This window comes from Podarcis muralis, chromosome W, assembly GCF_964188315.1.
Source record: "Podarcis muralis chromosome W, rPodMur119.hap1.1, whole genome shotgun sequence".
NCBI classification, from domain to species: domain Eukaryota; kingdom Metazoa; phylum Chordata; class Lepidosauria; order Squamata; family Lacertidae; genus Podarcis; species Podarcis muralis.
This window is the reverse complement of record NC_135674.1, coordinates 15,300,285-15,435,316: the sequence shown is the minus strand read 5'-3', so window position 1 is coordinate 15,435,316 and position 135,032 is coordinate 15,300,285. Positions and strand designations below refer to the sequence as shown.

The 135,032-nt window shown below is 44.8% G+C and overlaps 2 pseudogenes; both read right to left on the bottom strand.

Moving 5' to 3' along the window:
- Window positions 1-21,069: 21,069 nt before the first annotated feature.
- LOC114588654 (cathepsin L2-like) lies at window positions 21,070-99,390 on the bottom strand (annotated as a pseudogene).
- On the bottom strand, window positions 28,344-29,051 carry LOC144326418 (uncharacterized; annotated as a pseudogene).
- Window positions 99,391-135,032: the final 35,642 nt, after the last annotated feature.

Here is a 135,032-nt window from a genome sequence, read left to right as displayed (position 1 = left end):
GCCGCTAAGCTCAAACTAAACCAAAGCAAAACAATTATAAAAAATGGGGGATCAGCAGAGATGGGAGAGGAGAGGGAACAAAGAATTTTTGTTTTATAAAAATAATCTAATGTCCCAAAAAGAAATTTGGCATCTCAAGAAGAAGTAGTAACCAAAGAGGAAAGACAAAAAAATAAAGAAAGAAAAAAACAAGGAAGAGAATGGCGATCTCTCTGTTCTTTCAGTGTCCTCAAAAGACAGAAGCAAGGAAGGGGGGTGGGGTGAGTAAATATCTTCCCTCTGCTCCTTATTTTCCAATATAAATAAGCCAACTTAACAGAAATAACAGTTCAGTCTGTTTTAATTTCTTCGCTTCTTCATACCACTGCTTTGGCACAAAACAAAACTAAAAGAAAGAGCCCAAAACATCAAAGGAAGGCTTCCAAACAATTGACTACGCAGTTCTTTTAAAATCGAAAGTAAAAAATTGCTTTAAAATTTCCTCTTTCCCACGATCTCAGAGGTCCACCAAAAAGACAAATAAAGCGTTCTTACTCAGGGTTTTACCTCTTCCCAACTCCAATCCACGTTCTTTAATTAAGTAAATGTCAGTTATAAATAATAATAAAAAATATTTCCCATTTGAGGTAACTCACTGTTCCTTCCGCTCTGTGGGTACTCTTGCATATAAATTAAACTTCAGACGAGGCTGACCTCCTTTTTGAACCTTGCTGCTTCCAAATCACTCCAAATCTTCTTCTTATTCCGATAGATATTTCCAATTAAATTCGGGTTTCTTAATCTTTGAGAATCAATCGCTGTGGCGTGCAAGCCTGGGGCTGCGCTCTCCGAGGGTGGACAATGGCCTCCCGCGGTGCCAGCGTCTCAATACCCGCCGTTCTCTTCACCTCAAAGAGGTTACCTGACGACGGAGAGACTGCAAAAACTACTCTGCCGGGATCCTGACTCCTGGATCTCCCTCCAAAGTTAAAAACAGAGTAAAAAGAATCAAACACCCTTTGGATTTCCAAACCCCACCCTCCCTTCCCCGGTTTCGATCCCAGAACCATTGTCCATTAGTCCATCTACTATCAGCCTGGCAACCTCACGTCCGAGGCCCTTAAGTCTCTCTCAGTCCCTCTCTGCCGGTTTCTTTGAAAGTCCCTTATAATTAACGCCAAGTCTCGGAGGGGCACTCTCTCTATAATGTCCATGTTCCTTCCAGCCAGACCTCCATGTTCAAAAGTGGGGCTCAAATCTTGTTTCTTAATCCTTTTAAGTCCAAATGTCCCAAGAGCTCCAGCTTCCACCTTGATCAAACTTAAAATCCAAAGATCTTCAGATCCCCACAGAGGGAGATCTTTCCATTCCTCATTTCTAAGTTCAAACCAAGTTTTCCTCTTCCAGTCCTTATTTTCTTTTATATCCATCTTGACAGGCCTCCGGCTCTCATTTGCCTTCTGCAGCATTGCAGCCCCTCCTTTCTGCTCCTCCTGTTCAGCATATGTCTCTTCCTCTTCTTCCTCAATTTCCTCTAATTTCTTTTCTTGTTCAGCTGCCTGGGTTTTGTACATCAAGTCCTCTTCCAACTCAGTAGATACATTTGTTGTTGACTTCAAATTTATGGCACTTGTAGACAAAACATGACCTTGCTCATACATCCTTCGCAACTTTCCCATGAGAAAAGCAACCTCATCCAGGTCAGCCAGTATTTTCCGACCTATTTCCATTCTTGTAATGTCCCTGAACCCCCTCTAGAGGGATTCTGGTTATTTAGTATTCCTTTCACTTCCAATCCAAAAGTCAAGTTAATTTGTTTCAGTCCTTCTTTATTTTCGGCAACTTGTAGCTATATTGTATCTAATATAACCGGCAAAAGCATCAAAAGTAAAGTTTTCTATTTTTTCCGACTTTGACAGCTAATTTGACATCTGTCAAAATCTTCTGTGTCTCCTCAGCAGGCTCCTCTCGCGGATCGCTCCCGGTCCCGGGAGGGGTGGCACTTTAATCAGAAAGTTAGCTCTTATTCTCCAGCACAGTTACTTATACTTTCAATCCGTGGAATTGATAACTTTTATCCAAAAAGAAAAAGACTCTTCTCTCGACCTTAGTTGTCAAATCCTTGCTTTAAAATGTTTACAATGGGGGGGAGACGGACTTCCTCTTTGCACCTCCCCCCGCTCGTACCGAATCCAGAAAGAAAAAAGTTTATAGTCCAATTTCCAAATTACTCACGGGTTGTTGTTCTTAGTTTTAAGTCCAAACTTTCAGAAGAAGAAGTCAGCGCTCTCCGACGAATGGCATGCGGCTTCGCTCGGCAGGGGAAGCAATAGACTCACAGCACGGCGCCACTCCCCGTCCCCCGCTCCGTAGCCTTTAAAAAGGCTCCTTCGCAGGTCTGGAGGGCGCAAACGGTGCCCGCCGAGTCACCAGGTCCACGGGCATCCGCGCCCATGGTTTTTGAGGGTCCCCGCGTCGCCGGCGCGGCAGAACCCAACCCCTGTCGAGCAGATTCCCTCCGGAGCTCGGAGGGAATCCGCCATTCGGCGATGGCGCCAACCCGGAAGTCCCTAGGCTGCTAAATAAACCCTACCCAATAGACTAAAATGTGGTCTAAACCTCCCTTTAAATAAATCTTAGCTAAAAGAGGGGAACTTACTTATAGATGGTACCTAACCCCACAGAAATCAGTGCTGTTACACCCAGGAACCTCACCAAAAGGCTGGAGAGGCTGCAGCTCTACAGTCACATACCTCCACATGTAGTGGGATTGCCCCAAAATCCAACCCTTTTGGACAGCAGTCCTACAAGAAATATGCAAAAGAACTAAACAGGCATTAGAAGCCACCCTAAAAATGGTTGAAAGCAGTCTTGAACAAAGTGTAAATGGATTTTTAACATAATAAACACCACAAACACAGGGAATAATGCCACTGTGGGAAATGTGATTCTCTCAAAAGAAAGTGCAGAAACAGTAATTGAGGTACTGGTGTCATTTGGCAACTTTGTTGAGTTTGAGACTAGGAAACTAAAAAGAAAAATTGTTGCCCAGCTGATGCAATAGGATATTCATAAGTATGAAACCCTCTTTTTTAAAAAGGGGGACTTCTGTGACATTTACCTTCCCTCCCAATTATGGTATATGGTAAGTTGAAACAAAAACCAAATCATTAGGTTGTTACCATGGATAAGGGTAAATTCCTGTGGACATTATAACTTTTAAACCCTACTGTGCCTTTAATTAGAAGCTTATTCCTTGTGGCTTCTACAACCAATTCCAAAAGCAAAAGCACTGCTGAAATGCTCCCTTTTATGCCTTTACTTATTCTGTTCCCATTTTCCTGTCATCAGCACCCCAAGTGGCAGATTACAGGTACTTGTTTCCTCTTGTTTCCTAATTTACCCCCCCCCTGCAAATCCTCCCTCTTTTCCAATTTTAAAATACTGAAAGAAGCTTAGTGATTTAAGTCACCTCCCACAGACCAAGACCAGACCAAATTAAGGGGCAGCCAATGCTTTAACATGAAGAAGACTCAAGGAGCAAGCTTCTAATAAACATTGCAGGGGCCTTTGGTGAGCAGGACCTATTTCTAAGAAAATACTATAGAAGAATCTTGGTCATGGGAAAGGCATTGCATGATAGCATGCAATTAAGTGCTACGCTGAATTTTAATTCCTCTTCCAAACAATTCAAAGTAGGGTTTCCCAAACTTGGGTCTTCAGCTGTTTTTGGGCTACAGTTCCCATTATCCTAGTCCTGCAGCTAGGGATAATGGGAATTGTAGTCCAACAACAGCTGGAGACCCAAGTTTGTGAAATCCTGGATTACAGAAAGGCAGACTCTTAGTTAGACTCTGGTGGGGAATCAACCAGAGATGGGCAAAGTCACAAAAGTCCAAACATCAAGAACTTGAGGCACAGACACAAGGAATGTGGCTGTAATTGACTTTTTCTACTCACAGCCCAGCTTTAGATGAATTCTCTGCAGCAACTACCCAGTGGTGAGAACATGGCAACTGTACAGTGGTGCCCCGCAAAACGAATGCCTTGCAAGACGAAAAACTTGCTAGACGAAAGGGTTTTCCGTTTTTCGAGCTGCTTCGCAAGATGAATTTCCCTATGGGCTTGCTTCGCAAGACGGAAAAAATTATGGGTTTGAATTTCTGTGTGGTGGGTGGCTGGGGGAACAGTTGGGGAGGGGTTTGCAACAGTTGGGGAGGGGCTGGGGGAACAGTTGGGGAGGGGTCTGCAACAGTTGGGGAGGGGCTGGGGGAGCTTTTCAGGCGATGCTTCGAGGTGACTGATTGCGCCACCATCACCCTGCGGGAATTCTGGAAGGACCACTTCGACATCGTCACCTGCTTGAAGATGATCACCACAGCCTGGAACGGGATCAGCCAGAGAAATTTGAATTGCGCTTGGCGCAGCCTGTGGCCGGACTGTGTGGCACCAAGTGACTCTGATGCACCAGAGTCAACAGTGGTGCAGGACATTGTTGCCTTGAGGAGGACCATGGGCCTGGAGGTCACAGAGGAGGACATCAGCGAGCTGGTGGAGGAGCACGACCACGAGCTGACCACCCAGGAGCTGGTCGAACTGTAGGCAGAGGCTGCGCAGGAGCAGGCCTCGCTGGAAGAGGAGGAAGCAACTGAGGAATGGCTGTCCTCCAAAGAACTGAGGGACATTTGCCTGAAGTGGAAGGATGTGCAGGCTCTTGCACAGCGGCACCACCCTGACAAGCACGTGGCACATGACCTTGTGAACACTTTTGATACGAGGGTCATGTCGCCTTTCAGGGAGGTGCTGAAAAGGCGGTTGAAGCAGCAGACCATGGACAGGTTCTTCAGCAAGAAGCAAAGAGTGGAAGCGGAACCTTCTTCGAGTTGTCCCCCAGAGTCTTAGAAAATGTACTGTACACTTTGTTGATTTTTAAATGTTTTTCTGTCATGTTTAGAAACTTAATTTATTGTTCCTTAAATTTTTGAAATGCTCTTTACAGTATGTGTGACTTTAAAGAGCACTTAATAAACTCTTCTTGTACCAAATTTGGCTTTGTTTGGCCTTTTTTTGACCATAGGAATGCATTAATTGATTTTCAATGCATTCCTATGGGAAACCGTGCTTCGCAAGACGAAAAATTCGCTAGACGAAAAAACTTCCGGAACGAATTAATTTCGTCTTGCGAGGCACCACTGTATTCCCCATTCTCAGCCAGGCTGGCGTTCTGCAAAACAAGGCTGCCATCTCTTCTCACTGCCTTCAAAATCCCGTGTAACGTGCTGCTCATTTTCCATCCCACCATGGAATTGCCTTCAGGGGCAGGGCAATGCAAGAGGATTTCAGACGCCCCAAGGCTGGCATACTGCTAGTCTAGTGGAACTCCTGTGTTCCCTCCACCCCCCCCCAAAAAAAGAACAATGGAAGGGGGGAACGATTAATAATATACAACAATTGCATAGTATCGCATCAGAGAAAGAGAGAAGCTTGCAGCACTTATCTTTTATTCCAGAGCTTACAAGTGGAATACAAGAAAGAACTCCTGCTTTCTTACAATCATAGAATTATAGATTTGGAAGGTACTCCAAAGGATCATCTAGTCCAAACCTTTACAATGCAGGAACCACAGCTAATGAATCCCTGACAGATGGTCCTCTGGCCTCTGTTTACAAACCTTCAAGCAAGGAGAGGCCACCACTTTCCAAGGGAGTCCGTTCCACTGTCCAACAGCTTTTACTGTCTGAATGTTCATCTTAATGTTTAGTTGGGATCTCCTTTATTGTCATTTGAATCAGTTATTCAGGTCCTCCTCTCTGGAGCAGCAGAAAGCAAGCTTGCTTTTCTTCCATATGAAGTTATTCAGATATTTGAAGGTGGCTCTCATATCACCTCTCAGCCTTCTATTCTCACAATGACCCTGTGAGGTTATTATTATTATTATTATTATTATTATTATTATTATTATTATTATTACTACTACTACTACTAGAATTTATATACTGCACTATACGCAGCAGTCTGGGTTAGCTGGGCTGAGTTCCTTCACTGCCTCTTGCCCTAGTGGTATAGACTGTGTCTGCTCAGTCTGCTGCTCAGGTACTAAGTGTACATGGGGAACATCAAGGATATCCCTTCATATGGCCTTTGAACCAGGACAATATAACCAATGCCTAATCCACTATAAAATTTTTCAGTGTGACCTTGCTATGATTTGCTGGGACCGCAAGGGAGCCTTCCCAGACCCACTTAATAATACAATTGTTGTTGTTGTTGTTGTTGTTGTTGTTACTGATAGGCACCCCAAGCCTGGAATTTGGGCAGTAGAAGATTTGTTCCAACTGTTGATAATTCTGCACAATGCACTGAAATGTGCAGTGATGCCCCCAAATTAACCGCAACACAAATTAAAGGGGACCACAGGAGCTGCTAAGTAAGAGTTTTAGGACTGGTGGATCCCACCAGTTTTAACCCAATATGGTATTAAAAGGTTGGAAAGGGGTCCTCTGGATGCTATGGCAAGAGTTGCTCCAGGAAGCAAGGTGCTGGACCTCATGGAGCTCTGGAGAATTTGTTTGCATCTTTGGAGCAGCAAAGCAGCCAAACTGCCAAGCCTCTCCCATCAGTTGGGAAGTTGACCTCCTTGCCTCTCTTCCTGCCATACCTTTTGAACCGTTGAACCAAACAATGTCCTCTTGTGAAGGGAAACTGGGTGACAAGACAAATGTGATTGTCAGTATTATCCGCTGCATCTTCCTTCAGAATTCAGGAAACAGTGTTTGTGCAGCTTAGAATCCTATTTGAAAGAGTCATCAAAACTCAATTTATGTAAAACACTTAATATGCAGCATTTTCCAAGCTTACAACTTAACTAAGAAGGACCCCTCCAGACGGCTGGTTTTTTGGTGGGTATATTCTGTAGCATTTTATTGATGCAGTAGGAGTACATTAGCGGTAGATTTACACTGGACAATCCACAGGTCATTCTGGTTTATTAGTTCTGCAATGTTACCACATTATTGCCATCTGGAGTGGTACTCTTGTACTATAGTGCAACAAAAGTAGGACAAGAAACTACAACTCAGGAAAATTTGTGTTATTAAAAATTACAAGATTTTAGCAGGAAACTAGAGGGTGCACACCAATTGCAAGTGAAGCAGTATGACACCCCGAAAGCTTTTATAGGCACAAGTGGTCTTTATTCCTATATACATAAAAATGCAAGGCTGGCATCACACTGTAGTTCACGTGACTGCCAGTAGGTGGTGAACTTTAGTATGATGGCAGGTGGCCCAGGTGAGCTGTTTGATGGGGGGAGGTGCTTTGCAAACTGCTCTGTGAAGCCCATCCCCTTACTTTAAAAGCAGGGGGGGTCATGGTGATCAGGGAGTGGAGGGGCAAGCTGAGAGGGCAAGAGGAAATGTTTGAGGCTAGCTGGGAGGGGATAGGTGAGTGAGGTGTAAAGGGAGGAGGGGTTGGCCAGGAGTTGGGGAAGCAGGGTTGGTGGGTAGGCAGGGGTGGCAAGCAGAGTGAGGGGGGGCACCTAGCATTTATTTTATTTAAGAAAATTTGTAAACCATTACATTTTTTCTTTAAAAAAAACCCTACAACACCTCTAAATGATTTTTGTTGTTGTTTAGTCGTTTAGTCGTGTCCGACTCTTCGTGACCCCATGGACCAGAGCACGCCAGGCACTCCTGTCTTCCACTGCCTCCCGTAGTTTGGTCAGACTCATGTTTGTAGCTTCGAGAACACTATCCAACCATCTCGTCCTCTGTCGTCCCCTTCTTCTTGTGCCCTCCATCTTTCCCAACATCAGGGTCTTTTCCAGGGAGTCTTCTCTTCTCATGAGGTGGCCAAAGTATTGGAACCTCAGCTTCACGATCTGTCCTTCCAGTGAGCACTCAGGGCTGATTTCCATAAGAATGGAGAGGTTTGATCTTCTTGCAGTCCATGGGACTCTCAAGAGTCTCCTCCAGCACCATAATTCAAAAGCATCAATTCTTCGGCAATCAGCCTTCTTTATGGTCCAGCTCTCACTTCCATACATCACTACTGGGAAAACCATGGCTTTAACTATACGGACCTTTGTTGGCAAGGTGATGTCTCTGCTTTTTAAGATGCTGTCTAGGTTTGCCATCGCCTTTCTCCCAAGGAGCAGGCGTCTTTTAATTTCGTGACTGCTGTCACCATCTGCAGTGATCATGGAGCCCAAGAAAGTAAAATCTCTCACTGCCTCCAATTCTTCCCCTTCTATTTGCCAGGAGGTGATGGGACCAGTGGCCATGATCTTTGTTTTTTTGATGTTGAGCTTCAGACCATATTTTGCGCTCTCCTCTTTCACCCTCATTAAAAGGTTCTTTAACTCCTCCTCACTTTCTGCCATCAAGGTTGTGTCATCTGCATATCTGAGGGTGTTGATATTTCTTCCGGCAATCTTAATTCCGGTTTGGGATTCATCCAGCCCAGCCTTTCGCATGATGAATTCCGCATATAAGTTAAAAAAGCAGGGAGACAATATACAGCCTTGCCGTACTCCTTTCCCAATTTTGAACCAATCAGTTGTTCCATATCCAGTTCTAACTGTAGCTTCTTGTCCCACATAGAGATTTCTCAGGAGACAGATGAGGTGATCAGGCACTCCCATTTCTTTAAGAACTTGCCATAGTTTGCTGTGGTCGACACAGTCAAAGGCTTTTACATAGTCAATGAAGCAGAAGTAGATGTCTTTCTGGAACTCTAGCATGTGAAATGAGTGCAATTGTGCGGTAGTTGGAGCATTCTTTGGCACTGCCCTTCTTTGGGATTGGGATGTAGACTGATCTTCTCCAATCCTCTGGCCACTGCTGAGTTTTCCAAATTTGCTGGCATATTGAGTGTAGCACCTTAACAGCATCATCTTTTAAAATTTTAAATAGTTCAGCTGGAATATCATCACTTCCACTGGCCTTGTTATTAGCAGTGCTTTCTAAGGCCCATTTGACTTCACTCTCCAGGATGTCTGGCTAAATGATTTACAGAAATATAAAACAAAATATTAAAATTGCGTGTTGAGTCACAGTAGCCCCCCAATAATTCACACTTCACACATCAATTTTTGTTTAAGGTTTTTGGCATAACTTTTTTGGCCACAACTTTATTCAAATACAAAAAATGTGAGTGGTTGCTTAGGCATTGGTTATGACTATCTGTCCTTGCCCTCAGGGACAGAGCTGGCCTTCCGGACACCAGCGGAAGCCAGTGTGGGAAACAAGTATTGGGTGAGAAATAAAGCCGGGAACCAGACCATTACTTCTCTCCCTCATGTTCCTGTGGGGCTTGCACGGCCCAAGTCCGACTCCGGGGACAAGGACGAAAGAATGGCAAGCCCCTGGATTTCCTTTAACGGAATTCCCATTCGCATCATTTGGAGGGGTAGGCACTTACCCCTCCAAGCACCAATTTAACCAATGCCTAACCGCCAACCTTACAAGTTGTGACGATTTGCTACGTAGTAGGCAAAAACCAAATGACACCAGCCAATCAGCCAGATGGCAAAATTCCTACTAGGCCCCCGCACCAAGGCGGACGACCCCATGACAGGCATAGCAAGGTCAAGCGAGCAAAACAAAAAACCACCCTATAAAAGGGCGGGAGGGCGGGTGATCCGATGCAAAACGGCCAAGAGGCCGTGCCAAAGTCTGGCCCCTGTATATATAGACTCTGACCCCTCCTCCGAAATGGCAACAATCAAAACACCCCAGCAACCCAGTTTAACCATTTAAATGGTCGGGATTCAACTAAATTTGCCTAGTCACCGGAGGGTGGCCTGTTCCCAACCGCAACACGTGCTCTCTGCTAGGGAGAACACGCTTTGCGTGTTGAGTCACAGTAGCCCCCCAATAATTCACACTTCACACATCAATTTTTGTTTAAGGTTTTTGGCATAACTTTTTTGGCCACAACTTTATTCAAATACAAAAAATGTGAGTGGTTGCTTAGGCATTGGTTATGACTATCTGTCCTTGCCCTCAGGGACAGAGCTGGCCTTCCGGACACCAGCGGAAGCCAGCGTGGGAAACAAGTATTGGGTGAGAAATAAAGCTGGGAACCAGACCATTACTTCTCTCCCTCATGTTCCTGTGGGGCTTGCACGGCCCAAGTCCGACTCCGGGGACAAGGACGAAAGAATGGCAAGCCCCTGGATTTCCTTTAACGGAATTCCCATTCGCATCATTTGGAGGGGTAGGCACTTACCCCTCCAAGCACCAATTTAACCAATGCCTAACCGCCATGGAGCCCTCAGCTCACCGCCAAACCACTCACAGCCCCAGCCAAGACCTCAGCTTGGCCACCACCGCACCCAGCCAAGCCTCATTCCCAGAAGCAGAAAGGTGCACACCATCAGCTCTAAAGAGAGCTGCCGCAGGATAGGAGATTTCATGGTGAAAAATCACCTCTCCACCCAGCTCCACAATCCTTTTGGAAACAGCCGCATTGATGCGCTTCCTGGCCCTTTCCGTGGCCACCGGGCAACGACTTCCCAACCAAACACGTCGTTGCAAAAGCTTAGACCAAAATATCTTTGCTGTGGACACCATTGCCCGCAGCGTCTCCAGGTCAGCCAAAATCGCAGCACGTAATGATAAACAGTCCATGGCAACCAGGTCATTCTCCCCCAGCTGCACCACAATAGCCTCTGGCGGCCCTTCCAGGAGCAACTGCCTTCGAATTCGTGGCAAAAACTCCGACCACCGCATTCCTCGTCTGGACAGCCAGGACACCCGAACATGTGAAGGAAGGCCGAGACCTGGACCCAATCCGGACTGCCGTGCTGCGACACCAGCCCAATGGATGATGCTGTGCCCCACCATCCATATGCGTACGGCTGACAAACCTGGGATAAATAAACAAAACAGTATCAGACACTAAATCGTTAGCGAACATATCCCCTGAACGCATTTGACTTCCAACGACCCAAATCCTGTATTCTAGCAGCTGACAAACCCCAATGAGCTGCAGTCGTGGCAGCCCCTATCCTGAAGGAATGGGGGGCAAAATCAGAAGCCACGCCACCACAGGCCAGGATAGCCTTACGCATCACCCCTGCGAACTGGTGCCTTGTAAGGGGTGACCCATTCTCGTGCCGGTTGATAAAAAGGAACAAAAACAATGTAAGACACCAATTGTCAGCGAACATAACCTTTGAAGGCATTCGATTTCCAACGACCTGTATTATATTTCCACTGCCTTATTAACAGGCTTTCCGGCCTTCTCGGTGGTAGTTTGTCTAGGCATTGGTTCCCAACTAGCTGCACCTGACCTCAGCAGGGCAGCCCTGATGACTGGGCCCCACCATATCGTCAGTACCACAAACATTGTGAGGGAGCAATGCATCCCAAGGCAATCGCATCCCGCCAGGTGTCGTTCCCCATAGGGGAAAGATGCACCCCATCTGCCCTAAAGAGGGGAACAGCCTTGAGAAAAATAGCAGGGTGCAATATTACAGAACCACGTAAAGCAACGACCTATTTTATTTGTTATTTCTTTTACTTTATTTATTTTATTCTATTGTCCACCGCCTTATTAACATGCTTTCTGGCCTGCTCGGTGGTAGTTTGTCTAGGCATTGGTTCCCGACTAGCTGCACCTGACCACAGCAGGGCAGCACTGACGACTGGGCCCCACCATATCGTCAATACAAATAATTAGCGTGGGGGAGCAATGAACCAGGATGAGACTCAAGCTCACCCCCAAATGCTCCCAGGGACTCTTGCGTGGCCCTACCCCTCGAAAGGGGTCAACAAAAGCATGGCGAATCTTGGATTCCCTTAATGGAATATCTTTGCACATTGGAGGGGACAGGTGCTCCAACCTCCCCTCCAGACCACCTTGAACCAATGCCTTGAATTGTTTTGAGTCCAGGGAGAGCTGCCATCAACTCAATCCAAGCCCTCTTGCATGCAGGAATGCAGACTTATGCTGGAGGAAGACAGCAAACATTCTCGCCCAGCTGTACCACCAGCACTGCGGGAGGACCTGCACAGGTCACACTCGACCGCACCAAAGGAAGGATCTCCTCCCAAAGCATTCCCCATCTAGACATCCAGTATAGGTTCACATGGGCAGGAAGACTGAGATGGCGCCCCAGTCCAGATTCGTCAGCGCGCTTGCCAGCCCAGTGTACAATGCTGTGGCCCAAATGTGCACAGCTGCTCCTATGAAAAAAGGAAATAACAGACAAGCATCAGCACAGACATCATTGTGACACTTCCTGATATAACCCTTGTCAGCATCAGACTTCCAATGACCCGTATTCACAATCCTGTCTACTGACAGGCCCCCAGTGTGCAGCCTTTGCAGCAGCACCTAATCGTAAGGAATGAGGCGTTCAGCGGTAAGCAAGCCGCAGGCCGTAATAACTGGTGCACGACGTAAGCACATTGATGCCTGGCTAACGGGAACCCATTTTCATGCACTAGGAGCGGGCCAGCCCCCAGGGAAAAAACAACAACAACAACAACAAAAAACCCAAATATTCTGTTATCCATAACTGGGCAAGGGCCCTCCTCACCTGTGGCGGGAAGCCTGATTGTGGCACTCCTGCCCACTAAGTCTGAGTTCCCAACTCTAATGACAAGCTCCAAAGGATAAGGAAAAGTCCTGAAGCAATAAGCCTCCGGACTCTCAGCCCCGTGCTGGCTCCAACAACCATTTTCCCAACCCTCAGTGCGAAAATGCAATGGACTACTGAAAGGAGTCTTGCCTTGATCTTTTACCAGCAGACAAGTTTTAACTTGTTGCAGATCCTGCATAGGTAAAAATTGACCGACTTCCTGCCCACTGTCCTATGAGGTTGGAGCCTATTCCAACCTTCCAAGGCCCTGCACACTACAAACTTTATACAAGGGTCTCTGAAAATTAAAGCTTCAGTGTAACAGACATTGCAGCGGACTGAATTCTGATAGTTATAACCGCATGCCCAATCTGCAGCAGGTGGACCAAATACTGCTGGATCTGCTCAGAGGATGGGGGCTAATTCATCTGAATGGCCGAGAACTGCCAGCTTAAGGCTAAGAAATCCATCCAGGCCTTCCCATAAGAAGTAAAAGCAGAAGGGGAAATGGAAGCTGCTGCTCTCTGTAATCACTAATTGTTGTCAATCAATCAATCAACCTTTATTGCATTAGCATACAGCCATAGCAAGGATAAGACAAAAAATGCTAGAGACAAGCAACCAATCAAAATTCAAAGCGATATTACTGGCGTTATGACATTCAAATACCCTAAGACAATAATGTAAAGATTTAGTTGCCAGCGCCGAGAATCTAAAATGCGGGTGTGTATAAAGCATATAATGGCCCAAAATAGGCTCGGTACATTAGGTGAAAAGGTAGGAAGAGAATTAAAACAGGTCCAGGTCAAAATGTTGTTGTCAAAATGCCACAGGTGGTCTGGAAAAGTCTGGCAATAGCTGAGTCTGGAGCCCAGGATCTGAAGCGCTTCATCTGAAAATCGGATAGGGTGTCAGCGACAATATTAGAGGATCCCGTAATTTGGAGAGTAGAAAGCACAATATTAAACCTTAAGTGGCGCAGCTCGAAAGCATGAGTGGAGGGGCGGAGACTGTGCTAGAGCGTGAGGACTGTTTTGCCAAGACGCTCACCACTACCTGGTTATCAGACCAAAAGCAGATCCAATGGTCACTGAACTCTTCGGGCCACATGTGAACTGCTACAATGGGGAAAACTCAAGAAAAGTTATGTCACATGATTGCCTCACCACACCAGGCTTGAGGCCATAGCTTTGCACACCAGCAGCCCTTGAAATAAAAACCAAAGGGCAAAGATCCAGCAGCACCAGCATGAACCTGAAAATCCCTGTGCGGGTTCAAGGTATCCTGCCATGGCGAACTACTATTGCATACATTCAGGAATTGCTACCATCGCCTAATATCTGCCTTCACCACACTTGGTAGGCATACACAAAGGTAAGGGGACCTCAGGCCGCAGGAAGCCTGGCCTAGTGGGAAGATTAATTAAGTGACCCAGCAAGATCGGATCTGATGAAGCATCACTTGCTACAGAGGAAGTATTACAAAATAACTTCTTTCAAGGCAGACAGCTTCTCCATAGGCAAGTGGTATGTTTTAGCAACGATATCCAACTGGATCCCTAAATAAAATGGGAATATAGGCAAAAGGTATTGAGCTATTGCTTGCCAGCTTCCAGCCCCCGCTTGGGCAGGGGGCATCTTGTGCTGCCATCATGATAAGTAAACTTACAGGGCCGACGCTGGCCAGAACCCCTAAAGAAGTCCTGACAAAGCTGCCGCCGAGCCAGCTTCCTTTTCAGACACACACTCTGTGCAATGCAAAAAACACACTCCGTGCAGTGCACACACTCTCCCTGCAATGCAACTACACACTCCGTGCAATGCAAAAAACACACTCCGTGCAGTGCACACACTCTCCCTGCAATGCAACTACACACTCCGTGCAATGCAAAAAACACACTCCGTGCAGTGCATAGACTCTCCCTGCAATGCAAAAAACACGCTCTGTGCAATGCAACTACACACTCCGTGCAATGCAAAACACTCCCTGGAATGCACACACCCTCCATGCAATGCAACTAAACTCCATGCAATTCAACTACACTCCATGCAATGCAACTACACACTCCGTGCACTGCACACACCCTCCGTTCAATGCAATTACATACTCTGTGCAATGCACACACACTCTGCAATGCACACACACTCTGTGCAATGCAAAAACACACTCTGTGCAATGCAACTACACCCTCCATGCAATGCACACACCCTCCGTGCAATGCAACTACACACTCTGTGCAATGCACACACACACACACACACACACCGTGCAATGCAACCACACCTTCCGTACAATGCAACAAGCCACTTTGTGCAATGCAACAAGCCACTACGTACAATGCAACAACACACTTCGTGCAATACAACAACACACTTTGTGCAATGCAACAACACACTCCGTGCAATGCAACTACACATTCCGTGCAATGCAGACACACCCTCCATGCAATGCACACACCCTTCGTGCAATGCAAGTGCAAATCTCTCACGCAATGCAATGCAATTGCAGCCCGTGCAGCGCCATGCTCTGCAACGCACAGAGCAAACTGCAATGCGGGCACGCAAAGGTGCTTTCTCCCACTTGCATATTGCAATTTGGCGCCCGTTACATCCCTCGCAGTGAGGTAACCACCAAAAGGACCTAAGTGTCCAGGTAGAGCAATGGGGGAGCATGCAGCTGTCCCATACAGGGACCAATCCTGCAACTTAAGCATTACCGGCACTATGCACTGACCCAGTGAAACCAATGTTTCATGGACCACATGGGGACACTATTCAGGCTGGAAACGCTTCCAGGCCATCGAATTCTAGGGCAAAGCCCTATGATCACCTGCTAGGCCAGGCATAAATGTTTTCAGTGAAATAGCAGAGTTGAGCTAGCCCACAGCTTGTCCAGGTACCCCTGCTTGCCCTTTTAGAGGGAAGCACCCCTTCAAGAAACCCAAAGTTCTTTTATCACAAATGGGCCGAACTACCCAGCAACAGAATAGCCCAAAAGGAGCAGTTTATTTTGTTTTGTTATAACAATGGCTAAGAGGAGGATATGAACCCTGTCTCCCAGGTCCTAGTCCTACACTTTAGCCACTAAGCCACAATGGCTCATCTCTAAAATGGCAGTCGCCACTATCAGGGCAAAACAAACTTAAAGAAAATAAACTTGTTCAGAAACAGCATAGTTCAAGAGCATATACAGAGTGCTCATAGTCCTTGGAGGCACAGGGAGCCTCTGGGGCCCTCTGTCTGCCTCAGATAAACATTAGCAGCAACTGGGCCTGCAAGCAGATACATTCCTATAGCGAGAATGTCATATACAGGGAGAATCTTCCCACTGGGCAGGGTAAGGGGTGGGGTGGGAAATCGAACAGGAAAAGGGGGAAATTAAATTATTTAAGGGACTAGAGAGGATTAAAAAGAAGGGGGAAATAAAGAAATAAATAAATGTAACCAGACAATGAGAAGATTGTCCAAGCGCTCCATGTGATCTGATGCAAAACGGCCAAGAGGCCGTGCCAAAGTCTGGCCCCTGTATATATAGACTCTGACCCCTCCTCCGAAATGGCAACAATCAAAACACCCCAGCAACCCAGTTTAACCATTTAAATGGTCGGGATTCAACTAAATTTGCCTAGTCACCGGAGGGTGGCCTGTTCCCAACCGCAACACGTGCTCTCTGCTAGGGAGAACACGCTTTATCAACAGTCAAAACAAGTAATTAAAAACATAATTAAAATGAGACAATTAAAAGTAACAACACACACACAGAGAGAGAGAGAGAGAGAGAGAGAGAGAGAGAGAGATGTTTTAATTGCAAACTGATGTCTAGGACTGAACTCAAGGCTGAAAAAAACGAGAATATGAGAGAAACCAAAATTGACAGGTTAGCCCAGCTCTACATGACTAGCAAGGGCCCCAAAGTTCAGTACTAAGGGAGGAGATGGCGTGGCCCCCGGGAACATTGGGAGAGCAACAGGTAGATTGCAGGCTCATTGGGGCAGAGATCCTTTTATGTTATGATTTGTTAAAGGCACTGCATTGCATGCTGCTGTCATGGCAACAGTAAATGGAGTCCTAAATTTTTATTTTTATTTTTACGGGATGGGTGGGGGGAAGACTCACCAGTAGCAAAGATTTTGCCTTCCGAGTCTGGGCTATTTACCGACAACCAGTCTCTCTTCAGGAGGCTGAATATCTCTGTGGTTTTGTCTCAACAGCTGGGAATGTGAGTTATTCAGTATTTTTTTTTCCATTTTAAAACAGTTGTTAGAAGCACAAGTGGCAAGGCTGTTGATAACTTATTGTGCCAAGTTTATCTATAAGCCTTCATATGCCTTCCAGATGATTTGGAACGCAGTATCCAACTGATTTGCTGACTGGGGGTTGATGGGAGTTGTAGTCTAAAACTGTTCTGGCTGGGGCTGATAGGAAGAGCTGCCTGAAATATCTGGAGAGCAGTAAGTTTGCAAAGGCTCATGAAGATAGAATATCCCTGCTACTCATTTTAGCTTCGTTTGCTAGAATTACAAGTGGTGAGTGTCAGGCGGAGCTTTTTTCAGTCAGAGCGCCCTGGCTTGTCTCAGGCGGGTGTCATTGCAGTGAGTACCGAAGCAAACATTTCAAGTCAAAATGGAAACTGGCCAGAGCGTGCAAGTTTTGTGGCGTGATTTATTGCCCAGATAAGCCTGGCGTCCGGCCCGCTTCCAAAGCTGCGCCAGGCCTCTGCATTCCAAAGCTCTGAGCAAAAGCAGAGTCCAACAGCGTTCAGAGAAATCAGCTTCTGTGCTTCACTGTGCACAAACAGAGTCTCACACAGAGCTACTAAGAAACTAAAAGCAGTTTATTACAGCCGAACTATCCATTATCTAACACAGCACGCAGCATCGTGAGGCACGTCTGCTTCACTTGAAAACGAAAGCAGAATAGAACAAAGAACTGAGACTCTCGGAAGTGACGCAGAGTCTCTCCGCCCCACAGTAGGCAGGACGCACACTCTGAGCTGTTTAACCCTGTAAGCTCAGGTTCTCCTCACAAGTTTACCCTTTTATTTAGATTGGAAGACAATAATCAGGCATCCGCACAACATGGCCAGTCCAACGAAGTTGATGTTGAAGAATCATTGCTTTGACACAGGTGATTTTTGCTTCTTCCAGTACACTGGCATTAGTTCGCCTGTCTTCCCAAGTGATGTGTAAAAATTTTCAGAGACATTGCTGAATCAAAAGAAACAACCACCCACCTCTAAGCAGTTTACATAGAACAATATATGAAAATGCCGATAAAATCAAGCTTATAAAACAGCCAGGGACAATAAAAAATTATCAAAAGACAGGTGAAATCAACAGTTTTCAAATTACAGTCATACCTCGGGTTACAGACACTTCGGGTTGCGTGATTTCGGGTTGCGCACCGCACCGAACCCGGAAGTACTGGAACTGGTTACTTCTGGGTTTCGGTGCTTGCACATGCGCAGAAGCACTAAATCACGCTTTGTGTGTGTGCAGAAGCACCGAATCACAACCCGTGTGTGCGCAGATGCGGCGCTGCGGGTTGCGAACGTGCTTCCCGCATGGATCACGTTCGCAACCCAAGCTTCCGCTGTAATACAGAAATGCTGCATAGCCTAAACCTCCACTGCCTTGCAGGATATCTTCAGGAGAAGAAAAGGCTACGGAGTAAACACTACACAAACCTGGAGTGGAGTCCCAAAGATAGCTGGATGGCAACTCTTGCAGCCAGTAAGTATCCAAACAAACGTCAACAATGTTTAGGCAACACAAAGACATATTACATATGTAATAGGCAATCTTTATAGAATTCCTTCAAACAATAACAAGTTCAAAATGAAATCTTAGACTCAAAGTCTCTGAAAGTCTTTAAATGAAGCGAGGTACCAAACTTTCTAGGATGAAAGATAAGCTGTGAAGCTTTGTGTATTCAGCAACTATAATGTCCAACACCGAACAGAGATTCCGGATATTGACTGCTGTTTCATAGATCTTTGTCAGCGTGGTGGGAGAATAAAGAATTGTTTCATAAACTCATCTTATTTCAAAAAAAAATTCAAAAAAAATTTTGATTTTCACAAAATTAAAAAACACACTAACAAGTAAACAGACAAACATAAATCATAACCTTATTGAAACTAATCTTCCTAGCATAGTTAAGTGACTTCCTCGTATCCCCCTAGTTGAATTTCAATGCATATCATTTTAACGGTTTTCCAAATCAAGGTTCTTATAATCTTAACTTAATCACTTAACATCACTCTTTCTTCCCAATTCAGCATTAAACATAATAATTCATCACATTACTTATTTAAATCCTAAGCCTAACTAGTAATTGCAAGCTTTTCCCAATTAATTTAACTTAACGTTTTTAACCAAATAGTCATTAAATTTCATCCATTCTTCCTGATACTACTCCTCATTCTGGTCGCGGACTCTTCCGGTCAGGTCGGCTAGCTCCAAAAAGTCCATCATCTTCATCTGCCATCTTCCACAGTTGGTAGTTCTTGCGTAAACTCATCTTATTTCAAATGAATATATGTGAATAAAAATGCTGTGGAACAGTGCTCATGTAATAATATAGTCACTACCTCACTTCATTTAAAGACTTTCAGAGACTTTGAATCTAAGATTTCATTTTGAATTTGTTATTGTTTGAAGGATTTCTATAAAGATTGTCTATTACATATGTATATGGTCATCATGTTGCCTAAACTCTTGGAGCCAAGCTGGTGCCCAACATCTTGCTCTGCGAGGCCGAGAGGGAGGTCTTGTCATCTGGACAGCCCAGGACCTTCAGGAACACTGCCCAGACTTGCTCCCTGTGGGGGTCACTTTGGTGCTGCTAGCGCAGTTTGACTTCACCCCCTAGAGGCATACTCCAATGTTTCTCAAGACAGATGGATGCCAACAAAATACAGTATTATTTAAATTTAAAGACCACTTTATCTAAAGGATCTCAAAGTGGTTTGCATACACAAAAGTAAAAAAAAATAAACCTGCCCAAGTGTAGAGCTGCACAAATATAAGATGGGGGACATCTGGCATTCAGTAGTACACGAGAAAAGGAACTAGGAGTTCTAGTGGACCACAAGCTTAACAACAGTGTGATGCAGCAGGGGGCGCGGGGGAGCTAATGCTATTTTGGGCTGCATCCACAGAAGTCTAGTGTCCAGATCAAGGGAAGTCACAGTCCTGCTCTATTCTGCCTTGGTCAGACCACACCTGGAATACTGCATCAAGTTCTGGGCACCACAATTTAAGTAGGATGTTGACAAACTGGAAAGTGTGCAGAGGAGGGAGGCCAAGATGATCAAGGTTAAGGAAACCAAGTCTTATGAAGAATGGTTGAAGGAGCTGGGTATCTTTAGCCAGGGAAAGAGGAGGCTGGGAGGAGATATGAGAGCCATCTCCAAACATCTAAAGGGCTGTCATATGGAAGATGCAGCAAGCTTGTTTTGTCCTGCTCTGGAAGGTAGGACTCGAACCCATGACTTCAAGTTACAAGAAAGGAGATTCCAACTAAACATCAGGAAGAACTTTCTGACAGTGAAAGACTCCCACGAGAGGTGATGAGCTCTCCTTCCTTGGCGGTTTTTAAGCAGAGGTTGGATGGCCATCTGTCAGGGATGCTTTAGTCGAGATTCCTGCATTGCAGGGGGTTGGACTAGATGACCCTCGGGGTCCCTCTACAATTCTATGTCATAACATGTCAGGATAGACAGCAAGAACAATGTCCTCAATGTAGAAAGGCCATACTGTTTGTAGAGGAATCCAGTTATAAACCTGTGGCCCTGCTGCTCTGGTGGTAGCTGGACCACATTTCATGCTATGTTCACCTTGCTTGAAGCACTTACACACACACACACACACACACACACACACAATGTCAAACTGAAATACAGCAAGTGCTAGAAAAGGATTGTTAACTAAGTGTTAACTTCCAAACATCCCCAGGGTGTGTAGGTGGGTGTAGGAAATCCAAGTGTGGTCAAATTCTGTATCAATCAGATGGCATTCATTTATAATAGAGTCTAGTCCAAGCCCCTGCGATGCAGGAATCTTTTTGCCCAATGAGGGGCTCAAATTCATGACCCTGAGATTCTCATGCTCTACCGACTGAGTTATTAAAATATTCATTTGCCACTTTCCCCAAGCAGTTCATCACAGTTTCCGGCAACAACAGGCATTTCAGAATTCCACATTTATTTAATAAGGCAACAAAATGCAGGTTGTCGCTGCCAAATAGAAAGCAGTACAAGGATAACGTGTGCATCAGAATTATATGCAGGACACAGACATTTAAAAACAACAACTAAGGAACAGGGCAGAGTCAGGAAGCCCAGCAGGTAATAATAGTACATGATTTCCTTTGCAATTTCAGCTTTTCTCGGTGACCGTGAAATTGCATGTTTAACAACTGAGGATTTATAGCTGTGCAAACCTGAGAAGGTTCAGGTGGGGCAGGTCAGGAGGGGTGGGATCCTGGCTCTTGAGACACTTACAGGGCGGGCTAGCTGGCTTGATTGGCTATGCCACAGTGATTGCCAGTGCCCTTCACCAATCGCATGTAGCCTTGCTCTCCCCATTTCTCAGACCAGCTGACAAAGAAAGAGAGAGAAAGGAGGGATCAGTACATTATTTTATTTCATGCACACGAAGAAGTATCTGAAGAAGTGTGCATGCACACGAAAGCTCATACCAAGAACTAACTTAGTTGGTCTTTAAGGTGCTACTGGAAGGAATTTTTTTTGTTTTGACTAATTACTTCTGTTGCTCATATCTCAAATCCTGCTCGCGAGTTCATCATACTATGTTTCTTTAAATTGTTATGGAACAGAAGGGGGGGGCATATATGTGAAGTCTTGTTTTCAGTGAGGACTCCGGGGGGGCTCGAGGCGATGACCTCAAGGGCGCCCGGCCCTGCAGAGATCCCCTGACCCCTTCACTGTATTGCACCAAGCACCACATGAAACCCAAACCCCCAAAATAACGGTGCCTTTTCCCCTCTCTGTGCCCCGTCCCTTGTACGAGTAGACCGGATAAGTAGCCAGTGTATTTTGTGAATGAACATTCTATTTGCATAAGGGAGCGTTCTAGCCAACCAGACCGCTTCGAATGCAGCCTCTAGGCAATCAATTCAACGCTCTTGATTCTGCAGAAACAGCTCAGCTCGAGCTCTTGCACTCTTGCACGCCTCATTTGCTCTCTGATAAGTTGTTGACAGCTCCCCGCTGAGAGAACAATGGACTGAAACCTTGTAACCTTGCTAATCCAATCAAACTTGATACAATGTAACCAGTTGTTTCCTAATGGACAGCTACCGTATTACAAAGCCTAAAAAACATAAAAATTCATAGAAAATCACTAGTATCACCGATTCTTTCGCTTCCACCGCCAATCAGCCTCATTTTCCAAGGACTCAGAAACCACCCAGTACCCGCCATAATTCCCCAAGCGGGAGGTCACGTACACACAGAAAAGACCCTATTGATGCCAAATCACCGAGCCAAGCCCTTCCTCTGGGCATGGCCAGGTGGCAGACTATGCAAACCAAGACCCTATTGTTTTCTGATTGTAGGTACTTAGAATGTTCCTCCCAATACCTCATTTTCGGGAGGCAGCCTTGGCTTGCTGGGCTCCAGAGGTAGAGGCTCCTGAGTCTCCCTTGGCGTCCTTGGCTCTACTCCCCGATCCTGTTTTTCGAAAGCTGCGAAAAGGGGGCTTAGCCCAAAAACACTTAGTCCGTGAGTGAGGACCACCACAACGCTCACAAGCATGGTCAAAGCGGCATCGGTCCCTGCTGCACAACCCATTATTAAACTCCCAACATGTTGATATGCACTTTGGAGGGGGTTTTACCTGACTTCTCCCCAAAAGCCCTTTTTTGGAAGTTTGGGGCCTCTACTTCGGACCAAAGATCATTGTCTTTGATGTCCCAACGGGCCGTGGATTCTTCAGCAGCCCTCTCACGGAACAGCTCATCGTAAGCCAAAGCCGCTGAATCCCCTGCCATTTTTTTAGCTTTTAAGATAATGCCCAGATAGTTAGCCAAGTGCCAAGCCCTATCGGGGTAAGCAGCGGCCAGCAATCCCATGTAAGAGGCGAAAGCAGTTAGCCAATTGTCAAAAGTTCTATCAATATCCACTGCCTTGTCCTTCTTGCGACGCGACTCGGGCTTAAACTTGGAACTACAAGAATAAGCCGGGGAGAGTAGGGCAAACAAGTCCACAAATTCCCCATTTAGAATGTGATTGCGTATATTCTTTTTAAGTCGGATGCCAGGAGGCTGATCCGTGGTCTTGAAGTTAGACGCCCGCACCTTCCCTTTCGCATCAAGCCCATCCTCCCCACATGGCTCCTTGGCTCCAAAGGCACGGCGATGGCGCCGGGTGCAAAGTTCCCAAATCCAAGTAGGCAGGCCAGGGGCCTTGTGGGTAGTAACCCAGTACCCTTTGCACCGTTCTTGACACTTGTCCGGCTTGTCCGATTTCATATTTGTCCATACAAATATATTTGTCCATACTTCCTTTAATTTTTTTTCCATTTTTTAATATAATTATCCTTAAATAAATTTGTATTTTTATTTGTAATCCATATCCCTAAGTAGTTCACTTTATTTTCTATTTTTAGTCCTGTTATTTCTTCTAATTCCTTTTTTCCTTTCTCGCCTATATTTTTAGTTATCAATTTCGATTTATCTTTGTTCAATTTGAATCCTGCTACTTCACCAAATTCTTTCATTCTTCCCAATGCTTTATTTATACTTTCTTTTGGTGTTTCGGTTGTAATGATCACATCGTCTGCAAATGCTCTTACTTTATAACACTGTGTCCCAAGACATATGCCCTTTATTTTTTCATCCTTTCTCAGAGCTATTAATAGAGTTTCTAATATTGTTATAAATAGGAGTGGGGATAAAGGACATCCCTGTCGCGTCCCTCTCTCGATGTTGAATTCTTCTGTAATTTCATTGTTTAGGATTAATTTAGCTGTTTGTTTTTTGTAGATTGCTTGAATTCCATTCATAAATCTTTTACCTAAATTTAAGCTTTCACATGTTTTGATCATAAATTTCCAAGAGACACTGTCAAATGCCTTTTCAACGTCTACTAAAAGCATTGAAATTTCTTTACTTGGATTCATTTCAGCATATTCTATTAAGTCTATAATTGTTCTAGTGTTGTCCTTTATTTGTCTGGCTGGTAAAAATCCTGCCTGATCTTTTTTAATTATCCTTTTTAGCAGAGTTTTCATTCTATTTGCAAGGACTCCAGTAAATATTTTGGAGTCTATATTCAATAAAGATACAGTGGTACCTCGCAAGACGAAATTAATTCGTTCCGTGAGTTTTTTCTTCTTGCGAGTTTTTTGTCTTGCGAAGCACGGTTTCCCATAGGAATGCATTGAAAATCAATCAATGCGTTCCTATGGAAACCGCCTTCAGACCAGGTCCGGGGACAGTCTGTCCCCCGACCTCTTCTGAAGGCTGGGGGGGGGGGACAAGGGCTTTTCTTCCCACCGCCAGCCTTCAGAAGGCTGTTCTGAAGGCTGGCGGTGGGAAGAAAAGCCCTTCTCCCCACCTCCCGCCCCGCAAGCTCCGGGGACAGGAGGGCTTTGCTGCCGACCGCCTTCGTTAATTCTACAATTCTTCGTTAATTCGTTAATTCTACAAATGAAATCTGGCAAAGCCCCAGGAAGTGATTTCATTGTCGCTGAACTTCTGAAAGCGCAAATAAACTGGTGGGCCCCGGTTCTTGCAAATCTTATTTTCATACATAGATAAGACAACTGAAATCCCTAAAGATTGGGGACTGGCTATAATTGTTCCTATATTTAAAAAGGGCAACCCCTCTGACCCATCTAATTATAGACCAATTAGTCTTCTGAATGTGATCTGCAAACTTTATACAAAACATCTATGCCTAAAATTATGTGAATGGTTAGATCATAATGACTTGCTAGAAATTGAACAAGCAGGGTTTACATGTGGACGTTCCACCATCGATCACTGCTTAGTGTTAGATTATTTTGTCTATAAGTATGTGAAACATTGGAAAAAGTCATTGTATGCGGCCTTTGTGGACCTAAAGGCAGCATTTGTTTCTGTATCCAGGGGTAGGCTCTGGGCCAAATTGGCCAATATGGGTATTAACAGAAGGTTATTACTTCTGATGATTAAGCTTCATGAGAACAATACCCTCCAGATAAGACTCGCACAGGACGACAGACTCTCTAGAGAAATCCCAGCCCAAAGAGGAGTTAGACAAGGATGCCTATTAGCCCCATTTTTATTTAACATCTATGTTAACTCCCTGGTCACATGCTGCCATGAAATCGAAACCCACCCCCCTGTGTTCTCTAACGGCAGAAAAGTACCAGTTTTAATGTATGCGGATGACGCTGTTCTTCTCTCTCAAACCAAAGTGGGTCTGAAACGTGCCTTAGGAAAGTTTAGTGACCAATGTAACACTGAACTGTTAACAATTAACTTTGCCAAAACCAAAATTGTACATTTTAACCGCTCCTTCAGGAAAGAGAACTGGAGCGTAAAGGGAAACGCTTTTGAACAGACTAAGACCTTCCAATACTTAGGCATCATTTCTCTTATAATGCCAAATTGTCAACACACCTGACCACATCAGCTATATCAGCAGGAAGAAGTGCAAATGCCATCCTTAGATTATACAGAAGGAAAGGAGCTGGCTTCCTCCCGATGGCCCTAAAAGTTTTTCAGGCAAAATCTTTAGCCCAACTCCTGTATGGCTCTCAAATTAGCCCCTCTGCCAACCTTAAGACCCTTGAAACAGTACAATCAAAATTCTTAAGATCATTATTTGCTACCCCAAAGTGTACACCTAATGCAGTCTTAAGGCAAGAGGCAGGACTGCCCAGAGTGGAATTAAAAGTCTGGGAGCAAGCAATATCCCTCTGGCTGAAAATCCATTACAATCCTAAGGTACTGTTACCTTGCTTCCTGGCCGCAGTTCCCCATCCTCCTTGGCTTATGCAAATAACTAACAAGATCAAACAAATTGGCCTAAACCCTGAAAATCTTTTTATTGGAACTCTGAACAAGGCAAAAGCAATTATCACTCAGAGACTTTACGATGTCGAATTACAACAAGAAGACGCCCTACTCCTGGAGACGTATAGATGTTTAAAAGCTTGGCCTAATTTTGCAGCTGCCCCTTACTTAACTAACATCACTAACGAAGCTTATAGATGGGCTTTCTCTAGAGCCCGCTTTGAGACAATGCCCTCAGCAGTGCTGTACGGCAAATTCACGCGGGTACCAATGCATGCGCGTCTCTGTCCCTGTATGTCTAATAAGGTAGAATCTGTCACACACATCCTTCTATTCTGCGAATTCTATAGTGAAGAACGAGTTCAACTTATTTTGCCGCTTTTATCAAAATTTATACCTCTACAACATTATTTGGAATCCTCCCCTGAAATTCTACGAAAATACCTCCTGGAAGATTCCTCAAGCTCAATATCATATGAGGTGGCCAAATTTTGCACTTTAGTAATCAGGAAGCGTAAATCTCCTCTGTTGAATGGCACACTGCGAAGTTCCCTTGTGTAATCTTTTTTTTTTCCTCTGATGTTGCTGTTGATTTCTTTCTTGACTTGACTTGGCTCCGCTGTCCTGGGGGCTTTTAAAATGCTGGGGGTCGGCAGCGAAGGCTTCGCTGCCGCCCGCCAGCATTTTAAGATCGCCCCGGGACAGCGGAGAAGTTTCCACTGTCCCGGGAAGGCAGGCGGGGGGGAGCAAAGACTTTTGCCCCCCGTCGGCCTTCAGAAGAGGTCCAGGACGAAAGTCTTTGCTCCCGACCGCCAGCATTTTAAAAGAGGTCCCCGGAGATTTCCCTATGGGCTTTCTTCTTGCGAAGCAAGCCCATAGGGAAATTCGTCTGGCGAAGCACCTCGAAAAACGGAAAACTCTTTCTTCTTGCGAGTTTTCCGTCTTGCGAGGCATTCGTCTTTCGAGGTACCACTGTATTGGCCTGTAGTTTTTTATAAGTCTCAAATCTGTACCTTGCTTTGGGATAAGGGTTATTAATGCTTCTTGCCACAAGTTAGGTATTTCTCCTTTATCTAAAATTTCATTCATAATTATTTGCAATTTGGGTGTTATTATTTCCTCTAATTTTTTATAATATGTTACTGAGATTCCGTCTGGTCCAGGCAATTTCCCCTCCTTCATATTTTTAATCACTTTTTTAATCTCTTCAAGTTCAATATTTGAATTTAATATTGCATATTCTTCTTCTTCTATATCTGGTAGTCTATTTTCTGATAGGTATTTTTGAATTTTCTTTTCCTCTTTTAATTCTACTTTATATAAATTTTTGTAATATTTTATAAAACTTTCTTTAATTTGTTTTGGGTCAATGATTTCCTTTTCTTCATCAATAATTCTATTTATTACTCTTTCTACCTGTCTTTCTTTGATAAACCATGCCAGCATCCTACCCGGTTTATTTGCCTGTTCAAAATATCTTTGTTTCGTCCATATAATTTTTTTCTCTACTTCCCTATGTATTAAATTTGATAGGTGGGCTTGTAAATTCTTTATTTGGAGGATATCTTCATTCTTTGGGTTTTTCACTAGGTCTTTTTCTTTCTCTCTTATTTGTTTATTTATTTCCATAATATTATTATCTTTATTTCTTTATTTCTCCTTATCTTTCCCATTTGTTGTATTACAAACCCTCTCATATAGGCTTTGCTCGTTTCCCAAATCATTTTTTATCCGTATCCTGATTTTCATTTATTTCATAAAATTCTTTCAATATTTCCTTTGCCCTTTTAACCCTTTGATCGTCTCTCCATACCTCCTCGTTCATTCTCCACCTCCTCTTAGTATGTTTTTGAAATTTCATTATTACCGATACTGGGTTATGATCTGATATCGATCTGTTTAGTATTTCTGCTTTTTCTAAACTTAACATCAGCTTTTTTGTTAGCCATATTGCGTTGATTCGTCCCCCAGATTTTTTTGCCTCCGAGTAATGGGTTATATCTTTAACACTTGGGTTTTTTGTTCTCCAGGTATCATATAAATTAAAATTCTCAATTAAGTGGAAAAAGGAGAGTGGTAATCTACCTGAACTTGACGTTTTCTCTCTTTGCGTTCTGTCCATTTCTATCGATGTTACTCCATTAAAATCTCCCATAATTACTATATTTTCATCCACATAATCCCATAATCCCTCTTCCAACTTTCTAAAAAATTCATCCTTTTTGCTATTCGGAGCATATATTCCCACCACTATGATTTTTCCTTCTTTTGTTTGTATTTCTACCCCAAGTACTCCACCTTCATCATCTTGGAATAACATTTGGGATTTCAACATTGTATTTACATAGATGACCACTCCCCTCTTTCTTTCCGTTGCAGATGCTATATATTCCTGTCCTAGTCTTGTATTTTTTAACACCCTTACATGAGTTTTGGATATATGTGTTTCTTGTATATATATGACATCCCATTTTTCCTTCTTTAATATACATTCTAATCGATTTCTCCGAAATTTACTGCATAATCCATTAATATTCCATTAAATACATTTCAGTCTCATAATCCTTTATTTGTTTAAAATACTCACAACTTTACTGTTATTATGTAGTTATAGTCCAGAATATGCTATTGTCCTAAGGTCACGTTGAGAAGGAAATGAAAGTTTTGGTCTTGTCCTTCTTGCTTCACTCTACCAGTTTTTCTCCTCCCAATTCCTCCCAGTACTTCCTCCAGAAGATTTTTGTATCTTATACTGATCTGAAGGATCTCCTCCTGTCTTTATATGTAAATGACAGTGCCTCTGGGAATTCCCATTTGAACCTTATTTTGTTTTTCTTTAGCGCTGATGTCATAAATCTATAATTGTCTCTTCGCCTCAACAGGCGTGCTGGAATTTCTCTCATAAATTCTACCTGCCTCCCTTCTATACAGAGTGGATCTGTCCTACCTTTCAATAGTAGTTTGTCTCTAAGCAGTCTTGAATTTAAAAACATCAAGCAGTCTCCAGGTCCTTTCCTTGTTTTGGTCTTGTCCACCTTTATTCTAAATATTTTTTCAATGTCCAATATCATCTCTTGTTCTTGGACCCCCAGCCATTCTGCTATTGCCTTTGTCAATTTTGTAAATATGTCTTAATCTTGGTTTTCTTTGACACCGCGCACTCGAAGAATCATTTCTTTTTGTTTCACGTGTAAGATGGCCAAGGAATCCCAAGTGTCTTCCTGAATCTTCCTCAGTTCATCTATTTCTTCTTTATTTTTTTCTTGGTGTCTTTTCATTTCTCTTTGTTCTTGCAAGCTCTTTTTCATACTTTCATCCTGTTTCTGTACTTTTATTTTGGTTTCCTGGACTGTTAAATCTAGATTTTGGTGTTTCACTGTCAGTTGGTTCACTTGGGTTGAGAGGTCCATTATCACTTTAGAATTCTCTTCTACTTTCGCCCCCATACTTTCCATCTTCCCGTCAAGCATTCTTATATTTCCGTCCAAAGCTGTTATTTTTTATCCTAGATTTTTCTCCATTCTTTCCATTGCTGCTAATATTTCTTTCATGTCCATGTGACTTTCACTTTCTACTAGTGATATTCTTCTTTGGTAACTTTGCGATGTGCTGGCACCACTCAAATTTGATATTTTCTTTGATCCCATCAGGCTGTTGTGTTATTATTATTATTTTATTCTTCCTTTCTTTATAGTTTCCTTGTTTCAGCGTTTTCTTTCCTGGGAATTCCCTTAATTTTTTATTTATGTGTCCATTTCGTTTTATGTCCCTTTGGTTATAAAATGAATTGATAGTTTCCTCAGGATTAAAATTGTTCTTGTCTTTCTATTTATATCCAATAGGTGGTGCTGTAGTCTCTATTATATCCAATAGGTGGTGCTTTATTCCAGTGTTTCCCAACCTTTTTTGGGCAAAGGCACACTTGTTTGATGAAAAAAATCTCGAGGCACACCACCATTACAGCCCCGTGACGTCAGCGCGCAGCGTCTCGCCGGGAGGGACGCACGAAAGTGTAAGTTTCAATTTTTTTCCCTCCCCCTTGCCTTCGGGCTCCAGGAGCGCGGCAGCGGCGTCTCCTGCTCGTCCACGGCCGGGTAGAGCCGCTTGAGGCGCCGCTTGAGCTCCTTCTCCTGCTCGTTCAGGGCTGGGTCGCCGCCGTGAGGGAAGGGCGCCGGGGCGCTGCTGCTGCTGCTGCTGCCGCCGCCGCTCCCGGCAGGCATGGGCCCAGCTGAGGCGGCGGCGGCTGTTGTGGTGGTGGCGGCGACAGCGGGCGGAGGAGGGGGCGGCGGCGGGGCCGAGGTGGCTGGCAGCGGCGGGGGAGGCAGCGTCGGGTGGAGCAGGAGGGCGGCCGAGGCCGGTGAGGGAGTAGGGTTGCCCGGGGCTTGAGGAGCCGTCGCCGGGAGTTGCTGCTGCTGTTGTTGCTGCTGCTGCCCGGACATGCCGGCCTCCTCCTCGTCCGCTGTCTTGCGCTCCTCCCTTTTGCGCGCGCTGCCCCGCCGCCGCCCCATTGGCCGGGTCCTGTCAGCTGATCCTGTGTTATTTCCTGTGTGTGTGTGTGAGGGGAGAATGGAGAGAGAAACCTCGGCACCACCACCGCGGAGCCGCCCCCGGCTCGACGCGGATCCTCGCCGCCGCCGCCCCGCCTCTCGCCGCCCGACTCGCCCGCCTCCCTCCCACGGCACACCAGGCAACGTCTCGCGGCACACTAGTGTGCCGCGGAACACCGGTTGGGAAACACTGCTTTATTCTCTATTAGTGTGTTTTTCTGGTTGTAATTGCCCTTACCAGCCACACGCGTCACTATATCTTCTTTCCTCCCCTGAGTTTCTCTTTCTGGAACCTTTAGAAACTCTTTCTGGGATCTTTAGAGACTCCTCCTTGTCTTCTCTTCCTGTCCTTGCCTCTAGCAGTCTCCGTCAATGGCGGAGGGCTCCCGTGACTCAGCAGCCCACACCTCTCCCCTTTCAGGTATGTCAGATTTCTCAGGTTATTTTTCCTCAGCGGGTTTGTTTTTTAGTCGTTTATTTCCACTACAGTTTTTAGTCCATTATAAAGTCCTCCAGTAGTTCACTCTTCTAGTTTTTCCTAATTTTTCTAATTTCTAGTTTCAGTTCGTTATTTATGCTCAATCTGGTTGTCAGGGGCTCAGGAGCAGAGGGACAGGAAAGGGAGGAATTAGAGACCGAGGGGGAGGAATCCGAGGGGGAAGTGAGCGATGAGAGCCGCCCGAGGTCTCTAAGTCTCTCCAGCGAATCGGAGGATTCACAGAAAGGGGCTCCCGTGGTCAGAGCTAGGGGGTTGCCAGAGGGAACACCTCAGGAAGGAGGGGCCAGAGGGGACTCAGAGAGCAGCAGCTGGAAATCGGGACCAGCTTCCCCACCGGAGAGCAGTAGGGGGGAGGAGTCCCAGGCATCGGCATCAGGCAGCCTTCCGTCAGAGGAAGGACATGAGTCAGGGTTAGCCACGCCTGCATCAGAGAGCGAGGAAACGGTCAAAAGGAAGGTCGGAGGCAGCGCGCGCGCGCCAAGTTCAAATGTACAAGAGGGTGGCGCAATGAGCAGCCCGGATAGGGAGCCAGGTCCTAAAGCCCGCCGAAGGGAGGGGGAAGAGTCCGAGGGGTCCGCCTCCGAAGCGTCCAGGAAGGAAGGGACCCCGGGGGGTGGTAGGACCCAGAGGCGGAAGGAGAGACGGAAAAGGTGGAGTAAGGCTAGAGTCTTAAGCTGGTGTATAGGGGGCGGAGACTCAGACGGAGCTTCGCCGGTCTAGTGTCCAGACGTAGAGACGCACGCTAGGGTTTGAAAATGGATAATGTACTTTAATAAAGACTTTTGTATATTACCGCTGGCTAGCGTTGGTCCTCTGTGAGCTGGGACCTGGAGGCAGTCTCTGACACTGGTGTATCTAGACACGCTTTTCTTAAAACACCTTGTGCAGTTATTAACAGAGGGTTTTCGCATGAGGCGCACGGCCCCCTTCTCTGTTATCTGTTCAGTTCTGTAGTTCTCTTTACAAACTGTCTGCCTCCCCCTCCCTCCACTAAACAGGCAGAGGTTTTCCAATTATTATCTTCTCTTTCAGTTATTTACAGGGGAGGCATTTGCTTTTCACAGTCTCTATTTTATAGGAGAGTTCAGCGCTGCCGCGCCGGGGAATTGGAGCGTTTGTACCAGAGAGTGGTTTTGCCTCTTTGCACAAAGGTCTTCCCCTCGTCTTTCTATTTCAGTTTCTTTGTTCTATAATATTGGGAAACCTCTTCTTTTGCGCTGCCTTAGGCTTCCGCCCTCAGGTTCCCCCCCTGAGGTCGAGGTAACTTACGCCTAGTCCCTCGTTTCTCCCTCTCTGGCACCAGGTCCGCCTCGAGATTGCAGGAGAGCGGATCTCCACCCGTCTCTCTAGCGCGCTGCTCTGGAAGTCCGCAATACATGTAATTTTCATGTAATTTACTTTTAAAGCATACCAAGCAGTATATTTCATATCTACTTTCCACAGCTTTTCTCATGCACTTATTTCCATATTATGTCCCAGATCTTTAGCCCAGTGTATATTCTTGATTTAACCATTTCGTCTTTCATATCCCATTCACTCGCCGATGTGGGGATACAGGGCATAGCCCGTAAATGGCTGTGCTCTTTTATCTCTGGTCGGGGACAGAGGGTGGCACTAGGGAGGGAGATGTCGTTACGCCACTCCTTGGTGTGTGGAGTGCCGCAGGGCGCAATCCTCTCCCCGATGCTTTTTAACAGCTTTATGCGCCCCCTTGCCCAGATTGTCCGGAGCTTTGGGCTGGGTTGTCACCAATATGATGACACTCAGCTCTATCTGCTGATGGATGGCCATACCGACTCGGCCCTGGACACACTGACCAGATGCTTGGAAGCTGTGGCTGGATGGTTTCGTGGGAGCCGATTGAAATTAAATCCTTCGAAGACAGAGGTCCTCTGGCTGGCTCGGGATGGTATGGGGATGAGGGACCAACTCCCTTCTCTTGTGGGGGCCCAATTAGTGCCATTGCCTTCCGTTAAGAGTTTGGGTGTAATCCTTGATGCCTCCCTTTCCATGGAGATGCAGGCAACATTTTTCCACCTTCGCCGCATCAAGCAGTTGGTCCCTTACCTTTCCTGCCCCGATCTGGCCACAGTGATCCATGCGACAGTCACCTCCAGGCTTGACTACTGTAATTCGCTCTACGCAGGGCTGCCCTTGAAGCTGTCCCAGAAACTCCAGCGAGTGCAGAATGCTGCAGCGAGGCTCCTCACGGGGTCCCTGTCATGGGAGCATATTCACCCAGTGCTTTTCCAGCTGCACTGGCTCCCAGTGGAGGACAGGGTCAGATTTAAGGTGCTGGTTTTGACCTTTAAAGCCCTTCACGGCCTAGGACCCTCGTACCTACGGGACCGCCTCTCCTGGTATGCCCCACGGAGGACCTTAAGGTCCATAAATAGCAACACCCTAGAGGTCCCGGGCCCTAAGGAAGTTAGATTAGCCTCAACCGGAGCCAGGGCCTTTTCAACACTGGCTCCGGCTTGGTGGAACGCTCTGTCTCATGAGACCAGGGCCCTGCGGGATCTGATTTCTTTCCGCAGGGCCTGTAAGACAGAGTTGTTCCGCCTGGCATTTGGCTTAGAATCAGTTTGATTCCCTCCCCCTCTTTCTTTTTCCTTTCTCCTCCTGTGAAGAGGCTGCATCTTAATGTTTTAATGTTGTATTTTAATCTTGCTTTTTAAATTGTATTTTAATCAACTTGTTTTTGTTATTGGTTGTTAGCCGCCCTGAGCCCGGTCTTGGCTGGGGAGGGCAAGGTATAAATAAAAATTTTTATTATTATTATTATTATTATTATTATTATTATTATTATGCATGTATGCACGAGCGCCGAAACCCAGAAGTAACCCATTCTGGTACTTCTGGGTTCGGCATGGTGCGCAACCTGAAATTGCATAACCTGAAGCGTCTGTAACCCGAGGTACTACTGTATTAAACTGCTGCAACAGGGTCCCCACTCCCCACATGCAGGAGGGTGGAGGAACCCAGAACAATGGTGTGCAAGCCCTTATGTAGACTTTTGAAATTGCCCACCCTGTAGCTCAAGACCACCCCACAAAACTGTTGGGATACTGCCAGGGAGACAAAGTCCATCATGGCCCCACGTCGCCTCCGGACGTCCATCGATCTCCCGTAGACACGCAGTATCAGCAATTAGCGACACGAGCTCCAGAAATAGCTTGCCACATTCCAGAGCTGATGCACGCTCTTATCAGCAGATAATGCACAGCGAAAGATGCACGCAGGAGAGCATTATTTAAGAGTTTATTCTGCGTTAGTCAGAACAGAGAAAAAGATGACTGCCTGCTTCAGTGTTTCAGGCACCGAGAGAGAAACGAAAGCAATAGAAAACATAAACATCCTGTGAACAGGAAATGCGCAGACCCTGTGACTCACAAAGCCTGCTCCCTTTTAAGGTGGAACGGAAATATCCTAACAAAAACATCATACATACATCACGGAAGGAGGTGTCTCTAGCAGACATACATCACAGGACATCCTGTCTGTCAGGATACCTGTTAATGGTCATTGATTGCATTGCCTGGGCAGCCTGACCATTCTTTTGTAATGGTAAATACTTTAGTTCCTGAATCCAGGTCACAGGCTCACCCTATTCATGCACAAATATGCCCTTAAGACAGGATTTGTGAGCAAAGAGACAATGGGGAGGCTTTCTCATTTCCTTCCTCACTGCAGAGAAATATTTGAGGTCAATTTGGGAGAGTCAAAATGGATTCAGGACTATTTTCCTGTACTGTTTCAGACATGTGGTTTATAGATTTATGTATGTGCTTGCCTGGTACATTTATGAACATTTATTTTATATCTTAGACCTTATAATTCTCATAACAATCACTTGCTGGCGACCATGAGGGGAGAAGAGGGCTGCTCTTGTGCCCAAATCCTGCTCCCAGGCTTGGGGGCATCTGGTTGGCCACTGTGAGAACAGGAGGCTGGACTAGATGGCGCAATGACCTAGATGCCCAAGACATTTGGGCACCTGAGGCAACCACACAATGGTGTCCCACCACCAAGGGTGGGAGGAGACAAACTTCCCATAGCCAAGGGGCCGCTATAGAGGCTGGAACTGCTGCCCTGTGGATCCTGCAGCCTGAGGCAGTTCCCTCACCTCACCTCATGGGTGGGCCAGCCCTCGCAGAAGGGCTTCTCTGATGTTCCTCTGTGCTTTTCCCGACCATTCCCGCCCCGGCTCAAATACACCTTTGGTCATCTGTTCTTTAGGCTCCAATAAGCCATGTTGTTTCCACCGTCCTGGAGCATCCCATAACCAACCGCCAGCATGGTGTGGCTCACCAGCTGGGTACACAAGGAGCTGTCAAATACCCGTGGCAGGAGAAGAGATCTGGAGTGAGGCAGGATCAGAAAGGGGCAAAGCGGAGAGGAAGGCGCACCCAAGAGGGCTTCATCCAATGTGAGCCTTACTTGCAGCAGATCCTCCAATATGAATGTAGGTGACATATTTAACATAAATACAGTGGTGCCCCGCAAGACGAATGCCTCGCAAGACGGAAAACCCGCTAGACGAAAGGGTTTTCCGTTTTTTAGTTGCTTCGCAAGATGAATTTCCCTATGGGCTTGCTTCGCAAGACGAAAATGTCTTGCGAGTCTTGCAATTTTTTTTTCGCTTTCCCCCCCCTTTTTCTAAGCCGCTAAGCCGCTAATAGCCTTTTAGCAGCTCAGCCGCTAAGCCTTTAATAGCCGCTAAGCCGCTAATAACGCTAATCCGCTAAGCCGCTAATAGGGTTGCTTCGCAAGACGAAAAACCGCTAGACGAAGAGAATCGCGGAATGGATTATTTTCGTCTTGCGAGGCACCACTGTACAAATTTAATAAACAAATAAAATAAAAATGACCAACTGAGACTACTCAAAGTAGACCATAGTCAGCTGCACAAACACTCCAACACCACCATCACTCTAGTTATCTACTTTGTGTGTCAAGTATGACTTTCCAATGGGAAGCTTTTGGGGTTTAAAAAAGGAAATAAATTCCAAAGAGGGAAGTGGTATGGAGAAGGGCTGTAGAAAGTCAGGGCTTGTCCTGCCATCCCAAAGAAAACTGCTCTTTAGCGCTCAATAGGCAATTTGGGTTTTCCCTGGATTGCCATTTGTTCCAATTGATCACCAAAAGCGCCAGTTTTCCCTCGGAAAGGAGCAGGGCAAGGGAGAGAGCACTTGGACCACACTTTCTGTGGCACACAGGTAGAAGTGTGGGTGAGCCCTTTGTGTAGACAATCATGAGGTATATATTACAGACCAGGGGTCAGCAAACTTTTCCATCAGGGGGCTGGTCCACTGTCCCTCAGACCATGTGGTGGGCTGGACTATATTTTGGGGGAGGAAAAAAAAGAATGAATTCCTATGCCCCACAAATAACCCAGAGATGCATTTTAAATAAAAGCACACATTCTACTCATGTAAAAACACCAAGCAGGCCCCACAAATAACCCAGAGATGCCTTTTCAATAAAAGGACATATTCTACTCATGTAAAAACATGCTGATTTCCAGACCATCCATGGGCCGGATTGATAAGGCGATTGGGCTGGATCCGGCCCCTGGGCCTTAGTTTGCCTACCCATGTTATAGACCAATGGCCTGACTTCCTATAATACAGCTTCCTCTTTAAATCAGGCCCATGAGGACTAGAATCTTACTTTATAAACAAGGTAAGGAGTGTAGCTCAGTGGCAGAGCATTTACCACATCGGCTCAATCCCTGATGGCATCTCCAGGTGGGGCTGGGAGAGAGAGACCCCTCTGCCTGAAACTCTGCAGAGCTGCTGCCAGTCAGTGTAGACAACACTGAGCTAGATGGAGCAACGGCAGCATCCTCTGCTCCTGCACTCACTCTGCCTCATAGATGGGCTAGCTCTATAATTGTACAAACTTCCCCAACCATCCGATTTGATATAAAGATCCTGGTTTTTCGCATGTGGAGGGTCAGAATTCCAACGTTTTCAGGCACAGAACCCACCTTTAAGCCAAGCACATCCAGTGCAACATAAAAATATGTTGTGTGTGTGCGCGTGTGCGCTTTACAGTACTAGTACATAAAACCATATAGTGCAAAACCATATTAAAAAGTTATAATAATAATAATAATAATAATAATAATAATAATAATAATAATTTATTATTTTACCCCGCCCATCTGGCTGGGCCTCCCCAGCCACTCTGGGCGGCTTCCAAAAAAACATTAAAATACTGCAATACATCAAACACTAAAAGCTTCCCTAAACAGGTGCTGGACCTCAGTGTCTCGGCAGAACGATGGGGGTGGAGACGCTCCTTCAGATATACTGGACCGAGGCCGTTTAGGGCTTTAAAGGTCAGCACCAACACTTTGAATTGTGCTCGGAAACGTACTGGGAGCCAATGTAGGTCTTTCAAGACCGGTGTTATGTGGTCTCGGCGGCCGCCCCCAGTCACCACTCTAGCTGCTGCATTCTGGATTAGTTGTAGTTTCTGAGTCACCTTCAAAGGTAGCCCCACGTAGAGCGCATTGCAGTAGTCCAAGCGGGAGATAACCAGAGCATGCACCACTCTGGCGAGGCAGTCCGCAGGCAGATAGGGTCTTAGGCTGCGTACCAGATGGAGCTGGTAAACAGCTGCCCTGGACACGGATTTGACCTGTGCCTCCATGGACAGCTGTGAGTCCAAAATGACTCCCAGGCTGCGCACCTGGTCCTTCAGGGGCACAGTTACCCCATTCAGGACCAGGGAATCCTCCACCCCCGCCCGCCCCCTGTCCCCCAAGAACAGTACTTCTGTCTTGTCAGGATTCAATATCAATCTGTTAGCTGCCATCCATCCTCCAACCTCCTCCAGACACTCACATAGGACCTTCACCGCCTTCACTAGTTCTGATTTGAAAGAGAGGTAGAGCTGGGTATCATCCGCATACTGATGAACACCCAGCCCAAACCCCCTGATGCATGTAGATGTTGAAAAGCATGGGGGAGAGGACAGATCCCTGAGGCACCCCACAAGTGAGAGCCCAGGGGTCTGAACACTCATCCCCCACCACCACGTTCTGAACACGGCCCAGGAGGAAGGAGCGGAACCACTGTATGACAGTGCCCCCAGCTCCCAGCCCCTCAAGACGGTCCAGAAGGATGTTCTTTTTTTGTTTTTTTAAAAGATATTTATTAAAATTTTCAAAATATTACAAAATGAAAAAAGAAAAAAGAAAAATACAAAATAAAAATAGTTAAAAAACAATTCCATCTTTCCATCACTTATCTTTCAATTGCTTATTTCCCGGACCTCCTTACACCTCCCTTTTTGTATTCCAATTCAATTTGTTAGTTCAGCAAATCCTTTCCCTCTTTGTTTATCCTAGTCTTTAATCTTAAATTATTGTAACATTAAATTTTTACCTGTTAATAATCCATTTTTTCATATTCCTTATAGCGTTATAGCTAAAAACCACTTAACTTTTTATCCAACATCATTCTAACATTCATTAATTTTACAATATTTCTGTAGATAATCTTTAAATTTCTTCCAATCTTCTTCCACCGACTCTTCTCTCTGGTCTCGGATTCTGCCGGTCATTTCTGCCAGTTCCATATAGTCCATCACCTTCATCTGCCATTCTTCCAGGGTGGGTAGATCTTGTGTCTTCCAATACTTTGCAATAAGTATTCTTGCTGCTGTCGTGGCATACATAAAGAAAGTTCTATCCTTCTTTGGCACCAATTGGCCTACGATGCCCAGGAGAAGGGCCTCTGGTTTCTTCAAGAAGGTATATTTAAATACCTTTTTCATTTCATTATATATCATCTCCCAGAAAGCCTTAATCCTTGGGCACGTCCACCAAAGGTGAAAGAATGTACCTTCAGTTTCTTTACATTTCCAACATTTATTATCGGGCAAATGATAAATTTTTGCAAGCTTGACTGGTGTCATGTACCACCTGTATATCATTTTCATAATATTCTCTCTTAGGGCATTACATGCCGTAAACTTCATACCTGTGGTCCATAACTGTTCCCAGTCAGCCATCATAATGTTATGTCCAACATCTTGTGCCCATTTAATCATAGCAGATTTGACCATTTCATCCTGATTATTCCATTTCAACAGCAAGTTATACATCCTTGACAAAGTTTTAGTTTTGGGATCTAACAGTTCTGTTTCCAATTTTGATTTTTCCACCTGGAATCCAATTTTTTTGTCCAAATTGTATGCCTCCATTATTTGATAATAATGAAGCCAATCTCGCACTTTGTTTTTTAGTTTTTCATAACTCTGCAATTTCAGTTTGTCTCCCACTTGTTCCAAAATTTCCCAATATTTCGGCCATCTGGCCTCCATATTGAGTTTTTTCTGAGCCTTCGCTTCCATCGGTGACAGCCACCCTGGGGTTTTGTTTTCAAGCAAGTCCTTATATCTTATCCAGACATTAAACAGTGCTTTCCTGACAATATGGTTTTTAAATGCTTTATGTGCTTTGACCTTATCATACCACAAATATGCATGCCATCCAAATACATTATCAAAACCCTCCAAATCCAAAATGTCTGTGTTTTCAAGGAGTAGCCAGCAGAACGCTGCTGATTCATAATAAAGTTTAAGGTCTGGCAGGGCAAATTCACCTCTTTCCTTTGCATCCGTTAATATTTTAAATTTTATTCTAGGCTTCTTGCCCTGCCAGACAAATCTAGAAATATCTCTCTGCCACTTCTTGAAACAATCCATTTTATCCAAAATTTGCAATGTTTGAAACAAAAATAACATTCTTGGCAATACATTCATCTTTATCGCAGCAATACGGCCTAACAATGAAAGCTTCAAATTTGACCAAATTTCTAAATCTTTTTTCACTTCCGTCCAGCATTTTTCATAATTGTCTTTAAATAAGTTCCCATTTTTAGCTGTCATATTAATCCCCAGGTATTTCACTTTCTTAACCACTGTTAAACCTGTCACATTCTGAAACCTCTCTCTTTCAATCGCTATTAAGTTTTTCTCTAAAACCTTTGTTTTTAGTTTATTCAATTTAAATCCTGCAACCTGGCCAAAATCTTGAATCAGTTCCAAAACTCTTTTAGTACTAGATTCTGGCTCCTGTAATGTCAGTACTAGATCGTCTGCAAATGCTCTCAATTTATACTGTTTAGCTCCGACTTGTACACCTTTAACCAACTGGTCCCTTCTAATCATATTCAGCAAAACCTCCAGGACTGATATAAAAAGCAATGGGGAAATTGGGCAACCTTGTCGTGTTCCTTTTTCTATCTTAAATTCCTCCGTCACCTCGTTATTAACAATTAACTTAGCCTTTTGTTCAGAGTAAATTGCATTTATACCATTTCCAAATCCTTCTCCCACCCCCATCCCCTGTAGGTTCTTCTTCATAAAAATCCAAGAAATATTGTCAAAAGCTTTCTCCGCGTCCACGAATATCAAAACTGCCTTAGTATTAATATTCACTTCTAGTTTTTCCAAAATGTTAATTATATTCCTCAAATTGTCAGACAAGTGTCTACCCGGAAGAAAGCCTGCTTGGTCTTTATTAATCTCTTCCATCAACACTTTTTTAAATATTTTGGCCAAAATATCTGCAAAAATTTTGTAATCCACATTGAGTAGTGATATGGGGCGGTAGTTCTTAAGCTGGGTCTTTTCAGTTTCTGTTTTCGGTATAAGTGTAATATACGCTTCTTTCCACGACTCTGGTGCCCTTTTCCCTTCCAATATTTCATTACAGACTTCCTTTAAAGGTTGTACTAACCATTCTTTTAGAGTTCTGTAATATCTGGAAGTCAGTCCATCTGGTCCTGGAGATTTACCTAATTGCATGTTCTGAATGGCACCTTCTATTTCCTGTTCAGATATTTTGTAGTTCAACATTAATTTATTTTCTTGAGAAATTTTTTGTAATCCATTTATCTTCAAAAATCGATCTATGTCAATTTCTTTCTGTGGCCCTTGTGTATATAGTTGTTTAAAGTACCTCTGGAAACAGTTTTCAATCTCGGCTGGGTTCTGTATGTTCTTTCCTTCCACTTCTAAATTTGTAATAGTATTTAATTTTTGTCTTTTTTTCATTTGCCAGACCAACAATTTCCCACATTTATTAGCTGATTCAAATGTCTTTTGTCTCATTTGTTTAATTTTCCATTCTATTTCCTGATTCATCATTTTCATATATTGTACTTGATATAACTTTATTTCTCTCAGTATCTCTTGCGACTTTGGTTTTGCTGTCAATTTCTTCTCACTTTCTTTTATTTTCTCCAAAATTTTGTCTTTCTTCTCATTTTGACTTCTCTTCTTTATTGCATTCTGTTGTATCAAGAACCCTCTCATGACGGCTTTACTTGCGTCCCAGATTACTCTTTTTTCAATATTAGTATTCATATTTATCTCAAAATAGTCTCTGATAGTTTTTTGGGCCTTCTTAATCACATTTTCATCTCTAAATAAGGTGTCATTCATCCTCCATCTAAAAGAGCCAGTTGATATTAGTTTCATCTCCATCTTCACAGCATTATGGTCGGAGCAGGTTTTTGGACAAATTTCCGCCTTCTTTATCTTTGGTGCCATTCCTCTAGTCACCCATATTTGATCAATTCTGTTCCATGTCATTTTGGCTTCAGAAAAGAAAGTTCCCTCTCTACCCAAGGGATTCTTTGTTCTCCAGATATCAACTAAGTCCAAGTTGTCTGTCATCTCAAAAAAAGTTTTCGGTAGTCTACCATCCTTGGTGACTACCTGTCTTTGTGCCTTATCCATATTTGTAGATACCACTCCGTTCATATCCCCCATCAAAATCAGATTGTAATCCATATAGTCCATTAAGGTCTCATGCAACTTTTTAAAGAATTCAGATTTCCCCTCATTCGGTGCATAAACTCCTACTATCAAGAATTTCTCTCCTTGTATTTGAATTTCAATTGCCACAAATCTTCCTTGGTCATCTTTAAAAAAAAATTTCGGTGATAATCTCTCCTTTGCATAGATCACTACTCCTCTTTTTTTAACTTTGTCAGATGAGATAAACTCCTGTCCCAATCTTTTGTTAATCAATACTTTTCTATGTAGCCTTATCACATGTGTTTCCTGTAGGCAAATCAAGTCCAATTGTTCCTTTTTTAGTAAATGAAATTTTTTTTCCTTTTCCGGGGAGAGTTGAGACCGTTACAATTCCAACTTAATAGTTGCAGAGCCATAATGTAATTACTTTGTTTTTCCTCCAACTGCGCCAAGTGCTTGTTCTTGTTCTGTCGGTGGTGTCACTTTCTCTGAACCGTGCAATCCAAAAGATAAGTTTGCTATGTCTACCATTCCTCTTTCCAGTGCTCTTGGCTCTTCTCCAGATTCCGCTTCTTTCTGTAAGTCTTCTCCGTGATCTTTCAAAAATCTATCTTTGTCGTCAGGTGATCTTATTTTTATCTTTCTCCCTTTGTATTTAAAAGACAGGCCTTGGGGGAATTCCCACCTGTCAGGGAACTGACATCAGAGCGAGAAGCGGAGGCAGGGCTCCCGAGCGATGCCGGAGAGGGGACCAGCATGGGGGAAGGAATTCAAGGTAACACCAATAGAGAAGAGAGGGAGATGGAGGAATTGGAGACAGGGCTCCAAGACCCTTCACCCGAAACTAGTGGAGAGAGCGCTGGCACGCCCCAGCCTTCCCCTTACTTGCGCAGACGCGTTCCGCGCAGGGAACATAGGAGGAGACTCGGGGTCAAACAGCTTTTATGCTGGAAGAGGTTCAAGAAACGCCCACTGACGGATTCTGCAAGTGACTAACAGGTCACGGAGGGCGAGCTCTGACCCTAAGCATGGTTGGGCAAGCAAGCTAACTACATCTCAGGCCATTTACGCACAAGTAACCATTCACAACCATTACAGCAATCCGTCAGTCCCTGACATTATTTGGGCGCAAGCAGGAGAAACATGAGCCAGACTGGAGGCACCGGGGCAGCGGAGCAAGCTCTGGGGGTGCAGGACCTGGTGAAGAGGAACCAGGAGCTGGAACGGCATGTAGCCCTGCTGACGGCGCGGCTGGATGAGAGGCGCACCCAGGACGCGCAGGTTAGACACACCCCAGTGGGAAAGAAGGTGCCCGGACTGGTACACAAATTTGGGGGGAAGCCCCAGGAATATAATAGATTCCGAACAGAAATTGAGTACGCTTTGGAGCTGCAGCATGATGACTTTGCTGACGAGGCAGCGAGGGTGGCTTATATCGTGGGGCACCTTGAGGGCAGCGCGAGGGAATGGGTTCGACCCCTTATGGCTGCTCAGAACCCCACCATGAGGGATGTCCGGAAGTTTTTTCAGGCTATGGACGCAATGTATGCAAGCCAATTGGGGGAGAGTGTAACCCAGAGGGAGCTGATGAGATGCAAGCAGGGGGATCTTTCCGTTAGAGACTATTGGTCCCGCTTTGCGATGCTAATACACCGGCTCGAATGGGATCTGGATAGTCCGCCCATACGGATGCTGTTTGAGGAGGGGTTGTCCCCAACCGTTAAAGACGAGCTCTCCCGCGCGCCCCGCCCGCAGTCTATGGATGAACTGACTAAAGCTGTGCTTGCGATAGGCGCTCGGCAGGAAGCGCGTGCTTTGGAAAGGCGGGAAGGGAGAGGAGAGCGCCGCCCTGACTACCGCATTCCTGAGATGCCAAAGCAGCCTCCCGATGACGTGGGGCCAATGGAAATCGATGGAGCGCGGGCGCGCGAGGTTTCGAGCGCCAACCAAGGAGTCAAAAGGGAGGGAAAGGCTGGGAAAAGCACCAAGAAGTGTTTCCTCTGCCAACGGCCAGGACGCTTTGCTAGGGTCTGTCCACAAAGGAAGGCTTGGCAAGGGATGGTGGGAGCCGCTGGAAGCGAGGAGGAGGGCACAGAGGAAAAGGTGCAGGGAAACGCCAGCGCTTGACTGCCCACAGGGGGGCGCAGCAGCCAAGCGAACAACTAACAGAAGTGCCCCAACCAGACCCACCCAAGGCTTCTATAGCGATAGAGGTGGTGCTAGAACTCCCAAATGGACACCCAGTCAAGGTTAAGGCAATGCTGGACTCAGGCAGCTCCTGTAATTTTTTTAGTAAGGAGTTTGCACTGGAGCACCAACTACACCTGGTGCCACTTGATTTCCCACTCCAAGTGACCACGATAGATGGCAGGGAGCTGCTGGGGGGGGGGGAGTGACACATCAAACCCCACCAATGAGAATGCGGGTGTCCAGGCACACTGAAACCATTGCCTTTCATGTGGCCACACTGGCGGAACCACCGATAATACTGGGCATGAGCTGGCTAGTGCTACATGATCCAGTGGTGGCTTGGCATCAACGGACAGTCACCTTTGGGTCAGCACACTGTTTGGAACACTGTCTAGGTGGGGAGAAGCCCAGGGTGAGGTTGGCCAGAGTAGCAGCAACCACACTGAAGCAGAGAACAGAGGTGCCGCCACAGTACGCGGACTTACAGGAGGTCTTCAGTGAGAAGGAGGCGGACAGGCTGCCTCCTCATAGGCCCTTCGACTGCCAAATCAACCTACTCCCGGGGGCGCAGCTGCCAGTGGGTAAGCTGTATGCCATGTCGGACCGAGAGATGCAGGAGTTGCGAGACTTTATTGACAAAAACCTAAAGAGGGGTTTTATAAGGGAATCGAAGGCAGTGGGGGGGGGGGAGCCCTGTGTTTTTTGTGGGAAAGAAAAACACGGACCACATGAGGCTGGTCGTAGACTTTAGAAAATTGAACCTTGTATCGGAACCCGTGACCTTCCCAATGCCCAGAATTGAGGATATTCTAACCAGGGTAAGGAAGGGTAAGATCTTTACCAAGCTGGACCTCCGGGGAGCATACAAACTGATTAGAATGAGGGAGGGGGACGAATGGAAAACCACCATGTTCACCCCCCTAGGGGCCTTTGAGTACTTAGTCATGCCATTTGGATTACAGTCGGGCTCGGCCTGTTTTCAAAGCTTCATGCACCATGTGCTGGGTCCCCTGCTGTACAAAAACTGCGTAGCATTTCTGGACGACGTCCTGATCTATTCAGACAATGAAAAACAGCATGTCCAGGACGTCAGGGAAGTGCTGAAGCGACTACAAGAGCACCAGTTGTGGGTCAAGCTGGAAAAGTGCCAGTTTCATGCCAGAGAAGTGGAATTTCTGGGATACAGGCTGTCGGACAGAGGCCTAGCCATGGACCCCGGCAAGGTGCAGGCGGTGCTGGAATGGAAGGCCCCCCAAACCCGGAAAGATGTGCAGAGGTTCCTCGGGTTCAGCAACTTCTACCGGAAGTTCATCAGGAACTTCGCCGACTTGACCGCACCCATCACGGATTGCCTCAGTAGCAAGAAGAAGTTCGTCTGGACGGAAAGTGCCCAACAATCTTTCGAAAGGCTAAAGAAGGCGTTTGCCTCAGAGGAACAGCTCCTGCACGTGGATCTGCAGAAGCCGATGAGGCTGGAGACCGACGCATCAGACAGAGCAATAGGAGCGGTATTGCTGCAGCCGGGACGGAACCAACACACCTGGAGGCCGTGCGCCTTCTTCTCACGGAAACTGAACAAATCGGAACAGAACTACATGGTGTATGATCACGAACTGTTAGCTATTTATGCAGCATTTCGGCAGTGGAGACATCTAATAGGGGCGCAGCACAAGATTCAGGTTTGCACTGATCACAAGAACTTGGAATATTGGAGAACAGCTCGAGTTCTCAACCAGAGACAGATTCGATGGGCGCAAGAGTTCTCCAAGTTCTTCTTTGAGATCAAGTACGTGCCGGGAGAAGAGAACGTGAGGGCAGATGCGCTTTTTGTTCGAAGGGTAATGAGGCAGTCTCTCACCTTGTTCTTCTTTCCTCCTCTTCCAAGCCTGAATGCACTCACTATCTTAAATTCTTCCTTCCCCAAGTCTAATTGCCAGAAGTCTGCAAATTCCTTCGTAAGAAAGTCAGTCAAGTTATCTTTCTCAAGTTCAGGTACAGCCCTGATCCTCAAATTCGTTTGTTTCTCCTTCAATTCAATCATAGAAAACATCAACTTGTAGTCGTCAAGTTGCCTATGTATCGGTGGTATCTTCTCTTCAGTAGCAGTTGCTATTTCCTTTGCTTCTTCAGCTGTCTTTCGGGTCAAAGTAGATTCCTGAAGCAATTTCTCAATAGTCTCTGTATTGGTGTTCACCTTCTGTCCCAAATTATTTATGCTTGTGGTGTTTTGGTCAATTTTAACTGATGCTTCAGCTACTTGTTTGTTTGTTTCAGCTACCTGTTTGTTTGTTTCAGCTACTTGTTTACTTAAATTTTCCAAAGATTCATTAATTCTCCCTAGTGCCAGAGCTAAAACATCTTCAGACGACATTCCTTTTGACTTCGCTTGTACAGGTGCAGCCCCTGATAATCCAGGTGGTCCAGAGGGACCAGATGCTGATGCTCTTCGCTGCAGCCCAATATCTGTACGAAAAGATTTACCAGACCTCGTTGTTTTTTCTTGAAGCAACTCTGACTTTTCTTTTCCATCTGCCATAACACTCTAGATTAAATCCAAGGTCAGTCCCACGGCTAGGATTTGTTTTGAAGTGGAAAATTCCCCTGGTCCAGTTGTTTTTGTAACAATATCCAACTTCCTCTAGGGGGACACAGTAACAGTCAATCTTGTAACTTTATAAAAAAAACCCTTTTTAAATCCCCCAATTCACAGAAGAACGACAGTTTCAATTCCAGTTACTTTAAAACCAGGAGAAGTCAGCCAGAAACACTGTATCTCTTTTGCAAAGTTAGCTGTCAAAAGCACTCTATTTACCAGTAGTGCCTTTCACAATACGGCATTCCCATTGTCTATAGGCAGTCCGTTCCCAGGGTCTAAGTGGTGGATTTTAGCTTCCTTTCCTCTCTTTTTTGCAGGAAAATACAGTTCAAACCTTTTCCCCTCCTCTCCTGCAATCCGGAGGGGAGATCTCTTGTTTGACGTTAGGATTTGAGTCCTTTTAAAGACGTCTTCAAAGTTTTAGCTTACAGTCTCTTTGATTTGATCTATATACAAGAAACGGAAGGCGGACTTCCTGTTTATACCTCCCTGTTTCGGTACCGAATTAGATCTTTTCCTTCTTTTAAATCCAATTTTATCCTACTCACGGGTAGTTGCTTTTGTAGCCAAATTGTCCCAGGAAAAAGTCAGCGCTCTCCGATAACGGCTGTGCGGCTTCGCTCCGCGGAAGAAGCAATCAACTCACAGCACCGCGCCACTCACCCCGCTTCGCTCCGGAGCCCAAAAAATGGGTTCCTTCGCAAATTGGGGCTGCGCTGAAGGTGCCCGCTGAGTCCCACGCTCACAGGCTTCACCCGCCTGTGATTTTTTAAGGGGTCCCCGCTTCGCCGCAGCGGTCAGACCCGATCCCGCGGAGCTGGTCCCTCAGAGGCAGAGGGAATCCGCCATTACCGATGGCGCTAACCCGGAAGTCCTCCAGAAGGATGTTATGGTTGATGGTATCAAAGGCCGCTGAGAGATCCAGCAGAACTAGGAAACAGCTCTCACCTTTGTCCCTAGCCTGCCGGAGATCATCAACCAGTGCGACCAAGACAGTTTCAGTCCCATGATGAGGCCTGAATCCCGACTGGAAGGGATCCAAATGGTCCGTTTCTTCCAGGCGTCAATCACCTTGCCCAAGAATGGAATATTTGAGACTGGGCGATAGTTGGCCATTGTGGCCGCGTCTAAAGATGGTTTTTTAAGAAGCGGTTTAATAACCGCCTCTTTCAGCGGGTCTGGGAAGTCTCCCACACGGAGGGAAGCATTCACCACCCCACGAAGCTCATCGCCCAGCCCTTCCCGGCTAGCTTTTATAAGCCAGGATGGGCAAGGATCAAGGAGACAGGTGGTTGGTTTCACTCGTCCAAGCAGCCTGTCCACATCCTCGGAGGTAACAGATTGGAATTGATCCCACACAACTTGACTAGACAGGACTCTAGCACTCTCCCGCCCCGGCCATGCTCCCATGGTGGCATCTACCTCTTCCCGAATCTGAGCGACTTTATCTGCAAAAAACTTTGCAAAATCATTGCAGGACATCATGTGGCCCGTACTGGGCCCCGATGTAGCAGGTGGTTCCGCTAAATTGCGAACCACCTGAAAAAGTCTCCTGCTGCTGTTTTCTGCAGATGCAATAGAGGCAGTGAAGAAAGTCTTCGCTGTCGCTACCGCCACTTGGTAGGCTCGACATTGAGCTCTAACCCGTGTCCAGTCAGCTTCAGAATGAGTTATCCGCTACCGGCGCTCTAGCCGTCTCAACAATTGTTTCATTGCCCTCAGATCCATGGAAAACCACGGGGCTGTCTGGGCTCCATGCAATCGGAGAGGGCGCTTCGGAGCCAAACAGTCAATAGCCCTGGTTAACTCCACATTCCAGCGGTCCACCAGGGAATCAGCTGAAAGGCCATAAACATGAGATAAAGCATCCCCTACCACTCTCTGGAAACCATTTGGATCCATTAAGTGGCGGGGGCAGAACATCCGAATCCAGAAATCAGCTAACTATTGTGGGAAGATGCATTAGACCTGGAGTGGAAAAGTTTTCAGCAGGTGTTTAGAAGTCTGCACAGGTGGTACCTGCTGGCTTGCTAGTGGCAGAGAGTTCCACAGGATAAGGTCACAGGATAGGGTTCTGATTCTTGTTGCTGTCAGGTGAGCCTGAGTTGGGGAACGACCCTACATTGCTCCTGCAGGTGATCTCAGTAACTGAGCTGGGAAAGAAGGGTTCAGGTGATCCCTGAGGCAGCCTGGACCTAAGTTGTTCAGGGATTTGTAAATCAATGCAAGGACTAAACATGGCTTAGCAGGGGTTGGGCAGCTGGTACAGATATTTTTAACAAGGGTGTCTCTTGTCCTCAGCCAGATGTCCCCATCAGCAGCCTGGTCACTGCATTCTGCACCCACCAGTGCTTCCAAACCAGGTGCAAAGGGCAGCCCCATGTGCTGAACATTGCAGTAGTCCAACCTCAAATTCACCACTGCATGGACTACAGTGGCCAGGCTACAAGTGTCTGGCACTGCTGCTGCGACCCACCTTAGAAATGAGGCCCACAAATTAGCCATCTGTGCCCAGGAGTTGCCTGTTATCCCTTAGCTTGTTAGGTATAATTGTATAATTGCACACTGAAATGGAGAATGCCTGTATGTATGCTGCTAAGGTATCTGAAGAAGTGTGCATGCACACAAAAGCTTATACCCAGAACAAACTTAGTTGGTCTCTCAGGTGCTACTGGACAATTTTTTAAATTTTTTAAATTTATTTTGACTGCATCAGACCAACACAGATACCTACCTGAATCTAGTATGTTGCTAAGGTTTTAACATTGGAAAATCCCATTGTATACTAAGTTAGAAAGAGCTCTCTCTAAGCATCTAGCTGAGTCAATAATTAACTGTTCATATTCTCTGCTAGCCTTCATGGGGGAGTTTAACCTTAGATGATGCAGTTAATGTATTCAATTGCAAATTCACCATTTTGAAGGGAGCTGGCTTGTTTTTTTTGTTCCCAAACGCAGTGAGAGGAGGATGTGATAAGATGTACCTCCAGGAGCTGCACAGAGACACAGTGTGGATTTTTGCTCTGGTCATAATTTAAGAAGAGCCTATCCTTGATGCAAATGCATTATACAACTTTCTGGAAGTATTGCTGATTGTTTTGTACCTGTTTAAAGCTTTGAATTATATTTATGGATCTGGGCATAATTTTTTTCCAAAAGGAGTCAGTTTTTATGCATCCAATTGCTTCATTCTGCGCAATATTAATAATGGCAATATAGCTGCCACCAAAATCACGCCGGAGGCTGCCACCCTCTCCAAACGTTTGGCCCCTCACCTGACTTGTAGAAATGGAAGTAGAAGCTCCTGCTGTCCACGGCTACCGAAACCGGCCCAATCGTTGCCACAGCCTGCTCCAGGGCCACCTCGCTCCCCACTGGGACCACACAGCAGATGTGCAGTTGGCCGTGCGGTCCTGCAAGTTGTAACTGCACACGGATCCATCCTGCAGAGAAGTGACAATCACCTGGAGGCGGTTGCAGAGCAGGGCGAGTGAGGAAAGTGGCTTGGGCAGATTCCCCAGGGCTGCATTTGCAGCTCCAAAGAGCCAGGGCTCAGTGTGCCTGGCTGTTAATCAGAAGGCTGGTGGTTCAAGCCAACCCACATAGGGCTGTGGGCAGGATTCTTGCATTGCAGGGGATGGACTAGTGGACCCTCCCAACTCTACAATTCTATGAATGACAGAAACTCGGTTTGGAAACTGAACTCCACAAAAAAGGGGAAACATTTCAATCTGCCCTCCTCAGAGGAAGGGCTGTAGTGCAGACTTTGCAAGGTTATGAATGATCGACGAGAAGCGGACTTTACTGAGCAGTTTGCTGCTTCCAAACAAGGTGTAGAATTTGGTGTGGGCTTATGCATTTCCTTCTTGCACTAGTCCCAGTGGTGTAACCTTTTTTGACAGCGCCCAGCGCAAAGCAAAGATTGCACCCCCTAATCTCCTTGTGGGTGTCGTGCAGGGGGCAACAGGTGGACTTCTCTGCACCCCTGAGGGGACCACTCCTCACAAGGTCGCCTGCCGGTCACCACACTCGCCCTTTCAGCTCAGTGAGCTCCCAGTGGGAGCAGCGGTGGTGCTCCTTGGCAGGCTTGGCAGCACCCCTTTAAAGCCTCAGTCCAGTATACCTGAAGGAGCATCTCCACCCCCATCTTTCTCCCCGGACACTGAGGTCCAGCGCCGAGGGCCTTCTGGCAGTTCCCTCCCTGCAAGGAGCCAAGTTACAGGGAACCAGGCAGAGGGCCTTCTCGGTAGTGGCACCCGCCCTGTGGAACATCCTCCCACCAGATTTCAAAGAGAAAAATAACTACCAAACTTTTAGAAGACATCTGAAGGCAGCCCTGTTTAGGGAAGCTTTTAATGTTTAATAGGTTATTGTATTTTAGTGTTTTGTTGGAAGCCGCCCAGAGTGGCTGGGGAAACCCAGCCAGATGGGTGGGGTATAAATAATAAATTATTCTTCTTCTTCTTCTTCTTCTTCTTCTTCTTCTTCTTCTTCTTCTTCTTCTTCTTCTTCTTCTTCTTCTTCTTCTTCTTCTATATTATATATTATATATTATTATATATTATTATCCCAGCAGCACTGGAGTTGCAGCTACAGCAGGCCGAGGAGGAGGGTGGCGGAGAGCAGCTGAGGCTCCTGGCATAGTCTTTCCCCAGGTGCCACTCCTTGGATGTGCAGCAGGAGGGCGGGTGCCAGCCGTCCAGAGAGGAGCACACTAAAGGCGCCTGCCTGATGTCAATCAGCAGGGAGTTCCAAAGTGCTGCCACACTAAAAGATTGATTTCTTGTTAGATGGAACAGAGGCCTAGCAAAAGGCGGAAAAAGGTAAAAGGCGGATCTAGACGGATCCTCGTGAATTCATATGATTTTTTCATTCAAATTAAATTAAACCACCATGATACTGTAGACCATGTCTTACTCTGTAGACAGCATCAAAAAAATCATGCATCCACTATTTTGTGGGGCCGCAGGGGCGCAAAAACATGGTTAAAAAACACGGATCCTCATGGATCCTCATGATTTTTGCACAAGACCAGCCCAAAATCACCATCAGATCAAACATCATGGCCAGGGGCACAGCATCCACCACAAAAATCACGGATGCACGGCTTCCTGGCCATACTGTGGCCCAAAAACATGGTTTTGAAGCACGGATCCTCATGGATCCTCACGCTTTTTGCATTGGGCCAACCCAAACCCACTGTCAAATCACATATCATAGCCAGGGGCACAGCCTACACCACAAAAAAATCGGATCCACGCCTGCCTGGCCATACCGTGGCCCAAAAACGTGGTTCCAAAGCATGGATCCTCATGATTTTTGCACAAGACCAGCCCAAAGTCACCATCAGATCAAACATCATGGCCAGGGGCACAGCATCCACCACAAAAATCACGGATCCACGGCTTCCTGGCCATACCGTGGCCCAAAAACGTGGCTCCGAACCACGGATCCTCATGGATCCTCATGATTTTTGCACAAGACCAGCCCAAAGTCATCATCAGATCAAACATCATGGCCAGGGGCACAGCATCCACCACAAAAATCACGGATCCACGGCTTCCTGGCCATACCGTGGCCCAAAAACGTGGTTTTGAAGCATGGATCCTCATGGATCCTCATGATTTTTGCACAAGACCAGCCCAAAGTCACCATCAGATCAAACATAATGGCCAGGGGCACAGCACCCACCACAAAAATCACGGATCCATGGCTTCCTGGCCATACCGTGGCCCAAAAACGTGGTTTTGAAGCATGGATCCTCATGGATCCTCATGATTTTTGCACAATATCAGCCCAAAGTCATCATCGGATCAAACATCATGGCCAGGGGCACAGCATGCAACACAAAAATCATGGATCCACGGCTTCCTGGCCATACCGTGGCCCAAAAACGTGGTTCCGGACCACGGATCCTCATGGATCTTCATGCTTTTTGCATGGGGCCACCCCAAACACACTGTCAAATCACACATCATAGCCAGGAGCACAGCTTACACCACAAAAAACTCAGATCCACGGCTTCCTGGCCACTCCATGGCCCAAAAACGTGGTTTTGAAGCACGGATCCTCATGGATCCTCACGCTTTTTGCATTGGGCCACCCCAAATTCACTGTCATATCACACATCATGTCCAGGGGCACAGCCTACACAACAAAAAACTCGGATCCACGGTTATCTGGCAACGCCATGGACCAAAAACGTGGTTTCGAAGCACGGATCCTCATGGATCCTCATTATTTTTGCACAATATCAGCCCAAAGTCACCATCAGATCAAACATCATGGCCAGGGGCACAGCATCCACCACAAAAATCACGTATCCACGGCTTCCTGGACATACCGTGGCCCAAAAACGTGGTTTTGAACGTCGGATCCTCACGGATCCTAACGCTTTTTGCATTGGGCCACCCCAAATTCACTGTCAAATCACACATCATGTCCAGGGGCACAGCACCCACCACAAAAATCACGGATCCATGGCTTCCTGGCCACTCCATGGCCCAAAAACGTGGTTTTGAAGGTCGGATCTGCACGGATCCTAACGCTTTTTGCATTAGGGCACCCCAAATTCACTGTCATATCAAACATCATGTCCAGGAGGACAGCCTGCACCACAGAAAACTCAGATCCACGGTTATCTGGCAACGGCATGGCCCAAAGACGTGGTTTTGAAGCATGGATCCTCATGGATCCTCATGATTTTTGCACAAGATCAGCCCAAGGTCATCATCACATCAAACATCATGGCCATGGGCACAGCATCCACCACAAAAATCACAGATCCATGGCTTCCTGGCCATACCGTGGCCCAAAAACGTGGTTCCGAACCACGGATCCTCGTGGATCTTCACGCTTTTTGCATTGGACCACCCCAAACTCACTGTCAAATCACACATCATAGCCAGGAGCACAGCCTGCACCACAAAAATCACGGATCCATGACTTCCTGGTAAATCCATGGCCTGAAAATGTGGTTTTGAAGTACGGATCCTCATGGATCCTCACGCTTTTTGCAATGGGCTCCCCTAAACTCACTGTCATATCACACATCATGTCCAGGGGCGCAGCCTGCACCACAGAAAACTCAGATCCACGGTTATCTGGCAACAGCATGGACCAAAAACATGGTTTCGAAGCACGGATCCTCATGGATCCTCATTATTTTTGCACTAGATCAGCCCAAAGTCACCATCAGATCAAACATCATGGCCAGGGGCACAACATCCACCACAAAAATCACAGATCCACGGCTTCCTGGTCATACCACAGCCCAAAAACGTGGTTTTGAAGCATGGATCCTCATGGATCCTCACACTTTTCATATTGGGCCAACCCAAACTCACTGTCAAATCACACAACATGTCCAGGGGCACAGCCTGCACCACAGAAAACTGAGATCCATGGCTTCCTGGCAACACCATGGACCAAAAACGTGGTTTTGAAGCACGGATCCTCATGGATCCTCACGCTTTTTGCACTAGATCAGCCCAAATTCACCGTCAAATCACACATCATGGCCAGGGGCACAGCCTGCACCACAAAAAACTGAGATCCATGGCTTCCCGGCCACACCATGACCCAAAAACGTGGTTTTGAAGCACGGATCCTCACGGATCCTCACACTTTTTGCATTGGGCCACCCCAAACCCACTGTCAAATCACACATCATGTCCATGGGCACAGTCTGCACCACAAAAAACTCGGATCCACAGCTTCCTGGCCATATCGTGGCCCAAAAACGTGGTTTTGAAGCACGGATCCTCATGGATCCTCACGCTTTTTACATTGGGCCAACCAAAACTCACTGTCAAATCACACATCATGTCCATGGGCACAGTCTGCACCACAAAAATCACGGATCCACGGCTTCCTGGCCATACCGTGGCCCAAAAACGTGGTTTTGAAGCACGGATCCTCATGGATCCTCACGCTTTTTACATTGGGCCAACCCAAATACACTGTCAAATCACACATCATGTCCAGGGGCACAGCCTGCACCACAAAAAAACTCGGATCCACAGCTTCCTGGCAACTCCATAGCCCAAAAACGTTGTTTTGAAGGACGGATCCTCATGCTTTTCACATTGGGCCAACCCAAACTCACCGTCAGATCACACATCATAGCCAGGGGCACAGCCTGCACCACAAAAATCACGGATCCACGGCTTCCTGGCCATACCGTGGCCCAAAAACGTGGTTTTGAAGCACGGATCCTCATGGATCCTCACACTTTTTACATTGGGCCAACCCAAACTCACTGTCAAATCACACATCATGTCCAGGGGCACAGCCTGCACCACAAAAATCACGGATCCATGGCTTCCTGGCCAATCCATGGCTCAAAAACATGGTTTTGAAGCACAGGTCCTCATGGATCATCACACTTTTTGCGTTGGGGAACCCCAAATTCACCCTTTATTCACATATCTTGTACATAACCACAGATCTGACCACAAACATCATGGATCTACTGCTTCATGGCCCTGGCCAGATGCTACCCTGGATATATTGGCCAATTTTTAGGTGGGTGTGCTAGGATGGAGGAAACGGAGTCGGCCGAATCTCTATCCTTTAAGGATGGGCGTCCAATGGCTGGGCCAGAATAATTTCAGTTTGGTTTGCCAGCTCCCAGCTCTTCATGGGGCGCAATAGTCACCTGTAGCTGCCATCAGGGGTCCTGGTGTGATCCTGGATGCTTCTGTCTCTATGGAGGCATTGGTCACAAATGTAGCCAAACTGGAACTTTTGAATCTATGTCAGGTTAGGCAATTGGCACTGTACCTGTCCCTTTCCAACCTAGCCATGGTGATCCATGCAGTAGTCACCTGCATACAATGGTACCTCGCAAGACGAATGCCTCGCAAGACGGAAAACTCGGAAGACGAAAGGGTTTTTGGTTTTTTGAGCTGCTTCGCAAGACGATTTTCCCTATGGGCTTGCTTCACAAGACGGAAACGTCTTGCAAGTTTGTTTCCTTTTTCTTAACACCGTTAATACAGTTGCGACTTGACTTCGAGGAGCAACTCATAGCACGCGGTGTGGTAGCCTTTTTTGAGGTTTTTGAAGACTTTGGTGATTTTTGAAGCTTTCCCAAAACTTTTCCGACACCGTGCTTCGCAAGACGAAAAAAATCGCAAGACGACAAAACTCGCGGAACGAATTAATTTCGTCTTGCGAGGCACCACTGTACTAGACTACTTTAACTTGCTGTACACCTGAGCTGGGGAGTGCAGGGTATAAATGTGATAGAGAGAGAGAGAGTGAGAGAGAGAGATGCAGGGCTACCCTTGAGACTGCTCCAGAAACTCCAAATGGTCTAAAATGCAGATGCATGAGTTCTTACTTGGACTTTGTGGAGAGCCCACATTCAGTTGGTTGTTCATCAGCTGGATTGGCTCCAGGTGGAGTATCAAATCAGGTTCAATGTTTTGGTGCTAATCTTTAAAGCCCTAAACAGTCTGTGACCTTTCTTATCTGTGGGAATTATCTTCCAATACACCCCCATGAGTGTGACGCTCATCTAACAGCAACCTACTGGTGGTCCCTGGCCCAAAACATATCCAGCTGTCCTCAACCAGAGCCAGAGCCATTTTGGTGGAACACTTTGTCTAATGAGACCAGGGCTCAGTGCAATCTATCTCAGTTCTCTCACTTGTCATGGTGAGTGGGCTTGCACATTCCTATGACCCTTGTGAGTGAAGCCGTTGGGAATCTCGTACTCCCAGCAGGGTCACCCAAGGTGGTAAGGTCAAAGAAAATTAAATATCACAGGCGGGTGATAACAAGCAGTGTGTTACAACGGCTGTGAAGGCAGATGAAGGCTGCAGCAGATAGGATCCACCAGTTCGTCGTGACTACTCATGCCATCAGAACAGAGCCCTACTGCGAAGACTGTGCGTTGGTCAGTGTGCACTGATCTACACACATAAAACAAATTCACGCACAGGCATCTTCCAAAAACCCAACCCAACCCCCCCAAACCCTCCCCCCATGGCGATCACTAAATGGCTACGGGGGCAGGAATGTGAAGCCCCTAGTCATGAACCGACACATGGGCGTTCAGTCGTTCTGACTCAAGGAATGAGGCAGTTGAGCAGCTCAGCAGCTGTATCCATGACTGAGCAGCCCTTTTTAGGATCCACTATGCTCACCCCGAAAAGGGGAAGGGGCTGGAAACAGTGCCCTAAACATAGTATGCCTCCCTTTTTCCCTGACTGGATTACCACGCCCAGGTGGAATCTCTTTTCCCATAGTTTGAATCCATTATTCTGCATCCTAGTCTCTAGAACAGCAGAAAACAAGCTTGCTCCCTCTTCAACATGACATCCCTTCAAATATTTAAACATGGCTATCATGTCACTCCTTAATCTTCTCTTCTCTAGATTAAACAAATCCAGCTCCCTAAGTCTCTCCTCATAGGGCTTGGATTCCAGACCTTTTACATTTTGGTCACTGTCAGGGAACTGACATCAGAGACACGGGAGAAGGAGAGGGTCTCAGATTCTGCAGGTGAAGGTCCCAGCACAAGGGGGAGACTCAGCTTGGTGGAAGGGGAAGGAAATACGCGTGACACCAAGAGTCCAGGAGAGCAATGGGAAGAGGAGGTGGAAGGGCTCCGGGATTCTTCCCTGGAAGTCAGTGAAGAGAGCCCAGGCAATCCGCTACCCACGCCCACCCTGCGCAGGAGACTCCCGCGCAATGAGAGGCGGAGACGATTAGGTGTCAAACAGCTTTTATGCTGGCAGAGGTTTAAGAAACGCCCACAGACAGATTCTGCCAGTGACTGAGGCAGTCAAGCGGAGATGGGCTGTGCAGTCCGAAGGGTTTAACCAGGCAACCAAGCACCCAAACGGGGTCGGCTTACGCACAAGTAACTCCAAACCACTACACCTGCCCATCTGGCTGGGTTTCCCCAGCCACTCTGGGTGGCTTCCCAAAAAAATATGAAATAAAAATACATTAAAAAGTCACACATTAAAAACGTCCCTAAACAGGGCTGCCGTCAGATGTCTTCTAAATGTCAGGTAGTTGTTTATCTCTTTGACATCTAATGGGAGGACATTCCACAGGGCGGGTGCCACTACCAAGAAGGCCCTCTGCCTGGTTCCTTGTCGCTTTGCTTCTCACAGTGAGGGAACCACCAAAAGGCCCTTGGTGCTGGACATCAGTGTCTGGGCAGAACAATGGGCGTGGAGATGCTCCAAAAAGCATGAGGATCCATGAGGATCCGTTCTTCAAAACCATGTTTTTGGGCTATGGAGTTGCCAGGAAGCCGTGGATCCGAGTTTTTTGTGGTGCAGGGTGTGCCCCTGGCCATGATGTGTGATTTGACGATGAGTTTGGCCTGGCCCAATGCGAAAAGCGTAAGGATCCATGAGGATCAGTGCTTCAAAACTACGTTTTTGGGCCACGGTATGGCCAGGAAGCCGTGGATCTCAGTTTTTTGTGGTCCGGGCTGTGCCCCTGGCCATGATGTGTGATTTGACGGTGAATTTGGGCTGATCTAGTGCAAAAAGCGTGAGGATCCATGAGGATCCGTGCTTCAAAACCACGTTTTTGGGCCACGGTATGACCAGGAAGCCGTGGATCCGTGATTTTTGTGGTGCAGGCTGTGCCCCTGGCTATGACGTGTGATCTGACGGTGAGTTTGGGTTGGCCCAATGCGAAAAGCGTGAGGATCCATGAGGATCCGTGCTTCAAAACCACGTCTTTGGGCCATGCCGTTGCCAGATAACCGTGGATCTGAGTTTTCTGTGGTGCAGGCTGTCCTCCTGGACATGATGTTTGATATGACAGTGAATTTGGGGTGCCCTAATGCAAAAAGCGTTAGGATCCGTGCAGATCCGACCTTCAAAACCACGTTTTTGGGCCATGGCATGGCCAGGAAGCCATGGATCCGTGATTTTTGTGGTGGGTGCTGTGCCCCTGGACATGATGTGTGATTTGACAGTGAATTTGGGGTGGCCCAATGCAAAAAGCGTTAGGATCCGTGAGGATCCGACGTTCAAAACCACGTTTTTGGGACACGGTATGGCCAGGAAGCCGTGGATACATGATTTTTGTGGTGGATGCTGTGCCCCTGGCCATGATGTTTGATCTGATGGTGACTTTGGGCTGATCTAGTGCAAAAATAATGAGGATCCATGAGGATCCGTGCTTCAAAACCACGTTTTTGGGCCACGGTATGGCCAGGAAGCCATGGATCTGTGATTTTTGTGGTGGATGCTGTGTCCCTGGCCATGATGTTTGATCTGATGATGACTTTGGGCTGGTCTTGTGCAGAAATCATGAGGATCCATGAGGATCCATGCTTTGGTACCACGTTTTTGGGCCACGGTATGGCCAGGAAGCCATGGATCCATGATTTTTGTGGTGGATGCTGTGCCCCTGGCCATGATGTTTGATCTGATAGTGACTTTGGGCTGGTCTTGTGCAAAAATCATGAGGATCCATGAGGATCCATGCTTCGGAACCACGTTTTTGGGCCACGCTATGGCCAGGCAGGCGTGGATACGAGTTTTTTGTGGTGTAGGCTGTGCCCCTGGCTATGATATGTGATTTGACAGTGAGTTTGGGTTGGCCCAATGCAAAAAGCGTGAGGATCCATGAAGACCCGTGCTTTAAAACCACGTTTTTGGGCCACGGTATGGCCAGGAAGCCATGGATCTGAGTTTTTTGTGGTGGATGCTGTGTCCCTGGCCATGATGTTTGATCTGATGGTGACTTTGGGCTGGTCTTGTGCAGAAATCATGAGGCTCCATGAGGATCCATGCTTCAAAACCACGTTTTTGGGCCACGGTACGGCCAGGAAGCCATGGATCCGTGATTTTTGTGGTGGATGCTGTGCCCCTGGCCATGATGTTTGATCTGATAGTGAGTTTGGGTTGGCCCAATGCAAAAAGCGTGAGGATCCATGAAGATCCGTGCTTTAAAACCACGTTTTTGGGCCACGGTATGGCCAGGAAGCCGTGGATCCATGATTTTTGTGGTGCAGGCTGTGCCCCTGGACATGATGTGTGATTTGACAGTGAGTTTGGGTTGGCCCAATGCAAAAAGCGTGAGGATCCATGAGGATCCGTGCTTCAAAACCACGTTTTTGGGCCTTGGAGTGGCCAGGAAGCCGTGGATCTGAGTTTTTTGTGGTGCAGGCTGTGCCCCTGGACATGATGTTTGATCTGATGATGACTTTCGGCTGATCTAGTGCAAAAATCATGAGGATCCATTAGGATCTGTGCTTCGGAACCACGTTTTTGGGCTACAGTATGGCAAGGCAGGAGTGGATCCGAGTTTTCTGTGGTGTAGGCTGTGCCCCTGGCTATGATGTGTGATTTGACAGTGAGTTTGGGGTGGCCCAATGCAAAAAGTGTGAGGATCCATGAGGATCCGTTCTTGAAAACCACGTTTCTGGGCCATGGAGTGGCCAGGAAGCCGTGGATCCGTGATTTCTGTGGTGGATGCTGTGCCCCTGGACATGATGTGTAATTTGACAGTGAGTTTGGGCTGATCTAGTGCAAAAATCATGAGGATTCATGAGGATCCGTGTTTTTTAACCATGTTTTTGCGCCATTGCGGCACCACGAAACAGTGGATGCGTGATTTTTTTGGTTCCTCCTACCGACTAAGATGTGGTGTATAGTAGCATGGTGTTTTTATTTTGTTTCAATATAAAAATCATATGAATTCATGAGGATCCGTGCCTCGGATCCATGTTTTTGTGGTGCTGTAGCACGGCAAAGTGTTGGATCCACGTTTTTTATAGTCCAGTTTGTAGGCGTGCCTTCTAGGTGTGATTTGACACTGCATTTGTTGGAATTAATTTTTAAAAAGTGGAGGATCCATGAGGATCCGTCTAGATCCGCCTTTTATGCAGACCCGCAAAAGGCTCCCTTCTCTCCCTAATTTACTAATTGTGTTTTCCGCCTTCTGTGAAGGGCATGTTAAGTATTATTATTATTATTATTATTATTATTATTATTATTATTATTATTATTATTAGTTTAATTAACATTGAAATAGAAAACAACTCTGTATATGCTTGTATGTGTGCTGCTGAAAATTGGAAAATCCCATTGGGCTATAATAAAGCAAAGCAGATCCTTCTGAGCATAATGAATGGGTCTGCGCATGGTGTATGCTCAGAAGTGGAGGGAAGATACCAACAAAGGAGGAATGGCAGACAAAGTTAATAGAATATATAGAAATGGCAAGATTGACAAATAGAATAAGGGTCAGGATAAAAAAAAAGTATTTGAAGATGGTTGGAAATGTTTTATAGATTATTTGGAAACATATTGAAAGCATGTCAAAAAGTTAACAGTAAAAGCAGTAAGAAATATTGAGATAGAAAGTTGAGAAAAAATAAGATATGGGGGAAACTAGAATATGTAGTGGAAAATAAAGTTTCATGTGTAAAAATGGAAATGATAAACAAAAATAGAAAAAATAAAATAAATGGGTTGATAATCAATTTAGGATGTTCTCTGCTCTCTCATATTGTGTTTAACTTTAGATCATGTGAGAGGGTTATTCAATTGCAAACCGCCATTTTGAAGGGAGTTGCCTTTGAGTGTTTCTCTGGAACCCACAGAGAACAAAGGCTGTGATAATGAGGTCTCTCCTGGAGAGAAAACAGCTGCGGACTAATGGAAGCTGTGGGGAGAGACAGACCTCTGATTTTTGGTCCAAACAAAGAACTCACAGAACTATCTTCGGACTTCCGGGGTGGCGCCATCGGCAATGGCGGACTCCCTCTGAACTGGAGGGACTAGCTCCGCGCGAAACAGGTCTTACCCGCTATGGCGAAGCGGGGACCCTTTAAAAATCACAGGCGGATGAAGCCTGTGACCATGGGACTTGGCGGGCACCTTTAGCGCCCCCCCCAACCCGCAAAGGAACCCAATAACGGGCTCCGAAGCGAAGAGGGGGAAGCGGCGCGGTGCTGTGAGTCAACTGCTATTTCCGTGGAGCGAAGCCGCATAGCCGTTGCCGGAGAGCGCTGCCTTCTTCTTGGGACAATTTGGCTTCTAAAATAATCACCCGTGAGTACTTAAACCTGGAATAATTGGACTTTAAATAAGGACTTGCAAGCAGAAAGAAATCGGTCTTAAAATTTTTTATTTCAATTTGGTACTGTGACGGGAAGGTCTAAACAGGAAGTCAGCCTTCCGTTTCTTTGTAGTCTGAATAAAGCAAAGACAACGTAAACTAGAGCTCAGAAAACTATTTCTAAAGGATTGGCTTTCATCATCTAAATTTGTTCAACCTTATTTCGGTAGCAGGAGAACCTGCAGAAGTGAATTTAAAGTAAAGTAACTTTCCATCGTCCTGATCCTGGAGCGGGGTGTCAGAACTGACGTTTGAAGCTCATTGACCAGAGACAAAAAAATTTTGACAGATAGCCAAAAGAAGAGAAACATAGTGATTCCACTGTTTCCTTCCGCATTTTAAAGGAACAAATATCGACAAAATATCTCAAAAGAAAAAGAAACATTGTTGTTAGATCTGTTCTCAAAAGAAAGAACAAATAGAAGGTTTCCCCCTAGAGGGATACTGTGAAACTGTAACCAATTTCAGGGAGCTTACAGCTGTCACAGATTACAATCGTGGGAACAGACTTGTGACCTTGTAGGACAATGTATTCAGAAGCTCTGCTGTGTGCCTTTTATAAAACAAATGCCCTACTGGAACAATTACATGAGGAGACGAATTTGATGACTGACTCTGTTAGAAATTTTAAACAGGCAGTGGGAAATCTTAAACAGGCAGTGGGAAATTTTGACCAGGCAGTGGGAAAGTATATGGAACCCACCCAGGAATTAAATCAGGAGTGTGTCCTGACAGAACAGATGAGAGAAGAGGATGCTGCTGAATCCTGGGCGCCAGAGTTGGAGGGAGCTGCGGACCTGCAGGAACATGAGCTTTTGGATTTGACAAATGAACTTGGAAAAAACCAGACTTGGGAAGATAAAGTTTGGACTGGCGTGGAAATGGGGGGTTGGATTGATCCCCCTGTGCAGGGATGTCTGGACTTCCCGAGTCTGGCAATGGGCCGTGAGAGGTTTGGAGCTGTGGGGGCTTTCAACTTTGGAAGGATCTTGAAACATGTTGTTAAACATCATATGGAGTTGATTTGGACTATAGAAAAGGGGCAGATTTATTGAAAAGGGTCAAAAACATTACTAAGCTGGAGTTTCCACGAGTGAAAGGAGAATATGAAGAAGAGCTGCGGAAGGGACATGGAAGAGACTTAAGGGCCTCGGATATAAGGTTACCAGGTTAATGTGCCAGATCAATGGGATAAAAAGGACTGACAAAACCCGGGACCAGGAGAAAGGGATGCTGGATGAAGATTGGATTGTTTTTATTTCTTTTTTGTTTGTTACTAAGATTGTTTTATAAAATTGATGAATGTTAGAAGGATGTTGAAATGAAATTGCAGGGCCCTAGCAAAAATGTTTAAAGAATTAGGAAAGAATATTATGGTTATTAGAAGTTGGTAAGAATAAGACTTAAGCTGTAAGTTTGAAGGTTGTTTACAAGAGAAGATTAAATTAGATTAAGGTGACATTATTTTAAGATTAAAGATTAGGATAAACAAAGAGAAGGATTTGCTGAACTAACAAATTGAACTGGAATACAAAAAGGGAGGTGTGAGGAGGTCCGAAAAATAAGCAAATGAAAGAAAGTGATGGAAAGATGGAATTGTTTTTTATCTATTTTTATTTTGTATTTTTCTTTTTTCTTTTTTCATTTTGTAAAATTATAATAAATATCTTTTTTTAAAAAAACTTTCTTCAAAACAGAACATAAAACAATCAGTGTTACATCCAGATAGTTGTATAATATCATGTGCACATCCAGCATAGGTTCAGCTTCTTATAAAAACGAAATTTGGAGTAATTGAAGAAAGTTCTGTGAGGAAAGCTTTTGAGTCTGGACAATATATGGGTCTGGACAATTATTTTCCCAAGAGGAGTCAGTTTTTATTCATCCTATTGCTTCAAGCTGCAAAATATTAATATATGCAATAGGGCAGACTATAAATTAGAATTGAGAATAAATTAGAAGTAATGTGAAGGTGGCAAAGGTCTGTGCTTGACCACACAATTGTGCACATGTGTGTGGCCCAGATCAGCGAGGCATGTGCACTGATTCCTCCTTCTATCTTACTTTCTCCAAGTAGGGGTAGCTGGTCTCTGAGTTTATGCCTCCATTTTCCTGCATGTACTCGGAGGCCCGGGTGATGTACCCTCCATGGCACCCCTGGTTGCCCAGCTTCCAGGAACAGTTAATGAGGTTCTGTTCACTTAGCGGGATCAGCTTCCCTGTCCTGTTGAAGCGCAGCCCTTCAAGTGCTCCGGTGGCACTGAATGCCCAGCAGGACCCGCAGTGGCCCTGTGGGAACAGCAAGAGGTGGTGAGGCAGAAGTAAATCAAACATTCATGGTGTGGGGGTAGACCCCACCTGGGTCCCATTCTAGGAGCCACAATTTAAGAAGGATATTGACCAGCTGGAACATGTGCAGAGGAGGGTCTGGAAACCAGGCCTTATGAAGAAAGGTTGAAGGAGCTGGGTATGTTTAGCCTAGAGAAGAGGAGACTGAGAGGAGATATGAGAACCAGCATCCAACATCTGAAGGGTTCCCACGTGGAAGAGGGAACAAGTTTGTTTTCTCCTGCTCTGGAGGGAAGGACCCAAACCAATGGCTTCAAGTTACAAAAAAGGAGATTCCAACCAAACACCAGGAAGAACTTTCTGACAGAAAGAGCTGTTCGAGAGTGGAAAATGGACTGCCTAGGAAGGTGGTGGCCTCTCCTTCCTTGGAGGGTTCTAAGCAGAGGTTGGATGGCCACCCACCAGCTTTAGCTAAGATTGCATTGCTGGGGGTTGGACCCTCAGGGTCCCTTCCAATTCTACAATTCTATGATAAAGCAAAAAGTTTTTCTCCCTCTCCCATAACACTAGAACTGGTGGACATACAATGAAGGCAGATGTTGGAAGATTCAGGATGGAGGGAGCAAAGCCCTTCTTCACAAGGGCATTGTAAAGGGCGGAACTCCCTCCCAAGGGAGGCAGTGAGGGCCACCAACTTGGATGGCTTTAAAAGAGGGTTGGTCAGATATGTGGAGGAGGAGGTCAGGATGGCCATGCTCTTGTATTTGGGTCCTGCTTGCAGGTTTCCTGTTGGGCATTAGGTTGAGTCCTGTGAGAACAGGATGCAGGGCTAGATGGACCTCCTTTTGTCTGATCCAGTAGTGTTCTTCATGTGCAGAACCTCAATGGCCAGGGGCAGTCCACCTCTGAAAGCCAGTTGCTGTTGGGATACTGCCAGGGAGACAAAGGCCATCATGCCTCCACATCGTCTCAGGACGATCCATCAATCTCCCATAGATACAGTATCAGTCAATTAGCGACACGAGCCTCGGAAATAGCTGTCCACATCCCAGGACTCATGCACGCCCTTTTCGCAGAGTTCGCACAACGAAAGATGCACTCAGGAGAGCAGCATATTTACAGCTTTATTCAGCGGTGGTCAGAACAAAGGAAAAAACATGACTGCCTGCCTGCGTGTCTAGGCAAAGAGAGAAACAAAAGCTATACACAAAAACAGAAATTTCCTGTGAGCCGGAAGTACGCAGACTTTGTGACTCACAACAGCCTGCTCCTTTTTTAAGGTGGAACGGAAATATCCTAACATCCTACTCTTTCCGTGTAACCTGTAGTACCTGTGGTTCAACCCAATTGCAACCTCTGTACATAAACCTTAAGTTGTTCTCTGTTAACAACCTTAGACAACAGATCAGCAGGAATTTCATTTCCTGGCATGTAGGACATCTGAATGAGTCCTTTCTGAATACACTCTCTTGCACGATGTAACTTAATCTGCAAGTACTTGGTTCTTTGCTTGCAACTCTCTGAGTTCAGCAAAGCCAAACAGGGTCTATTGTCTTGATACACTTGTATAGGACATTTCACAGAAACTCTGATGTCCTGAAACAGTTGCATCAACCATTCACAATCCATGAGTGAAAATGACAGAGCATTGAGTTCTGCTTCACAGGAACTTAGGCTTACTGTTGTCTGCTTCTTGCATAGCCAGTCAAACAGACAGTGGTTGTACATGTAGCATACTCCAGAAGTGCTTGTACCATCCATGGTGTCACTTCCAAAACTAGCATCTGCAAATATTTCAAGACCTCCAGTCTTCTGACTGGTGAACCTCAGCCTGCAGTGCAAAGTCCCTTTCAAATAGCGGGCTATGTGCTTCAGAGCTTTCCAATCCTGAACAGTAGGATTGTTAGCATGTCTGCTAAGCAGGTTAGTGCTTACAGCTATGTCAGGTCTTGAACATCTAGAAATGAAATTCAGCTTGCCTAGAATGCATCTGTACAGCGTAGTGTCAGAAAATGCTTCAGCAGTACTATCTACCTGGTAACCTGTCACCATCGGTGTGTCTGCTGGGTTTGCATCAACCAAATTCAACCTGGTTAATACATCAGCAATTTTCTGTGTTTGGTGTAACAGAAAATGACCTGCTTGGTCCCTCTCCACCTGCAGAGAAAGATAGTTGGATACCTCACCAAGATCCTTCATATCAAAGTGCTCCTTCAGCTGAGAGAGGGTGCTTTGGTACAAAGCCTGATTCTTCCAAAACACATCATCTTCATCCTCCTCTGAGTGACTCTGGAAAATCCCCACATTTTTCCTCCACTTAGGATTGTACTCAACACTCTTTGTGAACCTAATGGACTTGGAGTCAGTCATCCATACCCTGTATGCTCCTTTTTCGTACCCCATGAACAAACCATGTGCCCCACGCTTCCCAAGCTTGCTGCTCTGTGGGGTGTGGACCCACATGCCAGAACCAAAGATTCTCATGTGCTTGACGTAAGGTTTCTTACCAAACATCTTCTCATAGGGAGTACAACCAATAGGTGATGACAGTTTCCTGTTATAGGAATAAACAAACGTGTTCAAAGACTCCCCCCAAACTTCTCAGGGAGATTGGCATCATGCAACAAGGTTTTTAGGCCTTGCAGCAAAGTTTCGTTTGCTCGCTCAACAAGTCCATTCATCCATGGAGATCAATAGTAGATTTTTATTGCGTTAGCCGTGTGGCCATAGCATGATATACATAGAAATAACAACATAAAATGGGGGTGGGGAGATAAAGGTAGATATCGTCCTGGGCGAGTACTTAAAGAAAGGGGAAAAAAAGGGGGGGATAACAAAAGGGACAGGGGATTTAAAACATCGAGTGACAGATAGTACAAAAACAGAAAGACAAAAAACTGCTGAGGCTGGCGGAGGATCATTAAAGGGTCCTTCGGCTCCTCAGATTTGTCCTAGCTCCATTGTCCTTGTATAATAAGGCTACTTGGAACTTCGTTCGGTTGTGCGGCATATCGACTGCAGCTGTGGTGTTAAAGAAGAAGTTAGTGCCGCTTTCCTCTTCATCACACTGAGCAGGAAGTTAGCTGTCATCTCGGTAATCCAACAATCAGAATCCTGCAAAAAAAGGGACACTATCCAGGGCTGGATTGGGAGATGAAGCTTGTTCACGAGAGGAGTTAAAAACCGAGATCTTTCATCTGTCCAGTTGGGACAGAAGAGCATTACATGTTCCATAGTCTCCAGAGCCGTGTCATTACAGGTGCATGTTCTATTTGCGATGGGAACTCTGGAATAACGACCCGACAGAACTGCTGTAGGAAAACAGTTGAGACGGGCACAGGTAAAGGCCCTTCGCTTAGCCTCCGAAGAAATTGTGAAGCAGTATAGAGGGATCCCTTCAGGGGGTGGAATAGCTAGGGCTAGGCCTGAACACAGCCCTCTTGCATGGGCAGCTGTATTAGAGAAGTCAAGTTGCTGTAGCTTCTTTTTAATTGGAGGTAGGGCCGCCGGACTGATACACTCTAAGTTAAGAACAGTTTTGCAATTCAGATTGAGAAAAGAGCAGAGTTTGAGGTTAATTGTAGTTTTCCAGGGGGAATTATGAATATCTCTTAGGATCAGATTGGAAAAACCACCTCTAATTCGAGCATCCGATGCTAGTAGGTGGGAGCTATAGGAAATGGCTCGACTCCATGCTCGTTTTACAATTGAGGGCTGGGCGAACTCAAGTCGTAGGGCTGCACCAGAGACACATCTCGGGACGCCCGAAAGAGATCTCAGAAACATATGAAGTGGGCGATCCAAGTTACCTGATATTGCTGTAGTCCATACTTCACAGCCATATAATAATTTAGGGACAACTTTGGCATTAAATATTTGAATTGCTGCTGGAAGGTGTTTGCCGCCCTTCTGGTGGTAAAATCGGACAATGGCATTAGAGGTCGTGGTTGCAGCGAGAAAGGCAGATTGTAGATGGGTGGTCCAGGAGAGATTATAGGTGAATATTAAGCCTAGATATTTAAAGGCTTTTACCTTTTCTAAGTAGCCACCTGTGATCTTAAGCGGCTCCAGCTTGAGTTTGCGGGAACGAGTGAAGTGGAGGACTTTCGATTTTTTATAATTAATATTAAGAGCTTCCGCCTTACAATAGGCGATAAATGCATTAACTGTATTTGCTAGGTCCGCAGCTGTTCTGGATAAGATGACGGCGTCATCTGCATAGAAAAGGGAAACAATGGGGTGGCCTGCTAAGTGAGGAGGATACTTAGATGCTAGCTTCAAAGGGGTAATTGCATCATGAAGATAGAGATTAAACAGTAAAGGGGCCAAGAGACAACCTTGTCGGACGCCCTTGGCTGTTGGGAATGGAGTGGTAAGGGAGCCGTTGGGATCACTTCGGACGCAAGCTGTGGTGTTTGAATAAAGGGAAATAATTAGGGAGAGGAGGTGCGGATCAATTCCCAGATGGGCAAGTTTGGACCATAATCTCTGCCTAGGAATGGAATCAAAGGCGGCCTCCAGGTCCATGAAAGCGGCAAATAGGTGGCCTTGCCTTGGTGCAGTGTATTTACTGGCAAGGTGATAGAGAGTTAGACAGTGGTCCATGGTTGATGCTGACTTTCGAAAGCCAATCTGTTCTAGCGGTAGAATGTTCCTCTCCTGGACCCATGAAAGAAGTTCTTCCAGTAAAACAGCGGCAAATATTTTCCCCGGAATAGATAATAAACTGATGGGGCGATAGTTCCTAGGGATGTTTGGCTGGCCGCCTTTGAAGATCGGAACTATTATAGCTTCCCTCCAGGAGTCGGGAATGTCTAGGGCGGAGGAGATAGCGGTGAATACAGGAGTCAGCTGTTCGCTCCACCAAAGAGGATCAGTCAGGAAAAGGTCCAACGGGACCATGTCTGGGCCGGGGGCCTTATTCCTTCGCATGGACATTATGATGTTGAAGATGCGAGTTGAGGTAAAGTTTATTGAGGAAGTGGGACTAAGAGAACAGGAACAGAGGTCCAACGGGGATTGAAGGAAATCTGTAAGATGATTTGGAGAAGCGAAACTGGTTGAATAATAGGCAATCCATTCATCAGCGGAAATCTGGGTAGCTGAGTTGAGTGGTGCCGAAGGTCTAACTAAGCGCCAGAAGGAGCGGGAGTCATGCCTCTCTACAGCCGAACGAAGAGTGGACCAAGCCTCAAGGATGTGCTGCTGTTTCTTGCAATGAATCATGTTTCTGTATGTCCTTTTAATATCTGTGAGCTTTGCACGGGTTTGGGGGTCGTTGGAAAATTTGATGATTCTGACCATTTTCCTAATTCGCCTTCTTAGGGCTTTACATTCCTTGTCAAACCAAGGTGATTCAGAGAAGAGGCGTTGGTGGATAGGCGAGGTGGTGGTTATGTAAGTTGTTGAGAAAGCATCGATTAATTTCCGGTATTGGTCAGCGGGCAGAATTGGGTCAGAGGGAACTGCAGACATATCAAATGATTTTTGTATGTCCAGGGCAAGAGAGGAACTGAGGCGTGTCCATTTCTTTGTTTTGTATACAGGGTGGCTTTGTGCCGTGGAACTATAGTTTGAGGGGGCTGAAAATGGCTCTATTAGGTTTAACAATAGAGTCAATGGAAGGTGGTCACCACCAAAATATTCAGCCACTTCCATTTTTGTAGAAATTGAGAATAGCTCCGGCGTCAATAGAATGTAGTCGACAACACTGGTTCCCCGGGAAGTGATGCACGTTAACTGCTGCGAGGACAAGGGAGTAATGTTACCATTCGCGATGCAGAGATCGTTTTCCATGGCCAATTGGGCCATCAGCCTCCCCGACGCATTTGTTATAGGATCAAGAGAGCATCTGTTTCCCCAGGGGGGCTGCAGGGGATTGTCCAGGAGTGCTGCGAGAGATAATATATCATCGTCGTTGGGACCTATTCTTGCATTAAAGTCGCCTAAGAGGATTTGAGGAAGTCCTGGGTTAGTTGTTTGAAGATCATGGAGCCAAGACGAAAGTTCAGACCACCTTTCATTGCGGTCGAAATCATTAATTACTGGGGGCAGATATACTGTAGTTATCAACCATGGGCTTTTGGTCTTTGGTAGATGGATCTTTATAGTGAGAAAGTAAGGGGAAGATTTAATTTCCTCGCAAATAGTGAGGGATAAACTGGTTGAAATAAGGCAGGCGAGGCCAACTTGGGGGCGACCCCTGTTGGTTAGTTTACGAGCACAGGAGCTAAAGGAGCAATAATTTGGGAGAGCGATACTTTGTTGGGACCAGGTCTCTTGGAGGCACACAATGTCGAAAGAAGAGATGAAGTTTATTGCCTCAGGATCCATTTGCTTTGTCGCCCAGCCGTTAACGTTCCAGGAGACAATTTTAAGGCTCTGGGATGGATTGGATGCGTCTTTCAAGGGAAGAACTGCTTTTGCTTGATTTGTGAGTGAGGATTGAGTCTGTTTATATCTAATTATGTCGAATTTCCGCGGAGATAGGGAGCCGGCTGGTGTTTGCCTCTGGTCTGATCTTTGTCAATTATTTCCCAAGGTGCTTTTAGGGATTACTCTTTTATGAGCCGGCCCATTGCTCTCCATGCATGGCAAACTAGCCAAGTGTTCTATAGTTTCGGCTGTTAACTGTTGAATACTGACATTAGTGGTCACCGGGCCTTTGAAGTGTGTTATCTCTTTCCGTAGGTATTCTTCCGGTACCTGATTGTGGCCTAATTCTGCCTCGTCTAGGTACCTCAGCTTGTCCCAAGAGCCTGGTGAGTTCACCTTAGGGATGGTTCTCCTTATTGGAGGTGGTGTAGTGTTCTCTTCAGTGTGCTGGGCTTCCTTGATTGGAGGTAGGTTAATCTCAGCCATTGTCTGGAGGTAGCGTGGCCGACAGGCCACTGGGTTTTGTTCTTGTATAGGGTTCAAATTATAGGAAGCCTGGTCCTTTTTATGGGCGTCCACATTGATTTCCTTATTTATATCTCTCCCTGCCAGCTTAATTCTTAGCATATCTAGTCTTTCTAATATTTCAGCTTGTATTGGAGATGGAAAATTGTAAAATTGCCTAATTAAGGTATTTTCTTCCACGGAGAAAAGATCCTCATCTTCATTCTTTTGAAGCTCTTGTTTCTGGAGACCAGGCCAGGTTTTGGGAGGTTGTTTCTCCTTACTAGGGTTTGCATGCTTTGCTTCCAGAAGGGGATTCAGTGGTGCCTTGTTTTCAAAAAATCTGAGAATTTTTATCTGGGCCTTTAAGAATATATATCTTGATCTGTAGATGAACTTGGCCAGGTTCTGGTCTCTAAATGTGATCATTGCTCTCATTGAACAGCCATCATGATGCAAATAATCTACAGAAGTAATGTCATATGGCTTTACTGCTCCTGGCAATATATCATTCAGAATGTTCAAGGAGCACATTCTTCGATCTTTTCCTGTAAGGAAGCCCTTTGGTTTTGGGAAGTTTGTAAATACCAATTTTTGGGGATTTAAAATCAAGTTCCAACTTCTTGTCTGAGTAAAGGCTTGCCCATCTTGTATAATGTTGTCATCGCGATTGGGCATTGCATCGTCCCCATTTCCCGATTTGCTAAGCGGTTTGCTGCCTTCATTGTTAGGGACCACTTCTCCCCCAGAATCTAGCTCACTGAGTGAACTGTTACCAGAGCTCTGGGACGTTGCTTCCATCCTCCCATTTAGTTCTGAGCTCTGGTTCGGAGATGCCACCTTAGCCATTAGCTGTGGCGATGACTTCTTTTTCCCCTTCCTGCCTTTCTCTTTTTTATCTCGTGCAGCAGATTTATTTGAGTCCGATGGGAGTAGATTAAATAATTTCTGCCATTGTTTATGTCGGCTTATCTTTATTTTCCTTGTTGTTTTAATGTTCTTAGTTTTCCTTACCCTGGCTTTTGGTCTATTTTTTTGCAATTTCTTGGTTGTTACTGCTTGTCTCATCTTCACAGGTTCATCTGGGTTATGCACAAGTTCATTTGGTTTATGCACTTGGGGTGCATCAGTTGCTGTTGTCTCTTTTGGTTGGGGAATGAAATTTTCCACAAGGGTCAGCAATAACCCATTTGTTATTGTCAAGTAATTTTTTATGTTGGAAAGGTCAGTATTTATATCTTGGAGGTGGGCCTGAAAATGGCCATCACTCGGTTCAGTTTGAGTATATTTAGAAGTGGGCGCCTGGTCTTGATGGCATGTTGTTAATTCTGCCAGGGGCCGCTGATTATAGGTGACAGAAATATTTTCCTCAAGTTTCTCCGCTAGAACTAGCTCTTGCGCCAAGCTTCTTGGGGAATTTGTGTTTCCAGAGTTTTGTTGAAGCTCTTTGAAGTAATGTGACCGGTCAAGATAGGTAAGGGGGGGAGGAGTGACTTCGTCAATAATTAGATCAATTTGTTCACTCATGCATTCCTCCCTCTTAGGGAAATAATTTATAATTTTACTTTGTCTCCTTCCAGGTCCCGGCGGGCTAAGTGGCATATCTGGCAAGATACCCAACTCCTTGCATATCTTTCTGGTGAGGACCATGTTGGGTGGTTGTCTTCCAATTAGAAAGCCAGTTGTTCCCAAGTGTTTCTACCTAATTTGCAGGACCAATGGATGAATAGGGGTGTATCTGCAGCTTTCTCCTGCTTAGCTCATCAGCGAGCACTGATTCTCAATATGTTTCTTTGGTGGAGCTGGAAAAGGGAGGAAGGGAGGAAGGTTTGAGAGCTCTTCTGTCAGCTCCCAGTGTCCTTTTACTGATAAAAGCTGATAGAAGCTGGGGGTTAATTGATATAAGGTGAAGGATGGTAATTACTTTCCAAGCCGAGCCTCTTTATCAGCCTGCTTTGCTGAAGACGGTCTTACTCGCACAGACGGGACTCGAAGGGGACTTGCTTCAACCCTTTCTTCGGTGTTTCTGATCACCCACCTAGATCCATGGAGATCTAGGCGTTGAGAGGTCATGCTAGATTCCCTTCTCAGTCAGGAAAGCTTCAAACTGCTGAGAAATGAATTCACCGCCTCAATCAGTAAACAGACAGCCGATACGTTTACTGTGAGCATTCTCCAACCATGCACAGAACGCCTTGAACCTAGGAAACGCTTCCGACTTCTGCTGGAGCATAAACCCATGAATGTACCAGGAAAAAGAATCAATTAGAACCATGAAGTACCTTGCTCCACCCAAAGAGGGCGCAAGTGGACCAACCAGGTCTGCGTGGACTAGCTGGTAGGGTTTGGAAGCCTGTCTGCTAGACTCCTTGCCTTTTGGAGCAACCTTCACCTTGTTCTCTGCACAAGATACACATTTCATGTGAAACTTACAGGGCTTGATGTTCCAACCCTGAACCAACCCAGGCATCTTGGCCAGTGCCTGCCAAGACATGTGACCAAATCTTCGGTGTGCCTCGTGAATACATCCTGCATGAAGAACTTTGTTAGTTTATGCAACACAACAAGATTCAACAATAGACACAGCAACACCATTGTCATCATAAGTTATACAGAACAAGCCATCTATAAACTTTGCATGCAAAATGTCCTCTTTGCCTTTCCTGATGACACAGACGCTCTTCTTGAAGGAAATCTCAAAGCCACGCCCAGTCAGCTGTGGGACACTGAGCAAATTGTCTGCAGACTCTGGAACATAAAGTACGTCTTTGATGGTTGTACGCAGACTTGCCAGTTTCACAGTCCTGACTCCTGCGATTTGCAACGTCTTTCCATCAGCCTGGTGGATCTCTTCATCTTGAGGCGTGAAGGAGATAAACAGATGTTTATCCTTCGTTAAATGCCTTGTCGCTCCAGAATCGACAACAAACTTTCCTTAGGCTTTTGGAGAAGCAGTGCCAGCAAACAGAACCTTGTTTTCCACTGGCTTGGGCTGCTGCTGCTTGCCCCCTGCTCCTGGCCATCAAACTTGCCTTTGGCCTTTGGCCGTGAGTCTTATTTCCTTCAAAGACTCCTTGTCTTGGCAACTCATAAATCATGAGGCCTCTGGCTCGTCTCCCAGGCTAATTAGCCTGCCGGACTCCAAAGTCTCTGCTGCGGCAACAGAAAAGCCTCGCTTTTCCCCACATACCTTTTGCAGTCTTTTGCAGTCTTACTCTCCTGTAAGTGCCGTGAATCTGGGCCCATAACCTGTTGTTGGGATACTGCCAGGGAGACAAAGGCCATCATGCCTCCACGTCGTCTCAGGACGATCCATCAATCTCCTGTAGATACAGTATCAGTCAATTAGCGACACGAGCCTCGGAAATAGCTGTCCACATCCCAGGACTCATGCACGCCCTTTTCGCAGAGTTCACACAACGAAAGATGCACTCAGGAGAGCAGCATATTTACAGCTTTATTCAGCGTTGGTCAGAACAAAGGAAAAACATGCCTGCCTGCCTGCGTGTCTAGGCGCAGAGAGAAACAAAAGCTATATACAAAAACAGAAACTTCGTGTGAGCCGGAAGTACGCAGACTTTGTGACTCACAACAACCTGCTCCTTTTCTAAGGTGGAACAGAAATATTCTAACAGTTGCTAGGTATCACAAGTGGGCAGAGTGCTCTTGCCCTGCAGGAACCGGATGCTGGAGTAGACGAGCCATTGGCCTGCTCGGAGGTTTTACCCAAGATGGTGACGGCTTAGCAAGCAGGCTTCGGAGCTCTGCAGATAACAGGACTGTAATTAGCATTGACTGCCACCCAGGGAAGTAATTTTTCCTTTTTTACTTCTCTACTTTTAAACTTACCAACCTACTGAGAGTCTAACAGCACCTTCTTGTCTATGCTATGAGAAACATCTTGGGCAAGTTCTGTGAAGCATCCTGGGCAGACCGCCAGCTGCTAGCTATTCACCGCCAACTCCCTTCTATACTTTGTTCCTGAAACTCCTGGCAGTCTCCACACAGAGAAGCTCTTAAATTGAACAAACTGAGCACTTTCTATTTTTTCTCTCTTTTTTGGTTGGGGAAACTTCTCCTTGTTTACTCCCCACGGTGACGCTATGCCTGCTAGTAAACGCCACAGGGACCCAGAGGATGTAGCTCTCTCACCAGTTCCCAAACCATCTAAAATAGAGGACTTTTTTAACAAATCTGCTTTTATAGTTCCAACAAAAAATCAGTTTTCTCCTCTTGAAGATGATTGTGAGTGTGGGGAGAGTATTCAAGGTGAGAGCGTGGAACTGGATTCCACAATGGGGCAAGTTGATCCTGTGCCGCTCAGAGAGGAAGGAATAACAAGTAGGGAGAGCACCCAATTAACTCTAATTGCAAGAACGGTTGAGCATATCTTCCAACAAATTAGAGGTATTGCCTCTCAAATAACCCAATTATCCAAAGAGGTCCACAGTTTATCAGTTAATAACAAGCAGGAATCAACAGAACACCATAGTACCAAAGGGAATTGGCGACAACAAGAGCAGACCCCTAAGCTCAACATAGAACGCGCAGAGGCTCTTAAAACAAACTCTTCTTATTTAATCTTCCAACCAAAAAAGATCTGCATGACAATTTGTGGAAGGCCAAATCAATCTCCTAGCTGGAAAGGTGCCCAGCGTTCCAAACGACATTTATCAGACTTACTTGGCATTGGACTTACAGAGATCGACCTCGTTAGGACTGAACTCTTGAATATCACAAATCAAACACAAAAAATTATGTTAACTTTTTCCTCTACTAGACTGCCCTCACTGATTCACAAGCTGAAATTCAGATTGTCAAGCAGAGGAGTTTTTCCAACCCGGGTATTTCGCAATTCTATTGTTGCACCCTTATGTAAGATGAGGACTAGTGCTTCAGAGGGGCCCACAAAACCAAAGCCTGGATCCCCAACGGAAGTAATGACATCACAAAAAAACTTGACAGGTGGGGAGGAGACAGACATGCCTGAGTTGAATTCGCAGGATCATGCCCAACATCAAAATAACCAGGTAAGCCAAAAGGAACAGCCGATTCCTCTAGACAATCATCTTCAGGAATCTGAGCACTCTGTAAATCCTTTGGAAGAGGATTTTCTCAGCTCCTTTAGGAATCTCCCTCAGGAAGAGCAACAAACAGTTATCAAGAGGCTTGATCTTATGAGCCAGACATTGAAAGAGATTAAAGAACCAGAGGCAGAGACTGATAATAGACCCAATGGCCACAACAGAATGATAACTATAGAACCACTGGAGTATTGGACAAAGATGAGATATTTAGAAGAGGAGGAGTCAGGAAATACACCCAAGGAATCCCCATTGGCAAGCAATTTCAAAGAAAAGGCCCAGTGATTACAAATGTGAGTACTTTATGTACGATGACTGAAATAATCAAACATCTGGATTATTCCAGTAGCATTAGCAATACTCTGTTGCCTCAAAAACTGGTAAACTCCGAGAGTACATTGGCCAACAATTGACTAAGAGTAAATCACTGTAAAACAATTAAACTTCTCTCATGGAATGTAACAGGGTGGACGAACAAGATCCAAGACAGTGATTTCTGTTCTTATCTACAAACACATGATATCATCTTTCTTCAAGAAACCTGGGCAAAAGAGGGCACTATGGTTGAGTTACAGGGTTTTACAAGTTACACTCAACCAGCTCTTAAAACTGTAAAGTATGGAAGGCCTAGTGGGGGGCTGGCGGTGCTGGTGTCAACCTCTCTTAATGTATCAATTCAACAGTGTCCCTCGTTGACCACCCCTAATTTTTTAGTGTTGTCCCTTTCTGATAGTCTCCTGAGAAATACTTATTTCATCTGCGTGTACATACCTCCAGTAAAGTCTTGTGGGGAACTGAGATCATATTGGGAAAAACTTAACCAACTACTCGAAAGTATAGACTCTCTGTCACCTAACCCTCGGCTTGTCTTGGGAGGTGACTTCAATGCCCGGATCAGCCTTGTTTCCCCACAAAATACAATATTATCTGGACTAAACTTGGAGGACGAACCTGAAATCTGTCAGAGGGCAGCAATGGACACCACCTCTAATCACGCTGGGAAATATCTTTGTGAACTTATAATTAAGCATAACCTTTTGTTATGCAATGGGCACGGTCAAGGGGATCAAGAGGGTTATTTTACTTTTATCTCCCCCAGAGGATTTACTAGCACCATAGATTATATCCTAACATCTAATAATGTGCCAGTTAACCGAGATACCTTCAGGATAATTCCCAGAGCTGAAAGTGACCACTTTCCACTTGAGTTATCTCTGACATCATTCGTTTCTCCTGCCTTTCCTAAATTATTGGATGAAACAGAATATCTGATACTTGGAAATAGAAGGTTAAAATGGAATGCACAGGTCCAAGAAAAAATGATTCAGATCCTGGATTCCCATGAATTTGCTTTATTAAAGGGGGAAATGTTGTTAGAAACAGGAAACATAATCGGACTTTATGAGAACATAATCAATCGAATGCGCCCATTGATGACCACAACTAGTGTGATAAAAAACAAAAAGTTTAAGAGACAGACTTGGTTTGATAAGGAATGTCAGAATAGCAAAAAATGTCTAGCTAGGGAACTTAGAAAATTGAAGTAAAACAGGATAAGCACAATCTTGCTCTACAAGCTGAGGTAGCCCAATTACGATACAATTATAAATTATTACTTAAAAGCAAGAAACAAATATATTATGAACAACAGTGGAAAGCATTGGGAGATGCAGCACTTCAAAAGTATTCACGAAAATTTTGGCATCTGGTTGCCCAAGGCACAAATGGGTTGGGCTACTCGTTAGAAGCATCTGTCCAAGGAAAGGATTGGGTGATATATTTTACAGGAATATATGGCCCCTGTCCTGACCCACCCCCACAAGTTTACTACACTCAGTTATCAGAACTGCCAGAATGGCCAGACGTCACGCCCAATCAGATTAAGAGGCTAATTGCAAGCCAGCTAGCTAATAAAGCTCCAGGAGAAGACATGATCCCAATGGAGATCTATAAGATAAGACCTGATTTCTGGTCTCCCATTTTTGCAAAACTGTTTTCATACATTAACAGCTTAGGTCGCATACCTGAAGGGTGGAAGTTGAGTATAATTGCCCCAATATATAAAAAGGGTGATAAGAAAAACCCTGCCAATTATAGACCCATTAGTTTGTTAGATGTAGCCTCCAAACTGTATGCCAGGCTCCTTCTTGGGAGACTAGAAGAATGGGCAGATACAAATAAGGTGATATCGGAAGTCCAGGAAGGTTTCCAAAGAGGGAAATCCACGTTGGACCAGTGCTTTGTGATGAACTTTCTGCTATGTAAATACATCCATAATTTGAAGCAAAAATTATATGTTGCTTTTATCGATCTAAAGTCAGCTTTTGATATGGTCCCAAGACATGCATTGTGGCAAAAATTGGAAAAGACAAATATAGACCTCCGTCTATTATCTCTCATCAAAACATTATATACTGACACATCAATACAAGTAAAGGTGGATCTGGCTGGCCATCTCACCACTAGAATTAAGACCATTACTGGAGTCAAACAGGGATGCATTTTGGCACCTTTCCTGTTTAATTTTTATATTAATGACATGGTTAAAGAACTGGAGGGCCTACAGTTTGCCCCTGTCACAATTCTCGACCAAAAACTCTCAGTTTTAATGTATGCTGATGACCTAGTACTTGTATCTAGAACCCAGGTGGGCCTGAGACGGCTGCTTGCAACATTAAGTTCATATTGCACGAGGAATGCTTTATCCATAAACTATGATAAGACGCAGGTCATTGTATTTGGGAAGCGCCCTAAAAAGCATGTTTGGCACCTGGATGAACACATCATAAACCAAGTAAATACGTTTAAATATCTGGGATTGATTTATTCAGAAACGGCGTCTTGGAATACACAGCTATCCAATATTAAATTGCAAGCCTTTAAATCAGCAAAAGCTATTCTGAAATTCGCTGCCTGTAAAGGTGGAAATTTGGTCAACCCAGCTCTATCTGTGTATAAAGCAAAAACAATGGCCCAGATTCTATATGGTGCAGAGGTTTGGAACCCCCACAGAATTATTTTTTAAGAGTTCTTTTAGGTTTACCCAAAGACGTGCAATCTGCCATGGTCAGGTTGGAAACTCGCATGTTGAGCATAGAGAGCCAAATAGATAAAATAATTCTCTGTTACTGGTTTAGAGTTCAACAGATGGACAACGCTAGGCTACCCAAAAAAATGCCTGATTGAGCTCTCGAATGGATTACCCCTTAAAAACTGGGTACATCATGCTGCCCAACTGATGGGCAAATATGACCTCTCAGTGACTGAGATTAAAGAACTTCCCTTATATTCCCAGAAAAATATCTTTAAACGGATCATAAGGGCAGTGGCAACTAAAAACGATCTAAACTCTATGTGCACATCTACATGTGCCCCATTGTATTTTAAACTTAGAGAGGCCAATGAACACATATCTTATTTGAATGAATTGACTTTTGCACAACTTCGAAAAGCTTTTACAGAGCTACGACTAAATACAATAAGCTCTGCTTATAGAGATGGGAGACACAGAGGCATACCAAAAAATGAACGTGTTTGCATTAGGGGATGTTCTGAAGTAGAGGACCTTATGCATTATATCTTGCACTGTCCTTATATAATGATGCAAGAAAAAAATTTTTAGTACCTATAATGACAGGGTCCCCTGGCCAGAACCCCTTTGACGTGATTTTATATCTCCTCACAGACACAGATAAGTATGTGACCTGGCGGGTAGCACTTTTTGCAACTGCTGCTAGGAAAATTAGAGCAAATTATATAGCCAAGGTAGCCATTAACTGTAAAGGAGATGAATTTACTTGATCCTATCTATCTACCTCAGGCTATGCTCTATCTTTGTCACCAAACTCTGAGTATAAATTGCACACTGTATTAATTGATATTGTTTTTAACATTAGTGACCATGTGATGATTTTAGCTTATGAATTTTATTGTTTAATGTTTTTATTTGCACATTGGGGTATTTTTATAGCTCTGTTTAGAGTACGTAATGTTTTAATAATATAAATGTTTTAAGTCTTTTTATCAATTCAGTATATTTTCTTTTAATTGTCAAATAATTCTGTGTACATTGTGGCAGCCTTTGGCTATGTGCAATAAAACTGACTGAGACTGAGACATTGGCCTGCTCCAACAGAGAGATGTTAAAAAAGGCCCCTCTAGGAATCCTGAGCTTGGCCATTAAGTCTCCTCAGGTTGCTCTGGACTCACCTGGTTCTTGACTGGGGTGACATAACCTTTGGTGCGCCAGTCAACTTCCTTGGGGGTCTCCAGGCTGGCTGATTCTTGGAACAAGGCAACCTTTTTACCGGGTTGGTCGGCCAAGTCAGAACGGAAGCTGCTGAGCATCTTGTTAAACTCTTCGTCCGTCTGTGGGAGGAAACCATAGTTGCTGTGCTCTTACTTCCAGATTTTCAGAATGCCCACCCCTGCCAAGCTACTCCTGAGGCTGCATCCCAGGGCAAAGCTTTAAGTCACTGGCCAAAACCAACATCCTCCCTCTCCACTCCCAGCAGCTGGACTGCAACCATTCCCAAGACCTGCGTTCCCCCAAAGATAACGCTCACAAATGCCAGCTCAGATGGAAGCTGACCAGTTACAAGGGCAATGCAAGAGAGTTCCATTTACCAAATCACCCAGGTGGTTTATTGCCAGCTGGAAGCTGTTCCCCTCCTGGTTATGCTGCTCAATCCTCCGCAGGTTCTTCTCCCAGACGGCCCAACGAAATGCCTCTTCCTCCTGCAATGGGAAGCTCAATTACGGATCAGTGGTTCTCAAGCTTTTTTCTCTGGGCCACACAAAAATTTTCTCATGCCACACCGACTTTTTTATTGGTAAGAAATGTTAGTTTCTGTTTCTCACTGTGCAGCTGCTTGGAGTCACAGGACTGTGTTTACATTCCAGGGCTTCCAAACTGTTGGCAGTCTCACGGGAAGGGAGACGGGATGTGACGTTAGTGGTTTCCTGTTTCCTTTGTTTCTTTGTTCCTTTGTTCAGTTGCTCTTTGCTTTCATAGAGAGAGGATGTATTTTCTGTTCTGCGTAGTTTAGAAATAAAACTCTTTAAAAATGTAGCTCATACGATCTCATCTTTCCCTGCCGGGAACTCTGCTGATTGAAGAATGTGCTTGGAGCCTTATCAAAGGCTCGAGGCCATCAATTGTTTGTCGGAGGCGGTTTCAAAGGCTCGGTCGAACGGAGCTCCCGACATTTTTTGGTTAGGGCCCAGAAGACGGATGGCAGAAGAACGGAATGCAGCTTATCTTCTCTGCGTGTCAAGAAGATGGTTGAGAGGTATGTGCTCGAGCCCCGGGAAGCCCCCCCAGCTCCAATGACCGATGAGTGGAAGGCTAAGGATTCCAAAGCAAGGGGAACTCTGACGCTTATTGTGTCCCCTGAAGAGCTATGTCTTTTGCGAGACAAGGACTCGGCCAAACAGATGTGGGACAGTCTTAAAGATTCACATTTAGGTAGAACTTCCGGTTCAGCGCGACTCCAACGCAGGCGGGGATTTCTTCGCTGTGGAGAATCCCAAACTTCCCGGAGGAAATAGGGGTGCCACAGGGCGCAGTGGCCCCCTGAAAAGTATCTGGAGGGCGTCCAGATACATTGGATCCCGCACAGTCAAACGTGGTCCCTCTGGCCGTCAGGTAACTCTGGTTTTCTGGAGCGAAGAGTACGGCGGGGGGGAGAAGCGGGCTCAGGGAAGCCATAGCTGCCTCCAGGAAAGTGAAGCCCCGAGCCTGCAAGAGAAGCGCTGGATTCTCAAAAAAACAGATTCGAGCCTAAATAAGAACTGGAGTAACTTGAGAAATATCCAAGGAAAGACTCGAATAGAAGGAAGTTAAATAAGAGCTCAACTTTACATCGGGAATCACTCACGGACGCAAAGAGTTAAACAAGGCGGAGTAAAGGCTGAAGGACGCTGGCGGTGAATGATTCTCTCCCTCTCCTTAACTCTTATGTTTGTAACTGAAGAGATAGACTAACTGGCAAAGGGAGAGCAAAATAGAAATATTGTGTTGTTGTTTTTTATATCCCTAATCCTCTATATGATGGCAGGAAGGAAAGAAAACTAGTTTTACTTCAGCATTTATTTTGGAGAGTCGGCACAACGGAGATTCTACTAAGTCACCGCCCAGTCTCCATTACTGTTTGGATTCTATCACTTAGCCGCAGTTGATGTGCTCTGGAAGAGGAAGAGGAAGGAGGGAGAAAGTACTCGTTTTATCCCTCTTTGTTCTCCTTTATTTTGGAAAGGGATTGTAAAAAAACTGCCGAAACAACCTTCTCAAACTTAATAATTTTCTATTAAGTTTGTTCTCCTCAAGTTTACGTGTTGGGCGGCGGACCCCTGGTGGACGGGGGAGAAATTACAACCTGCTTTCCCCTTTGCCATTCTGCTGTTCAATACCTTCTGGTGGGTCAGAAAACTCCGGACATCTTGAGGATTTAGCCCGATTGAGGGCAAGAAGATTAAGAGAATACTTTTCTTCTTCTTTTTTCTGTTTAGGTGACTTCATGAGGAATAGCCCAATTGGGGCACGAAGAATTAAGAATTGACTATTGGGTTAAATAGCATACCGTAACTAACTAATTGACTAATTGATTACCTAACGGACTAAAAGGTCGAGGGTCTTTGGCCCTTAGAAGGATTACAATTTAAACTACATAAGGGTTTCCGGAAGAACTATAATTGAAATTACTTTCTCCTTTGCATCTTTTTGGTTCTTCTCTTCCACTGTTGGACTAATTGAGTTGGTGGACTAATTAATCAGTAGTAATAAGACGAAGTCACTAAAACACTATTTGAGTTTAATGAGGAATGATATAATTATTGGATTTCTTATGGTATGATTGAGGATTGGTGACTAGAAGATAGAATATTGGAATAGGCCCACCAACACATTATTGAGTTAGTAAGTTGGGGAAATAAGATATTTCGGTACAAAATGTCTCATGTGCCAAAGAAAGGTGGGAATGGGGGGACTCCGGTAGAGAGAAAAGGGTCGAAGCAAGAATCAGACTTCAGATCTGAAATTTTAAAGATGTTTGCAGAAATTAGACAAAGCGAAAAGAATTTAGAAACAAAAATAGAACAGGTGGACTTAAAGATCGGGAAAATGGATAAGAAAATAGATGAAACAGTAAATGAACTTAAAGGACAAATTAAGGAAGTATCCAAAAGAACCCATGCATTAGAGGAAGGAATGAAAAGGACGAAATTGGAGATGAAGGACTTGAAGCGTGAAGAGGATAAAATTAGGACAGGATTATTGGAAACTAATAAGGCTCAAGAAGAACTATGGGATGCCATCTCTATGAACGAGCTTCGGCAACGGGAAGCTAATTTGAGGTTAAGGGGGATAGTAGAGAGTCAGGGTGAGAATATTAGGCAAAAAGTTGTAAAAGAATTAGCACAGTGGTTGGAGCTGCAAATAGAGGAAGTGGCAAGTACGGTTCACAATGTTTTTAGAATGAAAGTGAAGACAACTAAGCCAAAGAAATATCCAGGAGACTGCCTTATAACATTTAAGGATAGAGATATGAGAAATTTGGTACTTCAAAAAAACAGAGAAAAAAGACTATTTATTGACGGTAGTTACATAATCATCTTCAAAGATATCCCAATTAGACTGTTAAAACGGAGAGACCCTTATAAAATACAGGTACAAATTCTTAAAAAGAACAATATAGAATTTAAATGGGAGTTCCCGGAAGGGATTTCTTTTACTTACAAAAATAAAAGGCACAGATTGACTAGTCCGGAAGAAATAGGTAAATTTCAAAGGAAATATAAAGAACTACTGATAGAGGAAGAGGAAGAAGCCAAAGGTGCTGTAGGAGGAGTGGAAGTAAAAGGACAGAAGGTGGGGGGGGAGAGGAGAATAGCTGGAGGTAAACTTGAGGAAGAGGAAGAAGAAGAAGAAGAGGAGGAGGAGATAGAGGAAGTAGAGGAAAGACTATAATTTAAACAATCAGATGAAAATCATTTTCACTAATAAGAAACAAGATGGCACTAAAATTATGGAATTGGAATATTAATGGACTGAACGATAAAAAAACCGGAATAATGTGGAACAATTTTTAAAGAAAAAAAAGTTAGATATAATATGCTTGCAGGAAACACACGTGGCAAGAAGGCATAGGAAGATCTTGGTAAATAAAAGACTTGGGAATGAATTTATATCTTCAGATAAAGAAAAGAAAAGGGGAGTGATTCTGTATATTAAAAATAATATAGAAGCCCAACAAATTTTTAAGGACGCAGAAGGGAGAATTATGGGGGTTCAGATAAATTGGCAAGGTGAAAAAATAATAATCGTTGGGATCTATGCACCTAATGGAAATAAAACCGAGTTCTATAAAAACTTAGAAGAAAGACTGTTGGAATATGTTGATCAAAAGATAATTCTGATGGGGGATATGAACGGGGTGGTCTCATTAGAAATGGATAGACTAAGGGAGGGTGGAATAAAAGAAGGGAAACTACCTAAAACTTTTTTGAATTGGTCAAAAACTGTAACCTAATAGATATTTGGAGGCTAAAAAACCCACTGGGCAAACAATTCACATTCTATTCGGAACCTAATAAGTCGTTATCAAGAATCGACCAAATTTGGATCTCGGGTGAACTAATTCCATGAACTCTCCAAGTGGAAATTGAGCCAAGAGTAATCTCAGATCATAATCCGATAAAATTAGAAATTAAAAGTTTTGCAGAAAGAACACTTAGATGGAGAATGAACGATTATCTATTTGATGACCAAAAATTTGTACAAGAGGCTCAGAAGAAACTGAATGAATACTTTGTGGATAATTGCAATAAGGGGACGAAAATAAGTACAGTGTGGGATGCAGGCAAGGCGGTAATGAGAGGGTTTTGCATACAACAAAACTCAATCAAAAAGAAGAACAGAGAGAAAAGTAAGAATGAGATTCTAAAACAAATTATGGAAAATGAACAAAAATTAATCAAGAAACCAAACAATTTAAAAATTAAACAGATCATAAAGGCCTTGCAAACTCAATTCGCAATGATAATTAATAAGGAGGTAGAATGGAACATCAAGAATCTGAAACAAAAGAGCTTTGAATTCGCAAATAAATCAGGAAAATGGCTTGCCTGGCAGATCAAGAAAAGGAAGGAACAAAGAACAATATATAAAATTAAAGTAAAAGAAGAAGAAATAACTAGCCCAAAAGGTATTAGAAAAGGATTTCTGGATTTTTATAGCCAACTATATAGGAATAAGGAAAAGAATAATATGAGGAAAATAGAGAGGTATTTGAAAGAGAAAGAGGTGCAAAAGATTCCGATAGAAGCAAGGGAGAGGCTGAATACTCCGATAGATAGTGAGGATATTAAGGTGGTAATAACTGAATTGAAGAATGGGAAAGCGCCGGGCCCAGACGGTTTCACAGTAAGGTATTACAAAGAGCTGAGACAAATTCTGACGTTACCACTAAAAGAAGTAATGAATAACATATTAAAAGAGAAAGAGTTGCCGGAGACCTGGAAGGAAGCATTTATAACCTTTATCCCAAAAGAGGAGGCGGACCCAACTCAAGTGAAGAACTATAGACCAATATCTTTATTAAATATAGACTATAAAATCTTTGCAGGAGTAATGGCAAGGAGACTGAAAAAGGTCCTACAAGGAATCATCCATGAGGATCAAGCTGGCTTCCTTCCTGGCAGACAGATGAGGGATAATATGAGGAAAACAATAAACATTCTGGAACTTCTGTCAGCCAGGAATGAGAAGCGAGCAATGCTAATGTTTGTGGATGCCGAAAAGGCATTTGACAATATATCATGGGACTTTATGTTGAAAAATATGGAATATATGGAGATGGGGAACGACTTCTTTAATGGTATAAAGGCGATATATACAGAACAAAGAGCAAAGTTGATAATAAACAATGTAATAACAGAAGAAATTAAAATATCAAAAGGTACAAGACAGGGCTGCCCCCTCTCACCTCTGCTGTTTATAATGGTCTTAGAGACCCTTTTGAATTCAATTAGGAAAAATGAAAGAATAAGGGGAGTGAGGGTAGGTAAAAATGAATACAAAATCAAAGCCTTTGCCGATGATGTGGTTATAACGGTGGAAGACCCGTTGAACAATGCAATGGAAGTGCTAAAAGAAATTGAAAAATTTGGTGAGGTGGCAGGTTTTATACTAAATAAGAAAAAAAACTAAGATCTTAACAAAAAATATGGACCAAAAAATGATGGAGGTGTTGCAACAGGATTTGAGTATAGAGATTGTTAAAAAGGTTAAATATTTGGGAGTGTGGCTGACATCAAAAAACATTGATCTGCTCCAAAATAATTATGTCCCGGTGTGGAATAGAATTAAGAAGGATTTGGAGGGATGGGGAAGGTTAAAACTATCCTTCTGGGGCAGGATATCAATGATCAAGATGAATGTACTACCTCGGTTGCTATTTTTATTCCAGATGATCCCAGTAATAAGAGGAGTAAGAATTTTTAAGGAATGGCAAAGAGCGATTTCGAGATATATCTGGCAGGGCAAAAAACCGAGAATCAAACATAAGTTGTTAATGGATACAAAGGAGAGAGGAGGATTTGCCCTGCCAGATATGAAAATATATTACGAGGCATCGTGTCTTTGCTGGGTAAAAGAATGGATAAAACTCAAAAATACAAAATTATTGGATTTAGAGGGATTTGATCTTGGATTCGGGTGGCACGCTTATCTATGGCAAGAGAAGAAGAAAGGTCATAAATCATTTGAAAACCATATATTTAGGAAATCGCTAATTGAAGTATGGGACAGATACAAAAACATATTGGAAAGGGGGGTACCACATTGGCTATCCCCATTAGAGGCTATGGGAGTAAAGAAAATTAATATGAGAAGTAACTGGATTACATACGAAGATTTGGTGATGAAAGAAGGGGAGAATTGGAAAGTAAAGCCATACGAACAAGTAAAAGAGTATGTATTCGATTGGTTACACCACCATCAGATATGTAATATGTTTAAAAAGGAATTGAAAGAAAAAGGGTATAATGAAAGAGATTCGAAGTTCCAAACAGAAATTGTTAACAATGACTGCAAAAATATATCTAAAATGTATAAGATGCTAGTAGAATGGCATACGATGGATGAGGAAGTGAAAGAAGTAATGATTCATTGGGCTAGAGATCTAGGGTACAACATAGAGCTGGAAGAGTGCTACAAAATATGGAATGAAAATCTGAGGTATACAGCATGCATTACATTAAAAGAAAATGCCATGAAAATGGTATACAGATGGTATATGACACTGGCCAAACTGGCAAAGATGTATAAAACCTGTAATAAGTGCTGGAGATGTAGAGAGAAAGAGGGTTCGTTCATGCATATGTGGTGGGAATGTAAGATAGTGAAGGGTTTCTGGGAGAAAATGTATAATGAGTTAAAGAAAATGTTAAGGTACAGTTTGGAAAGAAACCAGAGACCTTCCTATTAGGGATAACCAGAAAGGAAATAAACAAGAGGGATCTCAAGCTCTTCCAATATGCCACAACTGCAGCGAGAATGCTGATAGCCCAACGTTGGAAACAAGAACAAGTGCCGACTTTGGAAGAATGGAGATCAAAATTAACAGAGTATGCGGAACTGGATAAACTGACTGGAAAAATTAGATTTCAGAAAGACTATAAGTTTTTGGAGGACTGGGGAAAATTTAGAGAGTATTTGAAAAGTGTATGTGAGGAGAATACAACGCTAGTATGCTTTAAAGAGGCTTTGTGAAAAACAACGAATATCGCAAAAAGATAAATGAGGATTCAAATATTACTCAAAGGTGATATTAAAATTAAGAAATGTGTAGATAAGGGAATAATTATGGAAGATTTCAGAGGAGTTGAGGGAAGTTCAACAAATCAAAATATGTGTTGTGGAAAAATGATGATGGGAGAATTTATGAAAAATTTTAATAAAAACTATTGGGGGAAAAAAAGATTCACATTTAAGAACGGAGGCAGGAGCTTCTTTGTTCTTTTATGCCAAGTTGCATGATATGGCACTTGCTGAAGGAGCAGGTGTCCGTGCTCACCTCATGGAAATGCAGAATCTCAGGCATGAGTTGCAACAGTGTGGAATCACCTTTCCAGAGGCTGTGTATTCCTTCATGATTCTACATTCTTTGGGTTCAAGTTGGGAAGCGATTGCCAGCCAGCTTGCTGTTTTGCCTACTGCTTAGCTAACGGTAGCGCATGTTACTGCTGTGGTGTTAAATGAAGCGGATCGGCGTAGTGCTAGCTGCATCACTAAAGGGGAGTCCTCAGAGACGTCATCCCAGAATGCAGTGGAACCACTAGATGGCGCCAAAGCTTTGAAGGCAGTGAAATGCTACTTGTGTGGACGTCTAGGCCACGTGAAAAGGGAGCGCAAACATCCCAAGGCCAAGGCAACAGAGCAGCGCAGCAAAAGCTCAACGCGTGGAAAAGGCAAAGGCAAAGGTCTGAAGTCTAGGACAATGCAACACAAGGCAATGGTCTCACGCTTCACTCCAAAGGTCCAGAAGACGTCTAGATCTTTCTTCATCGTCGACTCGGGAGCGACCAGACACGTCCTTACTCCGCAGGAAGGTGCAATTCACTAAGCGGATGACCACACGATCTCCAGTCAAGGCTACGGAACGGTTGTTCTTCACAGCTTGGATGTATCGATACTTTTGGACTTCTGCCTGTCCAGTAAAAAAAACCCTCCCTCAGACACGAAGCACCAAACTCTATAAGCTAACCCTATAATCACCAAACTCTACACCCCCTCTTGCTTTGCGTCTGAGGGGAAACACATACCCAATGTTAACCCAAACCCAGACCTTTGCAGAACTCTCCATGCCTCTGGAAGGTCAGTGGTTTCGTGAAACCATCAGCAAGGTTCTTAGCTGAGGGACAGTACTTCAGCACAACCAATCCCTCGTGAACACTCTGACACACGTTCTGAAAGCGAATGTCTAGGTGTTTGGTCCTGGCCTTGAATTGCCCCGTCTTGGCCAATTTTAGGCACGGTTGGTTGTCTTCGAAAACCGTGACGGGCAAACTATTCACTCCACAGAGCTCTTGTACCAAACAAGCATAGAACTCTAGCTCTCTGCACGCTTCAGAAAGAGCACTGAACTCAGCCTCAGTGGATGAAAGCACTATAAGGCTTTGCTTTCTGGACCTCCACCCAACTACTGAGTTCCCAAACTTCATCACTAGGCCGGACATGGACTTGCGATCATCCAAGTAAGCCCAATCCGAATCTACCCAACAGGTCAGCTTTACCTCATCCTGAGCTGACAACTTAAGGCAAAAAATCTTTGGTATCCTGGAGATACTGTAGCACCCTCTTGATGCCATTCCAGGCTTGCACACTAGGACTTGAAGCTTCTCTGCTGAGCAGATTAATAGCAAAGGCTATATCTGGTCTGCTCCACTGGGACAAATAAAGCAAACTTCCTAGAGCTGATTGAAAGATTTCAGCGTTTTTGAATGCAGAGCGTTCTACTTGCTGGCTGTCTTTCATGTAACCAGCCTCCATAGGGGTCCTGACACCTGCACAATCACTCAACCTGAACTTTTGAAGCAGTTGCTCAATTTTACCTCTCTGGCTGAGCAAAAAACTTCCATCTTGTGTTCTAAAAACATCCACACCGAGATAAGTCCGAACAGCTCCAAGCTGCTTGAGCTTGAACCTTTTGCCAAGCTCCTTAGCAAACTTCTCTACCTGTGCACCTGTCTGTCCTAGATACAAAAGATCGTCAACAAAGACCTGCACAGCCTCCTGTGTTGCACCTGACCCCTTCAGGTAAAGACAACTATCAGCAACACTTCTCCTGAAACCTAGCTCTTCCAAGGCTTCATTTAGACACATATTGCAATTTCTGGCAGATTGACACAACCCATAGATGGGTTTGTGTAACCGCCACACAATGCCTTGCCCATTGATCTCAAAACCTGGAGGAGGGAGCATGTACAACTCCTGAAGATCTGAGTTCAGGTAGGCAACATCCACATCAAAGTGGTTTACCTCCCAGCCTCTCTGTGCTGCAACAGCTAAGAGCACGCGCAGAGTTTCACTCCGAGAAGTAGGTGAATACACTTCCGTGAAATGAATCCCTTTTCTCTGTGTGAAACCTCTGGCAACAAGTCTCACTTTGTATTGTGGTTCTCCAGCTTCTGTGGGTTTAAGGCGATAAACCCATCTGCAACTCACAGCTTGCTTGCCAGCCGGCAATTTTGTAAGCGAGAATACACCAAGCAACTCCATTGATCTCATCTCTTTCTGCATTGCCTCATGCCATTTGCTGGCTTCTTCCTGAGGCAACTTTTGAACATCCTCGAAGGATTCAAGTTCACATCTAGCCACACCTACCCACACACTTGTGACCTCGAACCTATCAGGTGGCTTGCCCTTGGTTGGCCTTGCTGACCTCCTCAGCATGAACCCTGGTGCCTCCTCTGACCCACTAGGGCTAGCAAGACTATCCTCAGTGTCAGAGACTTCCCCCTCTGACCTGCTGCGCCTTTTGAACCTGACAGCCGGTCCAGCAGGTGAGGAAGGCTCACTCTTTGGCTCAGACTTGACAGTGGTTTGAGGAGGTGTCTTGGGACTCCCCCTCTGAGGGATCCTGAACTGCCCCTGTTGTGGACTCCGTCCCTGTGGTGGATTCTGCTGCTCTGGACTTTGGTCCTCAACAACAAGTTCCTCTTCCTCCTCCTCACCATCTGAGTCAAAGAACTGCTGTGAAAGCACGTCTGGATTGGCATGCAGACGTGACCATCCAGCCTGTTCACAGAACTCAGCTGTGCTGGTCCCGGGGGGAGGTTACCGTGTGGCGTGGTCAGAGTTCGGTCCTGGGTCAAGTATCTGGAGAATGTCCACCAAGGGTGAAGCGGGGTCCAAAGCGTGAAGCCGGGCGTGGTCGGGAACTCTGGAAGAACAGGTCTGGGTGCTGGCAGAAACAGGTTTCCAACGACGTTGCTCCTGCAACCTGGGACTGGGCTGATTGGCCTTTATTTCCTCTGAGGCCAGGGGCGGTCCCGGCCCACAGGTGACCCGCCTCTCCTGGCCTTAAGGTGAGCACTCCTCAGAGAACTTAGTTCCCTCCGCCTCTCTGCCCTGAACCTCTGCAGCTCAGGAGAGGCTGGAGGGTTATTGGACCCAGGAGCAGCTTTACTGACAGGGCTGGGAGAGGCGCACCTGCAGGCAATGGGCCCTCAATCACCTCCTGAGCCAGAGTGGATACATCTGGTGTCTGCTCCTGAGGATCCGGCACAGGTGCAGGCCCTTCAGATTCAAGCCCCTGCCCCGGCTCAGCCGGCCCTGGAGGCAGGGACTCCTGTGCAGGCTGGGACTCCTCAGGTTCAGCTTCTGAATCAGACTCCCAGGACATCACATCAGCACTGTTGCTGATTACCAGTCTGGACTGGTTCCCACTCAGGTATGCAAACCTCCAAGCCTTTGAGCCAGGCTCATGTCAGTATATGGAAACATCGCAGCTGCAAACAGCCAGACTGTTGACATCACATGATGCGCCTATCTGTGGGAAAGAAGAATTTCCCAGGAAGTTCACAGGCTGGAAAAGTCTCTGTGAAGAGTGTAATTTGAAATCTTCCATTTGCTTGTGTACAGGAAGTTTGTCAGACGTGCTGGAAGAACTGAACTGAAAGTACATGTTTTTCTGTAGTGCTGTAGTGTCAGAAATAAACATCATGTAAATAGATTTCTGACTACTTTTCTTTCCCCTGCGGAAGCAGGAGGAGGGGTGTGCATTTTACCCACGCTTGGGAAAATGTCGCCTATCAAAATCTCCCTGGTCTGTCTGGATATCAGCCAGAGGAGGTTACCGGTAAGCAAGCTCCGAGAACTGTGAGAGGGGCCAGCCTCTGTGGAGGGGGCTTGCAAACCGACAGCTCATACCCCACAAATATCATTTTCTTAGACCTTGGCTCTGTCAGTTTGACCAGCTCCGGCCCATCTGGAACTGGTACAGGCTCGTCTTATCTTGAGCCCAAGCAGAGTAGTCCAGCAGCAAAAGGATAAGCAGGTAAATGTGCTACATTGCTAAAGTTTATTTACACTCTATGCTGAGAGAATACAAACGTGCATCCTGCCTCTGTGAGAGCAGAGAAGCAACTCCCTCTCGACACAAAGAAAGCCGAGAGAAGCACTGAAAAACAGGAAACCAGTGTACGTCATATCCAGTCTCCCATTCCCGTGGGAACCCAACAGTAACTCTGACTGTGGAATGTAAACATTTGTCTTGTGACAAGCATTTGCTGCTCAGTGAGGAAATAGAAACCAACAGGCTCACCCTTCCTGTGCAGAGCCTTTGGAATGAGGACCCAGGCCTCACAACCAAACACACGGAGGTAATGCACCTTGGGCTTCCTACCGTGCAGCAGGAAATAGGGTGTGTTCCCTACACTTGAATTGTACACTCTGTTCTGTATAAAAACAGAAAAACGCCAGGCTTCAGCCCAAAAACGCTGCGGTAGCCCTGCATCAAAAATAATGGTGGACACTGCTTCCTGCAAAGTCCTATTTTTCCTTTTCGCAATCCCATTCTGTGTGGACTATGGGGCGCGGTCAACCTATGGCTGATTCCCTTCTGTCGGAAGAAATTCTGCAATGCAGACCCAGTGAACTCCACCCCCCTGTCACTTTGAAAACTTTTCACCTTGGTGGAGAAAGTTACCTCTACTGCTGTGATCCAATCTTTGATCAACCCAGCAGCCTCTCCCTTGTTTTTTAAAGAAAAAACCCAAGCCGATCTCGAGAAGTCATCGACCAGAAGAAGAACAAACTTTGAACCCCCCCAGGGACTCTACAGACATTGGACCACACAAATCTGCATGAACCAATTCAAAAGGACTAGTGGTCTTCCTTTCTGACTTGGGATAAGAGCATGTGACAACCTTCGATTGTTTGCAGGCTCTACAATCCAGGAATTTATCAGAAGCCTTAAATTTACACCCTTCTGTTAATTCAGGGGCTTTTTTAACATAACTCCAACCCAGATGCCCAAATCTTCTGTGCCAGAGATGAGCACAACCACTATGTGGCGCTACATTCACACATTGCACCCTTGCTTCCTCAGTGGCATCATCAGTAACAACTGGCATCTGTACAGTAAACAATCTGTCCCTGCATTCCACAGTATACAGCTCCTTGCCATCCCTGGAAAAAGAACACACGTTATTTGCAAAAGATATACAGAAGCCATCTGCTACTAAAGCAGATACACTTAACAGGCAATTTGCTATCTCAGGAACAACATAGGCCTGAACTTCATGATCAAGAAAAGAACAATAAAGCATTCCAGTCTGTGTGAGCGGCCGTTTACTCCCATCTGCTAGGGAGACATAGCGACCAGTTTTTACTTCCTTGCAGTTTCGAAGAAGGCCAGAAAAGGGAACGAGGCAATGCGTCACTCCACTGTCAATCACAATGGAGAGAGTGTCTTATCGCTGAACTTCCTCAAGAATTGCCATAGCAATGCTCTCCCCTCAATTGTCCCCCTGGCTGGGGCCTTTGCAGGTGACCTGCACGGTTGCCACAGCAACACTCTCCCCCCGACTGGGGGCTCTGCCAATGTCCTTCACAGCTACCGTAGCTGCAGCAAGATGAAAGAACGATGACTTGTCTTTGTTCTCTGCACCTCCTGTGCCTTTTGAAACTTTCCCATGTCTCTGCTGCTGAGAACCGTCTCTTATCAGCTCTTTCTGCAGCTGTGTGACCTTGGAGCTTTTTGCAGAACAAGGCTTCCTACGGTCTGCCTTCAACTCTTTGCAAAAACAACTCTCAGAGACTTTTGGAGACAAAGGCTTTCCAGAGCTTTCACTGCTGACTGCCCCCCCCCCCCCACTGCTGGGAGCAGAACTTCTGCCTGCACCCTCTCTGCTGAGTGCAGGGCTTCCAGAGAAACAGCCTGCCACTGCTTTCCTCACAACTCTCAGCCTCTCTCCCAGTACATCACACAGATGCATTGAAGTATTGCCACAGCTTCCATCAGGAACAAGCACAGACACAGTCCCTTCTGCCCTCACAGGGCTCAATGGGCTCTCCAGGCTCACTGCCCTCTGTGGGCTCTTTCCAGCCCCCACTAGGCTCACTGAACTCACTGGACTCTCAGGGCACGAGTTTGCCCCCTCTGGTGTCACTTCAGCCCTCTCTTGGCCCTTGCCTTCCACTCTGGCCTCACATGCCTTTCGGAGGGATTCCCAAGCAGCTCTTGGCTCTTTGACACGCTCCACAAGTGGCAAAAGACAAGCCTTAAACACTTGCTTTGAAAATGCCCAGCACACACTGCTCCTCCTCTTGAGCTGCAGCCATCTTTGCCTCAGCCTTCCCACCAGCTTCAGGCATTGGGGGGTGCGCAAACTGCCACAGCTGTTCCCCCAGCAAGAAGAACTTCATGCGAACAGACCACTCACTCCAATTAGTCCCACTTAGGCTCTCAAAGGGAACATGACACATCTGGGGCTGAGCCATATCTTCCCTCCCTTCTGTGACTTGAGTACTTACTCAGTCTGCCAACTGGGTTTCCGAAGAAGGCTCTGCTCCCCTCTCTTCACCAGCAACCTCAGAAACTGTCTTTGCTTCCCGGCAGGAGATCCAGCTGGCAGACGTCTCTCTGCACTCCCTTCTCATCGCTTAGCAACCAAAACGTCAACTTTCCATAACCTTTTGGACTTCTGCCTGTCCAGTACGCTTCCCTGCACCAAAAAACACTGCTTTCCCTCTCAGTGCAATCTTCTGGGAAAACACTTCAGCTGAGGCAGAAGTAGTAGCAGAGATGCAGCGGCGTTGCTGTCGTGGGAGAATAGGGAGTGAAACAGTCCAGAGACAGAATCTTCTAATCTAGAAGCTTTATTATTTACAAGCAGTAAATTGTTCCGTCCGAGCTTTCACACATCTTTCTTCTCCGACTCAGCTCTGACTGAAAACGAAACTAGAATCACAGAACAAAGAAACTGGGACGTGACATCCTGGCTGACTTCTTATAGAAAAAACCCTCCCTCAGACACGAAGCACCAAACTCTATAAGTTAACCCTATAATCACCAAACTCTACAGATATGCAACGTTCTTTTTGTTCCAGATGCTGCACATAACCTACTGAGTGTCTCGAAGCTGACTGAACAGGACACAGACGTTTCCTTCAAGAAGAGGAAGTGCACCATCACCAAGAAAGATGACTTTGTATTGCATGCTGATTATGTTGATCATTTGTTTGTATTGCATTATGATGATTCTGTTGATGTTGTGCAGGATGAAACTTGTTGTATTGCAGATACTAACAAGGTTTTGCATGCAGGATGTATTCATGATTATCACAGGAAAATTGGTCATTTAAACTTCGAGGCAGTTTCCAAAATGCCTGCCTTAGTTGAACACTGCAGGGGAAGACACAAGATCTACCCACCCTGGAAGAATGGCAGATGAAGGTGATGGACTATATGGAATTGGCGGAAATGACCGGCAGAATCCGAGACCAGGGAGAAGAGTCGGTGGAAGAAGATTGGAAGAAATTTAAAGACTATTTACAGAAATACTGCAAAATTAATGAATGTTAGAACGATGTTGGATTGAAGTTAAGTGGTTTTCAGCAGTAATGTTAAAAAGATGTGCAAAAATTGATTGTTAACAGGTGATAATTTAAAGTTATAATATATTAAGACTAAAGATTAGGATAAAAACAAAGAGGGAAAGGATTTGCTGAACCAACTAATTGAATTGGATACAAAAAAGGGAGGTGTGAGGAGGTCCGGGGAACAGGCAAATGAAAGATAAGACACGGAAAGATTGAATTGTTTTTAACTGTTTTTACTTTGTATTTTTTTTTCTTTTTTCTTTTTGTAATATTTTGAAAACCTTAATAAAAATCTTTTTTAAAAAAAAAAAAAAAAAAAGAACCCTGCAGGTACCACATGAAGTGTAAGGCATGCGCAGCAAACAAGGTCAAAATGGCTGCAAAAGGTAAGGTGTCTAGTAGACAAGCTACAGAACCAAACCAGGTAGTGCATGCTGATCTCGTTGGTCCTCTAACACCCTCTTTGGGTGGAGCCAGGTACTTCATGGTCCTCATTGATTTATTTTCCAGGTATATTCATGTGTTCAATCTCAAGCAGAAATCAGAAGTGTTTCCTAGGTTCAAGGAATTCTGTGCTTGGTTGAAAAATGTGCATGACAAACAGGTGAAATGTTTGTTTACAGATCGACGGGGAGAATTCACTTCTCAGCAGTTTGAAGCTTTTCTGACTGAGAAAGGAATTCAACATGACCTTTCAAGTCCATGGTCTCCTTGGATGAATGGACTTTGTGAAAGGGCAAGCCAAACATTGCTTCAAGGCTTGAAAACCTTGCTGCATGATGCCAATCTTCCAGAGAGTTATTGGGCAGAATCGCTCATCTGTTTTGTTTACACTTATAATCGCAGATTATCATCACCGATTGGTTGTACCCCCTATGAAAAGATGTTTGGCAAGAAACCATTCATCAAGCACATGAGAATTTTTGGTTCTGTCATGTGGGTTCACACACCACAAAGCTCCAAGTTAGGCAAACGTGGTTTGCATGGTATCTTTCTAGGGTATCAGAAAGGTTATTACAGAGTAATTATGACTGACTCTAAGACAATTAGGCTCACTAGAAGTGTTGAGTATAATGCCAAGTGGGGGGAGAATGTGGGAATTTTTCAATGTTATCCTGATGACAGTGAAGAATCTGAGGATAAACAGCAGCAAAACTCCACACCCACTGATGAAGGTTCTGATTCTGAATCTGAAACTGAAACAGATGGTTCAGAGGATTTCAAGAGTGCTAAGGCCTCTATGTGACCCTCTGAAGGCTCTGATCGAGAATTGGAGGAACCACTGTTCACTATAGGCCACTTTTCTCCTAAGAAAGAAGAGGAGAGTGTTGAAGACCTACGTCTGTTTCGCAGGTCTGAAAGAGCCACAAAAGGCAGACCTCCAAAGAGATTTGCTGATGAATTTGCTAAAGCAGCAAAAGCTGTAACTGCTGTTAATAGCTCCAAGAAGGTATTTGAACCTTCAAGTTTCCAAGAGATCCAGGCTTTGGACTCGAAGGATGCTGAGCCATGGTTAAATGCCATGAAGGCTGAGCTTGATTCCTTAGAGAGGAACAAAACATGGGAGCTAGTTCCAGTAGTCCCAGGAATGAGGCTGGTTAGCAGCAAATGGGTATTCAAAGCAAAAACAGATCAAAATGGCAAGATAGTCAGACACAAAGCCAGATTGGTAGCCAGAGGTTTTTCACAGGTACCAGGAGAAGACTATCACGAGACCTACTCACCCACCGTGAGGTATGAGAGCATTAGGCTTATGCTCAAATTTGCTGCAGAAGAGAATCTACACGTTTCTCATCACGATGTGAATACAGCATTTTTGTACGGAACCTTAGGTGAATTACTTTATATGCTTCCACCTGATGGCATACAGGTAAAACAGGGATTTGTTTGTTCTCTGAAGAAGTCCCTTTATGGTCTCAAACAAAGTGCACGATGCTGGCACTCTAAACTCACTGAAGTGCTATTTTCTCTAGGTTTTCAGCAAGGTAAAGCTGATCCTTATGTAGTTGTCAAAGAGGAAGGGCAAAATAAGCTGTATTGCTTGTTTTATGTTGATGATATTCTTTTCTTTTGGAAGGATGTCAAAATGTACAATAGTGCCCTAGCTCAACTGAAGGAGTACTTTGACATGAAAGATCTTGGTGAGGTAACCAACTACCTATCTCTGGAAATAAAGAGAGACCAAGATGGTAATATTCTAGTACACCAGTCACAGAAAATTGCTGATGTGTTAAGCAAACTAAACCTGATGGATGCCAACCCTGTAGACACACCGATGACAACAGGTTATCAGCTAGATGACACTGAAGGAGCATTTTCTGACACTACACTGTACAGAAGTGTGCTAGGCAAACTAAACTTCATTGCCAGATGTTCAAGACCTGACATTGCTGTTATCTGTAATTTGCTAAGCAGACAAGTCAACAATCCTACGGTTAAGGATTGGAAAGCTCTGAAACGCATAGCGCGCTATTTGAAAGGCACTATGCATTACAGACTGAGATTTCACAATCAGAAGTCTGGAGGTCTTGAGATATTTGCTGGTGCGAGTTTTTGAAGTGACACTACAGACAGGAAAAGCACGTCTGGAGTTTGCTACATGTACAATCAGGGTCTATTTGATTGGTCGTGCAAGAAGCAAACAACAGTTAGCTGAAGTACTTGTGAAGCTGAACTGAATGCACTGTCTTATTCACTTAAGGATTGTGAATGGTTGTTACAGTTGTGCAAAGACATGAGAATTCCTGTCAAATGTCCAATCCAGGTTTATCAGGACAACAAAGTATGTTTGGCTTTGCTGACATCTGAAGGTTGTAAGCAAAGCACGAAGCACTTGCAATTGAAGCTGCAACATGCTAGAGAATGTGTGCAGAAAGGACTCGTAACGGTGTCCTACATGCCAGGTAAAGAAATTCCTGCTGATTTCTTGTCCAAGGTTGTTCCGAAGGATCAACACTGTACCTATGTACAGAAATTGGGTTTGTACTGAGATTGTACTGACACGCTGCCCAGTGGTGTTCACAGAAAGGGGGAGGATGTTAGTTTCTGTTTCTCACTGTGCAGCTGCTTGGAGTCACAGGACTGTGTTTACATTCCAGGGCTTCCAGACTGTTGGCAGTCTCACGGGACGGGAGACAGGATGTGACGTTAGTGGTTTCCTGTTTCCTTTGTTCCTTTGTTCAGTTGCTCTTTGCTTTCATAGAGAGAGGATGTCTTTTCTGTTCTGCGTAGTTTAGAAATAAAACTCTTTAAAAATGTAGCTCATACGATCTCATCCTTCCCTGCCGGGAACTCTGCTGATTGAAGAATGTGCTTGGAGCCTTATCAAAGGCTCGAGGTCATTAATTGTTTGTCAGAGGCGGTTTCAAAGGCTCGTTCGAACGGAGCTCCCGACAAGAAATACATTAGAAAACAAAAAGAAACGCACTCTCAGGACATTATTCCCAGGACATTTTGAGAGGAATTCCAGTTCATTTATCTAGTAAATATTTATGTAAAATGAACTCCTTAATTGATCTTTTTGATCCTCCATTTCTACTAATATTTTATAAATTTCACTGGTTCCCCCTTTTATAACTGTATTTTCTTCTTTATCTCATGTGAGAAGGCAAATAAATTTAGGACAAAAATAAAAAGCAAGGGGAAAAAATAATGCTATTATTGTTATTCTACTAAAAGGCCACCACCATTATATTTATTTATACCTCTCACCTTCCTCCAAAGGAGCCCATTTGGTGCTGCCTGCCTCTGAAATGTTCCTTTTTCAGCTGGTCATTATAAGAATCTCCATGCCCAGGAGCAGTCTACCTCTGAATACCAGCTGCTGGGGGCACAGAAGGGCTGTGGCCCATATGTCCAAGAAAACTTCCCTCGCTAGAACGCAATGCTGAATTAGAGGGAACCTTTGTCTAATCCAACAAAGCAAATACGTTTTTATAAGGAACCAGGCACTTTGCATGTGCACAGAGTGTCTTTGCCTTTAGGTCCCTTGAAGAAAAGTTGAATTTCCCAAGGGAAATTTCTCTCTGCAATAATCAACAGTGCTAGTACTTTGGGGAAATTGACATCTTGTCATGGCAAACGCACCTTGAGGTATTGCTTGGCGTGAACTTCCTTCCATCCTTTCCATTCTCCTTCCAGGGACCAATCCAGTACACTGGCAGATGTTCCCAGGAGCACCAGCAAGATCAGAGGGACTGTTGAAACTGCAGACATGCCTTTGTCTGGAAGAGATGGGCAAACAGCACCATCGTCAGGTATTTGGTTTTTTTTAGTATATTTTTTTATTCTTTTTCCATAACAAATTATACATCCAAAACATCTTTTTTTACATCCAAATTCCTCCTTATTGACTTCCCTCCTCCCTCCTGAAAAACCTTCCTAGTACTTACTTTCTCCACATTTCTTAAATTTAAATTCACCATATTATTAATTAATTTTTTACAATCTAACAATATTCCTACCTTTTCTCTTCACAGAGCTTCCTTAAAACTTACAAATGTTATCTGATTATCACTTAATTTTTGCATATATTCAGTAAATTTCATCCAATCTTCTGTAAATTTTTGATCACGTTGGTTCCGGATCCTTCCTGTTAGTCTATCGAGTTCCGCATAATCCATCATTTTCATTCTCCATTCTTCAATCGTAGGTAACTCTTCTTGTTTCCACTTCTGGGCCATCAAAGTTCTTGCTGCTGACACTGCATATAAAAATATCTTCCTACCTTTCTTATCTATCTCATTACCTATTATTCCTAGTAAGAATGCTTCTGGTTTCTTTACAAATGTATATTTCAATACTTTCTTCAATTCATTATAAATCATTTCCCAAAAGTTTTTAACTTTTTTACAGTCCCACCACATATGGTAAAACGTTCCTTCCTTTTCTCTACATTTCCAACATTTATTACTTATCTTATACATCTTTGCCAGTTTTACACGTGTCATATACCATCGATACATCATCTTCATTACATTTTCTTTGATAGCAGTGCACGCCGTAAATCTTATTCCATCTTTCCACAATTTTAACCAATCATCTATTTGTATATTATATCCAAAATCTTTGGCCCAGTCAATCATAACCGATTTCACCTCTTCATCCTTTGTATACCATTCCAACAATAATTTATACATTCTTGCTAAACTTTTGAATTCATTATTCAATATTTCTTTCTGAAATTTAGACTCTTTATCAGCAAAACCTCTTTGTAGCATATCTTTCTTAAACATTTCATTAATTTGAAAACAATGCAGCCAGTCATTAACATATTCTTTAACCTCTTCATATGGTCTTATTTTCCATTTACTTCCTTCTCTTTCAATTAACTTCTCATATGTTGCCCATCCCCCCCCCCATATTAATTTTCTTTACACTCATTGCCTCCAATGGGGATAACCAATATGGAGTTTTTGACTCCAATAAATTTTTATACCTCTCCCAGACTTCTATAAGAGACCTTCGTATTACATGGTTTTCAAAACCTTTATGTACACGTTTCTTGTCATACCACAAATATGCATGCCACCCAAATCTATTATCAAAACCTTCCAAATCTAACAATTCTGTATTTTCTAATTTCATCCATTCCTTCAACCAACAGAGGCATGACGCTTCATAATATAATTTCAAGTCTGGCAGGGCGCAGCCTCCTCTTTCTTTTGCATCTGTCAATAACTTAAACTTTATTCTCGGCTTCTTACCCCGCCAGATATACCTTGAAATTACTCTTTGCCATTCTTTAAAAATTGCTGCCCCTTTGATTATTGGAATTGTTTGAAACAGAAATAGTAATTTCGGTAGCACATTAATCTTAATTTTTGCAATTCTTCCCCAAAATGACAGTTTCATTCTTCCTCACACCTCAAGGTCTCTTTTAATCTTGTTCCAAATTAGGGTCTAATTATTCTGAAATAAATCAATACTCTTGGGGGTCAAACACACTCCTAAATATTTCACTTTTTTAACTACTTCCATCTCTACTTGTTGCTGCATTTTATCCATTATTTCTTGGTCCATATTTTTGACAATTATTTTGGTTTTTTTCTTATTCAGTTTGAATCCTGCCACTTGACCAAACTGATCTACCGTATTTTTCACTCTATAACACGCACCCAACCATAACACACACATAGTTTTTAGAGGAGGAAAATCCGTAGGCATGCCACCCGTAGGCATTCCCTCCATAACACGCACAGACATTTCCCCTTACTTTCTAGGAGGAAAAAAGTGAGTGTTATGGTGCAAAAAATATGGTATCTCTTTCAACACTTCTATTACTGAATTTATGGGATCCTCCACAGTAATAACTAAGTCATCGGCAAAAGCCTTGACTTTATATTCCTTACATCCCACTGACACACCTTTTATTTGTTCATTATTTCTTATTGTCTTAAGTAAAACCTCCAGCACCACGATGAATAACAATGGTGAAAGAGGACACCCCTGTCTTGTACCTTTCGTTATTGCAATATTTTCAGTTGTCACATTGTTAACTATTAATTTTGCTCTTTGCTCCATATATATTGCCTTAATACCATTTAAAAACGTTTGTCCCATGTCCATCATTTCTAGATTCTTTAACATAAATTCCCATGAAATATTATCAAAAGCCTTTTCCGCATCCACAAATATTAACATTGCTTGTTTATCACTCCTGGCAGTCAGATATTCAATTATATTGATTATGTTTCTTATGTTATCTTTCATCTGTCTGCCTGGAAGAAACCCTGCTTGATCCTTATGTATTAATTCTTTTAAAACCTTTTTCATTCTATTTGCTAGTATACTTGCAAATAGTTTATAATCATTGTTTAAAAGCGAAATAGGCCTATAATTTTTAACTTGGGACAAATCGGAATCTTGTTTAGGAATAAAAGTTATATAAGCTTCCTTCGACGTTTCTGGTATTTCCTTTCTTATTAGTATGTTGTTCATTACTTCTTTCAATGGTGCAAGTAGGGTGTTCTTCATTTCTTTATAAAATCTCGTGCTAAAGCCATCCGGTCCTGGTGTTTTTCCACTTTTCAATTCTTTAATTGCACAATTTATTTCCTCTATCTCAATCATCTCGTTTAATTTATTCTTTTTTTCCGTCGGAATTTTCTGCACCCCTGTTTCTTTTAAAAAATCTTCAATTTTTTTCTTATTTACTTTTTCTTTTCTTTTATACAATTGTCTATAGAAATCCACAAATCCTTTTCTAATTCCTTTCGGATCTTCAAACTCTTGAACTTCTACTATAATTTTTTGTATAGTATTTTGCTCTTTCCTCTTTTTAATCTGCCAGGCCAGAAGTTTTCCTGATTTATTTGCATACTCAAAGTTCCTCTGCTTCATTTTTTTGATGTGCCATTCTACTTCCTTACTTATTATCATAGAAAATTGCGATTGTAATGTTTTGAAGTTCAATTTCAATTTCTTATCCTGGGGTCTGGTAGTTAGCTTTTTCTCATTCTCCATTATTTGTTTTAAGATTTCTTTTTTCCCTTTATCTCTAAATTTATTTTTAATTGTATTTTGTTGGATAAAGAAACCTCTCATTACTGCCTTTCCAGCATCCCAGACTGTACTCATTTTTGTTCCTTGGTTCATGTTGTTAATAAAATAATCCTTTGTAATGGTTCTAGGGGTTGCTCGTGCGTAAGCAGTCTAAAAATGTGGTCCACGAACAGCCTGGCTGTCTCCTCTGTCGACACTGCATGCGAGCAAGCTACGAAATGGCACATTTTAGTCAGTAGATCTACCACTACCATGACCGCTGTCTTTCCCCTTGACTTGGGCAGATCTGTCATAAAATCAATGGACACCACCTCCCAGGGCCTTTCCAGTGTAGGTAAGGGTTCCAGTAGCCCTGCTGGGGCAGTTCTTTCCCCCTTTGCCCTCTGGCATTGGTCGCACCCTTGTACATATTCTCGTACGTCTTCCCTCACCTTTGGCCACGAGAACTGCCTGGTGACAAGTAGCATGGTCTTGTGCTGTCCAAAGTGCCCAGCTGTTGGGTTGTCATGGAGCTGTCTAAGTACCTTCCCCCTCAAAGTCTCTCCTGGTACATACAGCACCCCCTTGTAGTACAGTAGCCCTTCCTTTTCCTCAAACCCCCCATTGCCTTCCTTTCCGTCCCTGAGCTCCCTGATTTTTGTCTGAGCAAACTCATCATCTCTGGTGAGCCCTGCTAGTTCTCGTTTCCCTACCAACGCTCCCCCACACACCCACAGGTTCTCAGGGAACACGTGCCTGGTCTCCGGTGGCCCCTCCCCTTCCATGTACTCCGGTTTCCTGGAGAGTGCATCTGCCCTCACGTTTTCCCCTCCCGGCACGTATTGTATCTCGAAGAAAAACTTGGCGAACTCCTGGGACCATCTGATCTGTCTCTGGTTGAGCACTCGCGCGGTCCGCCAGTATTCCAAGTTTTTGTGGTCAGTTTGGACCTGGATCTTGTGCCGCGCCCCTATCAAAAGATGTCTCCATTGCCGAAATGCCACATAGATAGCAAGCAGTTCTCGGTCATACACCGTGTAGTTTTGCTCCAACTTGCTCAGCTTCCTAGAGAAAAAGGCACACGGTCTCCAGTTCTCTTTGGACCCGGGTTGCAAAAGTACCGCTCCAATCGTGTGGTCGGACGCGTCCACCTCCAGTCTCATGGGCTTCTCCGGATCCACGTGCAGGAGCTGCTCTTCCGAGGCGAACGCCTTCTTCAGGTTTTCAAAGGATTGCTGGGCATCCTCTGTCCATGCGAACTTCTTTTTGCTACTAAGACAATCCGTTATGGGTGCTGTCAAGTGAGCGAAGTTCTTTATGAACTTCCTGTAGAATTTGCTGAAGCCTAGGAACCTCTGCACATCCTTTCTGTTTTGGGGGGCCTTCCATTCCAGCACTGCCTTCACCTTGCCTGGATCCATGGCCAGTCCTTTGTCTGACAACCTGTACCCCAGGAACTCGACCTCCCTGGCGTGGAATTGGCATTTTTCCAGCTTAACCCACAACTGATGCTTCTTCAATCTCTGCAGCACCTCCCTGACGTCTCTGACGCGTTGCGTTTCATTCTCTGAATAGATTAAGACGTCATCCAAAAAGGCTATGCAATTCTTGTACAGCAGGGACCCCAACACATGGTGCATGAAGGCTTGAAAGCAGGCGGACCCCGATTGTAATCCAAATGGCATAACTAAATACTCAAAAGCCCCCAGGTGGGTGAACATGGTCGTTTTCCATTCGTCCCCCTCCCTTATCCTAATCAGATTGTATGCCCCCCTGAGGTCCAGCTTGGTAAAAATCTTCCCCTGCCTCACACGTCTCAAAGTATCGTCAGTCCTGGGCATTCGGAAAGTCACGGGTTCTGACACCAGGTTTAGGGCCCTGTAATCCACGACTAATCTGGGCTGATTAGTCTCTTTTTTGTCCACAAAGAACACTGGACTGCCCCCCACCGCCTTCGATTCCCTTATGAAACCTCTCTCCAGGTTCTTGTCAATAAACTGCCTCAACTCCTGCATCTCACGGTCGGACATGGCATACAGTTTACCCACCGGTAATTGAGCCCCTGGAAGCAGGTTGATTTGGCAGTCAAATGGCCTGTGGGGGGGCAGTCTGTCTGCCTCCCTCTCGCTGAAGACCTCCTTCAGATCTGCATATTGTGGTGGCACCTGCCCTTTTTCCTCCAGGGCCAACCCAGCCACCCTAGCCACAGTCATTCTTGGTTCCTTCCCTCCCAGACAGTGTTCTAAGCAGTAAGCTGACCCAAAGGTGAGCGACCGCTGATGCCATGACACCACTGGGTCGTGTATTGCCAGCCAGCTCATTCCCAGTATTATTGGGGGTCCTGCCAGCATGGCTATGTGAAAGGCTATGGTTTCCGTGTGCCTGGAAACACTCATCCGCATTGGTGGTGTCACTTCCCCTCCCAGTAGTTCCCTGCCATCAATGGTGGTCACCTGTGAGGGAAAATCGAGTGGCAACAGGTGGAGCTGGTTATCCAGAGCGAAGTCTCTGCTGAAGAAATTAGAGGGGCTGCCAGAATCCAGCAGCCCATCCACCTTAACTGGGTGCCCATTTGGGAGTTCTAGCACCACTTCAATGGCTATAGCTGCCTTGGGAGGGTCAGGCTGGGGCACTTCTATTGGTCGCTGGCCTGGCTGCTGCCCCTGCTGGTTGGCAGCCAGGCTTTCTCGTTTCCCTGCACTGGCCCTTCCTCCCCCTTCTCGTCGTGGCCAGCAGCCCCCATCATGCCTTGCCAGGCCTTTCGTTGAGGACAGACCTTTGCAAAATGTCCTGGCCGCTGGCAGAGGAAACACTTCTTGGTAGTTTTCCACTCCTTCCCCTCCCTTTTCCGGCCTTCACTAGCGTTTTAAACTTCGCGCACGTGCGCTCCGTCAATTTCCATCGGCTCTGCCGCCTGGGAAGGCTCCCTCGGCATCTCAGGAATGCGGTTGCCATGGAAACGTTCCGCCCTTATCTCCCGCTTTTCCTGAGCCCGCGCTTCCTGGCGTACACCGATCGCAAGCACAGTCTTTGTGAGTTCTTCCATCGACCGCGGGCGGGATGCTCTGGACAACTCGTCTTTCACTTCGGGGTCCAAACCTGCCTCAAACAGCATTTGTACTGGTTCAGAGTCCAGATCCCACCTGAGCTTGTGCACTAACATCGCAAAACGCGACCAGTAGTTTCTGACGGACAGGCTCCCCTGCTTGCACCCCATCAGCTCCCTCCGTGTCACGCTTTGCTCAATCTTGCTGGAGAACATCGCGTCCATTGCCTGATAGAATTTCTTAAGATCTTTCAATGCATCATTCCCCGTTGCCATCCAGGGCCTGATCCATTCGCGCACCCCATCCTGCAGATGTCCAACAATGTAAGCCACCCTCTCCCCGTCATCAGCAAAGTCTTTTTTCTGCAACTCCAAAGCGTATTGAATTTCCATTCGGAAAGCATTGTAGTCTTGGGGCTTTCCTCCAAACTTATTTACCAGCCCCGGGACCTTCCTCCCTATCGGGGTGGCTCTGACCTGTGCATCCTGAGCCCGCCTCTCCTCCAGCCGCGCTGACAGGGTAGCGACATGTGCCTCCAGGTCTCGGTTCCTCTCGACCAGACCTCGCACCATGGCTTCTTGCTCTGTCTCTCCAGCTGGCCCTGTTTGGCTCATCGTGCTGCCTCCCCGGGGCTGCGCACAAGCAATGTCAGGGACTGACGGATTGCTGTAATGGTTCTAGGGGTTGCTCGTGCGTAAGCAGGTGTCTATCTCCCCGGCTGGGTGCAAACACCTGGGTGGGTTGCCAAAGTGAACCTTTTCTGTCCGGACAGCCACTCACCTGTGGCTGACTCAATCGCTGGCAGAATCCGTCAGTGGGCATTTCTTAAACTTCTTCCAGCAAAGAAGCTCTTTGACGCCTAGTCTCCTCCTACTCTCTCTGCGCGAAAGCCTTCTGCGCAAGGAGGGCGTGGGCAACGGAGGACCCCTACTCTCCCTGCTGCTCCCAGGCAAGGAGTCATGAGACCGTCTCGCCGCTTCCCCCATCTGCCCCCCTTCTCCACTGGTGCTACACTGATTCTCTTCCCCAGAAGATGGGCTGCTTCTCCCAATCCCTGGACGCTCTCTGGAAACCCTCTGGCTTTTGCTCTCTCCCTCCGGCACTGATGGCAGTTCCCTGACATCCTTCAAACACTTTTGTGCATTTTCTACTATTTCCTGGTCATCAAAAAGATTTTCATTTATTCTCCACCGGAAAGATTTTTCCTCAAATCCTTTTAATATACATTTAATCGCATTATGGTCCGAAAGTACCTTAGGTTGGATTTCAATCTTTGATATTCTTGGTGTTAATTCATTAGATAACCATATCTGATCAATTCTGGACATTGATTGATTTGCCTCTGAATGGAAGGTGAATTGTTTTTCTAATGGGTGCCTTAGTTTCCAAATGTCAATTAAATTGCAGTTCTCTACCATTGAGAAAAATGTTTTTGGTAACTTCCCTTCCTTTGTTTTTCCTGTTACTCTTAATCTGTCCATTTCCATTGACACTACTGCATTCATATCTCCCATTATTATTATCTTTTGATCCAAATATTCAAATAATTTATCTTCCAATTCTTTGAAAAAGTCCATTTTGTTCTCATTGGGTGCATATACTCCGACTATTATTAATTTTTCACCTTGCCATTTGACTTGTACTGCCACTATTCTACCTTCTTCATCTTTAAAAATCTGTTGAGCCTCTAATTTATTTTTAGTATATAATACCACCCCTCTCTTTTTGCTTTTGTCAGATGAAATGAATTCATTTCCTAATTTTTTGTTCATTAAATTTTTTCTGTGTCTTCTCATCACATGTGTCTCCTGTAAACAAATAATGTCCAAATTCTTTTTTAAAAAATATTGTTGAATTTTATTTCTTTTTTTTCTATCGTTCATCCCATTGACATTCCAAGTCCATAATTTCAACGCCATGATTCCGAATTAATTTTAATAATAAATTTTGATTCTATTTCTCCTCTTCCTCTTCTTTCTCTTCTTTATCTTCTTCAGATTCTTGTGATCCTCCACCTTCCGTCCCTGCTCCCATTGCCTCTGCTTCTTCTTCTTCTCTTTCTAACTCTTTATATCTTCTCAGGAATTTATCCATTTCATCTGGTCTTGTAAACCTGTGTCTTTTTCCTTTAGAAGCAAATGATAGCCCCTCTGGAAATTCCCACCTGAATTCAATTTTTCCCCCCTCAGTATTTGCACCAGCTGTTGGTAATGGTCGCGTTTCTTCAATAAGCGAAGTGGGACGTCTTTAAAAATAATTATATAATTTCCATCAATATTTAATCTTTTTTTCTCTATTCTTTTGCAAGATTAGATTTCTTATTTCTCTATCTTTGAAAATAACTAAGCAATCTCCAGGAAATTTCTTTGCTTTGGTTATCCTGACTTTAATTCTGAACGTCTTTTGTATTGTCTTTGCAACATCTTCTTCCTGCATCTCTAACCATTGGGCAATCTCTTTAATTCTTTAATTCTTTATTTCTTCTCCTTGAACCTCTGGTACCAATCTAAATCTCAAATTATTTTCTATTTGGCTCAGTTCATTCATAGCAATAGTGTCCCACATTTCTTCTTGAGCTCTATTCACCTCTGACACCTCTGCTTTAATTTTTTCTTCCTCCTTCTTAATTTCCCTAAGATCTAATTTAGTCTTCTTCATCCCTTCTTCCAAATTTTGTGTCCTTTTTGTCATTTCCTTCATCTGTCCTTTTATCTCATTAACTGATTCATCAATTTTTTTTACAGTCACATCTATTTTTTTATCCATTTGTTCCAATTTTGTTCCAATATTTTTCTCACTTTTCCTTATTTCTGCTTTCAAATCTGATTTAAGTTCTGTAAACATCTTTATTAAGTCTCCTTTAATTTCAGATTCTTGCCTAGAACCCTTTCTTTCTGCAGATGTCCCTCCTTCCCCTTTCTTCTGTGTGTGAGACATTCTAATAAGCTGTTCCAAAATAACTCCAATAAAGATATCCACCAGGGGGAGCCAAATTAAAACAATAGTTCCCGGCCACAAGATCAAAAATTGAGTTCAATAAAAGTCCCAAAAATTTCCAAAAATTATTTCACTTCCTTCATGCCACTTGAATGGCCACATCCAATATTTATGATTGTATTCCAAAAAGCCACCGATGTAAAATAAATGTAAAACTTTCCAAAGCCAAGTCCTTTAAAAAACTTCAACCAAATCCCTCAGAGAAAGCAGAAGAAAGACAAAAATATAATCCGTATACACCAAATAAGAAGAGCAGAGTTCAATTGAGAGAGGGGAAAAATTAAGTCCACAATACGCAGTCTTATAAATGGGAGAAAGTTAAATCCACAGTCCACAGTCTTATAAAGGGGAGAGACCTTTCATCTATTCCGGAAATCAAAATGGCGATTCCCAACAAAAGAGTGGGGGTGCAGTCTCCAGTAAATCCAATCCACTTAAAAAGCACTTTGACTATGTCCCTTAAATACTTAGACTCCAACACAAAAGAAAGGAAAGAAAAATAACAAATTATATCTTCTTCTCTCTGGTAATACAAGGTGGAGAGGGTGAATACAGTTCCAAGAGTTTTAATCAGTCTTACTTGTTGTGTAGTTCCTTTTAAAATCGAAAGTAAATAACCGTCCAAAGATCCTTTCCTGACATTTAATCCATCCACACAATCAAAAAACATTTATCTCATCTCTCCCCTCCGTCTGTTTTACTCCTTACTTGGACCCTGTTCAAAGTCAGAAATAAAAATCCACGAGAGAGAGAAATCCTATCGCCAAAACAACCCCCGTTTGTCTTTACTCACTGTTCCGTTCCGTTCTGAGAATAGTCCCTGTGTAAAGAAGACTAATATGAGAGAAAAATGGGGTACATATGGTGAACTGGTAACCAATGAAGGAGGGAAATGGAAATTGAAGCCATATGAACAAGTTAAAGAGTATATATATGATTGGCTGCATTACTTCCAAGTAAATGAAATATTTAAAAAAGATTTGAAGGACAAAGGTTATGTGGAAAAAGAATCAATTTTCCAAAAAGACATAATAAATAATGAGTACAAAACTCTGTCAAAAATGTATAAGATATTGTTGGAATGGTATACGAAAGATGAAGAGGTTAAATCGGTAATGATACAGTGGGCAAAGGATTTTGGGTACAATATTCAACTTGAGGAATGGGAAAAATTGTGGAAAGAGAATATAAAATTTACGGCATGTACGTCACTGAAAGAGAATGTGATGAAAATGTTTTACAGATGGTACATGACACCTGTAAAACTAGCAAAGATGTATAAGGTTGATAACAAATGTTGGAAATGCAAAGATAAAGAAGGGACGTTCTTTCATCAGTGGTGGGAATGTAAGAAAGTGAAAAGCTTTTGGGAAATGATATATAATGAGATGAAAAAAATGTTAAGATATACTTTTGTGAAAAAACCCGAAGCTTTTCTTTTAGGTATTGTAGGAAAGGACATAAGAAGAAAGGACTGTAAGCTTTTCCAATATGCTGTAACGGCAGCCAGAATCCTGTTGGCCCAGAAGTGGAAACAAGAGGAGATACCGACGATAGAAGAATGGAGATCAAAATTGATAGACTAACTGGATAAATTAACTGGGAAAATTAGATATACTAAAGACCAAAAGTTCATCGAGGACTGGGGAAAATTTGTGGATTATCTGAAAAACATATGTGGTGTAAATACAACGCTAGTGGGATTTCAAGAGGCACTGTAAAAAATAAATAAGTATTGTTTATCAGAAATAATGGGAGTAAGGAGGAACAATGGCAATACGAAAGAAGGGAATGTGTATTAAAGGTATAAACATGGATGATTGTCAGAGACGCTGAAGGAAGTCCAAAACAGTCATAATTTGTTGTATTCGGGATAAAATGTATAACTGGAAGAAAACTAATAAAATTTATAAAATAAAATAAAAAGAGAGAATAGTCCCTGTGTAGTCTTGGGAATCCAGACAAGGCTGACCTCCTATTTTCACCTTATCTGTATCGAATTAGGTCCAAATTAATAATATTTTAGTCCGTTTAAAAGTTTCCAATTCGATTTCTTTTTTTTTGGAGAGCCGATCGCTCCGGTGCACAAGCTCGGGGCTTCGCTTCTGGAGGCTAGCAATGCCGTCCCGCTGCCAGCCTTTCTACCCCGTCACTCTTCTCTCCTCTAAAAAAGAGGATACCTGGCAACCGGGGGAACCGCTCGTCGGCAGCGCCGGGATCCTGGCCCCTGAATCTCCTTTCAGGGGATTGTTGGGGGGCTACGGCGCCCTTGTAGCACCCCCTTTTGCCTCCTAGAAGCTGGTCTCCCTCTCCGGAGGGTAAACCCGCTTGCTTCCACCTCGCGATCCGACCGGAAGTCCCATCGTCAGGTATTTGAAGGGATGAGGTTTGAAGCCAAAGCCTCTGGACAATAATTGAGAACTGGCGAGTGGTGATCTGCATTTGGAAAGCCCATCTTGCCCAGGAGGTGCCCCCACCCAGCCCTGCAATGGTGCAGGGATTTCAGGGCCCAGACCAGAGACCTTGGGGAGAGGGGAGCAGAGCAGGTCAGGCCCCCAGAGCATCTTTGCAATAATTTGCAGCCAGTACCTGCCAGGCTGATTTGCATGCCAGCAGCATGAATAGTCATGTGTACAGTGTTACCTCGGTTTAAGAACAGTCCTGTTTACGAACAATTCGGTTTACGAACTCCGCAAAACTGGAAATAGTGTCCCGGTTTGAGAACTTTACCTTTGTCTAAGAACGGAATCCAAACGGTGGAAGGGCACCCGCAGCGGGAGGCCTCATTAAGGAAAGTGCGCCTCAGTTTAAGAACGGTTGCGGTTTAAGAACGGACTTCCGGAACGGATTACCGTAAGTTTGTAAACCGAGGTACCACTGTATATATATATTAATTTGGTGAGAGGATTTAGTCGGCATGATGCCCGAGTCCCCTCAGCAAAGTGAAAATCTAACAGATTTCCATCGTTGAACTAGCCAGGCAAGGTTCTTGTTAACGGTCATAGTTGCCACCTAAGGACCACTTTGATGGTGCCCTCTGGGCAAATAGATGGGCCTTGCCCCCCCCTCCCCGAAACTGGTACTTAGAAGGACAAAAGCTGGAGCAGTTGTGTAAGAGCTGAACTGGAAGCAGGCTGCAGGCAGAAGCTAGAGAGACAGAGCCAAGCTTGACTTCTGCTAGATTCCAAGGCTGTGTCAGGGGGCTGTCAGGAAGGCTGGTTCCTCCACAGGTCAGAAGAAAGACACAAGACTCAATGTGAAGTCAGCTTTTTATTCAGAAAAGGGAAAACACAGCAGAGTTCACCTAGGCTCAACAGCCCTAGTTGAAGACGTTGCTGGGACTGGCATCTGGCCCCCCTAGCCCCCTGCCTCTGGACTCCTCCCAAGCAGATGTAAACTATGGTGAGATGGAGCGAACCCCCTCTGGGCTTCTCTGGCCTGCTGCTCAGCAACGTGCAAGACTCTTCATGATCTGAGTGACAGCGGAGGCTGACTAGATGAAGAGGGACTGTCCCACTGCTGTGAAACTGATGCAGCATCTGGCTCTCCACTGTCCCTCATTCCAAGGAAACCAAAACTGGGTAAGCACCAGGGACCCCTGAAATATCTCACTGTTCAGAGATTGGGGTGACATGCATCTGTCTGTCTGTCTGTCTGTCTGTCTGTCTGTCTGTCTGTCATCTATCTATCTATCTATCTATCTATCTATCTATCTATCTATCTATCTATCTAATCTATTGTTATGAGTTTGTAGGTGACAGACCTCTATAATCCCTGGATCCAGCATGTGTTAAAATACAAACCCCACTGATAGGGACGTGGGTGGTGCTGTGGTGTAAACCACTGAGCCTCTGGGCTTGCTGATTGGAAGGTCGGCAGTTCAAATCCCCACAACGGGGTGAGCTCCTGTTGCTCGGTCCCTGCTCCTGCCAACCTAGCAGTTCAAAAGCACGTCAAAGTGCAAGTAGATAAATACCTCCAGCAGGAAGGTAAACGGCGTTTCTGTGTGCTGCTCTTGGTCGCCAGAAGCGGCTTAGTCATGCTGACCACATGATCCGGAAGCTGTCTGCGGACAAATGCCGGCTCCCTCGGCCAGTAAAGCGAGATGAGTGCCGCAACCCCAGAGTTGTCTGTGACTGGACTTAACAGTCAGGGCTACCTTTACCTTTACCTTTACCTTTACCTTTACCTTTACCTTTACCTTTACCTTTACCTTTACCTTTACCTTTACCTTTACCTTTACCTTTACCTTTACCTTTACCTTTACCTTTACCTTTACCTTTACCTTTACCTTTACCTTTACCTTTACCTCCCTGATGGGCCATTAAGAGATCAAAGGAAAGAGGCTTCTGTGCAATATGGCAGATCATAGAGTTGGAAGGGACCCCAAGAGTCACCTAGCCTAACCTGCAATGCAGGAATCGCAACTAAACTTGCAAATAGTGAGAAGGACAAAAGCCAGAATTTGGGAGGAGTTATTTGTACTAGAAGCTGGAGGCAGAAGCAGCAGGCTGGGAAGGCAGAGAGAGAGAGAGAGAGCCATAGCTGATTTCTGCTGGGGCCCAAGGCTGCGGCTATGGGAGAAACAAGACCTATTTGGGGTGTTGATGCTGTGAACCTAAGCACCCCATAAAAAATGCACCCAGAGCCACAGCCCCACAGCCCCCCCCCCATACTACACCTCTGACCAGATAGGCAAACCAGATCCAATTCAGGTTGCTGGAAGAACAGGCCGGAAACAAAAATATATGTTTTCATTTTTTAATATAGTGTTATTAATTTCCAATATATAACAATTACAAAAAAGAGAAAAAATACAAAAACAAAATCCCAACTCTTTCCCCCTCCAGGACGGATCAATCTAGTTAAGTTTGCAGAAGTCAAATCTGTGGTTTTCAAGATTATCAGTGAAGTATTTTATAAAATGATGCCATAATTCAGCAAAATGTATGCAATATCTTTGTTAATTTTTCTGATACAGCAACAGACCATACATTCTGCTTCCAACGAGAGATACACACCTTTTCCAATCTTTCAATTCTGTGTCACTAGTTGGCATGTCACTACTAAAAGAAAAGTAATTAGTTCTTTATAACATAGGTCAGATTGCCCTTCTTTAAAAATAGTTAACAATCATAAACTTGGGGTCCATTCCACATGTTGACCTGTAATATAGCTTATTTCTGCAAATTTCCTCTGCTAGAAGGGCCATGTTGCAGGTCAGTTTTGCGGCTTCCTAAGAAATTCAGACTTAAAAGTTTCTCACCTTAATGGAAGTCTGTGTACAACACCTGCTTAGAACTGTGGATGCATGACTTGTTGATAAATGACCAAACTTTATACCAAGCTACAAAAATTGCACCACTTCCTGGAATCATAGACTTACAGAGGTAGAAGCGATCCTGAAGGTCAACCCTCTGCAATGTAGGAATCACAGCAAAGGAATCCTTTGCAGATGGCCACCCAACCACTGCTTAGAAACCTCCAAGGACAGAGAGTCCAGCACCTTCTGAGAGAGTCTGTTCCACTCTCGAACAGCTCTTGCCATCAGATAGTTCTTCCATTTAGAATCTCCTTTCACAGAATCAGAGAATCAGAGTTGGAAGAGACCAGGAAGGTCATCTAGGGTGGTACATAATAATGAATCACCAGAAGCTCAGCTCTGCCCTCACCGGTCCTGGAATAATCCTTTTAAAAAGTCCCATATGCTCAGAGACTTTGCGACTGTTCATTGGGGGAGATAGGAAGCCCAGAGCACCTGTTCTTTAGATGTCCCTTTTATGAAGAGGCACGTAGTGAGACCATTGATTCCCTGCTGGTGAGGGTCGCTGACCTCCCGGAAAAGCAAAAATTTGACCTTCTCCTGTTAGGCAAAGATCATAAGACGACCTGGATGATCGCCAGATTCTGTGTACAGATCTGTAGGCGCAGGCCATCCCCCAACCCAAACTAGTTCGTTAAGAAAATCCCCAAACTCGGTTCCATGGGTGACTCTGGGTAAATCTCTTTGTGGTAGCTTATCTTAAAGTTTTAAGTGTCTATACGCTTATTGCATTTATAAACGTTAAATTTATTGTTGTACATTGTTTTAAATGTTTGCTTTCTTTCTGGGATTGTACCCCCAAGCTGGTCTCCGGCCGTAAAAAAATTATCTATAGACTATCTATAATAATGAATTGGAAAAGACCAAGGCATCATCCAGACTGACTCCCCCCCCCAAAAAAACAACAACCTCACAACCTCATTAAGGGCCTGAGTTGCAGAAGTTTAATTTATTATAGGAATATGTCTATCAGATCTTCTCTCAGTCTCCTCTTTTCCAGGCTAAACAGATGCAGCTCCTTCAACCGTTCCTCATAAGGCTTGGTTTCCAGATCCTTGATAATTGAGAGCCAGTGTGGTGTAGTGGTTAAGAGCGGTAGTCTCGTAATCTGGGGAACCGAGTTCGCGTCTCCACTCCTCCACATGCAGCTGCTGGGTGACCTTGGGCCAGTCACACTTCTTTGAAGTCTCTCAGCCCCACTCACCTCACAGAGTGTTTGTTGTGGGGGAGGAAGGGAAAGGAGAATGTTAGCCGCTTTGAGACTCCTTAAAGGGAGTGAAAGGCGGGATATCAAATCCAAACTCTTCTTCTTCTTCTTCATCTTGGTCTCCCTCCTCTGCACACCTTTCAGCTTGCCAACATCCTTCTTAAATTGTGGTGCCCAGAACTGGACACAGGACTCCAGGTGTGGTCTCACCAATGTAGAATAGACTATTACTTCCCTCGACCTGGACACTAGACTTCTGTGGATGTAGCCTAGAATAGCATTAGGGTTTTCATGCTGCTGCATCTCACTGTTGACTCATGTTAAATGTGTGGTCTACTAAGACCCCTAGATCCTTTTCACATGTCCTACCGGCAAGCCTGGTGTCCCCCATGCTATATTTTTGCAGTTGGTTATTCCTGCCTAAGCATAGAATCTGACGTTTGTCCCTATTGAAAGTCACTTTGCTAATATGGGCCCAGTTCTCTGATCCTTTAAGGCAGTGTTTCCCAACCTTGTGCCTCCAGCTGTTTTTGGACTACAATTCCCATCATCCCTTGCCACTGGTCTTGCTAGTCAGGGATGATGGGAGTTGTAGTTCAAAAACAGCTGGAGGCACAAGGTTGGGAAACACTGCTTTAAGGCAGGCATAGGCAAACTCGGCCCTCCAGCTGTTTTGGGACTACCACTCCCATCATCCCTAGCTAACAGGACCAGTTGTCAGGGATGATGGGAATTGTAGTCTCAAAACATCTGGAGGGCCGAGTTTGTCTATGCCTGCCTTAAGGTCATATTGAATCCCGATTCTGTTTTCTGCTACCCTTCCCAATTTGGTGCCACCTGCAAATTTGATGAGCATCCCATCAATTCCTCCATCCAAGTCATTTATAAAGACTTTGAACAACAACGGACCCAGGAGAGAATGCTGCATCAGCCCACTTGTCACTTTTTTCCAGGATGATGAGGAACCATTTATAAGCCCTCTTTGGGCTCATTCAGTCAGCCATCTACAAATCCACCTCACAGTTACCCCATCCAGAAACTTCATATTAAACCCCTTTGGAGTATTTCTTACAATCATACGGTATATAAATTTTATGAAATGAATGAATAAACAAATAAAATTATACCAGTAAAAGCAAAACTCAGCCAGGAATGTTTCTCTGTGCATCTCCTCAGATGTCAGACCTACTGAGTTCAAGTGTGTGAAGATTATCATTTATCAAATGCCTGGCTGAAGGGAAAGTGTTTGGGCATTTGCCAAGGTGCCAGACCTATGGAAGCAACAGGAGCACTTTGTAACTATTGCCCAGTCTCAAATCTTCCATTCTTGGGCAAGGTGATTGAGCGGGTGGTTGCTGAACAACTCCAAGCACGCCTGGAGGATGCGGACCATTTGGATCCCTTCCAATCAGGATTCAGGCCTCACCATGGGACTGAAATTGCCTTGGTCGTGTTGGTTGATGATCTCCGGCGGGCTAGGGACAAAAGTGAAAGCTGTTTCCTAGTTCTGCTGGATCTCTCAGCGGCCTTTGACACCATCGACCATAACATCCTTCTGCGCCGTCTAGAGGAGCTGGGAGCTGGGGGCACTCTTATACAATGGTTCCGCTCCTTCTTCCTGGGCCATTTCTAGAACATGGTTGCGGGGGATGAGTGTTCAGACCCCTTGGCTCTCACTTGTGGGGTGCCCCAGGGTTTTGTCCTGTCCCTCATGCTTTTTAATATCTATATGAAGACACTGGGAGAGATCATCAGGGGGTTTGGGCTGGGTGTTCGTCACTATGCGGATGATACCCAGCTCTACCTCTCTTTCAAATCGGAAGCAGTGAAGGCGGTGAAGGTTCTGTGCGAGTGCCTGGAGGCAGTTGGAGGATGGATGGTGGCTAACGGATTGCGGTTGAATCATGAGAAGACAGAAGTACTCTTTTCGGGGAACAGGGGGCGGGCAGGTGCGGGGGACTCCCTGGTCCTGAATGGAGCAACTGTGCCCCCTGAAGGACCAGGTGTGCAGCCTGGGAGTCACTTTGGACTCACAGCTGTCCATGGAGGTGCAGGTGAATTCTGTTTCCAGGGCAGCTGTCTACCAGCTCCATCTGGTATGCAGGCTGAGACCCTACCTGCCCACAGACTGTCTTGCCAGAGTGGTGCATGCAATAGTTTTCTCCCACTTGGACTACTGCAACGCAATCTAGGCTCCGGGCTCTGGCTCCGGGCTCTGTTTCTTGCTCTGGCTCTGGCTCTGGCTCAAGGTCGCCCTTTTTCAGGCTCTGACTTAGTTTCAGGTTCTGGCTCTGGCTCTCGCTTTCCCTGTGGTTCAGGTTTTGGCTCTGTTTCCAACTGTTTCTCTGTTTTAACTTCCAACGGTGTCTCAAGCGCTGTCTCAGGCTAAGGCTCTGCTCTTTTTCATCCTCTGGCTTTGCCCGTTTTTCAGGGTTTTGCTCTGTTTCCAATGGTTTCTCTATTTCAGTCTCCAGCCATGTAATTGGCTCTGGCTCTGGCCCTGTATCAAGCACTGTATCAGGCTCTACCTATGCCTCTGTTTCAGGCTCTGGCTGTGTATCTGGCTTTGGCTCTGTTTTCACCTATTTCTCTGTTTCAAGCTCCGACACTGTCTCAAGCATTGTTTTCGGCTCTGGCTGTGTCTCTGTTTCAGGCTCCAACGCTGTATCTGGCTCTGGCTCTGGCTCTGGCTCTGATTCTGATTCAAGGTCTAGTTCTGGCTCTGTTTCAGGCTCTGCCTCTGCCTGTGTTTTAGATTTTGGCAATGTTTCCAACTGTTTCTCTGTTTTACGGTCTGAAGCTTTCTCAAGTACTGTTTCAGGCTCTGGCTCTGGGTTTGGCCTTGTCTCAGGCTTTGGCTCTGTTTTCAGCTGTGGCTGTGGCTGTGGCTCGGGCTGTGGCTGTGGCTCGGGTTCGGGCTAAGGCTAGGGCTAGGGCTCTGTTTCAGGCTCCGGGACTGTATCAAGTACTGTTGCAGACTCAGGCTGTGGCTCTATGCTGTGGCTGTGGCTGTTGCTCTGGTTCTGGCTCTTGCTCTCTTTCAGGCTCTGGTTCTGAATGAGGGTTTGGTTCTGGTTCTGACTCTGATTCAGGGTCTCGCTCTGGCTTTGGCTGTATCTCTGCTTCAGGCTCTGACGCTGTATCATGCACTGTTGCAGACTCAGGCTGTGGCACTATGCTGTGCCTGTTGCTGTAGCTGTGGCTGTGGTTCTGGTTCTGTTTCAGGCTCTGGAACTGTATCAAGCACTGTTTCAGACTCAGGCTGTGGCTCTAGGCTGTGGCTGTGGCTCTGGCTCTGAATGAGCGTCTGGCTCTGCCTCTGGCTCTGATTCATGGTCTCACTCTGGCTCTGGCTGTGTATCTGTTTCAGGCTCTGACGCTGTATCAAGCAGTGTTTCTGGCTCTGGCTCTGGCTCTGGCTCTCCCTCTGGCTATTTTTCAGGCTCAGGCTTTCTTTCAGGCTGTGTCTCTGTTTCAGGCTCCGGCACTGCATTAAGTAGTGTTTCAGACTCGGGCTGTGGCTGTGGCTCTGTTTCAGGCTCTGATGCAGTATCAAGCAGTGTTTCAGGCTCTGCCTCTGGCTCTGTTTGTTTGTTTATTTATTTATTAAGTTTACAGGACAGTAGACTGTTCAACAGAGTAAAGACAGGAGACATCTTGAGAAGTGGGCAGAGAGGAAGCGATGCTTGAGCAGACGTTAACAATAAAGTGTTAGTATCTCAGCTCACAGTCAGAGGTACCTGGCCTCCCCCGAGGCAGCTGAGCGAGACACTTGTTTACCTTCCGTCTGCGACCCCCGGCAGACTAGGTCGTAAATCGGCGATTCTTCTCATTAGACGTGAGAAAGAATACACCCTCTGCTTCTCTCTTCCAGCTTTCCCCCCCAGGGAGGGGAAATGAGACAGACAGGAGTCTTTTTACATGACCTTTTATTCCTGTCACTCAGCAGCACATAGAATCGTGACTGCACCCTTCAGACTCCATTAGAAGAGTCACAACTCCGCCCCTGCACTTCCAGTACAGGTCAGATGACACTCTGAGCTAACATCCGGTGCTCAGAACAGAGAAAAGACTCCACCTTTTCTCCAACGGTACAATCCCAGACATCAACATTGTGTTTTGCATTCCAGACACTCGCAGCTGGCTTTTGCATTGCTGCTTTTTCCTGACATCCTCCCCCAAAAGCATCAATAGGCAAAACATTATCCAGAGAAGAAAACAAACAGTTGTTATACATATAACAGTCCCCTGTTGTTTCAGTTCCACCCTTGGAACTCCCCACCACTGGTTTCACCAGTGTACCTCTCTGGTTGTCTGGCTTCCAAGGAATGAGTGCTTCTGCATTACCTTGGCTTGCTACTCTCTGTTGTGTCTTTGTCTCTGACTTAGACACTGCTTTAACCTGCTTTGAGTTGTTAACAATAGCAACACATGCAACAGCTATGTTAGCAAACTCTTTTGAGTACCTCTTTGGTGGTACACCCTTTGTAGCTCTCTCAGACCTACGTGTGAGGTGCTGATCCTCTGTGCTCACTGGTTCAACCTCTGGACTTTGTTGAGAACCAGTAGCATTGTCTAACAGTGGTTCTTCCTTCACCTGTGAAGGTCTATCCATTTTGTGAGATTTTCTCTCAATGACTGTTACAACTGAACTCTCTGAGCTATCACTGTCATCATCATCAGTACCACTGTAATCTGTGACATCAGAAAAGTCGTCATCATCTGAATTGCTCTCTGTGGGAAATGTATGTACTACAACCCGCTCTTTTTCTGGAGCACTCTCTAGAATCTTTGTGAGAATCACCTGACCAGATTCAGACAAAATTACTCTATAGAGACCTTTTTCATAACCCACAAAAATGCCTCTGGCATTCTTCACTCCACCTGGAGCTTCTGTTCTCACATGAGACCCGAAAACCTTAAAATAGGCAACAGAAGGTTTTCTTCTGAACAGCTTCTCAAAAGGAGAACATCCCAACTCTGTTGAGACTTTTCTCAACCACACGTGAAGATAGGACGCTAGTGACTCGGCCCAATATTCATGTGGCAAATGTGAACTCAGCAATTGTGCATGCATCCCCTTTTGCAATTCTTTGTTCACTTTCACACAGACCCCTCTGTTCCACGCTTCTGGCAAAACAGAAACTTTGTGGTCTATCCCTTTTCCATCCAGGAACTTCTGAAACTTCTGTAACAGAAAAACTTGTTTGTCATCTGTGAAAAGACAATCAATGTTAGCATCATGCATATTTTTAACCTTGTCACAAAACTCCTGAAACTTTTCTAAAGTTTCTTGCGGTTTCTCCATCAAATAAACCCAAGAATAATTAGTGAAACAATCCACACACACAAGGTAATATTTTGCACCGCCCCTAGATGGTTCTAGAGGACCAATCACATCAGCATACACCCACTGAAATGCTCTGTCGACCTTCTTAGTCACCTTCCTGGTGTTCGAGTTGGTCACACCTGCAAGAGAAATTTTGTTAGAATCAGAAGAATTACATTTCATGTAATCACTTTGATCAAAAGTCAACAAATACAGTCCATCTTTCTCTCTGGCAGTAAGAAACAGTTCTCCATCTTTGTAGATCTTGCATCTTTTAGCATCATAGGACAGTTTCAGTCCTTTCTTCGCAATCTGCGACACACTCAGCAGATTAAATCTCAGTTCTGGAACCAGGTAAACATCGCTTATAGTCAAGTTCAGACTCTCAAGATACACAGTCCCAATTCCGGTCGCTTCCAGCTCTTGACCGTTGGCCTGTTTCACAGTGAAGCTTTGCTTCTTAAACGTCGAAAACAGTTCTCGGTGCGGACACAAATGTTTCGTGGCGCCAGTGTCGATTATGAATGCGTTCCCAACATCTGGCGTGGTTCCTTTCGCCATCATAGCCTTTGCAGGTTTCACCTGGCACTTGGTACGGCTTTTGCTTGACGCCTCAGGCTTCGTAGAGCTGTTCTTGGCTCCTTTTGACTGTCGCGGCTTCCTACAGTTCCGCTGTAGATGCCCAGTCTGTCCACAATTGTAGCATCGGACAGCACTCAATGCTACAGCATGCTCTCCAGTAGCATCAGCAGTGGGAAGATTTGAACTCTGTTCTTGCCTCCCCCTGTCCTTCACTTCCAGTGCAGCAAGTCTGTCGTGTTCATTAAGGACGACGGCACACACTCTCTCCGCAGTCAGGTCTGCCGCAGGTAGGGAACCAAGCTGACTGGCAACAACCTTGTAAGTCCGATTCAGGCTGTTTATGATCATGAAGCAAAACACTCCCTCCTGTAGACGGAAATTGCATTCCACCATCTGTTGACGCAGAAACTTCATTTCTGTCAGGTGCGCTTGAACATCTCCATCAGGCGCTAATCTCAGATTGGTCAACTTCTCAAAATACAGCAACGCTGAAGAACCAGCATCTCTCTGATGCGTTGTACGTAGCGTATCCCAAACCTCTTTCGCATGTTCTAAATGCTGGATATGCACAAGCTGCTGATCTGAGACACACAGAATTATTGCAGTCCTGGCCCTCACGTTCCGTGATTCCCAACCTCCGGTTGGTGCTGCAGGGATGGGGTTTTCAATTATGCCGGACCCAATAGGTGGCCTGGAGGCTGCCTAGTCTTTCTTAACTCACAAATTTTAAAAGATAAAATAATGCAAGCAAATGAGAAGAAAAAACCTCAGAATTGAAGAACAATAAATTATAATCATGTGTGAAATACCAGCTAGGTTGAGGAAGAAAAGAGGAAAATATAAACGCTTAACAGATGCACTCAAAAAGAATAACATCCCCTTCCGCTGGGAATTCCCGGAAGGAATCTCATTCACTTATAAACAGAGCAAGAAGACGCTGAACTCAGAGGAAGCAAAAAAAATTTGGAGGAGATATCAGAAAGCATTAGGAGGGGAAAATGGATGGGACAGGAGAGATACGAGAGAGGAACAAGAGAGTGACAAGGGAGAAACAGAGGAAGATACAAGATGTTAATGACAGAGTAGAAATAAGGAGGAACTTTTAAACCATATACTACATAACATCATACGATTTATAATTGAAATAAAGGAATCGGAATCTGATGAGTTATGGATGCCAAAATTATTTCATGGAACTTCAATGGATTAAACAGCAAACTTAAAAGAAATAAAGTTGAACACCTACTCCAAAGAAACAAATGGGATATAATCTGTCTACAAGAGACACATGTTATAAGAAAACATAGAAGGGTGTTAATTAATAGAAAATTAGGCGAAGAATTCATATTCTCAGATGTAGTTAAAAAAGGGGGTTATTATTTATGTGAATCCCAAACTATATCCAGAATTTGTATTTAAAGATGAAAAAGGGAGGATGATAGCAATTAGGATTAAAACCCAACAAGGAAAGATATTAATGGTAGGAATATATGCACCAAATAATAAGAAAACTGAATTTTATATTTAAAAAATTGAACATAAATTGCTAGATCATAGTGATGAAAAACTTAAAATCATGGGTGACCTGAACGGAGTTATATCAACAGAAATGGACAGAACAACACAGGAGAAAGAAAGTAAGGAAGGGAAATTACCAATAAGCTTCATGAATCTAATAGAAAACCTAGACCTACATGATGCATGGAGATTTAAACTTCTAAGTGAGAAGCAATACACATACCACTCTGAAACCAAAAACTCCTCTGGAAAAATAGATGCAATATGGATTTCAATAATATTATTAACTAAGATAAAGAAAGCAGAAATACAAGTAAAAACAATATCTGACCATAATCCAACGACATTAGAAATAAAGGGAGAAGAGAGGAAAATTAGAAGATGGAGAATAAATGAAGCTATTCTGAATGATAACAAAGTTCTGGAAAAGGCCAAATCGATGTTAAAAGAACATTTCCATAATAACTTAAATAAAAAGACAGATATAAATATAGTATGGGATGCTAGTAAGGCAGTAAAAAGAGGCTTTTTCATCCAGCAAAATATAATTCAAAGGAAAGAAAAGGAAAAAAAAAAACCTTAGAGAAACTTTTAAGGGAAATAAGGGAAATGAGAAAGATTTGGCCCCAAACCTGTCAGGGAATTGGAGGCAGAGAAGGGGGAGAGAATGGGGACCTACAGAGATAAGCCTCCGATACTTAGCAGTTGTACTTCCTCGGAGGAGGAGGGTGACAAAGGGTTGTCAGGAAGCAATGAATCAGAGGGGGGGGGAGCAGCTTCCGGGGCCCAGCCACTCTCGTAACAGAAGAAGGAAAGGGGGAGGGCCCCGGAAGTGGTTATGCTGGAAGAAAGCGAAAGCATCGTCAGTCTCTGCAACTGACACTCCATGATGCAGATGTACTCTCAGAGCTCTGTGTAAATAGCAGCAAGAAACCAATAAATCTTGTAAATATGGCTGGATTCCTGGACTCTTATCTCTTCTAGCACTCACCAATCATCCCCTGACAGCTTGCAGAGACACATATGCTGGGTGCTAGCAAGAAAGGACAGATAAGAGCAATGGAGAAGGAATTGGCTGATTTACAGCAACGCCATGCCAGTCTGGAGGCACAAGCACAGGAGCTGTGTATCAGATTGGAGGAGAGTCGGGCGCATCAAAGAGAAACGAGAGGGGACCTGCTGGGAGGAAAGATGCCTACGCTGGTGGGTAAATTTGACAGCAACCCTCAGGAATATTTAGGGTTTAAAACGGAGATGAAATATGCACTAGGACTGCAGGGAGCTGATTTTTCTAATGATGCACAGAAAGTTGCCTTTTTAATTAGCCACTTATCGGGGCCAGCTAGAGATTGGGTGAGACCACTGATAGCAGCCGATAACAATGCTCTTTGGGACTTGGCAAAGTTCTTTCAGGCGATGGACGCCATGTTTACAAATGAGAGTCAAGTTGATATGACTCAGCAGGAACTCTTGGCTTTGAAGCAAGGCAATTTAACTGTGCGCAGTTACTGGTCCCAGTTCACAATACTGGTCCACAAGCTGGGTTGGGATTTGAGTTCAGAACCAGTGCAGGCTCTGTTTAAGGCCGGGCTGAATTCCGAAGTGAAAGATGAGCTTGCCAGAGGGCCCTGACCCCAATATATGGACGCGTTAACTAAGGCTGCCTTGGCGGTTGGGCTCAGACAGGAAGCCCGTTTGCTGGAGAGGAGGCAGAGCAGAGGGCGGCGTTTCCATGGAGATCACATTCCTGAGATGCCGGCAGAGGCTACTGAAGGTCAGAGTCAGCCAGAGCCCATGGAAATCGACTCAGTCGGCGCGCGGGAACATTCAAAAGCCCAACTGCAGAGCAGAAAGGAGGGAAAGGACTGGCAGGCGGCCAAAAAGTGTTTTTTGTGCCAGAAACCAGGACACTTTGCCAGAGTGTGTCCGGAGCGTTGTAAATGGCAGGGAATGGTGGCGGCCACTCCACAGGGAGAAGAGGAAGTGCCCCAGGTGCAGGAAAATGGGAGGGCCTGGCTGGTGGTGAACCGGGGCAACAGTCAGGCAGCAGCAGCAGCAGCGAACAGCCCCGACCAGGGCACCCCAAACCGGGCATAGTGGTGAGGGTGCTGCTGGAGCTCTCAAATGGACACGCAATGGAGGTCCACACTCTAGTGGACTCGGGGGCCAGTGTCAACTTCTTCAGCAGAGATTTGCTGGCAGCACCAGTTGCACCTTCGGCCTTTGGATTTTCCTCTGCAAGTGACCACCTGTTGGGAATCAAGCCTTTATCAGGAGAAAACTGGCAACTCTCCCATGCACCCGGCTTGATCTCCTGTTGACCTCCCTGTCTGCATTTCCCCAGCAAGATCCAGGCAGAGGTCGCGATAGGCGATCCTCCTCAGTGTGAGAAGGATACACCCCTCTTTCCTGCCCCCCAGGCAGGGGAAAGAGATAGACAGAAACGTATTTACATGCCTTTATTTCTGTCTTTGCAGCGTTACAAAAAACATGACTGCTCTCTTCAAATTCCAGCAGTCGAAAAAGAAAAACTCCTCCTGTACAGTGGTGCCTCGCAAGACGAAATTAATTCGTTCCGCAAGTTTTTTCATCTTGCGAGTTTCTCGTCTTGCGATGCACGGTTTCCCATAGGAATGCATTGAAAATCAATCAATGCGTTCCTATGGAAACTGCCTTCAGACCAGGTCCGGGGACAGTCTGTCCCCCGACCTCTTCTGAAGGCTGGGGGGGGGGGGGGGGACAAGGGCTTTTCTTCCCACCGCCAGCCTTCAGAAGGCTGTTCTGAAGGCTGGCGGTGGGAAGAAAAGCCCTTCTCCCCACCTCCCGTCCCGCAAGCTCCGGGGACAGGAGGGCTTTGCTGCCGACCGCCAGCATTTTAAAAGCCCCCGGGACAGCGGAGACTTCTCCGCTGTCCCGGGGCGATTTTAAAATGCTGGCGGGTAGCAGCGAAGCCTTCGCTGCCGACCGCCAGCATTTTAAAAGCCCCCGGGACAGCTGAGACTTCTCCGCTGTCCCAGGGCGATCTTAAAATGCTGGCGGGCGGCTGCGAAGCCTTCGCTGCCGACCCCCAGCATTTTAAAAGCCCCCGGGACAGCGGAGGTCTTCTGAAGGCAGGCGGTGGGCGAAAGTCTTTGCTCCCCCCCGCCTGCCTTCGAAAGCCGTCCGGGATAGCGGAGAAACGCGCTGCGCTTCTCCGCTATCCCGGGAAGGCAGGCGGGGGGAGCAAAGACTTTTGCCCCCCACCGGCCTTCAGAAGAGGTCCAGGACCTCTTCTGAAGGCCGGCGGTGGGCGAAAGTCTTTGCTCCCGACGGCCAGCATTTTAAAAGCGGTCCAGGATAGCGGGAAAGCGCAGCGCGCTTCCCTGCTATCCCGGACCGCTTTTAAAATGCTGGCGGTGGGAAGCAAAGCCTTTCGGCCCCCGCCGGCCTTCCTGGACCTCTTCTGAAGGCCGGAGGGGGGCGAAAGGCTTTGCTCCCCACCACCAGCATTTAAAAGAGGTCCCCGGAGATTTCCCTATGGGCTTTCTTCTTGCGAAGCAAGCCCATAGGGAAATTCGTCTTGCGGAACGACTCAAAAACGGAAAACTCTTTCGTCTTGCGAGTTTTTTGTTTTGCGAGGCGTTCGTCTTGTGAGGCATCACTGTACTTCCTGTACAGCTCATATTACCCGCTGAGCTAATTCCGGTGCTTCACACTGTGAATAGACTGTCCCTCTGTTTTCCACGGAACAGTCCCAACATTCCCATTATGTTTTGCTTTCAAGCTACCAGCAGCTTGCAGGTACATTGCTTCTATATCGTAACATACTCCCCCATATGAATCAATGTGCGCTGCGAGCAAAGCGTGATCCAGAGAAGAAAACAAACAGTTGTTATACATATAACACTCCCCTGTTGTTTCAGTTCCACCCTTGGAACTACCCGCCACTGGTTTCCCCAGTGTACCTCTCTGGTTGTCTGACTTCCAAGGAATGAGTGCATCTGCATTACCTTGGCTAGGGAATGTAGTGTTACGCTTAGCAACTCCCTGTGGTGTCTTTGTCTCTGACTTAGACACAGCTTCAACCTGTCTTGAGTTGTCAACAATAGTAACACATGCAACAGCTGAGTTAGCAAACTCTTTTGAATACCTCTTGGGTGGTACACCCTTTGTAACTCTCTCAGACCTACGTATGAGGTGCTGATCCTCTCTGCTCACTGGTTCAGTTTCAGGACTCTTTGGAGAACCAGTTCCAATGGTAAACAGTGGTTCATCCTTCACCTGTGAAGGTCTAACCACTGTGTGAGATTTCCTCTCAGTGACTGTGTCAACTGAGCTCTTTGAGCTATGACTGTCACTCTCAGTACCACTGTAATCAGTAAAATCATCATCATCATCTGAGTTGTCCTCTGTGGGAAATGTGTGAACAATTACTCTCGCCTGTTCAGGAGCACTCTCTAGAAATTTCGTGAGAATCACCTGACCAGATTCAGACAAAATTACTCTGTAGAGACCCTTTTCATAACCCACAAAAATGCCTCTAGCATTCTTTACTCCACCTGGAGCATCAGATTTTACATGAGACCCAAAAACCTTAAAATGGGCAACAGAAGGTTTTCTATGGAACAGCTTCTCAAAAGGAGAACTTCCCAAATCTTTTGAAACCTTTCTCATCCAAGTGTAACAATAACACATTATCGACTTCGCCCAAAACTCATGTGGCAAATGTGAACTCAGCAATTGCGCCTTCATCCCATTTTGCAATTCTCTGTTCACTTTTACACAAATACTTTTGTTCCATGCTTCTGCAGAAACAGCAGTCTTGTGCCTTATCCCTTTCTTATCCAGGAATTCCTGAAAATCCTGTAAAAGAAAAACTGGCTTTTCATCTGTGAAAAGACAATCAATGTTAGCATCATGAACATTTTCAACCTTGTCACAAAACTCTTTAAACCTTTCTAAGGCTTCTAGTGGTTTCTGCAATATATGTATCCACACATAATGAGAGAAATAATCCACACACACAAGATAATATCTTGCATTGCCTCTAGATGGTGCTAGAGGACCAATCACATCAGCATACACTCGCTGAAATGCCCTGTCAATTTTGGTCGCCTTCTGGACGTCCTTCGTCATACCTGCAAGAGAAATCATGTTAGATTCAGATGCATTACAATTTATGCAATCACTTTGATCAAAAGTCAACAAATACAGTCCATCTTTCTGTCTGGCAGAAAGATACAGCTCTCCATCTTTGAAGATTTTGCAGCATTCTCTATCATAGGACAAAGTCATTCCTTTCTTTGTGATCTGCGAAACACTCAGCAGATTAAACTTTAAATCAGGAACCAAATACACATTGTTTATAGTCAAGTTCAGACTCTCAAGATACACAGTTCCAAACCCGGTCGCTTCCAGCTCCTGGCCATTGGCCTGTTTCACAGTGAGGCTTTGCTTCTTAAACGTTGAAAACAGATCTCTGCACGACGTCATGTGTTGCGTCGCTCCAGTGTCCAAAACAAAAGCGTTCTCCGTTGAAAATGCGGCTTTTGTTGACAGCAATGCCTTTGCAGGTTTCACCTGGGACTTGGTACGACTTTTGTCTGACGCCTCAGGCTTTGCAGAGCTTCCTCTAGCTCCTTTCTGCTGACGTGGCCTCTTACAATTCCTCTGTAGATGCCCAGGCTGGCCACAATTGTAACAACACACAACGTTCAGAGCTTCAGCTTGCTCTTTCCTTGCAATGGCAGTGGGGGCGCTACAACTCCAAGCCTCACTCCCCCTGTCAGCAACATCCGTTGCAGCAAGAACAGGAACAGCAACAGTTCCTTCACTCCCCCATTTGGAGTCAAAGCTCTCCTCAGCTTTTGATGAGCTTTTAGGAATTTGGCCAGCACCATCTTGGCTCTCCCCTTCTGGGGTAGTCAACTTTCGGCTCTTGCTTCTCACTCCAGCTTCACAAGCTTCTCGGAGCTTCTGAGAGAACAAAGCCATCTCAATCTTAAGCCTCTGCTCTCACTCTCAAGCCTGTAAACTCCGAGAGTCTATTGGCTGTTCACTGCGTTGCACTTAGCAGCTAAACGCAGGCTGTTTTGAAAGTGCCTCCAAGAGCAGTGAGATAGCAGACAAAACAAATGCTGTTTTCCCAGTGTTTTCCCAGCCTCTCTCAGTGCTCAGTCTTACTACCATGTTGGCTAGTAAGTTTCCACTTCACTGAGGTTTCGTTGCTTAGCAACTGGACATTCCAGGCTTGAGCAGCAAACCCTTATCAAACCCAGGAATGTGAAGAATGTGGGCTTTTCTCTCAGTGCTGTTTTTATCCAAAAGCAGCTTTTGTGAACCAGAGAAGAATCAATCTGCGTTCACACTTTTAGCCCGTAATTCAGCATACCTTAGGGGTTCCGTTGCTCCTGGCTTATCAGCAAAATCGTCTGCTTCGGTGCTCAGCCGTCCTTTGTAGCTTCCATCCGCACACTACCATATCTTCCTCTATCTCCTAGCAGAGGATGAAGTACGATCCATCAACCTCTTCTGCTGCTTTAATGGATCGAAACCATCGGCTCTTTGCTACCCAATGTTGGGAATCAAGCCTTTATCAGGAGAAAACTGGCAACTCTCCCATGCACCCGGCTTGATCTCCTGTTGACCTCCCTGTCTGCATTTCCCCAGCAAGATCCAGGCAGAGGTCGCGATAGGCGATCCTCCTCAGCGTGAGAAGGATACACCCCTCTTTCCTGCCCCCCAGGCAGGGGAAAGAGATAGACAGAAACGTATTTACATGCCTTTATTTCTGTCTTTGCAGCGTTACAAAAAACATGACTGCTCTCTTCAAATTCCGGCAGTCGAAAAAGAAAAACTCCTCCTGTACTTCCTGTACAGCTCATATTACACTCTGAGCTAATTCTGGTGCTTCGCACTGTGAATAGACTGTCCCTCTGTTTCCCACGGAACAGTCCCAACATTCCCATTATGTTTTGCTTTCAAGCTACCAGCAGCTCGCGGGTACATTGCTTCTATATCGTAACACCACCATTGATGGAAGGGAACTTTTGGGAGGGGAAGTGACCCATCAGACTCCTCCCATGAGGATGTGGATTTCCACGCACTCCGAGACCATCACTTTTCACGTAGCCACCTTGGCTGGGCCGCCCATTATTCTGGGGATGAGTTGGTTGGCCTTGCACGATCCGGTGGTTTCCTGGCGACGAGTGGAAGACCACCATGTTTACCCCGCTGGGGGCGTTTGAATATCTCGTCATGCCGACTTCCGGTCGGTGCCAGCGTTTAATGGCGGTCCTTGCTTCGAGCTCCGAAGCAGGACTGCTCCGCGAGTTCGGGTCTGACCCGCTACGGCGAGCGGGGGACCCCTAAAATCACAGGCGCTGAAGCCTGTGAACAAGGAGACTCGGCGGGCACCTTTTGCGCCCCCCGGTACTGCGAAAGAGCCTTTTTAAAGGCTCCGGAGCGGCATCGGGTGTGAGCACGGTGCTGAGAGTCGCAACCCAGCCCGCGGAGTGAAGCCGCGTCGCCATAAACGGAGAGCGCCGATTCCTTCCTGAAACTGGAATCTGACCATAAAACCCGTGAGTAAGACTGACAGACGTGAACGGGACATCTAAATTAAATTTTGAAATTTGGCTGAAAACGGGAAAGGCATAAAGTAAGGAAGTCTGCCTCCCCGGACTGCATGGCAATCAAAGCAACGAAAGAGCAAAGCTGCACTCAAAAGAAGGCTAACTTTTAGGCTGTTAAAACCCGACATCTGACTTAAACTTCCCCCCAGTAAGCAGGAGAAGGGGGGAAGAAAACTGGACATTGTAAACCTGCTTGAAGTAAAGTAAGGAAAAAAGATTTTCCACTGTCAAAACCCCGGGACGGGCTGCCGGAGCAAGGCACCGGGAAAGTGAACTGTCAGTTCAGATTGGATACAAAGTTGGGGTTTTGTCTGAAACAAAGTTATGGGACTTTGATGGAATTACTTTGTTGAATTTCTGACTATTGAAAGTGTTACAGAAACTTTTACTGTGGACTTTTACTGTGGACTTTTGGACTCTTTGTTCTTTGTCTCATGTTTCTTTGTTCTCTTCACTTGGATACAATTGAATGCTCCCTCTAGAGGGTTTAAAGAGAAATTGTTACAGGGAAAGGAAAACAGTGGAATTCTCCACTTGCAAGTCTTTCCTGTGGGAAGTGACCTTGAGGATATGAGTGGCCCAGCAGATGAGATAACAACTAGATCAAAAGCAAAACTAACTCAGCAAACTCAAAAGAAAAGGGGCTCAATATCAGGCACAACACCAGCTGGACAGGAAAAAGTTACAACAGCATCTATGGAATCAATGACACAGGCACTGCTTAAAATAAACCAATCTTTGGAAGCATTGACAAAGCTGTCAACGGAAAATTCGAAGAAACTGAATGACTTGACAACAAGATTGGACCTGAATACGGCAAGTGTAGCGTCTAACACAGAATCTATAAATAAATTGATTCAAGAAAGTTCTGAAACACGAAAGATTGCTGCAAGTGCAAAAAATACTGCAGATGAGACAAAGAAGGAGCTTGTACCAATCACAAAAAAAGTGAATGAACATGATGCAACTTTATCTTTATTGGAACTTCAGAGAAAGGAGAAAAATCTGAAATTAAGATTGGTTCCAGAGAGCGAGAAAGATAACCTTGTGGAATTCCTCACACAGAACATTTTGGAATTTTGGCAAGACGAAATACAGGAGGAAGAACTTGAAATAACAACAGCTTTCCGGCTGGGCAGGAGGCAAGGTAAGAAGCCTAGGGATTGTCTGATTACACTGAGATCCAAAGAAGAAAGGGATAAAATACTGAACTTACATTACCATAAGGCCCTCGAGATTGAGAATAGTCAAGTGCAAATCTTCAAAGATATCCCTAAATATATTCTGGAGGTGAGAGCCTTCTATAAAGATTTGGTCTACCTGCTGAAGAAAAACGACATACTCTTCAGGTGGGAGTTTCCACAAGGACTATCCTTTAACTACACAGGAAGGAAGGTTAAAATAAGAACAGTTCAAGACAAAGAACAGTTCTTGGAAAGATACCAGGAGGACCTGCAGAAAGGAACAGTAGAAACAACATCAGACAAAGGATCGACAGACATTGCAAACCTATCATTTGGACTTATACCACCATCGGAGGAGGAACAAAAGCTTGGAGCAGTCGGAGGAACAGGCACATAGTAGTAAAATGTCTCTGCAACTTCTCAGCTGGAATTGTAATGGTCTTAACCTTCCCAGAAAAAGACGTCAAGTTTTTCACATATTGAAGAGAGAGCAATTAGACCTAATATGTCTACAAGAAACGCATGTGACCAGGACACATAGAAAACTACTTGTAAATAAGAGACTTGGACAAGAATTTATTTCATCAGATAAAGTTAAGAAAAGAGGCGTAGTGATTTATGCAAAAGAAAAATTGGTTCCTAAAATGATATTCAAAGATGAACAAGGAAGATACCTGGCAATAGAAGTACAAGTACAAGGAGAAAAATTTTTGATAGTGGGAATATATGCACCAAATGAGGGGAAGGCGGAATTCTTTAAGAAGTTGCATGAGACTTTAATGGATTATTTGGACTACAAAATTATAATGATGGGAGACATGAACGGTGTTGTTTCTACAAACATGGACAAGGCACAGAGACAAACAATTTCTAAGGAAGGGAGACTACCAAAGACCTTCTTTGAAATGACTGAAACACTGGACTTGATCGATATTTGGAGAGTAAGGAACCCTCTTGAGAGAGAGGGAACTTTTTTCTCTGAAGCAAAAATGACATGGACAAGGATCGACCAAATTTGGGTAACTAGTAGTATGGCGCCAAGGATAAAAAAAGTAGAAATCTGCCCAAAGACTTGCTCCGACCATAATGCTGTGAAGATGGAGATGAAACTAACAACAACTGGAACCTTCAGATGGAGGATGAATGACACCCTATTTAAAGATGAAGAGATCTACAAGAAGGCCCAAAAGGCATTGAAAGATTACTTTGAGATAAACTTGAGAACTAATGTGGAGAAAAGAATAATTTGGGACGCAAGCAAGGCCGTGATGCGAGGTTTCCTAATACAACAAAACTCCATAAAGAGGAAAAAGCAGAATGAGAGGAAAGAGAAAATCTTGGAAAAAATGAAAGAAGGTGAAAAGAAATTGAGGTCTAAACCAAAGTCTCATGAGATTTTGAGGGAAATAAAGTACTACCAGATGCAATACATGGAATTGATGAATCAAGAGATAGAATGGAAAATAAAGCAAATGAGACAAAAGACATTTGAATCGGCAGATAAATGTGGGAAACTTCTGGCATGGCAATTGAAAAAGAGGCAAAAACTGAACACTGTGACAAGTCTGGAAATGGACGGAAAGATTATCCACAAACCAAATGAGATAAGTAATTGCTTTCAAAGTTTTTTCAGGAAATTATATGCACAAGGGCCAGTCAACGAACAAGAAATAGAAGAATTTATCAAGAAGTATGGATTACCAAAGATTTCAGAGCAAAGTAAAATGATTTTGAATGAGAAAATAACAGGACAAGAAATAGAGGGTGCCATTCAGAATATGCAATTGGGAAAATCTCCAGGACCAGATGGTTTGACGGCTAAATATTATAAAGCATTGAAGGAATGGCTAGTACAACCACTGAAGGAAGTTTGCAACGAAATTTTGGAGGGGAAAAAGGCACCTGAATCGTGGAAAGAAGCTTTTATCTCACTTATACCGAAAACTGAGACTGAAAAGAACCAGGTTAAAAACTACCGCCCTATATCATTACTTAATGTGGATTACAAAATTTTTGCAGACATTTTGGCAAAAAGACTGAAGAGAGTGTTGGTAGGGGAGATTCACAAGGACCAAACTGGCTTTCTTCCAGGGAGACATATGTCAGATAATGTGAGGAACATTATAGACATTTTGGAATTGTTAGAAGTGGACATTAATAGGAAAGCTGTTTTAATTTTTGTGGATGCGGAGAAAGCCTTTGATAACATTTGCTGGAGTTTTATGAAAAAGAATCTCCAAGGGATGGGGGTAGGCCAAGGTTTTGAAAACGGTATAGGTGCTATATATTCTAAACAAAAAGCAAAGTTAATTGTAAATAATGTGGTTACGGAAGAAATACCTATAGAAAAAGGTACACAACAGGGATGCCCAATATCCCCTATACTTTTTATATCAGTCCTGGAGGTTTTGTTAAATATGATCAGAGAGGACCAGTTGGTTAAAGGAGTTCAGGTCGGAGCCAGACATTACAAACTAAGGGCATTTGCAGATGACCTAGTATTGACCTTGCAACAGCCAGATACTAGTACTAAAAGAGTATTAGAACTAATTGAGATATTTGGTCAAGTAGCAGGATTTAAACTGAACAAACAGAAAACAAAAGTGTTGGAGAAAAATCTAACAATGGCTGAAAAAGAGAAGTTTCAGAGTGAAACAGGTTTAGTGATAACAAAAAAAGTGAAGTACCTGGGGGTAAACCTGACTTCTAAGAATGTGAACTTATTTAAGGACAATTATGACAAATGTTGGACAGAAGTAAAGAAAGATCTAGAAATATGGTCAAGATTGAGACTTTCCTTGTTAGGCCGAATTGCTGTCATTAAGATGAATGTATTGCCTAGAATGCTGTTTTTATTTCAGACACTCCAGATCATGGATAAGATGGACTGTTTCAAGAAGTGGCAGAAAGACATATCCAAATTTGTCTGGCAGGGCAAAAAGCCCAGAATAAAATTTAAGATTTTAACTGATGCAAAAGATAGAGGGGGGTTTGCCCTGCCGGACTTAAGACTCTACTATGAATGGGTAGCTTTCTGCTGGTTGAAACAATGGCTGCTTCTTGAGAATACAGACATTTTGGATCTGGAAGGGTATGACAATAGATTTGGTTGGCATGCATATATATGGTATGAGAAGGTAAAATCGCATAAAGGCTTTAAAAACCATATTGTTAGGAAAGCATTATACAATGTTTGGATAAGATACAAAGACCTATTGGAAAGTAAAACTCCCAGGTGGTTATCACCAATGGAAGCTAAAGAGACTAAAAAACTTAATATGGAGTCGAAATGGCCAAAATACTGTGAAATCTTAGAACAAGACGGTGAAAGAGTTAAACTACAGAGTTATGAGAAATTAAAGTCTAAGGTAAGAGACTGGTTGCATTACCTTCAGATAAACGAGGTATTTAAACAGGACAGGAAAATAGGTTTCCAGATGGAGAGGTCAAAATTAGAAACAGAACTGTTAGAATCCAATACTAAGAACTTGTCAAGAATGTATAATTTGCTGTTGAAATGGAATACACAGGATGAAACGGTGAAATCAGCTATGATTAAATGGGCACAAGACATT